Source organism: Liolophura sinensis, chromosome 10 (assembly GCF_032854445.1).
Source record: "Liolophura sinensis isolate JHLJ2023 chromosome 10, CUHK_Ljap_v2, whole genome shotgun sequence".
Taxonomy (NCBI): domain Eukaryota; kingdom Metazoa; phylum Mollusca; class Polyplacophora; order Chitonida; family Chitonidae; genus Liolophura; species Liolophura sinensis.
In genome coordinates, this window is record NC_088304.1 from 12,383,839 (window position 1) to 12,528,017 (window position 144,179).

At 39.0% G+C, this 144,179-nt stretch overlaps 8 protein-coding genes across 9 annotated transcripts in view; 4 read left to right on the plus strand and 4 right to left on the minus strand.

Annotated features, from left to right (window-relative positions):
* The window catches only part of LOC135476893 (coiled-coil domain-containing protein 63-like), a 16,061-nt gene extending 7,156 nt beyond the window's left edge, over positions 1-8,905 (plus strand). The window contains 9 exon segments of the mRNA XM_064757038.1: positions 674-799; positions 1,720-1,901; positions 2,368-2,501; positions 2,504-2,554; positions 4,542-4,834; positions 5,653-5,853; positions 5,855-5,910; positions 6,938-7,060; positions 8,133-8,905. Coding sequence (XP_064613108.1) covers positions 674-799; positions 1,720-1,901; positions 2,368-2,501; positions 2,504-2,554; positions 4,542-4,834; positions 5,653-5,853; positions 5,855-5,910; positions 6,938-7,060; positions 8,133-8,322 — 1,356 coding nt within the window. The 3' untranslated portion in view covers positions 8,323-8,905.
* A 3,275-nt stretch (positions 8,906-12,180) lies between these two features.
* LOC135476224 (sigma intracellular receptor 2-like) lies at positions 12,181-17,368 on the minus strand. The gene is made up of 3 exons (XM_064756168.1): positions 17,014-17,368; positions 13,799-13,943; positions 12,181-12,916 (listed from the first exon to the last, which is right to left on the minus strand). The coding sequence occupies exons 1-3, from the start codon at positions 17,122-17,124 to the stop codon at positions 12,648-12,650; spliced, it is 525 nt and encodes a 174-aa protein (XP_064612238.1). The 5' UTR covers positions 17,125-17,368; the 3' UTR covers positions 12,181-12,647.
* A 16,367-nt stretch (positions 17,369-33,735) lies between these two features.
* On the minus strand, positions 33,736-57,689 carry LOC135476200 (coronin-1C-like). Of its 2 annotated transcripts, XM_064756147.1 has the most exons (12): positions 57,577-57,689; positions 56,173-56,367; positions 50,004-50,256; positions 48,564-48,739; positions 47,826-47,942; positions 46,308-46,412; positions 45,742-45,887; positions 44,416-44,476; positions 43,214-43,315; positions 42,139-42,318; positions 40,318-40,473; positions 35,180-35,317 (listed from the first exon to the last, which is right to left on the minus strand). In XM_064756147.1, the coding sequence occupies exons 2-11, from the start codon at positions 56,365-56,367 to the stop codon at positions 40,366-40,368; spliced, it is 1,443 nt and encodes a 480-aa protein (XP_064612217.1). In that variant the 5' UTR covers positions 57,577-57,689; the 3' UTR covers positions 35,180-35,317; positions 40,318-40,365. The 2 variants fall into 2 exon arrangements, with proteins under 2 accessions (XP_064612215.1, XP_064612217.1); XM_064756145.1 differs by lacking the exon at positions 40,318-40,473 and having other exon boundaries at positions 33,736-35,317.
* A 3,343-nt stretch (positions 57,690-61,032) lies between these two features.
* Positions 61,033-61,356, minus strand: LOC135476894 (uncharacterized). Its single transcript, XM_064757039.1, has one exon. The coding sequence runs from the start codon at positions 61,354-61,356 to the stop codon at positions 61,033-61,035; it is 324 nt and encodes a 107-aa protein (XP_064613109.1).
* Positions 61,357-67,862: 6,506 nt separating this feature from the next.
* Positions 67,863-73,044, plus strand: LOC135476828 (zinc finger matrin-type protein 5-like). Its single transcript, XM_064756960.1, has 4 exons — positions 67,863-68,009; positions 68,813-68,875; positions 70,337-70,411; positions 72,390-73,044. The coding sequence occupies exons 1-4, from the start codon at positions 67,883-67,885 to the stop codon at positions 72,662-72,664; spliced, it is 540 nt and encodes a 179-aa protein (XP_064613030.1). The 5' UTR covers positions 67,863-67,882; the 3' UTR covers positions 72,665-73,044.
* Positions 73,045-78,132: 5,088 nt separating this feature from the next.
* Positions 78,133-115,580, minus strand: LOC135476135 (sodium/glucose cotransporter 4-like). Its single transcript, XM_064756049.1, has 15 exons — positions 115,147-115,580; positions 103,449-103,517; positions 99,077-99,181; positions 97,857-97,916; positions 97,189-97,293; positions 96,022-96,127; positions 95,129-95,209; positions 92,797-93,020; positions 85,751-85,886; positions 84,562-84,820; positions 83,559-83,721; positions 82,042-82,263; positions 81,285-81,396; positions 79,802-79,812; positions 78,133-79,618 (listed from the first exon to the last, which is right to left on the minus strand). The coding sequence occupies exons 1-15, from the start codon at positions 115,246-115,248 to the stop codon at positions 79,415-79,417; spliced, it is 1,959 nt and encodes a 652-aa protein (XP_064612119.1). The 5' UTR covers positions 115,249-115,580; the 3' UTR covers positions 78,133-79,414.
* Positions 115,581-134,626: 19,046 nt separating this feature from the next.
* LOC135476082 (phospholipase A2-like) lies at positions 134,627-137,546 on the plus strand. Its single transcript, XM_064755985.1, has 4 exons — positions 134,627-134,901; positions 135,578-135,737; positions 136,455-136,601; positions 137,283-137,546. The coding sequence occupies exons 1-4, from the start codon at positions 134,664-134,666 to the stop codon at positions 137,377-137,379; spliced, it is 642 nt and encodes a 213-aa protein (XP_064612055.1). The 5' UTR covers positions 134,627-134,663; the 3' UTR covers positions 137,380-137,546.
* A 2,584-nt stretch (positions 137,547-140,130) lies between these two features.
* LOC135477188 (cellular retinoic acid-binding protein 2-like) overlaps positions 140,131-144,179 on the plus strand; it is a 4,209-nt gene continuing 160 nt past the window's right edge. The window contains exons 1-4 of the mRNA XM_064757345.1: positions 140,131-140,340; positions 141,912-142,084; positions 142,979-143,095; positions 143,551-144,179. The exon at positions 143,551-144,179 is cut by the window's right edge and continues 160 nt beyond it. Coding sequence (XP_064613415.1) covers positions 140,259-140,340; positions 141,912-142,084; positions 142,979-143,095; positions 143,551-143,604 — 426 coding nt within the window. The 5' untranslated portion in view covers positions 140,131-140,258 and the 3' untranslated portion in view covers positions 143,605-144,179. The remainder of the gene's footprint in view (positions 140,341-141,911; positions 142,085-142,978; positions 143,096-143,550) is intronic.

Here is a 144,179-nt window from a genome sequence, read left to right on the forward strand (position 1 = left end):
GACAGGGTATTTCATTTCATCAGCTGTGCCCCTGAGAATATTGGTAGTGCCCGTATAATGCTGGCAGAGTGTTTCATTTCATCAGCTGTGCTCCTGAGAATATTGGTAGTGCCTGTATAATGCTGGCAGAGTGTTTCGTTTCATCAGCTGTGCCCCTGAGAATATTGATAGTGCCTGTATAATGCTGGCAGAGTGTTTCATTTCATCAGCTGTGCTCCTGAGAAGATTGATAGTGCCTGTATAATGCTGGCAGAGTGTTTCATTTTATCAGCTGTGCCACTGAGAACATCGGATAGTGCCTGTACATGTATAATGATGGTAGGGTCATTTCATCAGCTGTGCCCCTGAGAACATTGATAGTGCATGTATAATGCTGGTAGGGTGTTTTATTTCATCAGCTTAGCCATTGAGAACATTGACAGTACCTGTATAATGTTGGGTGCTTTATTTCATCAGCTGTGCCACTGAGAACATTGACAGTACTTGTATAATGCAGGCAGGGTGCATGTATTTCATTTCATTAGTCGTGACACTGAGAATGGTAGTAGTGCCTTTATACCTCTGAAGCTGGATCTCATTTCATCAGCAGTACCATTGAGGGAAGAAATTGCCTCTATGCATTATAGAGCTCATTTCCTTTCCAATCAGACAGCATGCATGGTTGCTGTTACAGATCCTTACAGTTGAAAAACAGATCCTGCACCAAAGGAAAAAACCAACAGGTCCGCGCGTACGGTCAGCGAGCAGCATTCGACCAATCTGCAAACGGCTCAATGTCATGGAAAACAGACTCCATAAGGTAATTAAGCAATTCTCTTATCATGCATGTCAAGTGGATCAGAAAAACAAAAGTAATCCACATTTGACATGAATAAAATAGACAATTAATGAAAATGTTTTCATTGTAACACTTTGATATTTCACACACAGTATTTATTGAATATTAAGTGTCATTCAATAAAAATATGAGCATCATAGATGAAAGCGTACGCAAACAGCAACATGTTACAGCTGTTTTAATATTATTTCACTTATGACATATATGAATCTAAAATTTCAGATATATATGTTTCTAATAAATTTCACTCTATGTCCATATGTAATGGAGACATGTCAAAACCTGGGCAGGCAGCAGGACCATTTTATTCATAATGCCGCCACCTCACGAGACTGAAAGATATGCCAACTTTGCACATCAAACTGTTACATTTAAAACATTTGGAATAATTGTGTATTTTGGGAGGGTTATCATTTGTTCTGACCGACCTAAGCTATAAACACATTACAGAATGTCACCTGACAGCACTTAATTACAGACTCTCAGTTTGGTACTCATAATTAAGGGACCCACTCTGTGGCCTAATGGTAGGGTAGTAGCTAGTGTAACCATCACACTGACTCAGGAGCCTCTCATCAATGCGGTCACTGTGAGTTCAAGTCCAGCTCATGATGACTTTCTCTCTGGCTGTATGGGGGAAGGTTTTCCAGCAACCTGTGGATGGTTGTGCACAGGTTTCCTCTGGGCACTGCCCGGTTTCCTCTGGGCACTGCCCGGTTTCCTCTGGGCACTGCCCGGTTTCCTCCCACCATAATGATGGCCGACAGCATATAAGTGAAATATTCTTGAGTACAGTCTTAAACACCAATCAAATGAAAAAATACATGTATTAAAAATAAAACAGTTGAAGTTCATCATACTTTATGTCATGTGTCTCCCAGGCCACTGTGATGTTTAACCAGCAGTTAGCTAACAATGCCAAGTTGAGAGCAGAAATTGATGACCTAAGACAGGAGAAGAACGTCTTTGATAACTTGTACAAGAGGCTGTCTCGCCAATTTGAGGAGCTAAAAAAAGAGAAGACAGTTGTTATACAAGAGGCTACGCAGGCCTACGAAGAGAGGTGAGGGATGTTGAAAATTAGAACAGACTTCAACTGCTGATGTATTAAGTATTTATGGCCCTCATCTGAAAATATTGCTTAACTTTTGAAATACACAAAATCTTGATATTCTCAAAATATAAAAAGTGATTAGAGCATTTAGCACATTTAAGGTTGAATACCAAAGATATTGCTCTCTTAAAGCGTGGAAATAATAACCCTCTGGACGTTCTGCATTACTCTTACTCAAACAATATTTACGGTATTCACGCTTCGTATTCTGTGTACCAGCCCCAATAGCACAGTTGGTAGAGGGTCCACTTGGGAGCGGTAGATCCATGGTCAATCCTGGGTGGAGTCACACCTAAGACCTTAAAAGAGGAAGTTGTAACTTCCTCGCTTTGCGTGCAGCATGAAGGGGATAGTGCAACGACTGGGTGTACCCTAATTTAAGTAATCCAAACCTCTGGTTGTTTTTTACCTGTAGATATGAGGCGCAGAACAAGATGGTGACATTGCGGGAGCGCGTAGAGAAGGACGAGGCGCTGAACGAGTCTGAGATGAAGGAACTGGAGCGAGTCATCCACCAGGATAACAAGCTGAAGGAGTTCATGATTGCCAAGCTCAGGACCGGGCCTTCTTCAAGGCTGAAGAAGAAGCCAAGAAAAGCAAAGGTACATGTAATTATATAGTATTTTGCTTCATTTCAATCCCAGTTTATCATGTGGGATCCTGCTTCAATCCCTGTTTATAATGTGGGATACCACTTTAGTTTCAATTTATAATGTGGGATCCTACTTCAATCCCACTGTATAATGTGGGATCCCACTTCAGTCCCGGTTTATAATGAGGGGATCCCATTTCAATCCCAGTTTATAATGAGGGATCCCATTTCAATCCCAGTTTATAATGTGAGATCCCACATCAATCTCAGTTCATAATGTGAGATCCCACTTCAGTCCCAGTTTATAGTGTGGGAACTCTCTTTAATCCCAGTTCATAATCAGGGATCCATTTCAATCCCAGTTTATAATGTGAGATCCCACATCAATCTCAGTTCATAATGTGAGATCCCACTTCAATCCCAGTTTTATAGTGTGGGAACTCTCTTTAATCCCAGTTTATAATCAGGGGTTCCATTTCAATCCCGGTTTTATAATGAGGGATCCCACTTCAATCCCAGTTTATAATGTGAGATCCCACATCAATCTCAGTTTATAGTGTGGGAACTCTCTTTAATCCCAGTTTATAATCAGGGGTTCCATTTCAATCCCAGTTTATAATGAGGGATCCCATTTCAATCCCAGTTTATAATGTGAGATCCCACATCAATCTTGGTTCATAATGTGAGATCCCACTTCAATCCCAGTTTATAGTGTGGGAACTCTCTTTAATCCCAGTTCATAATCAGGGATCCCATTTCAATCCTATTTTATAATGTGAGATCCCACATCAATCTCAGTTTATAATGTGAGATCCCACATCAATCAGTTGATAATGTGAAATCCCACAGCAGTCCCAGTTTATAATGTGATTTAACACCAATTCAAGAAATAAACTAGAAACAATCAGAACTGGCACAAAACTCCACCCCAGCTAAATATACAAAAGGGCGTATGAGTTTCAAAAAAAGTATGTTGGACTAGCCACTGTGAAAAGGTAAAGTATGCATTTCATGTATTTTGTGTATGTCACAGTGTTAAAAAATCGTTCAAAAATTTCCTGGATCTGGAATCCAGACCCAGGTGACCACAAAATATGGTACTTGTAATTCTTCACCCTTTTCACATGTTTGCAAGGTGATTGTTCAAGCATTGTTCTGTGAAGACTGACAAAATTATACTTTTTGTGAAGCCCTGGAATTGGCCAACCCAGCCCATGTAGTTTTGTCTCCAGAATCACAAATTAAAAATGTGCATGAAGGACACTTATAGTTGCTCTTTCATATTAGGGTAGAATTAGAGTAGATTGTCCCTATGCCAAGCTGTGCACAGAATTTCATCCAGATCTGTGCATGGCCTGTTTCCAAGAAAGCCCCGATGGGACGGTCAAATAAACAGCAACAAAAACACCCAGAGAAGTGCATTTCTAGAATCAAATTAATATCACAAAACATTACTTGTGGTGGTGAAGCTTTAACATTTTTCCAGTAGGATATCACCCTACCTCCCTAACAAACTTTAAAACATGTACCTTTCTAGGAAAAGTAGATCTCTCAGTGTCAGACAAAAAATGTGCATAATGGTCAAGGGGAAAGTTGTAGGTCATGTATACAAATAGTTATTTATTTATTTATTTCATTGATGTTATTACGTCGTACTCGAGAATATTTCACTTATATGACGACAGCCAGCATGATGGTGGGAGGAAACCAAGCAGAGCCCGCGGGAAACTCGCAACCATCCGCAGGTTGCTGGCAATTTGATGTTAAATGCCGACTCGAGAATATTTCACTTATATGACGACAGCCAGCATGATGGTGGGAGGAAACCAAGCAGAGCCCGCGGGAAACTCGCAACCATCCGCAGGTTGCTGGCAATTTGATGTTAAATGCCGTACTCAAGAATATTTCACTTATATGACGACAGCCAGCATGATGGTGGGAGGAAACCAAGCCAGAGGCCATGGGTAGTATAATAAATATATTTAATATATTTGCAGGCCACGAGCAAGAACTGAATCACTCAGTGGAGAAACAGATCATCGAGTCATACGAGGAAGCGTTCTCCATGATCAAAGAGATTACAGGGGAAGACGACTTGGAGAACATCGTCAATAACTTCATTCAGAAGGAAGATGAAAACTTCGCTCTGTTTAACTATGTCAATGAACTAAACGACGAAACAGAACAATTGCAGGAGGAAGTCAACACCATCAAGAAAAACATCGTCACCTTCAGAGAGGACAACATCAAGCTGGATGAAGAGAGGAAGCAGTTTCTTAAGGAGTTGGAGGTGGGGAAAATCGTTTTAAAAGATACTATATGCTGGGCCCTGTTGTGCAAAACTGTTTTAAGACTTAATACCAGATTTGACTTTAAGCAAATGTTCAGTTTTGTAATTAGCCCAAAAATAATTGTGTAACAGTACATTAAATTATGAAGTAAATCAGTTGCTCTTACACTCTTATTTTGGACAAATGTATCAGCTTCTGAGTTTGGCTAAAATTTTTAATATAAAAATGTGACTTAATATTGGTATTAGCTAATACACTTTTGAACAGCTGGGCCCGGGAGAGTTTTGGCAAAAAATCCTTATTCAATAATCCAATCAAATTTTCTGAATTTACCAAGAATAGCTCACATTGTTGCATTTCATTAAATATCGGTCTTGTACATGTACTATTGATGATGTCAAAATGACTCTAAAGTTTGAAAAAGTTCAAAAACGCGATGCACTCAATTTTAGGAACTTTATTGGGTTTTGCATGGTATTTTAAAGTAATAGCCAAAATTCTGTTTGGTAAGGTTTTACTAATTCTTTGCAGTAGAACAATGCAAATTGAATTCAGCTTTAAACTGAACTGCTGTTGGACAGGAAACAGCACCTTATTGTTTTAAGATGCAAAATCTTCCATCAACATTTCATTCTAGCTAGCTTTTACTTGGGTTATTGAGTTGTTAAAAACAAGTGTGCCTTTCAGTTGACCTTGGAACCAAGCCGCGATTGGGCGAGAATACCTTATCAACTTGTTTAAAATACAAATTCATTTTTTAGCGAGCTTTAACATAGGACTATTGACTTTTAAACGTATCTTTTCACTGTGTGCTCAGATTCGCACAAACCGGGCTGCAGCAGAGGCAGACGAGCTAGAGAAGGCACACACACAGGAGCGTAAAACGCTGGAGGAACTGAAGGGGGGCATTGCCACACTGTTCAAAATTGTGGACTGCGACCCTTCCATGATGAGGGAGATGCTAGGCAGTGTGGACGAGGTCACAGATAAGAACGTCATGCAGTATTTAGGAGTGGTGGGAACAGAAGGCACTGGAGATGCTACATATATACCCAGTATCTCGATATGAAGGTGAGTGAGATTTTAGCCAAGAAATATTTATTTATTTACCCTGTACTGAAGAATATTTCACTTATTGTGACATTGGCCAGCGTTACAGTGGGAGGAAACTGAGGAGAGCCCTGGGGGAAATCAACAACCATCTGCAGGTTGCTGGCAGGCCTTCCCAGTTACAACCGAAGAGGATGCCTGCATGAACTGGACTTGAACTCATAGCAACCGCATTGGTGAGAGGCTCCTGTGTCATTGCATCGTGCTGGCACACTAACCACTCAATCAAGGAGGACCCCTCCACGAAGCGCTATGTTTGTGAACCTTTTAACCTTTTATATTGGGTTAAAGGTGTAGTTTAAAGTTTAAAATGGCTTCTATAGTAAGAGCTGTGAGTTTTACTAGATATGAAGTGAGTGCCAAATGGTGTGGAATGGAATGGAAGAAAGTTAGTTAGGAACATACTGTTTTGTTTATGTACTTACAATACCTGCATTTTATTGGTGTTTATTGGTGTTCAGTAATATTCAAGAATATTCTTGTTCAACACCATATTCAAGAATTTTCTTATTCAACACCATATTCAAGAATTTCCTTATTCAACACCATATTCAAGAATTTTTCACTAAGCTGACAGTGGTCATACTTTGGCTGATAACTGACAATATTTCCAACCTCCAAAAACCCTGAGTGTAACGAGTGGGCTAGGGGTGGATTTGATCATGCGATCTCAGAGCCAATTGGTTTTTGACGCTAACAACACATTAACAATCGGTGCAACTTGAGTGTAACGAGGTGGGCTAGGTGGATTATTGATCATGCGATCTCAGAGCCAATTGGTTTTGACACTAACAACACATTAACAATCGATGCAACTTGAGTGTAATGAGTGGGCTAGGGGTGGATTTGATTATGCGATCTCAGAGCCAATTGGTTTTGATGCTAACAACACATTAAACAATCGATGCCTTGTGTTTGTACATACATATATACATGTTTGTATGCGGCTAAACCAATGTTATGTTATCCCATGCTATTTTCCTCCCTGACAGGTTAAGAAGGGTACCCCTCAGACACAGCCCTACCTCATCCCCTGGCATGCCTGGGGAGGAAGCGCCCAGGGCACCTACAACCACCAGCAACAGGGCTCCCTCCATAATGCCACCAAGCCTGGGGTAAGCCTCATGGCTGACTTTAAGAATCATACAGCACAGCTCAGTTGTCCATCAGATTTTGTTACGTGTATAAACCAAACAGATTCCTGTAACTTGATCTCACAGCAATCTGATTTTTAACAGATTGATTTTTTTTTTCTCAAGGCAAATAAGTGAGGATAAAATGTAAGCCATGTCAAAGATACATACTTAATTCTTCAGACAGGTGAAGATCTTATCGATTAATTATATACCGGTAATCATTTCTTTACTGCTTTGTAACAGGAATTTAGATAGATTGCAGTACCGTTTACATTAATATTTAATGCAGTGAATTCCTGGATTCCCTTAAAGAACATGAGGCTGCGTGAACAAAAGTTTTATGGAAACAGTTATGACAAATTCTACCTGATCTTTTACATTATTCAGTTTTAATATACAGTGTATCAAATTTGTATCATTTGTTTGTACATGTATCATCCAGCTGGTAAGCTAAAACTTGGCTTGAGAATCAGTAGTAATTGCCACTGGTTATCTCCCTTGATGTGCCTAGGGTAGCATGCGTGCATAAAATGAGCTATTTGTGACCACTGCAATACAACACGTATCTGGTATAATCCGTGGTCAATTTACATCTGTGCTGTTTTGGTAGCCATTTTGGTTTGTTTGTTCAAATTTGTGATAGACACTTTTAAGCCCCTAAACTTTTGTGTGTAAATGATACATGTAATAGTCAGTAAATGAATTTCCTTTCGTAACATTTTCATCAATCTCTTAGATGGCAGATCACCTGTTATGGGGGTCTTCCAGCAACCTGCGGATGGTCGTGGGTTTCCCCAGGCTCTGCCCGGTTTCCTCCCACCATAATGCTGGCCGTCGTCGTATAAGTGGAATATTCTTGAGTACAGCGTAAAACTCCAATCTAATAAATAAATAACCTGTCATGGGAACTGCCTGTAGTACATGGACTTAGTTGATGTCATGGCCTTGTACAATTTACCTTTTCCTATATGTGAAAAGGTTGAGGAATTAGGGTACTGCTCCTTTTCTGATGGCATTGATGTATGACTTATCTCCCTTGCTCTGCTTGCAGTGGTACTGACGACGTCTCTGACGACGACAACGAGGAACTGAACAGTCGACCGTTCACGCGTGAGGAACTGAGCCAGCTGGTGCTGCAGAACCTGAACCGCCCACGCACTACCGTCTCCTCCTCCCCCAATGCCACACCCAACCGCACCGCCACTATCAAGGACACCAAGAAAAAGCCAACCAAAAAGTAGAGCAGGATGGCTTTAAAATATATTCAAGGAGCAACCTCACGATATATAACTGCATCTTTATCATGTGAAAGAGTTTTTGCAAACTGCTTAAAATTTGAACTCCACCAAAACTTCCTTCGCTGTAAAATTTTTCAGCTGTTCCACTTAATTTTCTAGTAAACATATTTATTAGCTATGGCTTATAGGTTTTTGATACTTAACTTTATTCACTTTTTGCATTGTAATGCAATATTATAAGTTCTTTCTTACACCAAAATGCATTTTGATATGTACAGGTATAAATGTATGTCAACTTTTCACGAAAACTTTAAAGGTGATTTTAATTTTTTTATCATGCTGTTTTACAGCATTCAAATGTGAGCAACTTTTATAACATTTTTGTACTATTTTTATACACGTATATGTGCACATGCAAACTTGTATTTCTGCTCTCAATATTCGGAAGTGCATTGTTGGAATAGAAGCTGTTAAATTATAGACAGCTTCTATTATATATAAAATATGCAAAACTAAATATCTTGTCTTGAAGTCTTCATTTCAGTCTCATTCTACATATAAACTGGTGCACTTTTTGTGATATAATTGTTAGAGATGTGTACAGATTTACACATTGTTTTTTGTTAAAGACATGTAAGAGAAATAAAGAGCTTAAATTAAAATTTTTTATGTGATCAGTGATGTATATGATGTGTCTTCGTTCAAGTTACAAGTAAGACATTAAACCCCAAGCACTCACTCACCCACTCGTTCCAGTTACAAGTGGGGCCTCTGTGGCTCAGTTGGTTAGCGCACTAGCGCAGCGTAATGACCCAGGAGTCTCTCATTCCTGGAAGATTTCCACCCACCATAATGCTGACCACCGTGGCATAAGTGAAATATTCTTGAGTACTGCGTAAAATACCAATCAAATAAATAAATAAATAAATTCCAGTTACAAGTATGACGTTAAACCCCAAGCACTCACTCACTCACTCACTCGTTCCAGTAACAAGTAAGACGTTTAACCCCAAGCACTCACTCACTCATTCCAGTTACAAAAACGACGTTAAACCCCAAGCCCTCACTTACTCACTCGTTCCCGTTACCAAAGTCCATTCCAGGATACACTTGTTTTCTTTAAGTCATCAGGGCAGATCATTCCAGGTTAAGAAGCGTGTCTTTCGTTTACTCAACCACATAAAGTGTTGCTTTAATCCTAACCTGAAAACAGGAATGTTCAGGAATCCCACAACTCCGTATCTTGGGGCTTTTTTTATTGCTATAAGTGTTTTACTTTCCTTTGATTTGATTTATTTGGTCTTTTTTTTTATGTCGTTACGTAATAAGAATGTTTCACTTATACGTTGGCAGTCAGCATTATGGTGGGAAGAAACCGGGCAAAGCCCGGGAAAAACCCACGACCATCCGCTGGCAGCTGGCAGATCCCATGCATGACTGGAGAGGAAGCCAACATGAGCTTGACTTGAATTCACTGTGACTGCATTGGTAAGTGGCTCTTACGTCAATGCGCCCACGGTGGCCATGGAAGCCCCAACTGTCCTTTGAGGGTCATTGGGGCAGTATTACATAAAGTTCATAAGAGACCATGTGACATCTACGAATATGTTGCACACATATAATATGTTGTCCTGGCTATGCAGGTAAATAAACACATTCTTTGCATGCTGGGAACTTTGTCAGTAACTTGTCAAAGGTTCTGATTTCCTCCGTAAAACAGAAATATTCTTGACAAGTGAAAAGAAAGCCAAATCAATCATTTAGATCAAATTATATGAAATTTCTGGACCGATGTGGCTTGGAGTATTACTCACTATTTAAATGAGTGATGAATTTTTCACCTTTAAAGGCAAAGAAAACACTAAAGTGAAGTATATGTCAGATTAAAAACTGTTCTTGAAATTAGTTGGACTTATTTTGTAAAATTCTATTTAAACCCAGTAAAATTCATTTGAAACTTTGTATTCTATAGACCTTTCCTGACCATATTGGGACCAGTCAGATCACGTTTTTTTTGCCACTGGGCACAAAGACTGCTACATTTCAACCTTCAAAATGCATACACACACAGACCTTATGAATACATTTCATGAATGCACCTTGAAGCAAACGATTTCCAGCAGAATAAAGTCAAAGTTGCAGTCGTAGCACGTCATTTTTTTCCTGTAATACTGCCGTGTTTGTGTCCTACTTACATGTTTTGTGAGCACTGATACACCAAAAAGCATGAGGTATTACAATAAAGATTGACAAAATATTACATAGCTTTGGACTGCTGCTTGGCAAGTTCCCCACAGACAGCCAAATGGCCAGATTTATTTATTTATTTGATTGATGTACTCAAGAATATTTCAATAATACGACTGTGGTCAGGATTATGGTAGGAGGAAAACGGGGCAGAGCCCACGGGAAACCCATGACGATCCACAGGTTGCTGGAAGACCTTCCCACGTACGTCCGCAGAGGAAGCCAGCATGAGCTGGACTCACACCAAACGCACTGGTGAGAGGCTCCTGGGTCATTACGCTGCGCTAGCGCGCTAACCAACTCAGCCACGGAGGCCCCAAAATGGCCTAAGCAATAATAATTTGAACGCTAATCATCAATAAGAAACAATGGGAGATTTTATTGATTACATTCTGTACAGTACTGAATTACAGACACGCATATATACAATAGTTTGTTCACATGTAATCAAAATAAACTTGAGCAAATACTTGTATCGATATACAGGAAGGTGACACAACCTGGATTTGAACCTGTATAAAACGGGTCCATGGTCTGAATCTATAGTCGCTGCCTTTGTGTAAGAAGGCCCTTCATTCCCTCAGACATCATCTTAACCATTAACATGTACACATAAACAGGAGAAGCTGTACATTAATACATCAGATTCATCATTCAACTTTAAATGCAGCGGCCCAGCCATGCACACATGTACATGTAACTTTGGGCACTCTTGCTATTTGGCTCCGCAGTAGTGTATTCAGAATGGGCATATACTTTGGGCACGTACGCTATTTACAGTATTTCACGTGAAGTTTAGCGTTTTTCAGGTGACATATTCTGCTCTGTTCTGAATGATTAATCCACATTTTAGGGCCACTTAGAGATTTTTTGTAAAATTTGGTTACCATCTCGTCAGAAAAACTTAAGCGTTGGTATCAAAAGTATGATTTTATGGTCTACAGATGTGCTTCTGAAAGTGGGCTTTTTCATACCAAACTTTAGGTAAAATACAGTCACTCAATGATATTGTATTCATCTCTGTAGGAATATTTCTTGCACTATTCTCACATTAAGAACTCAATTTTATTTTATTCATCTTAGAGGGACTACTTCAGGCACCACTGTAATTCAATTCAATGTCATCGATTCGACTCGGTGGGACTACTTTGGGCACTATTCTCACTTTAACAGCTCAATGGTATTTTATTCATCTCGGTGGGACTACTTTGAATACTGCTGCCCATCATTTAACTAAATTGTTATGTGGTCTGCTCAGTGGGACTACTCTGGGCACTATTCTCACTTTAGTCACTCAAGGGTATTTTTATTCATATTGGCAGGGTTATTTTCAGCACTGCTGTCATTTAACTCAATAGTATTGTAGTCTGCTCAGAGGGACTACTTTGGGCACTATTGTCATATGTACATGTAATCGGAGACTCAAAGACGAGCTTCACAAAAGGTCTAAATGATATTATTAAAAACGCATCGTTTTCTTCACTAATGCTGCAGTGCTTGTGTAGCCCATGTGTACTTTATGAGCATGCATACACCGGTAATTGTGACGTAATAAAGGAAAGAACAAATCAGTTTATAGCTATGGACTGTCTTGTTACAGGCAAGAAAGAGTTCTCCAATCATACTGTAATGAGGTCAGTGCGAAAACAATTTTGCTATATTCACCTGAGCAACATACTTTGGGCACTATTGTCACTTAATGGTAATATATTCACCTTAGCAGACTACTTTGGGCACTACTGTCACTTAACTCATTGGTAATATATTCACCTGAGTAGCCTTCTTTAGGCACCACTGTCATGTCACTCAGAAAATATAATGGCCTGTATATAATTTTACAGTATTTCTTCTCTGGGCGAGTGATATCTTATTATCGCATTTATTTACGCACAGGTCACAAATTATTGACAATTCTGTTCAACATCAATTTCATAGTCATTCAAAAGTTTCATATTTCTTTTTTTCTAAAAAAAATCCCTCACGAAATAATATTTTTTTCTCTTTCAAATGTATGGGCCAACGACAATCTTTAATTTTTAACTACCATAACAGCTCACCTCATTGTACATGTACCGATAGAGTTATCTTCTCTTCTTACCACCTTTTCCCTCCAGGGGAAGGTAGGCGGAGCTATTGAACAGTCCGTCAAGTAACATCAGTAAAGGAATGATGAAATACGGTGAGTAAATAGCAAGCAAAGTCAACCTTTCCTTCTGCGTCTTTGGGCAGGGGACTTTTGATTGGCTGGCATCATGGAGCATGATGTGGAAGCCAATGGCGACCAGCGTTGTGATCACATGGGATGAGTAGATCATGTTAGGAATACGAATCCAAGGACACGCACGAGGCCCTTTAAAAAACAAAAACAACCAAAAAAAAAAAAATATTTAATATTGTACCTCATACTAATATTAATTATCTTTCTTACCTTTACAGTAATGGAATATCAGCATATTAAATGTCTTTCCAATGTCTAAAATGTTTAATGCCATAGCTAATAGTTAAAAGCAATGTTCACCACGTTTCTTAGCCAATTTGCCATACCTCAATGTATTATGCTGCAAACGTATATGGTATCTGATTTATCTCCCCTTCGTCTGACTAAGTTGTCTCCCCTTAACCTATTTATCTCTAGATATCCGATACTCTCTGCAGCGCATGTGCCGCTCTCTACGCTCACTTTACATCACTGCCACCACTAGACAAGCTTGACATTTCTAGCCTGAGCAACGCATGTAGGTTTGTTTAGGCTTAGGCTCACCACTGGTGTACTTACACGTAACTATTTAATCCGAATTCATCAATAAAATTGTTTCTGGTGTGCAGGTTAGAATCATCCTGTGTATAGCTTGAATAAAGAGGATGCATATGTATAAGGTATTATTAGAAACAAAGACTGGGAACTTTGTGTTTCTGACATCGCTTCCTGCCTCATCACTGTGACCCCAGTGACCTTGGCATTGTTCAAGATTTCTGTACAAAACTTGCTAATGGTGGCAGTGAGGCGAAGCAAATGTACAGAGCAGCGCATGAGCTGTAAGAAGTATGGAAATAACCAACAGGATGAATTTGATTTTGTATTGTTGAGATATCCAAAGCAAGACAGCCCATCCATGTAAAACTTTAGTTATAGCCATTGAAATGCTGTTCATCTGTGTTTAAAAATGATCCAAGAAACGACACAATTCACTGATGTTTCAAGGTACCTTTTCACATAAAAAACATAACTTACCTTTAAAGAAAGCATATGTCGCAACAAGGATGTATGGGAACTGTATGAGCATTTCACACACAACAAACGAGAGAAACCATGCGGTTGGGTCGGCCATCAAACAGTCTTTGAATTCCCTTGTGTACCAAGTCTTCAGTTCCACCAGCTGTAAACAATATTACATATATATATATATACATATATACAAACATGTGTATATATACATATATATAAACATGTGTATATATATATATATTATATATATATATATATATATATATATATATATATATATATATATATATGTGTGTGTGTGTGTGTGTGTATACAAATTTTCACCACATCACATGTGGTATCAGAACATCACATGCGGTATCAAAACATTGCATGCAGTATGAGAACATCACATGCAGTATCAGAACATCACATGTGGTATCAGAACATCACATGCAGTATCAGAACATCACATGCAGTATCAGAACATCACATGCAGTATCAGAACATCACATGCAGTGTGAGAACATCACATGCAGTATGAGAACATCACATGCGGTATTCAGAACATCACCTGCGGTATCAGAACATTGCATGCAGTATGACAACATAACATGCCAAATCAGCACATCACATGTGGTATCAGAACATCACCTGCGGTATCAGAACATTGCATGCAGTATGACAACATAACATGCCAAATCAGCACATCACATGTGGTATCAGAACATCACATGAGGTATCAGAATATCACATGCAGTATGAGAACATCACATGCAGTATGAGAACATCACATGCAGTTTGAGAACATTGCATGCAGTATGAGAACCTCACATGCAGTATGAGAACATCACATGCATTATCAGAACATCACTTGCAGTTCAGAACATCACATGCATTATCACAAAATCACATGCATTATCAGAACATCACATGCGGTATCAAAACATCATATGTGGTATCAGAACATCACATGCGGTACCAGAATATCACATGCGGTATCAGGACATGATATGCATTTTCAGAACATCACATGCATAATGATGTCAAAAGGAAACTAAAATTGGAGGCCCAATTACCACATTACATTATAGGCCAGGATTCAAAGTCCACTCAGCGAGCCTAGACTACAAACACGAAATCTTAGACATCATGGGTCAGAGATCAGACATGATTGTGGTGAACCAAGAAAATAGCTGAAATTTACTATCATAGCCCAAAAAGTCCGGGGTCCAGGGGCCGCCTAGGCCCCGGAAGCTAGAAAAATCTGCGGAAAACAGGTAAATTAATCGAAACTGAACAAAGAAAAAGCGGAATTCCGCTAAAAAGCGGAAAAAAATCATGTCTGAGAGATGGGCTTTGAAAAGTATAGAACATATACATGTACCTGCTCTATATAGACACAAGATGTCTAAATGTTGCTGGGATGGTTGGGTGTAGGCTGTATGAGATTAATAGTTTGAAAGGCTATCCAAGCAAATCAGGCGAGGGACAACGGGTTACTTAGGCCCCAGAGGCTATGATTCAGGCCCGAGAGGCTGTGACTCAGGCCCCGGAAGCTGTGACTTAGACCGCAGAGGTTGTGACTCAGGCCCCAGAGGCTGTGACTCTAGATTGTCATGGACAATGTCTCTGTTATTCAAAGTCATGATGTAGGGCTGAAAGAGTACAGAGCTCAAAAAGCTAGGCTCTGAACCCAACCCAACCTATGCAACCCATCCACCCCCCACCCTCCCCAAAGTCACACCCATCCCACCCACACCCACGTTCCACTCACGTTACAACACCATTGATGCAGTATCAGAGCATCCCTTGCAGTATCAGAACATCACATGCAGATCAGTCCATCCACAATGTGTTCATCCAGATTAGAAAAATTACATACATATAAGCTGAAATATTTTTAAATGTTTATGCAAATTTTGTTCAACATGTTATTAAAATATATTTACGTTATGTTTTTCATCTAAAATGTTAACACATTTAACATTTTACCTCACTTTTTTTATTTTCTATTCTGAAGAATAGGATTTGAGCGAGCGAGTGTTTGAGGTTTAACGTAGTACTCAACAATTTTTCAGTCATATGACGAGTGTATGTAATATGCCTCCTTCTTGCAGGACAGACTTCCACCGCTCTTTCATCTAGTGCTGCTTCACTAAGACGACTTACCGAAGGCAAGTAAGCCGCCCCGCCCGAGCCATTATAGTGATACGGGTCAAACAGTTGTTGCACTATCCCCTTCACACTGAACGCCAAGAGAGGAAATTACAACTTCCTAAGGTCCTAGGTGTGACACGACCCAGGATTGACCCGGGATCCACAGCACTCAACGCGGATGCTCTACCAACTGTGCTTTCAGGGCCGGTGAAAAGGATTTGAGTGTTTAAAACAAATTTCGACATTGAAAACACATAGTTGTGAGCTCATGTCCAGCATTTACATGCACATGTAATTGCTAATTAAGAGCTCATCACCTCAATAGCTCATGCCATCCTAAGGGCCATGCCGTGCTAAGGGCTCATGACTTACTAACTGAAGGGCTTAACTGTGCTGCCCTACAGGCTCATGTCCTCCTAATTACATGTGTATGTAATTGCTAATTAAGAGCTCACCACCTCAATAGCTCATGCCATCCTAAGGGCCCATGCTCTGCTAAGGGCTCATGACTTACTAACTGAAGGGCTTAACTGTGCTGCCCTACAGGCTCATGTCCTCCTAATTACATGTGTATGTAATTGCTAATTAAGAGCTCACCACCTCAATAGCTCATGCCATCCTAAGGGCCCATGCTGTGCTAAGGGCTCATGCCTTACTAACTGAAGGTGTTTAACTGTGCTGCCCTACAGGCTCATGTCAACCTACGGGCTCATGTCCAAAGGGTTCATGTCCTAAGGGCTCACGCCGTGCTAAGCACTCATGCCTCACTAACTGAAGTGCTCAACTGTCCTACTGGCTCGTGTCCTAAGGGCTCACGCCGTGCTAAGCACTCATGCCTCACTAACTGAAGTGCTCAAATGTCCTACAGGCTCATGTGCTAGGTCTCCTAAGGGCCCCTGCCGTACTAAAAGGAAGGGCTTGTGTTCTAGGCACAGGAGCGCTTATCAAGTTATCTATCTGTGGATAATCTGGTCTCTCAACACAAACTATACCGGTATGCCATAAAATTAGAGCCCCGGCCTGTGGTCCTATTATTCAAGGCTTACACCAGTGCAATATCACCTAATATTATCAACACTTACTGCATCCGGGTAATACGTGGAAGAAAACAGCGCCTGAGAATCAACGAATATCGTAATTGGAATATGTGTGGCGAAGTACAGGCACCAAACCACGTCCAGCAAGCGTGCCATCGTTGCTGTTTGAGACCCTATGTCCGCCTGCCTGCCAAGTCACGCCACTTTGTTTACGATACAGGTCACGCAGGAGTTGCCTACCTTACACCGATCAGCGCCAACCACACGATGAATGATTTGCCGGTCTGACATGTCCTGTGCATACATTTGATGTACACGGAATATCAGGATGAGGGTACTTCGTTCATGGGAGTTCCACATGGGCGAGCCAGGGGAGTAGCCTTGCGGTCACAGCCCATAGTTCTTCTTACATCCATACTAGGCTGCTTGCAGCATCGTGCTGTCACCGAACCACTGATACTTTCCACTGTCATTATAAACGAGGAAAACGACAAACGTTCCCGTTTTGCCATTTGAAAGTTTGCGTGTGAGCCGTCAATGACAAACTTCCAGATGCAAAATCAGACAAACGTGATTTATGCCAAGACATTAAAGAAATTGAATTCATAAAATTTTTTATCTTTTACGATAAATTAGCATTTGCTGTCCAAACTTGGTAGTACCGGTAGTTAATTATTTTTTTTTTAAATCTATACGTGAACCTTCAATACACTGTAGGCCTACATATGGTCCATGCCTGCTTTCCTAAAACAGGAGGCAAATACACAATTTAATTTGGATCAAAATGAAAAATTGAACTGGGTTTGTCCGCAGTTCACGAAAAAAAACCAACAAAGTTAAATATATTCTAGATACAAAAAACAGGATCTATTACTAATTTAGCACGTAGAGCGCATCGCGGAAGAAATGCCGGTCTGTTACCGTAGGCTATGTAGGCCTGGCCTACCAGGAATTTATATACCCGTATAAAACGATGTTGGTTTTTTTTTTCTTCTTTGTATAGTTAATTGTTCATGTAAGATTACGTATCTAAGCCAATATCAGGAGGTCTTTGTGTAGGCCTACTGCCATAGGTGTTGTTAAGCATTATTGCATGAGAAGAAGTCAGTTTCTATTTATACGCATGCGTAAATTAGGCCCTACTATTGCAACATATGCATTGTCACAGATACATTCACGACTCTTTGACTTTACGACTATTAATTATAAAATTATCACAGTAGGCCTATAAATTGGGGTTATTGACACAGACTACGCTACTACTAATAGTAGGCCTATAGACCTATACAACTTAGTTAATTAGGCCTATAGGCCTAGGTACTATATGGGTTGGGAGTAGGCCTACCAGAAGAAACAAAAAACGATAACCCACCTACAGTAATTGTTCAGGAAAAGTCTGAACGCATGGAATCCACTGTTACGCAATATCCTAAAGGGCGTAATTATGAAAATAATTGACAGATTTCCATTAATCTTAAGCATGCATAAGTCCAAGTGATAGACAAGATGTATGCCAAGTTTCATAGAAATAGATTCAGTACTTTAGGAAGAGTTGCATGGACAAAGTCTGAATGCATGGAAAGCACTGTTACGCAAACGCCTAAATCGGCGTAATTATGAAAATAATTACCAGATCCCTATTAATCTTAAGCATGCATAAGTTCAAGTGATAGACAAGATGTATGCTAAGTTTTATTCAAATCGGCACAGTACATGTAGTGTACGAGATGCATGGGGAAAAACTCGCCTACAGACAGACGGACAGACAGGGTGATTCCAGTATCCCGCTCCTCCCCTTTAAAAAAGAATGTGTTAATTTTAACACTAGAATGTGTTTAACTAAGCTAGAATGTATTCTGTTATTTCAACACAATATTCTGTCATATTCAACACAACATCCTGTTATTCTAATAGATGTTGGATTAATAGAATTTGTGTGTTAGATTTAACAGAATAATCTACTACAATAGCAGAACACATTCCAACATCAATCAGACTACAGGCTTTATGTTAAAATTAACAGTTTAATTTTTTTAGTTTATAATAAACTCAGGATTTACATGTCTCACTTGCTTTCATGCAAATTAACATTTAAAACAGACACATGCTGGCAACTTTCCATTGGTGAAACTCATGAACTCGCACGTGAGCCTACCCAGACAATCAGTATTTGCGCTGGATTTATCTTTCCAGCTATATTGAAGGAAATATTTCTAATAAGAAACAATGTTCTTTTCCACTGGTCCAGAAGTATTGCGGTAGAATGTTTACCAAGTTTAAGTCAAAAGTATTTTGGTAATGTATACACTGGTCATGTGATATTGCGATAAGCTGCTATTACTAATTAAACACTTACAGGAACAGTTTCATGTAATAAAACCCTAACTGAGGTAAACTTGTGACCATTTGCCAACTATCGCATAGTCGTTGCTGCTTTGGGTTTAATTTCCACGCTGTCGTCTTATATTGATGAATCCCTGCATACAAAAAATGTTTCTGCTGGTGGACATCCCATAACACCACTGAAGCCTGGGGCCTGCTTGTCTTTGCATGGATCCGTCTTATTTCGCGCTTTATATTCTTGCTTAATTCTTTGTTCTTTGTCGATTTGGGCTGAAGGTTGATTGGGAACTGGCCTTGTGAATATTGACCTGGATCGTCCATTTTGGTTGAATTCTGGTATACGAATGTCTGCTTTGACGTTAAGATTTCGAAAATACTTAGAGTAATTATTTTTAAGATTAAAGACTTGTTTTGGACTGTAAGATGGGCTTTCAATGCTAATGACAAACCTTGCGAACCTTACTTACTCAGTGTATGGTTGTGCATGAAGAAACGAATCTGCGACCGGTTTCATGAAACTCACTTAGCTCAAATGACTACGTATGTTGAACAGGTATGAAGTGTACTTAGATAAGGGCTACTTAACATTAAGTATGCTTCATGAAACAGACCCCTGACATTATTTACCTGCTTTAATCGGCCAAACAAAATTGACTGTGGAAAGCTGGCCATGTCATTTATGATCCATTCAACCCGTGCATGCACCTTACAATCAAATTTTGAAACCTGGGACATTATTTAATTCAGCAAAAAAACGGGTGTTTTTGGACACACCTTTCAGTGGACTTTATTTACCAATGCAAACGTCATTTTTTTTTTGGAAAGAACACATAGTGTTCCACCGCGTCGAAATCAATACCTTTCAATCGCTAGGCCTGTCATGTACTCTTATGTACAAGAATCTTAAGATTCCTCTTACCTCATTGTTCTTGGAGCCGTAATAGCTCTCTTATACATGTCGAGCGCTGTAAGACCACTATGGGTAGCCTTTCACCATATATGATGGGAGTCGCACTTTGGAAAGTTCGGCAGCAGAATGCCACAGGTCGCTAGTTTAATCCTAGCGCTCCGATTTCTTCCAGGCACCTATACAACTAAATTTTGTCATATTTAAAGTGAGCCTTTGAATGTCTTGAGCATTTATAGGCTGAAAGAAGAATCAACTAAATAAATTAATCCACCTATTAAAGTTGGACCATGCGTCAATCAAATCACTAAAAATCGTGTAACTCGTGCAATCGTATAACTCATTCCAATATAAATCTAATGAAAAGCCTGACCTTATAGTATTTCACTCCTACATCAAGAAGATTCTTTCAAAGTCGATGGAAACAAGACCCATTTTCCAAAATATCCTACAGCCTTTTTCTTTCAGAGAGTCGCTTATATTCTGCTCTGTGTAAAATCAGTCATACTGGCTACCAAAATTGCCTTTAGCCAGTGACACGTAACAACCCAATCTCTACACATTGATACGTCTATATTATTACCAGGAAAATGCAGTCAGGATACTTTTTTTATTTTTTTTTAAATTTTTTTTTTAAACTCCATAAGCTTAGTTTCAACACCAAGAACCAAGTCACCTCGGGTGACGTCATAATTATTCAAAACCAAGTTGCATGCTGGGCAAAGGGCATGGAGGGTAATTTGATTTACTGCACCAACAATCGGTTTTAACAAACTGAACGCATTAAGACAGCCTACACTACTGTCTCTGCAAATCAAATACATGACTTTAATTTCCTAACATCCATCTCTAAATCCACAGCGCCGTGAGATTATATGCTACAGGAGATAAAATAGCATTCATTTATTCAGGATAGAGTCAACCTAAACGTGTAAACAATTTCAAATATGTCAGTGACATTAATAAGGATTACAGTTAAGTCGATAGCAGGTTAGGTAATTTGGTGTCGCCCTCAGTCGAAACGCGTTGAACTCTGCACAGTATCCAGCATGCCACTGGTTTTGGAATGATTATGACGTCATCCGAGGCAATGGGTTCTTGACGTCGAAACCGAGCTTATGGACTTCAAAGTGAACATAAAGTATGCCACTATATATACATGGAAAAATGATATAGGACAAAGTTATGACAAAAAATATGTAAAGAAATCTATAAAGTTTTGAAAGTCCAGAAGGTGAAGTTCAGCATTGAGGATGTGGCACTGACGGACAATTCACTCCGAGTAGCCATGTTGCAGACACCCTTATGAACTTGGCCAATTACTAAGGCTGAGAGCGTCGCGTGATAATTGGCTGTCACGTCAAAAAAACCTATAAACTCTCGATTGTCAGTGTGGTTTCTTGTGGTGGATATACAGATATCGACGCAGTAAATTGGATTTTGTGGTTGGTTTAAGTGTTAAACTGATGCATTTTTAACCACTCTTATGAGCAGGGAACTGAGAACGGCCATCAACAATGTGTACATGTTGGGAAGGATACTGCAGTAACTTGTCAGGGTGAGCTGGAAAGAAAACCACCTCGAGAGAGTCATTGCTTGAAGAAAAATATTGTGACTTTGCATTATTTTTCCTTAGCAAAGTCAGATTTATTACGAAAATATCCTCCCAAAATCTGAATGAAAAGGTCTGTTATCAATTAGAAGGCCCTGCTATGTTCGGTAAGTTCTCTGAAGTCGGTACGGCCGAATAGGCCGAATGCTTACACTCATGCAGGACGAGGACGATCAGGGCCGCTAAAACACAACCCTTGTGTTCACGAACATCGCCCTGACCGAGCGCCAAACTAAAAGAAACATCGGCCCTTTGAACACGGAACAGAGCTGATACTCTTTGGTAGGGTATCAGGCGTTTTTGTTTGTATTTTCTTATTGTCATATTGTTTAATAACAGTGGTACGGGAGAGCTCCTAGGTTTTGTGACGTCACTCTAGATTGCTATAACATGGTAAAATGGTGTCACCAAATGAGTGCCTAGGTACTGACGATTGTTTGCTATTTACTTTCTTGATAAGTGGTGTAGAATTTTTAAAATATTTTTAGAACATGTGGAATACTACTTTATTAATTAATTCAGCTTCAGTGGCTGACTTTTTTGTTCACTTTAACATTACGAATTAGAAAAAAGTGTTCTAACTTCATTTTCCTTGCCATGATATAGGCTTCCAAAATATCCATGCGTAGAGCTTGTGTTGTTACGTGTCACTGACTAAAGGCAATTTTGGTAGCAAGTATGACTGATTTTAAAAGAGAGCGAAACATAGGCGACTCTCTAATAGAAATAGACTATAAAACACCATTTTCCAATGAAATGTTTGAGAAATAATGTTATAAATTGTAAATATAGCCGCATAGCATAACGCATATAAGTGAGAAGTTTTATTTGTTTTCATTATTTCAAGGAAGGCTGTTGATATTCTAGGTGTCCAAATCAAATTTAATGTTATTAGTCCGTGAATAATCCCCAAGTCGAATATAAACCAAGGTACATGTATCTCTGTCCTACTGTTCATAAAAGAATTGCGCTGATGTGATAAACACGGATGCTTATACATTCTCTAGACCCGAGTTAATCGGAATTTGGGACAGATACGTGACAACTATGACAGATCGCCAGAGATTTGTACGTATATTTGCCAACAAGAGTGCTGCCATGATTCTAGGAGTTGTTGTTACTTTATAGCTCGCCTGTACCAAAAAAAATCGTAGCTAATGGAAGCCATATCCCGAGCTTCCAATAAAAGCGAGAGCAATGTTACGGTAAATGTGAGAGCAATGTTACGGTAAATGTGAGAGCAATGTTACGGTAAATGTGAGAGCAATGTTACGGTAAATGTGAGAGCAATGTTACGGTAAATGTTAACGGCGCTATCTTAGAAAGTACTGCATGTATTGGGCTGAGGTTTTGCATAGATGTAAAGCACAATAGAACGAGAGGATGTTCTATCGTTGATGCTCTGATTTTGCATATATCTAAGGCACAATAATGAGAGGAATATCTTCCGATTTTTCAGAATGTCTTATTTTAGCATCTTTCACTACGATACATCTCTTCCTCTAAACCCGTTTAACGTTTTGCAAACATTTTATCTGCAATTGTTCTTGTATTACTCTTCAATACTAAACAATTCCTTTAGTCTAACATTTTATCTTTTTTCCCCACCTTATTATTACTTAACTATTAATCTTTATTGCTTTTGTTTTATTTGATCTACAAGTGGTTCATGCATGACTTTCATTAATCCATTCCAATCATACAGGAGTGTTCGATATGCCGATGTTTAACACAAAGTTAATCAAGACGTCAAATTAATGTTACAACCTATAATGTTATAAATTATAGTCGCTATTTATACACCCTTAAGCGACGTATATACAACTATCATACACACACGTTTTAATGCAATCCATTGATGATAATCACTGATTATGGATTATGTAGCGATGATTACAAAGTGCTTTCGACGTTTACATATTCTTACTAACAGAAACCTTTAGTTAGAAGTTAGAATGTAACTCCAGCTACACAATACAGCAATAGAATGGTGTGAATAATAGTCGTGGGTGACATTATGCGAAGTATTATTATACATGTGTGTGTGTGTGTGTGTGTGTGTGTGTGTGTGTGTGTATATATATATATATATATATATATAATATATATATATATATATATATATATATATATATATATATATATAGACATATATATATATATATATATATATATATATATATATATATATATATATATATATAGACATGTGGGTACATGTGTCATAACAATATAACAGCATGACAGACAGGATATATTATGTGGGCGACCGGTTTAAGCGTGTAAGCGTCTAACTCCAGGGCGTGTTGAAACATAGAATCATACAGGCCATTATTAACATACCCATTATCAGCCTGTAAAGTTAATGCAGGCATGGTTCAGATGGGAAGCGTAAGTATATGATACCCTTATTGTATACAAGTGCATTCAAACATTTAACGGAACATTTCACGCTCTTTTGAGTAGATCGTGTTGCCTATTTTATAGTAACTCTACAGGCTACATGTATATGGGTCACCCGTTTAATGTTGTATCTGAAGACAAAGGAACCTCCAGAAACAGCATCCAGAGCTAATAGGATTGCGTGTAGACGTCTGTGTGTGCTTCACGTTTTCACTGACTCCCCATCCACCCAGCCCCACACTCATTGCTTCCACCCCCACCTTACCGGATGTCTTCAGGCCAGGATGCACGGAATGAGCTACGACGTGCTGTAACTACATCCATATAGCCATCTGTACTGTTACAGAGTTAGTGCGTCTAGTCCAGAAACCAGTCTCTTCCAAGCGGGCGTTGTGTTGTATATGAGCTATTTCAGTCGTTGTGTTTGTGTATTTAAGTAGGTGTTGTACCTGCAGTCCCATCCTATATGCCTTGTTACTAAGGGCGTGAAAATGGTGCAGATCTAGCCTCGACCAGTGCAAGAGTTTCCCTGGCTCACATTGTGTGGTGTACGAAGAAATGCTACATTTTGAAACAAGAAGTTTGGGATGTGTACGAAACTAGCATCGGTTCCTGCACAGATGAATATAGGGGCCTATAGGTGAGCTTGTACACTGAAGTCTATGAGCTGTATGTACAAACTACGGATTAAAAAGAAGGCGTGTTCTGTGTTATCTTCGTGGATCTTCCAGTGAACTGTGAATATGTCAGACAAATCTTTTGTGTCATCGATTGGAACGGTTCTTTAAAATGTGAAGTGTGGTGTGTTAACTAGTGAATATACTTGTAAATTTGTACGCTGTGTGTTAATTTCGGCCGGCCATCTTTGAAGGACTATACGGTGTAACTATACACGTGTCTAGAGCAGGGCACATCGCAGTCAGCTCGCCCTTGCCCCAGCATCTGGCCCTCATTCGTTCAGCATCACGGCGACAGGATCTTCCGTATCATTTACCGAAGTAGGGGGAGGAGAGTCGGATAAGTACAACAGGGGGCTGGTTATTCATAGCATTTCCTGGCCCATTCTCTGAGACTACACACTCTTCTAGGCCCTTTACAGAATAGAATATAACACAGAGTCTTTGACCCAGAAATGATGTGTTAGTTAAATTATGGAGGTAATAGCATCGCAGTGAAGTATATACCCGATAAGATTGGCCTATACGCCTAAGATTGCTACCGCAGTTCTGAAGAGTGTGTGTATTCGGTGGAGAAAACATGGCGGATCTCCAATGTGGTGTTGAATTAGAGAAGAAGAAGGTCACTTCACCCGCTCTAGAAAACACTGACATGGAAGATACAGTAATTATTGAAGAGAGTATACCTGAAGGCCCCCTTGATGTGGATTTGTTGATGGATTTAGGGTTTATCAAACGGACATTAGAGAATCTAGTAAGTCCACAAGAAACGCAAAGAGTTTTGGACATGGCGGTGGAATATATAAAACAAGACACAGGGAAATTGTTACAGGCGCAAACTGACACCGCTAAAGGCCTGGAAGCCAGACTGTCCCTATTGGACACCGGTAGTGAAAAAGTGAAGAAAAAATTATTAAAGTGCCAAGACAAAGTGACTTTATTAAAAGAAACCTTAACCGAAAATCAAACGAAGTTAAAATCTGCTGTAAGGAAAGATCCAAATTCCAGGGTTCCACGGTGTAGTTAGTTAGTTTATTTGTTAATTATAATGATATTTATATAATTAAATGATACATAATACTTTATAATTAATTGTACACAGTATACTATTTAAAGACTGGACTTATTTTTTCAATGTAATGTCTTTATACACGTATATCTTCATTGTCTACTCGTGCAATGTTCGGCATGCCATCACGTTCTTACAGTAACCATGGAAACGCAGATCTCCATATTTGCGCTAGTTTCATACATATGCCACAAAGATGATTCCAGCGCATGTGATAAATAGTATCTAAGAAGTGATTGGTGGTAAAATAGTACGTAAATAGTGATTGGTTGCGTTGCTGATTGTTCCCGGAAATCGGCTGATGTTTGTGCCAAGTACCAAGGATGTTTACTGGCTTTGTGCGGGCTATTTATAACTCTGTCAGCCTATATATATATATATATACAGGCCTAATGTGATGTAACGCGCAGTACTTGCTTCGTGTTTTTTGGTATTACACAACGGCCATTTTAGAAGCGCTAAAATATAGTGTACGTTTCTTGATATTCATGTACAAGGCATATATATGTACCGTAGACAATATACATGAAGCCTGACAGTGATAAAAGCTCCACGGGAACGCCGTTAACATCTCGGCCACCAAAAGTGCTGTGTTAAATTGTGTTGATCGATTGACTGATTTGATTCGTTTTTTTCCCTTCGTTTATTTCTTCCCTGGTTTTGCAGCATACTTCCATAAATTACTCACAACATACGTTTCAACATGCGCCTTTTTTAACACACTTCCATACCAATCACAATACATGTTTCCACATGTACAATTTCCCAATACATTTCCATTTTAACCACAATACTGGTTTCAACTTGTACAATTGTCCAACACACTTCCATACTTATCACAATACAGGTTTTAATATGTACAATTTTCCAACACACTTCCAAACGAGTCAGAATACAGGTTTCAACATGTAAAATTTTCCAACACACTTCCATACTAATCACAATACAGATTTTAACACGTGCAATTTTACAACACACTTCTATAGTAATCATAGTTTGCTATTTATTGATCCGGGACTTCCATTTTGGTTGACAGCTGGGAATGTATCATTTTGGCGCCTAAATATGATGTATTTAAATCATGTAGGTACACTTTTAGATAAAGGCTTTGGTAGATCCAAGTAATCATGATTACCCCAATCTACAGGGAAAAGTGTGAATTCAATATTTAATTTTAATTCAAAGATACCCCATGACTGTCTTTATATCACGAGTGTTTTCTTATAAGCGTACAACAGTATCGTGGTTAGATATTAAACACAAAACTTAAAGAATCCCTTTCTATTTTGTACAGCTGTAACCCTCCGTTACCTTAGTGATTGAAGGCGTTTGTCTTGCTTATATACTGGGTAGTCATCGATCAGTCAGTCCGCGAGTTCGAATCTACGTGTCTAACCAGACAATCGTATACCAGCCGTGAACCAGGATGGAGGTTCCCGGCCACTGGAAGCCATCTTAGACTTAAGTCAAAACTTTAATCATTAAAATTTGGTATGCTCCTTTCCGTTATTTTAGCTGAAATTTGTGGTACAATAACTTACCCAGAATTGATTGCCAAGTAGTATTCTGACCTTGTTACAGCAGAAATAACAACTATAAAGTGATTTGAAATGTTGACCAAAGTCTCAGTTTGTTTTGTGATCCTGCGCCAATAATTGTTACATCAATTCCCAAAACAACGTTTTAACACAATCCACTAAAGAACTAAGAATGAATATAGAAAGAAATTAGGACGGAATCATGCATCAGATTCAGTCAACAGTTTTCAATGATGTTGGTAAGACGCAAGGTATGTTCTAAGCGAATGAGTGAAATCAGTATTCAAATCGTGTATCGTGCTAGTATATTAGTTGTCGATAACAAAATATGTATATCAGTTGCGCCATGTTTTGAAAATGCCTGAAACGTGTAACTTTAACGAACAGCTGGGAGTTGCTTTAAGAGGTTACTTTAGTTACTGATTATCAACAAAAGAGTTGGAAGATTTGTTGGTAAAACGGTGCAAAACGTGACAAAATACTGTGTTTTTTCCCCCCTTTCTTTCTTACCTGATCATATATCCAACGTAGTGATCTAATTCAAAAGGATGAATATACAGCCCATTGTCCCGGGTTAAGCGGAATTGGACACAGTCCTCAAGCAGAGTGTCAAAGATTCTGCGTTTAGTGAAATCGTCACTCTAACAAATGCCACAAGGCGAGATATGTACACGCCATGAAAAGAGGACCTTTCGGTGGATTGCTGTTCAGGTAAGGGTAGTCTACAATGTCAAAATTGAAACCATTGTTCTTGTAAAACCTGCAAGAGAAGAAACCGTATTGGTGTTTGCGCAAATATAGGTCCAGATAACATCTGGTGTGAGTCCAGCATCAGTAGAGTCCATTAATCTCAGCCAAGGTGGGTATACATCTTTCACAGCCTTTGAAATATATGGGTTGTTTAAAGAGAATAGATCGTCGCTTAGTGAATGAGAAAGATCGGACCTGGTGAGGCTTACTCAATAATATTTTCTGTCTGTAGTCCTTTTCATAAGAGAACTGGTATACGTCAGCCATGAGGGGCATAACTTGTATCCATTGGAATACCTATGCACTGTTCATAATCGGTTTCCTCCAAATTTCACATAGATGTTATTAATGAGAAATTCGAGCAACCCGATGAACATCGAAACATCCCATGAATGGTAACCCTTGTATGTAGTGGAACTGAAGAAGGCTTTGTATAAAGCATTATAAACACCAAATAAATTACCTGTTCACAGCCCAGATTGTATACATTATTCCTTTCTTCTGCTGGCCCGGTTTCCTCCCACCATAATGCTGACAGCCGTCGTATAAGTGAAATATTTTTGAGTACGGCGTAAAACACCAATCAAATAAATAAATAAATATACTTCTTCTGCAACTACAATGCAGGTCTGACTGGCCGTTTTCGGCGATCGAATCAGAATAGTATGTGTTTCGTTGGGCAAGCTGGGCGATCGTTTGTGAGATACAAGGTGAAAGAAGACAAATTATTCTCCTTCCTGAACCTCCGCTATAGAACTGCATGCCTCTTTCCAAACATAACGAGTTGATATAAATATTTGAGATATTTCTATTACTGACATGCTTAGTCAATACAATGTTTGTTTACTTCTGTATCTCATTTTAGTAGTGATTAGAGACGTGGTCATTCTTTTTTCAATCATAGCGATCTCACTGATCGGTTTGGTGAAGCTGCCAAGCTCTCAACGAAATGTGATTGTATGTTAAATGTGATGACAACAGCATTCTGAGTAATTTTAGACTACTGACGTCTAATAAATTGCAATTAATATCACTGCATAATTTTCTGTCTAGTTCTACTTAAACCATGGGCGTGTAAATTGCTAATATTTATGCATTTACATGAACAGTTAGAATAAAACCCTGACTGAGATAAATTGACAAGAGGCCGTATTTCAGCGTTTACGTGTGACTATTTGCCAGCTACCACATTGTCGTCACTGCTCTGATCCTTCTCTCTGTGCTGTACATCTTTAATTATATTCTAGACAGTGTACTTATGCGAGGGTCAGAAAACGGACAAGGTAGAGTTATCTGCCCTCTCTTAATGCGAGTAGGCATTCCTTTGGAAAAGTCTAATTACGAAAACATCATGAATCCTGATTTACAAATGAATTTCAAGCAATTTACAATCCAACATACACTAGAATCGGGGATACCCGTTTGCCTCAGGCGATGGTGCATGCTACGCCGTTTGACGCTATGACCATTTAAATCTTTATTTTCAAGGAATTATTTCTACCGCCAAGAAAGATTCAACCACGCAGTATCATCTCTGTTGCACGTGTTCTCGAAAACAAAAACCCGAATTCACTAGTACGACGACTGCCAGCATTATGGTCGGACGAAACCAGACAGAGCCACGACCATCTGCAGGTTGCGTCTAAATCAAGTTGGTTCAAACGGTGAACGCTTTCGTTCGTTTCTGTGCCGGTAATAGGTCAGCAAAGAGATAGTTGACATGCGCTGTGGCGTAACTGTAGCCAAATCCCGCCCATAACGTCAACTGATTTATGTATTTATTTGTGTTTTACGCCGTACTCAAGAATATTTCACATATTCGACGGCGGCCATCATTATGGTGGGAGGAAACCGCGCAGAGCCCGGTGGAATTAATGAAAACACTGAAAACTCAAGAAGAATTTGACCATTTTTTTTTTTATTATTCGTTTATGATACAGACCATATGAGCGAGTCAAGAGAAGAACACTACTATAGATTCAACTAACCTTCTCCTGGGGAAAGGGGGGGGGGGGTCAAAATAGCCCAGTATTACATTGGGTTAATTTATAAACCCGCCGGATCTAGGACTTCTCAGGTATCTACTACAGCTACCTGATGGGTAGTCGTGTAGGTTGGTATAGTGGGTTCCCAGTGACTCCACAGGTGGCTTTGTCATACATCTTTATATGGTAATCACACACGTGTAGAGAGGGTATTGGTTCAAACAAAATCCATAACTTACGGTGCAAGGGAAAAATAAGGCACGAGTTTTCAGTGTTTTAATATATATACGTTACATAGATAACCAAGCATTCGTACCTTCTAAGCAGATCTTTATGTTACGTTAACTTCTTCCTCAAACGAAAACCGTTGTTTGTTAAGTTTGCTTCTCATGCTCCTGCTTAACACAATTTTTCACGTTCTTTGTATTAAACATGAACTTAAAACAGCTTCCCAATTTTATCCCATGAAATTTTTCACCTTATTCTACTGTCGTACCTATTTTTTTGTCACGAGGCATCGAATGATCTTGTCTTTTTGGTCAGTAGAAGGTATTAAAACACATTCTGTAAATCATTTTTTCACTCTACTGGGCTTTTTCCATGGATAAAAAGACAGAACATTTTCACTTTTCTTACGCAGGAACCTTAGTGTCACACTGGTCTTACATAATGCAATTAAGCCCTACTTTAGCATGGTCATCAGTTATATATGGCGTCTAAATAAGACAATACATAGAACAATATCACTGTTGGACATTCGTATCAATGCTTGCACCATACGCTTTGTTCATCCGATATATGCACTAAAGCCATCCGTTACGTCCAGAAGAATTGCACACACAGTTTGAAATATTTATTTCAGTTGAATACAAAACGCTCACGAGTTACTACCCTTTATGACACCGTATTACGAACAGAAGTATTTGGGGTTCCACGAATCGCAAGACAATCTCACATCGCGTCAGAAAACAACTTCAAGTTTTGTCGCGGCTTGGTCGTTCATTCCACACACTGCATCTCGCCGGTGACAACCAGAATTTTTAAATATATGCATATAATTATCGATATATAATGCTTTTAAAATATACAAATCCATGAAATTTAAACTAACCAAATGTTTGATTTTGTTTAATATACAAGTTCATCATTAAAACAGTGTTTGCCTCCATACGATCTGTTGACATCTTCGTTCAATCTAAATGGAAATAATACGGATATAGTTAAATACCGCACATATCCTTGGTTGTTCTCGTTTCAAATCCTACCACTGCCCTGCATAAATTTTACTGTTTTATTTTTCTCATTTTGTCTCACTTGAGACAATTGTCGCGAGACATACGGATTTTCTTTTTTACTCATAAATGTGGATATCATGGAAAGCATTAGAATCTGGACGCTCAACCACACAAATATGCATAAAATCATACTAACTGTGATGTAATGTTTTATTGTATATTATATCACCACCTTACTTCGGTTTCAGTACATAATGCACGAGACGTCCTGCTGTAGTTGCTGTGAACACACGGGTTATTGAGTAAAAGCCAGTTTACACGTACATTGTGTTTTTTTTTTCTATATACAGATAAACTCCACATTTTTAGTTCACTGCTGCCTTTTCTAGAGAATTATAGATTTATTCTTTCAGTCCTAGATTGACTAAAAACATGCTAGCCATGCTGAAGTAGACACCTTTGAAAGCTGCAGCAAGCGAATGTGAACAAAACAAAAAGTTGTCTTACCATGTGTGGTAGGGTGTATATAACAGATTTATACAGATGGAGTTCAGCGACTGCTCGGCTCGCCATACACTGTTATTTACAGGCACATATTTTAAAGTTTTTTTTTTCACACATATAAAACTTCTTTCGAAAAACATCAGCCTTTGCTCTGGAGGACCCAAAAATGAGTACCGTATCCAATGACTGTACAAAGCATAAAAATGTGAAACGCTGTACGCCATGTTTTGAAAATGCCTGAAACGTGTAACTTTAACGAACAGCAGGGACGTTACTTTCGTTACTGATTATCAACAAAAGAGTTGGAAGATTTGTTGGTAAAACGATGCAAAACATGACAAAATACTGTGTTTTTCCCCCCTTTCTTTCTATTATAGATATGGCAACAACCGTCATCCTGCAAGATGTGGCAACATAGTATGGGCACTTCCATCATGTCTGAATTGCAAAAAGATGGCAATGTTGCACTGATAGTGTGGATCAACATGGCAACAGTGGTTTAAAATAAACATCAGTGCAAGAGGGAAAAAAACATGACATCCAACCCATACATGAAGGCCACAAAATGGGATCTTCTGGCAGTCTTGAACCATCAGGAAAGAAGTCATCACTACTGAGGGCACTCAAAGGCGGATAAAAATTTAATTCAAGACCAGGTAATCTCATTCTCTTTTGAAGCTCTTGTCCTATTTGGTTATTTGTTTTTTGAGAAAAAAAAGACTGGCCATGTCTAAGACAGTGAAAGTCATGTCTAAGAGAAATGTGATGTGCTGAGCTCTATAAATCTGCTGAAAGCCATCTAGATGACCAGCTTCCGTTAAGTTCTAGCACTTGTAGTATAGTCCTTGGCTAACCTACATATAGTATAACATTCAAACAACATGTCAGGCACTAAATGAGTATATGCAAGGTGTAAAACAGTGACAGACACACACAAAAAAAAAGACATAAAGAGTCTCACTATACAAAATTCAACTCCCCGGATGAATATTTACAGCATTTGTACCTAATTTCTAAGATTTGCATCATGTTACCATGACAACCTCATATAAAGCACAGTTTGCCAAGTTATTACACAATGGCCGTTCAATTTTTGAGTTCAATTCATCTTTGAAGAACTTTATGGTTACTGTAACTAGTTCTAAAAAAAAAACCTGTGAGCAAAGGGTGATTATAGTTTGCAAAGAGTTCTCATCTGTATCACTCAACGAAGTGTTTTCGCACTTGAAAAAGTATAAATGAATAGCAGTGTGCAGACACCACACCTATTATAGTCAATGCTGCATGCTTTCTTTACCATGTACCCTCAAGAAGATGGAACAAACAGCAAAGCATTCCATTCATAAAATAAAAAAAGCTGCCCATCAGTAAACAAATAAGCAATTTCACAGAAAATTACAGAAAGTTTAAATTCCCCAAAAAGTACAAAGGCTAATGATGCCCACAACCAATAAAGGAAGTGCAAGATTTATTTGATATAACTTCAGAAACTTTGTGAGGACTTTCCTGAATCGGTCAACTAGGAGTTCACAAATTGAAAGATTTTGAACTCAAGAAAACTGAGTTTTTTTTTTCTTCTTTTTTAGACAAATGCACGAAACCCACACAACTGTTACATGTAGGACACATTTGTCATGGTAAACATAAAACGGTCCCTTAAACGAACAGCATACCTGTTTATGTGTATATTTACCTTTATAGGTAAAAAAAAAAAAATAAAAAAAAAATAAGGAAAAATGTTACCAATATTTTCCAACTCCTATTAATAAGAGATCTCAAACTGTCATTATGAAATAAGGAATGATGAAATCTACAAAAATACACACTATTCTAATAATAACAATTTAAAAAGAAAAAAAAAAAAGACATTTCATGAAAATGACCGGACAATAATCAGCACCTTGTTGCGAGTACATACATAAAATTAGCATATACTTCTCATAATAGTGCAACTGAGTAAGCTACTGTACAGCATTCAAATCAAACCAGCAGTGCCACAAGCCTTTAATTACTGCAATATAAAAAAATAGCTATTCACCTCTTGACATTACCATTTATTATGTGACAAAATAAAGCTAAAAGTCCAATTGCCGTTCCAGTATTACATGCAATTATACGTGTATGAATATAAGCTGAAGTTTATTCATTGTTAGCTTGATTACATGTGAGCTACTTGATATTTTATTCAGAAATGCTCTGTGGATAGCTTTGCCAACCACTATGGTTCTCCAGTATGGCAGTTTACAGAGCGGAGCTTAAGTAACAGGCCATGCTCAGCTTGATTCTTCAATGTACTAAGTACTCCAGCAATTGATCGGGAAACAAACTATATTCGCGAAGCAGATTTAACATTCAATAATCAGAATGTTAGTTTCCGTTACATGATGATGATTTATTATGTAGAGATATTCACCGCATATAAAAATGATCCTGTCAAGTCAAGATATGCAAGTCTAATTTGGAACCCAAGTCAGCCCCCTTGATGTGATGAAAAAAAAAAAAAAACCCGGGTGTTAAAACCATCTGTTTTGCAACAATGTAGCAAGTTTTAGCAAGATGTTAACTGTGTTCTGATATATTCAATTTACATTTGGTTTGGTTATTGATTATTGTAATCAATGCAATCTGCATTAATTGTCAAAAAATACATCAATATCTGTCTTTGCAATTTACTGCAAATTCTCTGCAAACTGACTTTTTTTTTTTGGCAAAAGCTTCAAATTAAAAAAAATTTATGCATCCTATTGGTGTTGTATTACAAAAAAACATCCCTTTTTTAAAAAAACATTACACTTGAACATATCTTATCATTTATATATTTATATACATATATATGTATGTATAGTTATATATGGTAATATACAGGTATATGTCCATGGTGACTTTGCCCTCTCGGACACCATGAAAACTGGTCAAACTACGAGACGGGCAATTTCAAAAAGTCTTCACATTTCTCATCTCTACCTAAAATCTACATCTACCGAAGGGAAGATCCAGTGTTACAAATACGAAATACAAATCATCATTTGTATGCAACGCCTTTTTTTTAGTTTATCACATGAATTTAAGATAGAGCCCATTCAGAAAAAGCCTTTTAGATGAGGGTGTCGAGAGGGGGAAGGGTCCAGCGATGGTGATCATACATGTTCTCCGTCCTCATTCTCATCCCCCTCCTCCAGAACCTCTTCCTGTACTTCCAAGGCTGTCAGCCTCGATTCCATATCCTGGATGATTCGGTCCTGTTTCTTCACAGTTTCTCGCAGTTTCCTCAATTCGTCAAGAACTTCTTTGGGTTCGAACCCCTCCGGCAGAGCACTCTTGGTTGCCTAAGCGAACACAACAACAACAACACAGTAATACCACTGATTTTCTGAAGAAGATTGGTCTTCAATCATACATAGCATGATGTAATCACAAGTCATGTGAAGAAGTTCGAAGTCAACAGGAAGTATACTTGTAAAATGTGAGAAAATCAAATTTAGTTCAAAAGTATTTATTCATTCTCGACAAACTAAACGGCCTACATGTATATGACTTAAATATACAAATGCTGTCAAATTAAATAGTTCCCTTCAAGAAAAATTCATTGTTTTATCAGAATTGTTTTCATGTAACTACGTAACCCAAAAGTGTTGAATTTAAACTGTATTTCTGATAGAACTGAATAAAACTACTCACTTTCATGTACAGCAAGATAAATACGATGCACTAGTACACTGTAAAACTGTTACCCATTCTACATATGTATACAAGGTAGCCTTCATGTATAATGGCATAAACAAATTAGCTTCCGCGCTATCAAAAGGCTATATTTTAATTCATTTGTTCAGCAGAATACACTGTGTGTTAATCTATGTGCACACAATTCGCTCATAGCCCACTCACGTAAGGCATACGTGTAAGGAAACATAATTATATTAACATGACCTTCCTGTCATACATAGCTTAACTCAGTACTCTTAATAGATAAATATACACTGTAAGTTATTTCTGGCTCATGAGTTGGTTATTCTAAGTAGCCTAAATTAAAGCTGTATTACTGCGACTTTTAAGTACTATATCCAGGCTCAATGACTGCGTCACTATTAAAAGGGCTCAATTATTCAAGTTTCCATGGTAACAGGCTTAACACATGTACAGGTTTTTACATCGATCTTGATACGTCCTGGTTTTCAGAATAAAGAGTGGAATGGACTCCTCCAGAATTTCAGCTGATAACAGCAAAACATTAGATGCCCTGAAGACATGAAGTCAAGTGTCATGGCTGTCTTACGCAAACTTTTTACCAACAGCTTCAGAAGACATCGGTTTAATTTTATTTTTATAATTTAATTCAAGGCAAAAAACATGCCATTTGTGGTCTTGACCAAAACTAAGACCTCAGGAGTCTGGTCACTTGCAGAAAGCATGTGGTGCTTGGCACACACCCAACTACAATGGTGCTGACACGATTTCTGGCACACTAGATATGCAATATTAGTTAAAAGCATGTTGCACACTTTACAAAATTAGCAAATCTCAGTGCTTTGCCACTAGAAGGAAAATATTGCAATTCTGTATTATTTGCTTACATTATCAATGTAAATGTGTATCTGAGGTGAACTCTTCTGTCCTAAACTCATTAATTTTACATATGCAAATCGAAAGTAATTAGTATGCCATACTCTGGCAAACCTGAATATAGCAACAACAACAACAACACATGACTGTTATAAAGACACTCTTGTGCAAACCACACAATAAAAAAAAAGGTGCTCATCCAATTGATGGGTTAATTTGCCATGTCTAGCAACTAATGATACAAAACCACAAGTTACTATTAAAATGTGCAGTTAGAAAGGGGGTTTTAGCAACAAAGACACACACAGGATGTTGAGATTAAGCTTGATATATCATGGACACAAGAAAAAGTATCAATATTTTGACAATTTGTCTCACTGCAACCTTACTGGACACGGTTTGACGGGCTGGGATGAAAACGCTTTAGCGACCCCACCCTGCAAAATTATTTAATATCCATTCATTTCAATAATGCCTTAAATGCTGTTAATGTCAACACTTCAGATCATTTTACGGTACAGGCCTCAGCAGAGAACATACAGCTAATACCCAAGTCTACCAATGATGATGGACATAGCAATGTGCACTCATGATATAGATGAACCTACAGTACAGTGCATATTTGCTGGTGAATGACCCTTAACCCAGAGTGATCCGGGCTGAATGGAAGATATGGGCCACTGTGATCACTGTAGCCGACAAGGAATGCGTCGCTGGCTTTATGATAGCTGAGTGGACAAAATTGCTGTTATTGTGAATGATAAGGAATGGGCTTATATTCACTGAGCCTGGTAAGGAATGAGCCACTGTTTTCACTGACCCTAATAAAAAATAAGCCATGTTTTATGGTAGCTAATGCAAAGTAGGATTGAGCCACTGTTATCACTGACCCTAATAAGGAATGAGCAACTGTCCCCATTGACGTAGAATAAGACATGAGCTGCAGTTTTCACTGACCCTAAAAAGAAATGAGTCACAAATTTCACTGAACATAATAAGGAATGAGCTACTGTTTTCATGGAATTAATACAAAGTAGGATTGAGCCACTGTTTTCACTGACCGTAATAAGGAATGAGCCACTGTTTTCACTGACCGTAATAAGGAATGAGCCACTGTGTTCACTGACCGTTATTAGAAATGAGCCGTTTTCATTGACCCAAATAAGAAATGAGCCACAGTGTTAACTCACCTCAATAACGAATGAGCCACTGTTTTCACTCACCCCGGTAAGGAATGAGCCACTGTGTTCACTGACTGTAATAAGGAATGAGCCACTGTTTTCATTGACCCTAATAAGGAATGAGCCACTGTTTTCATTGACCCAAATAAGAAATGAGCCACTGTTTCAATCACCCCAATAAGGAATGAGCCAATGTTTTCACCCAACCCGATAAGAAATGAGCCACTCTTTTCACTCACCCCAATAAGGAATGAGCCACTGTTTTCACTCACCCCGAAAAGGAATGAGCCACTGTTTTCACTCATCCCATTATGGAATAAGCTACTGTTTTCAGTGAACCCAATGAGGAATGAGCCACTGTTTTCAGTGAACCCAATAAGGAATGAGCCACTGTTTTCAGTGAACCCAATAAGGAATGAGCCACTGTTTTCAGTGAACCCAATAAGGATGAGCCACTGTTTTCAGTGAACCCAATAAGGAATGAGCCAATGTTTTCACTCACCCCAATAAGGAATGAGCCACTGTTTTCACTCACACCGAAAAGGAATAAGTCACTGTTCTCAATCGCCCCGATAAGGAATGAGCCACTGTTCTCACTCACCCCAATATGGAATAAGCTACTGTTTTCAGTGAACCCAATAAGGAATGAGCCACTGTTTTCAGTGAACCCAATAAGGAATGAGCCACTGTTTTCAGTGAACCCAATAAGGAATGAGCCACTGTTCCCTTGGCAGCTAATAAAAAGTAGGACTGAACCATTGTTCCAGTGGCAGCTGATAGGAATGAACCACTGAATTAATGACTGCTGAAATTCATACTGTATTAAGCCTTCACATGAAGTACTCTTCTAGGTTTATATGCCTATCTTAATGATACTGTAAGGAATCCCTAGTCGTGTTCATTATAGATAAGATTACAACCAACGGGCCGCTGTAGCTTGCAAGAATGTACCTGCTGTTGTCAAGGTAGTTAGCAAGGTAAGAGCAACTGTATTCTGTTATTAATGGTAGATTGGTACAAACCTTACGTGACCAGTACCTTGCCAGCAATGAATGAATAATTATATTCATTCAAATTGATTATACATGGGTGTGCACACATGCAATGCAATAATGGTCGGTGCAGAAACGGTGACAAATCTCCTTGCAAACCAGCAGAGACAGATAACTGGCAAATCTCCTATTGCAAACTGGCAGAAGAGACAAATACCTGACAAATCTCCTACTGCAAACCAGCAGAAGAGACAAATACCTGACAAATCTCCTATTGCAAACCAGCAGAAGAGACAAATACCTGGCAAATCTCCTATTGCAAACTGGCAGAAGAGACAAATACCTGACAAATCTCCTACTGCAAACCAGCAGAAGAGACAGATACCTGACAAATCTCCTATTGCAAACTGGCAGAAGAGACAGATACTTGACAACTTTCCTACCGCAAACCAGCAGAGGAGTGAGGACCTGGATTTGAACAAATATTGCATATCCGCAAGACGTCTATTCAAGCATATTCTGAAGGCAATATTCGGGGGAAGACTGAAAAAATTACATGTTTCTTGAAGCTCTCAAATTGGCTAAACCAATCAATGTACTTTTGTCTCCAAAAACAAATTAAAAATGTGAATAAATTGCACTGAAAGTTGCTCCTTCATGTGCAAAAAAGTTACAAGGAAATGTTTTATTATAGTCTAATAGATGAAACAAAGAATGTAATGAATAGAAAATTGCCAGACGCTCTACAGCGCAGAAAAGAACCGTTTCAACCGAACCCCTAAAACCATTTGAATCAATCAATGCTGTATGCAGTCTAATTGCTTCACACATGACAGGTCACCAAATTGATATTTCAATGAAATGAACATCTGGACCCAGTTGTTCCAAAGTGTATTAGCTAATACTGGTCATATTTTACATTTAGCACTTTATGCACTCAATAGCATATGCAGTGAAAGGATAACAGCAGGAGTTTCAGTTCCTATGCAGACAAAATTACTTTTGGGTCATATAAATAACTGAAGATTTAAGTTTAATCTGCCGGTAAGTCTTGATGCAATTTTCAACAAACAGGGCCTCAGTTTTGCCAAGTCATGAATTACAAGTGATGTAGAATCTCCATGAATATTCATGTAATATGTGCTTGAATATTCATGGATATCAGCTGGAATATTCATGAATTGTGATGCATGTAACAAAAACAATGGAAAAGCGGGTTAAGCTGCCCAATGAACTGTAGGTGTACCTGACAGCTTTGAGTTGACACTAAAAGACAGGTTTCAGTTTGTAAAGCCCAAACACAAATTAAAAAAGACACAGAAGGATTTAAAAAAAAATTTTTTTTAAAATATAAAACACTCAAAATGGGTAAACCACCAACACGATAAAAAAAAGCTGCCAATCCAAATTGTGCAATGCAAAAACATGCAACACCCTCATCCAGATTGTGAAGTGCTGACCAAAACTAAAAGTGAAAGCAAAAGCACTAGTACACAGTATAAACACCTATCATGCAAACCAAATCCTAGAGAATCTAGTTCAAGGCAGTTAAAACCCATGCAGAGAGACACCGGCACCTGATTGGATAATTACAGGCAGTTTTAGACTTGCTCTATGGCTTCTTCCTCGGAACTCAGCCCTTCATAATGGGCCCAGTTTTTCTTCCAGCGTCTTTATACGCCTTTCATGGGCTTTCACAATTAGTTTGAGCTTTCGTAAATCATCAACTATTGCCTGTGGGTCGAAGCCCTGTGAGGTAAGAGAGGAGAAAATGTCAAGCCAAAAAAAAAAAAAAAGAAGAAAAATGAAGACCTATCACAGGCTGATCATTATCATCAAAAATGAGAAGAAAATTGATGTAAACAAAGACAAAAAATAAAGCCTACAGGGGTGAAACCATTTTGAATCTGGTTGAGAAAATTATAAACCAACAACCCAAACTTAATTGTCATTCAAAGTTTTCCGTAAAAGTGGAGAAAACAAAAAAATTTTCATACATTAATATATAAAACTATTAACTAACTGCTGCAAAGTAAACGAGGCATTCAGGTGTAAACAGAAATTAATACACAGCTTAAAAGGTACAACTAAATTAAAATTAATAATAATTACACCAAAACACTATATATATTGGTACTTATACTGAGAGTCTTACTCATCTCTAAGAAAGAACACTACATTAAAAAGACAGTGAAAACACTCAACACTGTATTAAAACCACCGTCCCCCTGTTAGAATGGTAACAATACAATTCCCACTACGGCATTCCGTGTAAATACAAACTGTTAAGTTATATTTGTTCATAGAGTATGCATATACATTATATACAACTGAAGGCTACAAGATTTCTCAAAAGGCATAAAACTTCTTGCCATCATGAATCATGATGAATCTTTTTATAGAGATATAGGGTTATCTCCCTTCGTAAATGGCATACTAGCCCACCAGGTGTAACTAAGCAAAGTGAAATATTAGAAATTGTGGACAGATTATTGAATAGTGCATTTGTGGTGAAAAAGTGGTGAAAAACAGTGCAAATTCGCAGAAGAATTATTCTACAGCCTTGAGGTGCATAATTGCATTTGAAAAAGTACTGCTCGGCGTTTTTCTACTTTTTTTTTTTTCACTTGAGAAATTTCTGAATGTTGTTTTCATCGTAAGTTTTTCATGCAATAGGACTAATGATAGAGGTTAACATTAGTGATGTTATTCTACCATCCCAACTCCCATCACAAAATTCACCACCCATAAACAAATCAAAACCTATTTTATTAAGCCCAACAGGTTTATGCTGCACAGTTCTGAACACAAGTTGAAATTTTCCAAACAGGAAATTTTAATAATTACATGAGTTTAAAGGAAAACTTACAAGGTTATCATGAATATTATGAATTCCAAGATCGAACATGTAACCAATTTTAGTGCTTGACCAGCCACCTAAATGTACCAAGGGGAACAACTACGTCATTTATAGTATTAAGGCAGAGTCACTGGCTTTATTTATTTGATTTGATTGGTGTTTTATGCCCTAGTCAGAGTATTTCACTTATATGACGGCTGCCAGCATTACGGTGGGAGGAAACCAGACAGGGCCTGTGGGAAACAACGTATGGCCAGAAAGGAAGACAGCATGAGCTGGACTTGGAACTCAGAGTTACTTACAAGCAAATGGGCATCTTTCTGCTCTTTTCAATGGTTGAAGAAGCTGCTACATTTTTAGCCATACATTTTTAGTCGTAATCATGTTAAGATGTGGGCTTCAGATATTCTGAATCAAGTATCTATCAGAAAGTCTGAGAATTTGACTGTTGTCAGAGCCTTTTGTGCAGAATCCACCCTTGCTGCTGCCTTTCCGACACCCCGTTGTTTACCCTGACCATACCCACAAACATATTATGAGAACAGATGACTTACCGGTGGTAAAGCTGGTGCGGCTGCTGCAGGAGGGGCCGCAGCTGGCTTTGCATCGCCCTGACTATTTGCGGAAGTTGTCGAAGAAAACCTTTTGCTTTGGACTCGGTCTTTCACATTTGACTTTCGATGAGACTGAAATTTTTCTTTTGTTTTTGATTTGAAACCTTCTTTAAGGGAGATCTGAAAACAGGCAAAAAAAAAAAAAAAAAAAAAATCAGGCACGATATATGAACATTAGAAATTTAACTAATGCATTTGTCAAATTCTGAATATTTCTGTCATTTATGAACTGTGATATCCAGTTTTATCTGGTGAAATTACCAAGTATCGGTAATGGTTGAAGGATTTCACTACATAGGTCATACCAGGATTTGAACTCAGGTCTCAGCAGCCAGAGTACAGTGCTCTACCACCTGAGCTAAAGGGAAATTCCCACTAGATACTGCTAGTATAAGACTGAAAAGCTGCTCCCGTTGCACATGTAAATGTACATGTAATAAATGAATTAACAAACACAAGGTAGTTTTGCTGGCAAAGTCCTGAACAATCTGACGGACCTTTGTAAATCCAAGCTTTTTTGTGTGTGTTGATTCTCATTAATTCCAGATTTTTCAAGAGTAGCCAAAATAAACCCCCAAAAAATCAAGACTCTTGAATCTTGCACATGATGAAAAAAAAAAAACAAAAAAACTTGTGCAAACCCTGGTGATAGTGCTATCTAATGTTGATGATGCTGCTATTTTACATGGATGACAAACTTCTTAACTTAGAGCTGAGGCTGAGGGTTTCCCCCAGGTCCGGTTTTCTCCCACCACTCCCGCTATACATGGGAAGGTCTGTCAGCAACCTACAGATGATTGTGGGTTTCCCCCAAAATGGTTTCCTCCCACCACTGGCCGTATGTGAGATGTTGTCTGTCAACAACATGCAGATGGTTGTGGGTGTTCCCCCGTTTCCTCCCACCATAATGCTGGCCGCCGTTGTAAAAGTGATATATTCTTAAGTACGGCATGAAACACCACTCACATAAATAAATAAATAAATAACTACTGGCAGTTTTGACGATTATGCTCACCATCTCGGGTTCCTTGTTCATCCCAGAGAACCACTCCTGCGCCGACATGGCAGGCGTGTCACCTCGTGTGTCTGGGTACAAGTCATCCTGAAACAACTCCGACTGCAGACAGAAGAGAAAGAGAAAACCCACTCGTGAATAACCTAACAACTGTTATCGTGGAGTTCCACATTAAAAACAAGTGCAAATTCACAATAGCTGTAATATCCAATTAAACATATATGTCATCCTGCACTTATGTCTCTTTAATATAGTTCTATTTCTTCAAGCTTTTCAACTGCCTCTTCAACCAATACAGTACATTCAAACATTCTGAGGGGTGTAGAGAAAAATACTGCCCAGTATTATGAAGCTTGCACCTTTAAGTTTAAACAAACGAATCAATTTAGCATCATTATAATAATAATTGTATGCTTAAATTGAAGTGAATGAATGCTCTGTGAGTAAATAAATTTAAGTGTTAAAAGATAGGATGCAAATATTTGAAGGAACTACCAACAGATAGTCCTGCTTGTTGTAGCTAAAAACACAAAACATCCCTCAATCCTTATTTTAATAAGGACTGCACTGAATTACCTCCCATGAGGTAACTCTTCGGTTTAAAAGGTGTGTTTTTAGGTGGGACCTCAGTATTATGGCTAATAAGTTTCAGGGTTAAAGAGGCATAACCTAGTTGCAGAACTAGCTTTAAGACAGATTTCAATCATGTTACCTTAGTTTGAAAGCATTTTGCCTTTTTCAATCAATTCAGAGATAATATAAAAATCCTGGCCCTACTTAAATACAATAAACAGCTTCCACGAACTCTTTAAAAGTACAAAATAGCACCTGGCTGAAACATATATCAGTCAAAAGCAGGACACTCAAGCTTTCTAAAAGTGTCATACTTTATTATTTTAATGAGATTTCACCGAATCACAAAAAACAAACTCAATATTCCTGCTAGAATTACATGTACATCCACTAAAATGAGCAGACCAGGTGTCGAAAATTCAGTGTTAAAAGTAGCATATTACATTTCTTTACAAGCCTTTTGGAAAAGATAGGAGTATGTTGCTCATTAGATGGTCTAAATGAGTGAGATACAAGAAGCTCAACATTCTTGCTACAATTACATATATATTTGCTAAAATGATTAGACAAGGTGTCCCAAAAATTAGAAGAAATAGGGTAGTACATCTGTAGACGTTGTGACAGCTTACCTTTCTCGGCACTGTGAAGGGTATAATCTCACATAGCCCATTATTATGAAGCTTGAAAAACCTGGAAATCCAAGAAAATAGAATATTTGTTATACTTGTTATACTAAAAACAATCAGTTTTATGCATGTAAGAAACAGGAGTGCCCTTTGTAAACCACCATCTTTTGGTAAGTAAATGACGACCTTTTCCAGGACTTCTTCTCGACAGAAGGCAAGTAATCTCTGAAGACATTCATGTATGGCCACCTGAGCATCGTCACAAGCACTGATGACTGCTTATTGACCTGTCCGAACTGTCAATCTAGAACACGTAATTGACCAATCATAAGCAGTATTGTTGTTAATAGGTCGCAGGGATGTCCCACATATTGGTTACAAATGTTTAATCTTTCTGTGATGTCATGACATCACAACTGGGAATGGAATGAAAAGTCATGTAGTCACCAGACAGGTAGTGGGACATCGGAGGTGTTGGATCCATCCATTGTTACCCTTGACCGCAGCAGAGAAAAGGAAAGCCACAAAATGCAATATTCTACCAATTTTACACATGTACATGATGACATGGTCAGACCAGGAAGGGTTCTAAACTCAGCTATCAATATCTGACTTTCACACCTGAAACTCAAAATTTCTACTCATTCCATATTTTTTCTTCTTCCAGAGACAAGCATCTCCATGGGTGGACAACACTGTTCATCTTCCTCTTTTTGGGGATAGGGATTTTCTTGTTTCTGATTATTGGGTGCATTTTTGAAATCTAACATGCTTCAAAGCTTGTGACCAGGCATTTATGATCATTTTTAAAGTTTCTCTTTCTTTGTTGAAACATATCAAGCTGACATATAATACATGTACCTCCCTCGCACACATGTACCTCTCTCCCACACATGTACCTCCCGCCCACACATGTACCTCCCGCCCACACATGTAACTCCCACCCACACATGTACCTCCCGCCCACACATGTACCTCCCGCCCACACACGTACCTCCCACCCACACACGTACCTCCCGCCCACACATGTACCTCCCGCCCACACATGTGCCTCCCTCCCACACGTGCCTCCCGCCCACACATGTACCTCCCGCCCACACATGTACCTCCCGCACACATGTACCTCCCGCCCACACATGTACCTCCCGCCCACACATGTGCCTCCCTCCCACACATGTGCCTCCCTCCCACACGTGCCTCCCGCCCACACATGTACCTCCCGCCCACACATGTAACTCCTGCCCACACATGTAACTCCCACCCACACATGTACCTCCCGCCCACACATGTACCTCCCGCCCACACATGTGGACGTCTCTTTATAGTTACCTTGCAATCTCATTATTGTTAACGTTGAGTCCTCGCTTAGGCATCCAGCCGATGCCTCGTTGAGGAGTGTTTGACTGGAACAAGCTCAAGTAGTGAACGTATGGCGCCTCGTCTGTTATTTCGTAAAACCGAATTATACTGTCACCCTGCAATTAAAGAGACGCAGGTTTTTATCACCTGTATATTTGTTTATTTAACTGATCAGTGTTAATGCAGGTCTTTGAATTTGACGCTCCCACATACTGAAGAAACAAAGTCTGGGTGTGCTAAACAAAATCAAACGTCAGGGGATAATGGATTTAGGTTGGATAATCACACTCCTGGTAATTTGAAAAATGTCTTATAATCACACACCTACTCAAAGGCCTGTTACTGCTCTACTCCGAACAACCGAACAATTTAATAGCTGGAACATTACCTTAAGTGCAATTTAAAAGCAGCCCTTCATGTCAAATCCTCGCTGTCAAAAATTGAGAGGAAAATTTTAATTTTTACATTGTCCTCTTGTTCTGAAATAAGCAGGCAAACAGAAATCACCAAAAGCACTATTAGTGAATTCTACTTACCTTTCCACATAGGTATACCATACTAGAATCTGCATCATAAAATGGAAACATCACCCCATTGCTGTTGTCTATTTCTTCCATCGTCAATGGTTTTGATAAATCTTCCTGGAAAACAGAACAGCTGATGTGTCCGAGCTCTAAAGTCATTTAATAAAGTGCAAGAAAAAAAAACAAATACAACCTAGGAAACTCAGGAACTCACATGTCAGAAATACATGTGTAATTTATCTTTGACTTGCAAGGTAGACACTAGCTTTCTGCGTACAAACAATTACACTGCAAAACTATTTATTTATTTATTTAACTGGACTTACACACGATACCTCAAGAATATTTCACTTATACGATGGTGGCCTGCATTATGGTGGGAGAAAACTGGGGGAAAGTTAACACGGGGGAAAACCACGACCTTCCACAGGTTGCTGACAGACCTTCCCGTGAAAATTGGTTACATGGTTTAATTTCTCTACAACCAAAACCTGAATGATGCTGAAGAGGTGTTATTTTAGCGAAATCAGAATTTTTACCATTATGCTTTTCCAGGCAAGGTCTGTTTAATTCACCATTTCTTTCAGTTCACTTCAGGATAGTCACTATTTTCTTAACTTGAAAGTCAAGACCTTTTCAAGACTATTACATTTATCTTTAAAGAGCTACTTTGGTGTCAAAACATCTGTGTCTTAAAAGCAAGGTGAATTGATAAAGACTGGGATAGTCTGAATTGCTTTCCTAAATTGTGAAAATATTGTGGTGAATTAAAACCAATATTGTACGTTTCATCAGATTATACGGAAACAAAATATTTCTGTCCCTTTCACTTTGCCTGGTGTGACGTGGCCCACGAACACTTGGCATCATCAATCGCTGATGAGTATCCACAAATTACGCTGCCCTTTCAAACGCTCCTGCTTTACTCAATGCCTTACTCAATGTCACATCTGCCTGATTCGACCTCATACAGGAAATATAATCACGTCATAATCATGTCACGTCAGGAAAATTTTAAGGACACAGCCGAGGATTTTGTTTTTCAAGGAATCTACTGCAACATAGTGTTAGGCTTACTCTGTAGGATTTCTTTCATATCATTGTAATATTTCTATGCAATCTGTATTCTGACCTGAGTGCCACTTTAATATCCAAACAAGAATTGACTGACCACATGTAATTGCCTTTGTTCACGGCTGTAGCATAATAATATCTCTTATATCTAATCAACAGCCCACAATAACTTAATTCAACATTAGCCAATGCATCGTCAGAATTCAAGAACCGTTAAGCAAACCCTAAATGAGCCTTTATCATTTTCCGGGATTGTGTGCCCAGGGAACCCTGTCGTACGACCAAACTCATCTTGATTCTGAACATGCAACTTACCATGGCCTACCTTCGAAATTTAACCCTGACCATTTTCAAAGGTCCTAGCACAACCTGACCATGCTATACAGGAGAGTTACCTAAAGGGAGGTAATTTGGTGGGGCACTACTGGGAGACGCGATATGACAACAAGTACTTACATCACTCCAGAGGGCGTATTGTCTTTCACTCATCCTCGAGAAACCTGTGCTGAAAATTTGGCCATTTTTGAGGTAATGCACCTGGCTGGGTTTGGACCCTTTATGACCGTCACCTTCCTGTCAAAAAAGCAAAAGTAGAGAACATTTTACAATGCTTAATCAAGCCTGATGAAAGATATGAATTTCTCATCAGCCTTATTCGGGACTGCTTTTCTATGTTATAATAATTATGTACTTATTTTATGAATACTGTCCCTTTAAAGTAGGACAAATAACAATAACATTTACTTATTTATTTATTTGATTGGTGTTTTACGCCGTACTCAAGAATATTTCACTTATACGACGGTGGCCAGCATTATGGTGGGAGGAAACCGGGCAGAGCCCGGCAGAAACCCACGACCATCCGCAGGTTGCTGTCAGACCTTCCCACGTACGGCCGGAGAGGAAGAAAAACAATGACATAATCATTATTAATACACAATGAACCCTAAAAATTTCGGGATTTCTGGAAAATCACGTAGTGCTCAATCTGGGTCCATGACACATGCAGAAATGTACGCCAACTCGGAGAATTTAATATCTGTTTGCTTGGAACATTACATAGATTTAACTTTAACTTTAATTACTTCCCCCATGTCTCATTTCTGGTTACACCCCCCACCCTCCGATAACTATGATATGACAATTACCAGGTGGTACAGCTTTGTCAACTCAGCATTTAAAATATCTACTGACCTGAATAACTTCTCCTTTTCTCGCATCTATGACTCGGAATTTCTTGTCTTTGGTTGAGGTGACGAATCGGCTCCCGTCATAACTCCAGGAGGCGGAGAGGATGACGTCAGCAAGGTTAACTTCTACCAAAGGCTCCTCCTCTCCCACGTCCCACACGATGACACGATTGTCAAAACCTGAAACAATACATGTACATGTAACAACCATTTCGGAATGTGTCAAGATACTCTGTCATGACCGAGTGAATAACGGCAATAACATGATTGTCAAACCCTGAAACAACAACACAAATTTCGGAATGGCAAGATTGTCCCTTCATGATTGAGTGAATAACAACAATAGCAAATTGTCAAACCCTGAAACAACATCAGCAATTTCAGAGCTTCACAATATTCCCGTCATGGCTGAGTGAATAACAGCAATAACATGACTGTCGAACCCTGAAACGACGACACCAATTTCTGAATGTCAAGATAGTCCCTTCATGATTGAGTGAATAACAACAATAGCAAATTGTCAAACCCTGAAACAACATCAGCAATTTCAGAGCGTCATGCCTGAGTGAATAACAGCAATAACATGACTGTCGAACCCTGAAACGACGACACCAATTTTGGAATGTCAAGATACTCCCTTCATGATTGAGTGAATAACAACAATAGAATGATTGTCAAACCCTGAAACAACAACAGCAATTTCAGAGCTTCACAATACTCCCGTCATGGCTGAGTGAATAACGGCAATAACATGACTGTTAAACCCTGAAACGACGACACCAATTTCGGGATGTCAAGATAGTCCCTTCATGACTGAGTGTATAACAACAATAGAATGATTGTCAAACCCTGAAACAACAACAGCACTTTCAGAGCTTCACAATACTCCCGTCATGTCTGAGTGAATAACGTCAATAATATGACTGTCAAACCCTAACACATCAACAACAATTTCGAAGCCTAAAGATACTCCCGTCATGGCTCAGTGAATAACGGCAATAACAATGACTGTCAAACCCTGAAACGACGACACCATTTTTGGAATGTCAAGATAGTCCCTTCATGACTGAGTGAATAATGACAATAACATGACTGTCAAACCCTGGAAATATCCACAACAATTTTTTTTGGAACCTCAACCGGATGTTTTTTTAAGCCAATATCATTTTAAGCCAAAGTGATTTTATTTATGTATTTGTTTAATTGCTGTTTTACTTTGTACTCAAGAATATTTCACTTATATGACAGCAGCCAGCATTGTGGCAGGAGGAACTGGGCAGAACCCAAGGGAAACCCATGACCATTCGCAGGTTGCTGACAGACCTTCACATGTAAGGCTGCAGAAGAAGCCAGCATGAGCTGGACTCGAACTCACAGCGACCGCATTGGTGAGAGGCTCCCGGGTCATTGCGCCGTGCTTGGCGACTCGACAGGCAATTCTTACCTCCACTGAGTAGCACATTCTCTGCTGTTGGGTGCCATGTGACAATTCCAACTTTACGCTCATGTCCGAACAAATCGGCGACCGGTTCCTCCAAGTTTGTCACCAAGCCACCTTCAGGGATTTCCCAGATTTTGACGTGACAGTCCTCAGAGCTGCTGGCGATGATGTCGTCGTTGAAAGGGCTCCAAGCGATGTCAAGCACTGCTTGGGTGTGTCCAGCGACTTTGGGGGCGTTCATGTCAATACGTCCAGGCTGAAAAATGAAAGGCAGTCACAGGATTAGCCAGGGGGATATGGGGGAAGTGGGGTTGCCTTGTTGTCATGAAATAAACACTAGAAATTCATTTATTTGATTGGTGTTTCGCACTGTACTCAACAACCTTTCACTTAATATGCTTTCCGCAGGTTGTTTGGCAGACTTTCTCACATACGCTGAGAGAGGAGCTGTCCAGACTAACTCACAGCAAAAGGTTCTTGAGTTACTGCACTGTGCTAGAACCAAGGCCCGCCATTGGAAATATAGGGAAAATAATTAGATGGTATTCCGATGGCATTATTCTGTGTAGAATGATAAAATTATACTATTTGTGAACCCCTGCCCCTGGCCAATCTAACCTATGTAGTTTTCAAATTACAATATAATAATTATCATAATCAAATTATAAACGTGTATAAGTTGCTCTTTCATGTGCAAAAAGGTTGAGGAAATAGAGCAAATCTGTACGCCACCTAACCTTCCATCCATGAATAATTTGCTCATTTTGTGATATAATTTGCTCAATTCGGAGAGCAATATTTTTCTTAAAAATAGTCTTTTGAAAGAAGAAAAAGTTGGCAGGCAGGGGAACAATCTTATTTTGAAAGTCTATACTGCAGGGCCAATTTATCTAGAAAAAATTTTTATATATAGTAAATGAAAGATCCTATGAGCACAATAATCTGATATTATGCGTATGCGTCGGCTCAAGATGTTTTGAGATTTTCTTGCGGGAAGAGCACGGCCATTTATTTATTCATTAATCTGATGGGTGTTTTACGCCGTACTCAAGAATATTTCACTTATACAACTGTGGCCAGCATTATGGTGGGAGGAAACCGGGCAGGACCCGGGGGGAACCCATGACCATCCGCAGGTTGCTGACAGACCTTCCCACGCACGGCCAGAGAAGAAGCCAGCATGAGCTGGACTTGAACTCACAGCGACCTCTTTGGTAAGAGGCTTCTGGGTCATTACGCTGCGTTAGTGTGCTAGCTGACCGAGCCACGCAGGCCCCCAGCTAAGCATACATGTACATAATGCTTCTATGTCGTGTGGGGAACATGAATACCTGCAGTGCGTCATGTATACTTCACGGACTTGATCAATATACTTCCCTGTACTGGTGTCACTACCATATATGTATACAGACATGTACTTTAAACTTCACACAAACAGTGACAGCATTCCTCCCTTGACTGGTCAAGCAAAAAGACAACTCTTACACACCATTTTCCAGTTTAAATCTGCAAATGTCTAGAATGTAATTTTACCTTAAAAAAGCCACACTATTTTGCACGTACAATTACAAATATGTTACAAACTCACCTTTTTAAGGAAGGTAAAAATACAACAGAATCATAGACAGGGAGGAGGAGGAGAAAGAAAAGGGGTGTGGGGGAGGAAAATATAGTTTCTGATAAGAACATGAATAACTTTCATGGATAAACATCTTAATGTAGTTTCATATGAAAGACTTTTGTTCAAAGGAGAAAAAAAAACATAAAACTAATGCAATGCTCAGCATGAAAAGTTCAATTTTTTCTTTCAGGAAAAAGGGGTATTTGAAAATATTTTTGTAGGGTGGGTATTTGGGACCAACTCTTGATATATATTGCCTTTATATTATGTTGTTCTAAAAAAGGCAGAGATGCATGTCTAATAATGTTATATCAATGTAAATGTGCTGTTTATGTCCAAAGACATGAACTTTATCTTAATTATAATACTTCTGAATATGTTGAAATTATAAATGTTTTAACTGATATGATCAAATTCTAGCATATATAATATTTATTAAACAGGCATTACATCCTCATTTAGAACCTTAGTATGCAAAGACAATATATCCCAAGAGGTGGTCCCAAATACTCACCACACAAAAATTATTTTCCGATGTCTTTCCCTCATGGAAAACAACAACAACAACAAAATTTTTAACCTGATTTTGTCGCCTCTGGCACTGCAACTAGAGTATCAGGTCCTTTAATAAACACTGAAGCTGCATGTTCAAACCCAGGTCTTGCTGCTTCCACTGTGGCTTTGTCAGTCAGAAGTTGGTTGTTTCTTTGGGCATTTGTGTTTCCTCAACGTATAAACCCGCCTGCCACTGTCTGAGTGTGTGTATCAAAAATTCTTTCGTAAGATTTTAAACTCTTATCAAATAAATAAATAAATAAATAAATACAAGTATATAATGTCTGCATACACATGTGTTTGCTGGTTGTAGTTATTGTTCTGTCTAATGCCCAAAACCTTCTGGAGTGTACACTGTGGCAGTCCCATAATCCAGGCTGCCTGGTCTTGCAATGAAAAGTGCCCGTAAATTAGCATACAGTATTATGTTTTCTGTTTCCATTCACATGTGATGTGAAGCTACATGTATATGTATTGTTAAGGCAAATTGAAATAGGGCTGTTCAACATGTGGAGTGCATACAATACACCCCTTTTACATGTACATATATACAGTGTACATGCACGGCATTCTATTATTCAACACCTGTGAAATGTCTCCACTACGCTAGCATAATGACCCAGGAGCCTCACACCAGTGCAGTCGCTTTGAGTTCAAGTCCAGCTCATGCTGGCTTCCTCTCTAGCCTTACGTGGGAAGGTCTGCCAGAAAGATGCAGATGGTTGTGGGCTTCCCCTGGGCTCTGCCTGCTTTCCTCCCACCATAATGCTGGCCGCTGTGGTATGAGTGATTTATTCTTGAGTACGGCGTAATACACAAATCAAATATATCAAATGTCCCTGACCTATAACTGGATCCTTTGTGTCATGTTTATCAAACTGATGCAAAATCTGACTATTTCAGCTATGAGTGACATACGTACGTGTAACTAATGTTATGTCAATAAAGCCCTGTATATTAACACTACCAGCAGAAATAAATATATGATTGTGTTTCTGGTTAAAATCCCATGAGCCGGAAGGTGTAAAAATGTAAAAGAGCTCATAAAGTACATACATGCACAACCATCAGGCTCACAGACGATGTTGTATATACCTGTATGATGTACAGTGTACTAAAATTGATAATCAGCCTGCTCAGAAAGCCATGAGCTGTGGCTGAATGGTTATGGTGCTTTCCTTTCAATCACTATATAAAGACACATGAGGTTCAGGTTCAAACCCAGCATTGGACAAGGAATTTGTAGATTCCCTGTTTTCACTGTTCCTGGAGACTTTATTGACATGTCAGGCCTTGGGTAAAAACAATTTTTCTCCATTGTTTATATGGATGCTCCAGCTGTAGTTATGAGCTACAACTGTGCACAATGTATTTCCTTTATAGGTTACAATTGATATTTCCATTGTCCAATAATAAACTCATACACGAAAATGTAGACTTTCTCAGTTCCCAAATTTTAAACCCAGTCATCCTGTATTACATACATTAAAGCATGTCGCATGATCAAAACAGATTTCATCAGTCACCATGCCTTAGTTCTGAGATAAGTTCATGTATTTGTGTGGTGTTGATCCCTTACTGAAAACTCTGTACCACAAACCTGCTGGGACATGCTGAAGAACATGTGTACATGTATATATATATACATGTGTGTACATATATATAGAGGCCTCAGACGGCTTTGTTGTTGTTAATGCCAGAAGATTGGTGCCGGAAATAGCCAAGCTTGGCCTGACTTCAGATGTGCCTATTGTGTTTGTATACAAGCCTCCAATGCTAAAGTAACAACACTCCTACACCACAGACATGCTGCCTCACTCTACTCACATACAGTGCGGTCAAAAAACTGTACACACAGCTTTTTTTGTTGTTATACATGTAGCAGTATTAAAACGGCTAAAATAGGTTTCTGAGGGAATCAAAACAACATAACAGCTTTTCGCTTACAGAAGGCAAAGAATACCTTTCTCGGGAGAAGTCTACCCTTGAAAAGCAGCTAGATGCCTGACCTAACAGAGAATTTAACTGAAGTTTAAGATTTCATGTTAGCTGTGCGAACCCTAAACTCTCGCACTCATATTAGCTGTATTAGTAAAATGATTAAAACAGGTTTCTGGATGGAATCAAAACTTAACAGGCGTTTACTCATAGGCGCTGTCAGATTATGTCTTCGTTTGCGCCTGAGGTGTTCCAGGACATGTCGCTGTCCCTTTTTTCCCAAACAGTCAATTCTTCCAAAAAACAACACAAAGACATACACAACAAATGGCAAAAGATATCCCTGTGACATATATGTAACCAGATATGCAAGTGCTTTCTAAGGTTTGTTTAATCCGGTATACACATAAGCGGTTTATACATATTATTTAACTTCTGACGATATGGCTTTTATTACATAACATGGATGTAATATTCCACCACTGATATTAGCACCTGACATGCATGGTATACATTTTATATTTATTTATTATTATTTTTATTTATCCGTTTATATTTATTTGATTGGCGTTTTGAGCCATACTCAAGAATATTTCACTTATACAATGGCGGCCAGCATTATGGTGGGAGGAAACCGGGCAGAGACCGGGGAAACCCACAACCATCCGCAGGTTGCTGGCAGACCTTCAGACATACAGCCGGAGAGGAAGCCAACCTGAGCTGGACTTGAACTCACAGTGACTGCATTGGTAAGAGACTCCTGGGTCATTACGCTGTGCTAGCGTGCTAACCAACTGAGCCACGGAGGCCCCTAGGTCTTAAATGTATATTTATTTATTTATTATTTATTATTTATTTTATTTAATTGTTGTATGCCGTACTCAAGAATATTTCACTTATACGACGGCAGCCAGAATTCTTAAATGTATAAGTATGTTTCGCTAATGTACTAGAGGTCAGAATTACAAAACATAAAAAATCTGGGTAACGGCCAGAGGACATACACATATAAAAAACATACCCTGTACATGTATGGCGCCTGATGAAACTCATGAAATACACTTAAGAGTTTCTAAACATTTAAACAACATGTACTTGAACAATGAAGAAATATACTTGTACTTTGTTAAAAAAAAAAAAAAAAATACGAGGAAATTGAATCAGTTGAACACGATTACACAATCTGTATGAACACGTTGAGATAACACGCACATGATTATTACAATCATCCTACAATATACACCTGCATGTTTTATATCACTGCCGAGCAAAATGTACACATCTAGCAATGTCAATCTTGTGCATAAAAATGAATATGTATAGACATGCAAGTTGTATATACCCCCAGGTCCCCACATGTAGGTTAACAGGAAATATACGTTTGTACAGGTAATAACAGATAAAATGAATAATTATTAATGCAAAGTTAAATGGTGTGTTCATTAGCTGACCATCCCTCAACTGTTTATACTCTGCTATAAGCAGATATCAACAATTTCAGTCAACAACCGACCCAAGCATAATTTTGTTTTCACATATAAATATGGACAGTAGTTCTGCAAATTCTCTTTCAAAAAGGGGGTGATTTTCGGTTTGGCTTTTTTAACATACCAGGTGATAAAAAGAGATTAATTGTGACAAATCACAAAATCAGAATCCTAAACTGCACAGGCTTCAAAACTGTGCAGGCGGATTGTGTAAACTGTGCAGGTGGATTGTGTAAACTGTGCAGGCGGATTGTGTAAACTGTGTAGAAAATCTCACAAAGTCTGAATAAGGCCAATAAGCTGAACTATGTGTTCACTGATTTGGCACCTGATACACAGTTTGGTCTTTTGCTCTTTTCTACGCCTACAGAATGTTTTAGTTGAGCTGGTGATCAGGAAGCCAGTCCATAAAATCTTTATTTTATAAATGCATCCAGGGTCAAAAACAAGGAAACAAGGATATTTCGATACTCCTTTATAGGTGCCCATTTTACAGCATACCCTATAAAAGCTTAAATTGCGAGGAATATTGCCTTATATATTTTCGACACAACAACAGCCTGTCACTCACCTTGTTAATGTTGAGCACAAGGAATGCTCCACCTCCAGCAGCCTCCACAATGACAGCCACATATTTGGGGTTCACTGAGCAGTATGTTGATTCCCAGCCGATCTTAGTCACCCTGATACCATCAAAACACTGGTCTCTCTTCAAGGCCTGCCCGAAAACGTGGCGGTACTTACTTTGTCGCATAAACTTCGACATCTGAAAAAGGTTAAATCATTTTTTTATATGTCTGATTTGATTTGTTGTCAAGTCACAATATACAATTTTTTACCTGTATAATGGCAGTCAGTTTATTGGGCGGTGGAAACCGGAGTGCCTAGGATAAACAACCAACCCTGAGCAAGTTACTGATAAACTTTCCAACAGGTCACGTACAGATATGCACACAATATTGGTGAAAGACAAGTGGTCTCCAACAAAATCATTGTCATGCCATCTGTTTATTTCAAGCCACGTACATACTGAAATAATGAGCAACAATCAGAATGTATCAATGTCATTAATTAAAGTTGCAACAATATTTTTTCCTTTGTACAAAAGCTCATCAGTGGCAACAACAATAATGCTTTGGCACTTTGGTTATTGAACACTTACAACTGAATTTGAAGTTTACACTTTGAATATACTCATGAGTTTGAATATAGTCATGAATTCACCGAGGGATAATTCCGCGCCCTGCCGATAAAGCTCTTGTTAACTGATTTGAATGACTGGTGTTTTATCCAATAAAATATTTTACAGCTGTCAACCAGTTGTAAGGTAGAAAAGGGAAGTGTGAGTTTGGTGGGAGAGGGGGTATATTTAGCAGTGATAAATGGCCTTTATGAAAAGGGGGCACAACATTAATATGTTCTTTGTCTGACGATGACAATAAGCTTAGCTGTCATAACGACCCAAAGCGGAATAGTAGCCTACAGTTAATCCTGAACTGATAAGTCAGAAAGCCTCTCAAATGAAGGGACAACGAAGAGAGAAAACTGTGGGGTAAAGCTGAACATGAGAAAACACAGGGTATCACGGGTTGGGGGGCCGAAAGGGTGTGGCTGGTAAGTGGAGATCTAAGCAAAGGCCGTGGTAGGGGATGGGGGGGGGGGGGAGTTTATTGGAGAGTCAAAAATGGGAGGGGGCATCACACATTCGCCTGCCTTTGAATTTACGGAGATCTCTTTAAGCAGTTCTGCTGGAAAACAATTTCGTTCAATCGATTTTATGCGAAATTGTATGCAGACACAAACTAAATATGTCTACTGTCTTCACCCGGAAAAAGTTATCACAACAAAGTTCAGCGAGTTAGTCACCGGTCGGTAAATCGACCAGCATCGGAAACCACTACCGATCAGCTTTTGATGATCTCCGACCATACAAAGAGTCAAAATCGGATCATACTTGATCCTGGAGTTAGCATACCTTTTACCGGAGGTTGGCAGCACTCATAAATTAACAAACAATTCCGCAAACGACAAGTTTCCGTTGGTTATGGGACGAGAAACAAAACCAAAACGTTTGTTACGCCCTCTCGCCACTTCCGAACGGAAAGCATGGATGCACATGCGCACTGGGACGTTTTCGTGAAATAGCGGGTCGTGTGCAGAAGATGATTCAAAAGTAAAACTTCCAAAAATGGGCAGAGCATAAAAGGGGTAAATTTGGACTCCAGCGCAAAAACAACTGTTTCAAGAGTGCTAACTTGCCTGACATTGCCTACCACACACGACTTTGTACTAATTAAACCCCAAAACAGTAAATGATACTCTTAACAGGTCCATTTTAGCGGAGAACATGCCGTTTTAGGCCTAAGGGGGAACTACTCTTGCGGGAATGTTGCACATCGCGGTAGATCGAATTGTTCGCATTATGACCATGCGGTAGCCTACTTTAAGCACAATATCGCTTAACTTGAGAGTCGTTTCCAGAGATAAGCCGCTTTGTGTATATTATGAAGCGAGACGGTATCCTGGGATTAAACCGTACACATATTCCCACATTTTCGCCGTAAAGCAGTGAGATATAGTACAGCACGTATATAGTCGACAGATCGTAGTCACGTCTATATATACAAGTGGATTACTTTTCCAACAGCAGGAATTTCAGTGGCGACGGAATCGAGAGAAGGAGTGGTGGGTGGGGTATACTTAATGTGGAGATCTTAATGTTACATGTTTCATGTTTTTTGTCATCGCATGTGAAATATTTTCTTAATTATTTATTTGATTTTTTACGCCGTAATCTAGAATGTTTCACTTATACGACGACGGCCTAGCGTTATGGTGAGAGGACCATCCACAGGTTGCTGGCGATTACCGGTACCCAATTACGGCCGGAGAGGAAGCCAGCATGAGATGGACTTGAACCCACATATACCGCATTCGTGGGAGTCTCGTGGGTCACTGTGTTGCGCTGGGCTGCTAGCCCCGCAGGCCACGGAGGCCCCTATATGTCAAATATTCATTGCGCTTTACAGGCAGTATAATCCAAAAACAAGATTGGCCACGTATAGAATTTACTGTTATTCTCGATCAATATGTGTGCAATTATAATAATTCCTGCATGCAATTTGAACTGTTTTATTTCCAGATGATTTTACCCCACAAACTTAATATAATTATGTACCTCATTTTATATGGACATTTTGTTCTCGCCTGAAATAATGCATTGTTGTTATTAGATATATAATATATGCGTCATATATAAGTGTATAATTAGTGTATATGGTCTTTCGATCAGAGAATTCCCAAGTCTACACTGTTACATCGTTTTTCTGTCTTCATGCATGTGAAATACGTTCTCTCCACCAAAGAATTCCCAAGTCTACATCGTTTTTCTCTCTGCGTGCATGTTGAATATGTGCTCTCGGCTAAGCAGAAAATGACCAAGTTATGTAGACATTTTAACGCTGCTTTTTTTCTCTGCATGTAAAATATGCGCCCTCTTAAGTGCATACATCGCTTTCCTCTTACTTGTGAAATACGCGGTATCAGTTATAGTGAAATATTCTTGACTATACGGAGTTATATTTAACTCAAATAAATATAATTGAATATATATAGGCCTATTTTTAGAATAGAATCGGAACTGGATATGGCTATACACGTGCCTCAGTGGGAGTGGATTCGAACACACGGATCGCAATGTTTGTAATGGACCCGCATCTACATGCACAGGATCGGGGAAGGGAGGTCTTTCCGCCTGGTTTATATGTGATAGTCGACGGGACTTCCTTCGTCACCTCCAACCCATGCATGCATGCGACAGCTATATAACTGAAGACAACTTCCGAGTAACTGAGTGAGTCCTTGGGGTTTAACGTCGCACTTAACAATTTTTCAGTCATATAATGACCAAGGAGTCCCTAGAGTGCGTGTAATGTGCCTCCTTATTGCAAGACGTATTTCCACTCCTCTTTTATATAGTGCTGGTTCACTGAGACGACTTACCCAAGGGAGGTAAGCTGCCCCACACCGATGCCCTTCTACATATACGCGTGCAACTTTTTGCCCATGGTTTCTTCATATAAGTCGCCATCTTTAGATTTGGAAGAGAAAATCCATCTTTTAAGCCTGTATACATGCTTTACGAGTCGGAATACTTATTAAAGTGATCAACAGTGTACAATAACAGAGGACGTCATTTGGACATATTGTGAACGGGAGCTATATTTAATTATATAGATCCTCTCCGTGGGAAGGTCTGCCAGCAACCTGCAGATGGACGTGGGTTTCCCCCACGCTCTGCCCCGTTTCCTCTTGCCATAATGCTGGCCGCCGTCGTATAAGTGAAAAATTCTTGAGTACGGCGTAAAACACCAATCAAATAAATAAATAAATAAATAAATAATTATATAGAGGTTTCCTGTTATAATGACAGATGGCAACATGTTTTATATTAGCATAACACAAAAGCATACAGAAACTCTGGAAAAAAAATACTGACGTTTCAATATTTTGACAATTTGTTGAAATATTGAAATGTAAAATATGCGACTTCTCAGTCTTTTTCGGAGTATCTGTGCTTTGTGCAATATGCTAAGCATACTGGTGGATCAACAAGTTTTCATGTGTTATCTCACCGTATACAAGAACGTATCATCATCGCCAGAGACAATATAGCTCGTCTGTGGCTGCCATATTGGTTATATAATATTTGATTTCAAATGGTCTGCGATCGGTTAATTAAACCGATGTATACTTCGACATTTACATTATATATACGAGAACCTGAGTCTAAAAGTTGTAGATTGAAAAAATAATTTTTTTCCCTAATTTTTTCTTTCTGTGGAATTCACGGCCCTTAATTCCATGACTCAGTATGCATCGTTCTCTCGGTTTCTTGCATCTTTCATAAATTTTTAAAATCTTTCTGGTTATGACACATTGTTCTCTGTTTACTCCTGCATAATATACCCGAGGAATATATCGGATTTAATCTGAAAATTATATCACAGTTGTCGCTGTGAGTTCAAGTCCAGCTCCTCTGGCTTCCTCTGCGGCTGTACGTGGGCAAGTTTGCCAGCAATCTGCTGATGGTCGTGGGTTTCCACCGGGCTCTGCCCGGTTTCCTCCCACCATAATGCTGGACGCTGTCGTATTAATGAAATATTCTTAGGTACGGCATAAAACACCACTCAAATAAATAAATAAATAAAAATAAAATAAGAAAAAGGTATATAGGTGGCCCACAGGATGTAGTAAGTGTATGTACACATATGTTAAAAAAATCTCGTGTTAAAATACCAAACATTGTTATCATACAATTGTTTATACCTATGTTGACCGTTTCATATATGCATAATCGATTTTAGCAACAGTCGTCAATTTTAAATGTCATTCATTGGTGTACACTTGCTTTCATGTTGGGTTCCAGCTGTCATTTTGTTGCATCAAAGAATACAACGGATTTGGAGCCAACCACGGCGGCGTTGTGGACAGTTTTGGCAGGAACTTCCACCATATCGCCAGGCTCTAACACAACCTCTTGGCCGTACATTGCAAACTTGAATCTTCCTGTTAAAATCGAGTCTTTCTTGGAAATATTATGGGTGTGATCGGGAAACACCGTCCCTGGTGAAAACTCATACCGGATGCAGTTATATCCTTGCGCACGCAACTTTTTGCGCATGCTTTCTTCCGACAAGACGCCATCTTTAGCCGCATCCCACTTTTCCACATGAATCGAAGGATGTGACGTCATGGTGGTATTGGTACATAAATACTACAGATCTCAATCTATGCAGGCTTTCTCGAATCTACAAGTGATCTAAAGAAAAATAAAACAAACAAATAAAACACAAAAGTAAAATCCATTTTACAGCTATAGCTGTTTTAGGACCATTGCTCAACTTGGTGACTAATGCAACTAGATCTACTCTTATACCACATAGAATACTAAAGAACATTCTCGGAATTATATCCTGCAATAAACACCTATAGGTTAGTCATGGGTATGGCTGATTTTTGAACTTCGTCTGAGATTTTACAAATGAATCGACCCACTAAAGTGTACAAAATTTGGAGCAGTTAGGCTATATTTCACGGAAACCAAACACTGATCAGAATCAAGGAAGCCATTAAACACGCAAGCTATATATGAATGGATCTGGTTTGTTTCATTATATAATATGGGAGAAATCAACCAGGTGTAGCCCAGCGTTTAGACACAATCCACAATTTGTAACACTGTATAGTATCCATTAGTGTATATCAGTATATATAATTCAGCTTTTGGGTATACGTTTTCGGCCTACGTAACACTTTTTCAGACATATATCGATGAGGAATCATTAGATGTGAGGACAGATACTGTGTCTTCCCGTGGCAGGGTGAGTCCATGCCGCCACTGAAGTACCATGCCGACATGACACCCCACCCAGTCACATTGTACTGACAATGGACCAACCAATCATGTTTCCTTAATCTAACCTCTCAGAGCCTTTGGCCTGATCCAACCGGGTTTGATCCCGGGTCTCCTGACTTCGAAGCGGATGTTCTAAAAGCTAGGCCACCGAGGTACAGGCAAATATACTTAGATTCCTTCCAATATAACCTATTTCCATACCACTAAATGACCAGTTTCCGTGACTACGGACAATTCTTGTTTCTTCCCTTATCTGCTAGTTCATTCACATTTCAGGCCACACAATGTCATTTATACTTGCTGATAATGCTGTCATGTCGCCAACCTTACTTGTCAATGAATCTTTTCTTGTAGCCCTTAATTTTCACTACTTGCTTTTCGCACATTGACCGAGGTCGAGCAGAGAGCATAATCAGGGGAGATAACCGTAGGAGACCTACTTTTGAAACAAATGTCTTCCGTACAAAAAATTATGGTTGGGGATGTAATAAAATATTTGAAAAGAAATTTACGGATAACAAAAATTTACTGGAATTAGCATCTCTTTGAGCCTTAAGTCTTATTCCCTTGCCTACAGTGCAGCCTTTTGTAAATTATAAACAAGAAAACTTCACACAGAGGCATGTTCCGACTACATGTATGAAAACAACCAATATCTGTGCCATTGTATCCATCATAGTCTATCCTCGCTTCAAAGATGCGAGTAAATGTGCTTTTGATTTGCTGACTGCAACTGAAGTTAGCAAGGATTCAAACAGATTTCTAATTACTTACATGCACTCTACACAAGTCAAGTACGCAGTGGCAACCTTAAGGCAGTCTGCTGTATGCTGAAAGTTATAGGCCCATACTTTAATTTCATCAGTAAGCTACTGTAGGATTTCTATATTTATTTATTTATTTATTTATTTACACGCTGGTGGTTGGTTTCATGGGAGGAGGAAACTGGAGTAAACTCGGAAAACCAACCTTTGCAAGTCACAGATGCAGATTTTCTCAGATGTGATATGATATGCATATGATCATGTTGTCAAAAGACAAGTTATCTTCAACAAAGATCCATAGTCAGCCACACATGCATTTTATCACCAACTAGCTCTGAGAGTGAAAATTCCCAGTCCGAGGCAAGGTTTGAATGTGCACGTCTTCTGTCCTAGCTACTGAAAGGCAAATGCCTTGAACAGCTAAATTATGGAGTTCCTAGCACACTGCACAGCCTTCAGAAGTATCACATCATCCAAAAGGCTATATATCATCCACAGTTTACATGTGACTTGGATGAAGGGCAGACAAGAAATCTTCACATGTTGTCAGGGATTTGGCTTTTCCTTCGTTATAACAAACAGGAACCATTTGGGAAATTCTGCCGAAATTCACTCTGCACAGATTTGAATAGACAACCTCTCAGGATGTCTCCAATCACAATGTCATTATCACTGAGAGAAAAACTTAGTATACTATCGTAAAAAATCAGTGATGCTAAGGACACTCGATTGCTTGTCTCTCACCACAACCACCAGAAAATTTTACCACATCCCAACAACACCAGTTGCCTTTCTTCATTATCATTTCTTTATACTATGGATGCAGATCACCAACTGGTCAGAAAATCCAGTCTAATTTCCATTTTTTTGTGATGGTTAAATACAGCCTTGCTGCGCTGTTCTTGCATATCCAACCACAAAAGTAAAAATTTTGAACTTATATGCATTTAAAAACAGCATATGACAAACATGACTTTTCACCAGTGCAACGGAGCGAACACTGCTTGTCAGGAAAGGTGATAAACTCATATTTTTGTTGCAATAATATGTTCATAAATCATTTGAACAGAATGAATGAATGAATGATTATGGTATAATTCCACATCAACAATATTTCAGCCATATTGTGGCGACATTTGAAAAGAGACAAGAAATCAAATATACTTATCCTAATGGCATAATGAAATAAAAAAAATCTACCAACACTTTGTTTGTGTTGTTTTTTTTTTTATTTTTAATTTTAGTTAAATTTTTTTTTCAATTTACACTTGTTTTTAACACAATCTGGAGTAAAACCGATATACATGTAGACTGAACATGTCAATGCCAACAGGTCTGTCAGTACAGATAGTCACTAGCTATAAAGGGGTCCAACAGAACTCTAAGCAGTCCACCCATACATATCGGCATATCATGACACCACAAAACGCCCAATTAAAACACAAGGTCTTTCAATATATCTGAGTCAGGCAAGTGAGAAGTTCCGACATCCTCTGCATACTTTTAAATCCAGTTACATCCGAAACGGCTGTTCAGGTCTCTTCCTGTTCACATCAGTCTATGTCATCTATGTAGCAGACCGAGATCCATTTTTCTTAAAGACAACTTCAAATGCAATGATAATAAAATCTTGCTGACTTTCTGATGTAGATGTTTTGCTGTTGATGCTGACATGTTTCACACGCACTATTTCGCTTCACTTTTATATACAATTTGTCTAAATTTCCTAACGTTCACATCTTCATTCCTCTTCTTCCTTTGGAGCAAGGTTATCTTTTATGTCCACCCACAGTTTCTGAAAACAAATATTAAACACAAACATAAAATAAAATGGTAAATAAATTGGTATGGTTTCGTTGAAGGGATTGAACACCTGTAAAGTCATCAGGATATGGCTGTAGGCCTGCACTATAAATTACATTAAGTACTTTCTCTGAAGAGAATATGTGCATTTTAAAGTAGAGGTTGCTGTTCGGTGGTAAAGAAACGTGAATTCATTGAAGAACCGGGTTTTCACAACAAACATCTGAAAAGCGGCTCATTGACTAATAAGAGAATCAGCATAGTCTTTACAACTACGAAGAATTTTTCCATAGCTCTTATCTTGAATGTCTTTCTTACTTTAATTCAAATATAGTTTAGATCAAAACCGTGTTGTTGTTGTAGTGATCAAACACACATACATTATGGTACGTAGCAGTAAAGCTTACCCCTTGGTTCATTCTGTGAAACAGATAGTCACTGCCTTTGTCAAAAGCTCTTTCGAACACAAAAGCCCCGACTACGACCGTAAAGATAAACGTGGAGGATCGTCGAAAGACATTATGATACAAAGTTCGCACGAGAGACATGACTGTAGTTTACCGAAAGTCCTTCTGCACTCGACGGAAGGTCGTTGCTGCGGATAGCCGGGTCTATTTTCGAAGAACCACCGGCTGCGGAAGGATATGGTTTACCCCACTTAAAGAGTCCCGGCGCACAAATTCCATAATGTCATCGTGTTTCTCTGCAATTTTCTACCTGTATGATTCTCTACAATTTTTTTTGCCTGAATGATTCAGTCAAAATAGATAACTAAATAAAATCTGGACTAATGTAAATGCTACACTTGTCCCAGATAAAATAAAGTAAATTAAGCTTCTGTCAAGATTCATTAAATTAGTCAATTGATCCAAAGCATTGATAAAAAATATGTGTAGTTCAATGTAGGTTATTAAATCACCTGTAAATGTTGTTGTTGCTGGCAACAAGCATGTTGAAATGTTCTCTGCTCAAGGGTAAGGACTATCCGCCCCGAATGTAGTCCCCTAACCAACCCTTCGTAATGTGTGGTTAAATTCATATGGATCGATATGTCTGAAATATTGTTAATTTGACGACAAACCACATTATTGGTTTATTTATACGGATTGATCAATGACTTTATTGACAGATTTATTCATGTGGGCCTATATTCACCCCAACCACACATTGAATAATTGGGGCACGTAGCCTACACATTCATGCAAACGTGGGGCTGTCACCGGTTTTACAAACTAATGGATCTATCCCACTTAGTCAATCCGTAACGCTCGTCGTGTTTAATTGATCAACGCCTCGCCCAATATGAGGGTTACTGTCTCGTATCTACACCCCTGTTAGTCAATCCGCAGCACCCATTCTGTTCAATACGCAGTTTTTTTAGTTACGCCATTACGACAACAGAATGACATCCCGGTGAAAAATGACGTCAGCACAGTGGGGCTACTTGCCTATCTTTTAACATGGCAGTGATGGTGTTTAGATCAAAGTACCGCCAGAACATCATTTTTGGTGCAATACTGAAAACGCGAATCCACCCAAAAACACAATTCAGAAGATCAGCCTGATCCTTTTTAATGAGTTCTCTATATTAGGCCTATATATACATTGTATCATCCCATGTTAAAATAACAAGATTGACCCTTACCGTGCCGTAAAGCGACGACGTCATATCACTAAGGGACGTTACTCTGTTGTCGTAACGTCATATCTCGAAACCTGCGTATTGATCAATGCCTCGCGGGTTACTGACTACTACGTATATTTCCGTATCATGCCATTGAGTAACCATATGACCAATAGTATCCCTCGGCTCTCGCTGTTTGTGGAACCTTGGTGACAATATAGCCTATAGTGATTGGCCGATACATGGTACTCGCGTGATCATTTCTTCAGTCAGACGTTTAACTGTTGCAGACCACGTACTTGTCGTGCCCCAGATGGTGTGCGCATCTGCACGTCACAGACACGTGGGGAAGTATTTCTTTAACTTACCTAAAGTCTGTGGTTTATCTCTACTCAACTTACGTTAAACAACAGCCAAAAACAATAACGTCCTCGATGTTTTAGGGACCGTCGTCTCTGCAAAAACTCAAATGTTCAAGTTGTGAGTGAGTAACACTTTAAAACGTTGAAAGTTGTATCACAATAGTAGATAACAAAATTTTAAACACTTTTATATCACAACTGTTCAAACTATGGCCTGTGGCGTGGGAAGGAAAATAAAAAATTGTTGGGGGCGGGGGGGGGGGGGGGGCACTAAGCGAGGGGCCGCCTAGCCACGAAAGTCACGGGGCAGTTTTGAATGTCGGTGATAAGTCTCCGTCATTCAAAATTAATTTGTGCCTCAAGACGTGGAATCTATAAAGGAATATGGAGCCGAAAACTGAGAAAAAAATTGAAGGCCGAGCACAAATTTTATTGAGGCCCAAACTTTTATACGACAGCCACAGATGAGTGTCTCTGGAGAAAATCATCATCTACAAGACTTCTGATCGACAGAAAATGAAGTATTTCAGAATTCTCAATAGAAGTTTGAATACTTTCTTACTTCCCGTTTGCATAAAGCAAAGATAAAGCATGTGAGGTAAAAGAGCTGTCATGATTGCATGGCTGTTCGTGCATATTAAAACTCAGTTGTAAACAATAGGTATAGACCCTCTACCTATGGTCTGAGTGATGCTAGGATGTATTCTGCTATTGCAGATTATTCTTAAAATATAATACCCTGATTCTATTTTTCAGTATAAAAACTCTATTTAACTAACAGCCAGGATGTTGTGTTACTGGACAACAGAATACACTCTAGCATCACTCAAACAACAGAGTTTCTGTTGAAATCAACAGATTAATTTTTGAGTGTATATATACTTAAGCTTAGTATGTAGGATAAAAACATAGGGCTTTATCCAGTTTTTGTATTCCTGTTGTCTCGTACTTGCAGCTTCAACACCAATTCCCGGTTCCTTTGCAAGCAATCTTTGCAAGAGGCACATGTCATCCAGCGTATTGTTTGATATTAAAATATCCGGGGTAAAATTTTACACTCTTTGCGCTAATGTTTGAGATTTTCCTGCATTCAGCCTTTAGCCATGGAAGTTAGGGAATGTTTGTGTATTCTTTACTCAAATAACATTTAAGCATTGATTGATTACACCCTTCAACCTCACAAAACAATGAAATATGTGATCATATTGACGGATTCTGTTTTTTATCGGATGATGATAATTTTGGGCCGTAATTTGTCTGCAAGGAAGTTTACCTCTAAGACAGGAGATTTCCACAACAAGTCCTTCATCATGGGGAAGCGTTACTATTGTGAGTTTTGTGATAAATTGTTTGCTGATAACCCGACAAACAAAAGAAATCACTTGAAGGGTGTTTTCCACCAACGTATGAAAAAGCTGCATTATGACGCCTTCAAAGGTTTGCTATGGAGCTCTTCTCTTCTATTTGCTGTTGTTGTTGCATTCCCAACACTGTCACAACATACTGCAATAGGCAAAATGTGCTTCGTTGTGTTTACAGTTGACATTTTATTGCCCTTATCAGCCGCCCTGCACAACGAACCCCTCTCTTCTCGCTGTGTCCTTATTAATGGTGTAAAAAAAATCGGCTTATGGTTAAGATTTGCGATAATGGATGGATAGTTTAAGAAAAGGCAGAGATCGGGAGGGATAACTTCACAACTCTTAGCTGTTCAGGTGTTAAGACTGGGTCACTTCCCTTGACTGACAACTAGTTATAACACAGAAGGACCAAATTTAAGGCTCTTACTGTCACTAAGTTTTACTCCATGGCAGTTCTTTGCCTGGTTTACATAGTAAAAAAGCAGTTACTAAAACAAACTAGAACGGCATCTAAGCACTGTGACTACATTTCGAAAAGTTACAAATCCCCTCTCCCCTCCCCCCCCCCCATAATATAGGAAAAAAAGAACAATATCTGGCTCAGTCACAAGCCCAAAACAAGTAGGCCTAATATTGCTTTGTATGTATGTCAAACTTTATGGTCATCAAATATATCTGATCAAACTAAGTGACCCAGACGAACCCACATTAGATTGCTGAAACAAAGATGACGCATGTGAGAAACTTGCTGCCAAACTGCTTTCAGTTTTCTCGAAAAACAACTAAAATAACACTTTCTGAAATCAATGATGACTAAGCCCTGAGCAAAAACAATCTATAGTTTCCCTGCATACTAAAATATTTAGATGTATTTTGTAGACCCTGAGGAGATCTTGAAAGAAGAGTCATGTAAGATGCCGTGTCGACAGATGGAAACCACAGGTGAGAGTGATGGTGTTGACCAAATCATAAGGCAGATTAACAGCTGATCAAAATACAGTGCTGTATTTAGCCTACTTATATGCTGATGGGCAGACAGCAGCAGCGGGAAAGCTAAATTGGGCAGGTAACTTAAAAAAGTTTTCTGGAAGACTTCAAAGTAATGTCTACAACAAAACTTGAGCTCATCCAAACAGCAAATAATTATACAATAATTTACAATATAGACACTGTAAAACAACAAAGATCCATTTATAGATGCTGGAAAACAACAAACAACCATCTCTAGATGCTGTAAAACAACAAACACACATTTATATACGCTGTAAAACAACAAACATCCATCCAACAGAAGGCAAGTAAGGCGCCCCGCCCAAGCCATTATACTGATACGGGTCAACCAGTCATTGCACTATCCCCTTCATGCTGAACGCCAAGCGAGGAAGTTACAACCTCCTCTTTTAAGGTCTTAGATGTGACTGACCCAGGATTTACCCTGGATCTACCTCTTCCGAAGCGGACGCTCTACCATCTGTTCTGTCGGGGCCGGTGGCTTAATTTTTGGTCATCCATTTTATTTTTGAGCTCTTAAAAATAAATGAATAACCAAATATTTTGAAAAGATTTTAGAGCAGTGGTGACATTCTGAGATCTTGAAGGTCTCGAGATTCTCCTTGGGTTAGGTTTTGCTGATAACCTCATTAACTCATTAAGTGATTCGGAAAAGTAATATTTTTTTTACCTTCACTTGCCTCTAAAAATTCATTTTTTTTCAAACAATATTTAGGGGAAAATAAAGCATAAATGGAAAGTTATTACTTTAGTCTGCATACAGGAGCGAAATATGGGCAGAAATGTCACTGATAACCTCTGTGTTTTTGTATCAGCTCAATAGTCATTGGATTGTTAATATTACATGCCTGTCTTGTTTTGTTATACATGTATATTAGAACTTATATAATGCATTACCTTTTTCTATTGAAGTTACATTTACAAAGACAGTAGGATTTTTATATATGTCATTTTTGATAACTCAGTCCTCATCATATTAAAATTACCACATTATATATATGTAAAGCTTGGGGGACGGGGGGGGGGGGGCGTCCTAGGCTGATTGGTGCAGCATAATGACTCGGGAGCCTCTCAAGCCCCAATCATGCGATTGTTGTGAGTTTAAGTCCAGCTCATGCTGTCTTCCTTTCCAGTTAGGTTGTATATGAGAAGGCCTGCTAGCAACCTACGCATGGTCATAGGTTTCTACCGTGCTATGTCTGGTTTCCTTCCACTGTAATGCTGGCTACCGCCACACTAGTGAAACATTCTTGAGTTTGGTGTAAAACTCCAATTAGATATATAAATAAGTCATAAATATGAAAATATGAAAGTCAGAATAATCATTTGAAGTTGAGAATGTCATGGTTTTCTGACTGTTCACCTGAAAGTCAGTGTTTTAATTATTGCCAGGTGACTGTAGCTTTGGGGACAGTTGTCGGTATTCTCATCTAACCACTGAGCGGAGACAAACCCTAGAGAAACAAGGTAAGACACACGCCTTGTCCACTGTGATGTCTTCATGTATGAAGTGAGCGAGACAATCTGCCTGAAGAGTTGGTCATTGTTGTGCATGATAAATCATTGTGAACAGTCAGTCATTGTGAACAGTCAGTCATTGTGAACAGTCAGTTATTGTGAACAGTCAGTCATTGTGAACAGTCTATCATTGTGAACAGTCAGTCATTGTGAACAGTCAGCCATTGTGAGCAGTCAGTCATTGTGAACAGTCAGTCATTGTGAACAGTCAGTCATTGTGAACAGTCAGTCATTGTGAGCAGTCAGTCATTGTGAACAGTTGATTGTTGTGAAGTCTGTCATTGTGCGAACAGCTGATTGTTGTGAACAGTCAATGATTGTGAACAGGTGGTTGTTGTGAACAGTCAAGGATTGTGAACAGCTGATTGTTGTGAAGTCAACCATTGTGAACAGCTGATTGTTGTGAACAGTCAACCGTTGTGAACAGCTGATTGTTTGTGAACAGTCTATCAATTTGAACAGTTGATTGTTGTGACAGTCTGTCATTGTGTGATAGCTGATTGTTATGAACAGTCTATCATTGTGAACAGTTGATTGTTGTGAAGTCTGTCATTGTGTGAAAAGCTAATTGTTGTGAACAGTCAATGATTGTGAACAGCTGATTGTTGTGAACAGTCAATGATTGTGAACAGCTGATTGTTGTGAAGAGTTTATCATTCTGAACATTTGGTTGTTGTGAACAGTCTGTCATTGTGTGAACGGTCAACCATTGTGAACAGGTGGTTGTTTGTGAACAGTCAGTCATTGTGAACAGTTGATTGTTGTGAAGTCTGTCATTGTGTGAACAGCTGGTTGTTTGTGAAAGTAAGTCATTGTGAACTGCTGATAGTTGTGAACAGCTGGTTGTTTGTGAACAGCTGGTTGTTTGTGAACAGTCAGTCATTGTGAACAGCTGATATTGTGAATTCACGACCATTGTGATAGCTGGTTGTTTTTGAGCAATCATTGTGAACACTCAATCATTGTGAACAGCTGATTGTTGTGAACAGTCAATCATTGTGAACAGCTGATTGTTGTGTTCTGTCAGTCATTGTGAACATTTGATTGTTTGAAGAGTTTGATCATTGTGAACAGCTGATTGCTTTAAGAGTTGATCATTATGAAAAACTGGTTTTTGTGGACAGTCAACCATTGTAAACAGCTGATTGTTGCAAAGTCAACCATTGTGAACATTGATTGCTTTAAAGTGTTGATCATTATGAACAGCTGGTTGTTTTGAACAGTCAGCCATTGTGAACAGCTGATTGTTGTGAACAGTCAGTCAGTTGTGAACAATCAATCAGTGCAAACAGTTGATTGTTGTGAACAGTCAATCATTATTAACAGCTGATTGTTTTAAAGAGTTGATCATTGTAACAGTTGATTGTTGTGAACAGTCAACATTTGATTGTTTTAATGACTTGATCATCATGAACAGTTGACTGTTGTGAACAGTCAGTCATTGTGAACAACTGACCATTGTGTTCAATTAATCTATTGTTGTTGATATTAGGTTGTTAATATTTGATTTTGGTAAACACCAGGGCTTGAAGATAAAACTGTCCGCTGATCTAAAGCTAGTGCAATTTCGGTCCAGTCATCAGAGTAAATCAAGCACTGATCCTAATAGCCTGTGATTTATAAACATTTAATTTAGTCCGTACATGGGAAGGTCCTGCCAGCAACGTGCGGAGGGGCCGTGGGCATCCCCTGAGCTCTGCCCAGTTTCCTCCCACCAAAATGGGGGCCACTGTCGTATAAGTGAAATATTCTTGAGTACGGCGTAAAACACCAATCAAATAAATAAGTAAATAAATTTAATTCAGTTCCCAGCCAGCCTACAATTATAAACAATCATCCGAAAGCATGAATTCTTGAGGTATGGAAGTTTCTCCATTATGATCCGCAGACCTATTGTACTTAAGCAGAACATCCTTGGGTCTTTCAGTTCAAGCCAAGAGAGACGCAGCGCTGAAAGCCCAGCAAGAAGCAGACAGAGAAGTGAGGTTGGAGGACTGGTTAGTGATGAGACAGAAGTCTGGAGATGCCTCGGGCCCTGTCTCTGCCCAGGTAGCCCCGCCCAGTCTCCCCCCAGAGAATGCGGAGTCACCCCCAGTATACAGCCTGCCCCCAGCGCTGATGATGATCCCTAACCTGCCCCCGTCCCTTCTGCCTCCCCCACCTGGCACAAACCTACAGGCCAGCAGGGAAGAGTGGGGGTGACAGGGGAAGTAACTCTAGACAACACATGGAGTTTACTGTTAGGACTGTTGGATGAGTTATCCGCAGATACCAGTTAATCAAGACTGATACAAGAAGAAGGCACACAAGATTTCCCTGTTTCTGGCAGCTGTCAGTGATGGTGTCAAACTTTGCTTCCAGGCTGCCCAAATGCCTTGCCTGAGGAAGCAGAAAACGAGCCACCCTACTCTCAGTGCCTGTGGGGCAGTGTGTGACAGTAAGCAGTCGACAAGGCTGACTTAGCTTATTGTGAAGTTTCTCTGACGTACATTTGCAAAGGAATTCTCAGAGACAGCCTTGCTTTAAGGCAAAGACCACTGTAAAATGAAGTATATATCAGATGAAAAGACCATTAAAAACTGTCCGGGAAAATAGTGGATTTATTTTGTTTTTGAATTTTTTGAACCGTGTGTCATTATGTTTAAAGATCAGATTCTGCAGTGATCTGCGTGACCCAGAAGGTATCATTTACATCACATCAATACTTTTTGCCTGATATAATTCCTCTCAAGGTCAAATCTGCAAAACATTCATTGATCTATATGTATATGCATTTTAAATGATGAAATGTAGCATTGTAATGTATGTTAAGTTACAGAAACCTTGTGTGACGTCCTCTTGTCCCATTGTGCTCAGAAAGGGCCACCACAGAACATATTTAACATATTCAAGTGCATTTAACTTGGTTAAACAAATTGTTAAAAAAAAAGATAATTTCAACGATTTTCCTGCACAGTCTGTAATGGCCTTTCGTCTGAAATATACTTCATTTAATGTGTTCTTTGCCTTTCAATGAACCAATCCGAAAGCCTTGTGATAAGCCAATAGTGTAATGGCGCCATTCCAACTACATCCCTAAATTTCCTGCCGATGCAAGCCGGGTATGTTCCTGACAGGTCCCCTCCGCAATCAGTTTGTTGTTCCGGATGTCCCAACACATCCAGAATTGAGAAACAAACGTTTTCTCACGTTTCACTTAGTGCAGCTGTATCTTTGTATTTTTGTCTGTCAGCACTTCTCTATGGCAGTATTTTAGGTTTTAGTTTAAATGCATCAGCAACACTGAACAATTAATGTATCGTGCTGTTTTCAGATACAGATTTCAGGTAGGGTTCGTGCCATTTGTGCTCTCAGGCAAAATAATCCATTGCATACGGAGATATAAATCGGTGACAGGGGAAGTAACTCATATAAATATATGTGTTGATTATGTACATGTGATATTGTACATATCAATTTGTCTTCTTTTGAAACCAGTAACACTTACGGTAATGTTGGTCGCTGCCATATAATCGAAATGGACATATTTTATAACACTAATCAAACAAATCAATAAATCAATATTTTGTCATTAGGGCAGGCAGTATCGCCTAGTTTTGATGAAAATAATGTCAAAAACGATGCTAAGCTCAAAGTATATGATTTATTTATTTATTCATTTGATTGGTGTTTTACGCAGTACTCATGATATTTCACATATACGACGGCGGCCAGCATTATGGTGGGAGAAACTGGGCAGAGCCCGGGCGAACCTACTACCATCCGCAGGTTGCTGACAGACCTTCCCACTGACGGCCGAGATGAAGCCAGCATGAGCTGGACTTGAACTCACAGCGACCGCATTGGTGAGAGGCTTCTGGTCATTACGCTGCGCTAGCGCGGTAACCAACTGAGCCCACGGAGGCCCCCAAAGTATATGAAGGCACAAGCCTAAATCTTATAATACACTAGGACAGTACCAAAATCACTTCATTAAAATACCAAATTGGATAGGAAACTAAGTCTGGGGATCGCGGGTGATCTTAGACGTAAGTCAAAATTTCGATCATCAAGCTTGGTGTGTTCCTTTCTGTTATTTTAGCTGAAGTTTGTTTTACAGTAACTTAACCAGAATTTACGCTGCCAAACAATTTGTGCAGCAAAAGCTAAAGGTTTGGGATATGCTTTTTAGAGTGAGCGGATTAAAAAGTTGATTTTTGTTTAGTAAATTTAATGCTTTTTTGTTGTTGCTGTTTTTTTAGTGATTTGTGAACTTTGAACCTTGCACCCAGTCCCTTTAATTCTCGGTAATTTTCGTCGCCAGATCTTTTTTTTAGTTCGTTTAGTCATGTTTGCCAATAATGGAGGCCAGAGACAGACCTGCCAAAAAAAAAAACACAGACGTGCCAAAAAAAAAAAAAAATAAGCATAAGGATGACATGGCCTGAGCTTTGCGATGGTATCCCATCTAAAAGCTAATTTTATTGATGTATGATTCTCACTATGTCTTTTTAATTTCTTTTTATAAAATAATTGTACGCTGACGAAACCTACATGAAGACCAGTAGCTTTCTTTCTCAACTGACGATTGCGGATTGCAAAAGTTTACTACATTTTATGAAAATAAAACACCGGTATGAAAAAAAAACACCGGTTTGTAAAATACAACACAGGCATGTAAAATAAAACCTTGGTGTGCAGAAAAAAGATTTGAACAAAATTAAATTTTCTTTGTCTTTATTTCGAAGTATATCGAAATACTTTGTTTTTGCCAGTATGTCGAACGCTCAGCTCCATGTCATCAGCGCAGCTACCATGCATATACATGTATCTTGTTGTGTTAAACACCATATGATCACACAGAAGTGCTCCAAAAATTTAAACGTATACTGTGATGTTAAAATACTTCCTAAAGATTAAATTAACTAAGCACAGTGCCAATCACGCGGATATGTAGCGGCGGTATTTGTAACGGGTGTTTTAACTAGTGGTCGTTTGGACCTGATCACTGCTGCCGGAAAGACCTACGGTTTCTCAGTCTTTCTATACTGAAAGAATACGGTCTTGAGACAAAGTGTACGTTACAATAAATAAATAAATCTTTTTTTCTGGTTACAGATGATAGATTGCATAAAGATAGATATATACGTCTTTGAAAGTCTTTATATATGATATATGAAAGTCTTTACTTGAGCCACAGCGTAAGTGATATATACACGGACCCTAAGTCGGGCGATCGATCCAGTTTTCGCCAGCGCATTAATCTTATTCAAACGGTCTGAAGTAATTCACAGATGAGAATTAAATTTCTGAAATTATATTTTCCTGAGAGACAATCCTTAAGTGTAAAGAAAACCGTTAGTTTTGTGCCATTTTATGTTCAGTAAGGTGAGTTATGCCGAGGTGTCCCCAGTACATGTATGTGCTCCATTTTGCCGTACGAAGAGCCCCAGATTCTGATCAGCTGTCTACTTGTGACGTCACGTGATCTTTATCACGCTCCGTAGGTGTGTGCGGCTGTGATCGGCCTTAGTGTTAAACGCCCTTAAAATGCCTCATATACGCGAATAAAACAGCTCATATTAGTATTATTTTTACATTTCTGGTATGAAAGCATGTGTGTATGTCCGTTATTAGTGAATGTGGTGGTGGCATGCCATCTGGATTTATAGACAACACGATCAAATTCTCGTGTACATATTCTATGAAAATCTTTATTTGAAACCAAAAAGCACATAAAAACACAGATATAGTTGATTCTGTTTATTCTGTGATACAAATATATCTACAGGAGAAATACCAGCAATTATCATTCTGAGTAGTTTTCTCTCTTACTAACCGGGTTCCTCTTAATTAATTATACAAAACCCCATAAAACAAAATTTGGAATGTCTACAACTTGGATGTCCGTTTTGATATTCCCAACAGAATGATTCGCACTTGGGTGATGACATTCGCACTAGGGTGATGACCTTTGCACATGGGTGATGACCTTCGCGCTTGGGTGATGACTTTCGCGCTTGATGATCACCTTCGCGTTTGGGTGATGACCAGTACAAGTTCACGAATACAAGCAGTTCTGTTTCGAATTTTACATGGAGGTTTTGTGCTTTAACAAGTCTGCTTTGACTTTCTCTCCCAAAATAAACTGACAAGGCAAATGTAAGTGGGAAATTCAAGCAGGACGACATCACGCTTTTAAAACGAGATTTGCGTTGCTATCAGATAGACTGATATTCATGTGACAATCCTAACATTCTGAAGAAATTCGCGGTGAGAACCTGGTTTTAGAATCACGTGAACTGGAGTCCAAAATTGAAAGTTAAGACAGAAGCTCTTATCTTTTCCGAACGAGAAAGGAAGAATACCATAATATGTACCCATGCATACACACCAGACACAGTTATTCCCCTTTTGTAATCGGTTAACCCGAATACTTCTGCCATTTACATAATATAAGTAAATAATGAATTACAATACAACTGAGTACATGAGATGAAAGTTTGAAGCGTAACATGCTGTATACGATATGTTCACTTGCTCTTATATGAAAAGAAAATAATGTACATGTATGTATACAAAAATTGACGCTTTCAGTGAGCCTCGATCCCAGTATTGAAGAGTGTCATACGATATAAATTTTCTTTCTGATAGCGTGAGTTGAGACAGATTCCCATCATTTGTTGCAGAATACATAAAACGGAGTATGCAACATGGTGTTTATTGTGATAATAAAGCAATAAACGGGTATTCAAAGAAAAGAGAACTCTCAGATTGCTGGTACTTCCACATCAAGCAGAAGTCCATTGATCGAATATAGTTCGGCAACAAGCTCTAATCTTGTTTTTTATTAAGAAACTACACTTCTTCGAGAATAGAAAAAACGAATCAAATTGTATATATACCTCTTTCGGGGTAGTCCTAAATTGTGAAGCTGTAAACAAATCTGTGGAACATTAACCAATGAAAATGCAGAATCCCGGGAAATCACCTTCCGTCACTGATTTGGTTGTACAGAAATTTACACAGGGTCCCGCTTGTAGCTGACATGTGACAGTTGAAACGGAGAAAGAGGTGAAAACGGAAATGTATTGAAGAGTAGAAAATATTACCTTCGGACACCGCGGTAGTTAGGGCCCATTTATAGGTTACAAGAGCGAATTGATTTTTCTCACAATGTTGTAAATTTGTCAACTTCGACCCACAAAATATATATCCCTTATCTTTTGCGAGGTACCATACTATACCACCACATGCACCTTTTATACTTCTCCACTAAAAAATCAGCCTAGCATGACCATTATTTTTGAAGCTGTTGTTGCTCGGAGAGAAGTTTTGCCACTTTGGTAACCTCCAGAGGGGTGGGTAGTAACCCTGGACAAAAAGTTTTCAGTTCTATCGCAAATTCTGATCTGTTTAATCTAGGTGCGAAATAGCAGTGTAGAAATTTATGGTACATCGACAACAGATGATAATGTCTGTGTGGCAGTATTGTCCAATCATCGTCCCTTCCCATTTCACTTCGGAGGCAAATCTTGGACCCAAACGCACCATTTGCGCAAGTGTAAATTGTAACCATTTTAGCGTGAACACGGGACCAGCATGGAGTTGTATTTATACTGTGTTCAGTGTCTTAGCTACTGCTGGCTTTCACAAAATCGTACACAGTCATTTACATGACCAATACAAATTTAACCGACGTTGTTTGAGAGCTTTCATTTCAGGCAAAGCCTTCAGAACTTGAAATTAAATGTACCTATTTGAAGGTTGTGTCGATTCCGGTTAACAGCTTTATATAAATAGGTTATAGGTTGTAGCCATACAAAAATAATCTGTTTTACATATATCAGCTAGAGAGACAGTGTGTTTGGGTTCTGTTATAAATAGTATGTACATGGAGTTTGAAAAGGTGAACATATCATTTCCATTCAAAGCTTTAAAACTCAAACTCGAACTTACAGGTAAAACACAGCCTGACTGAAAACACAGTCAATTCTAGGAATACATGTACCAAACAAGTAATTAAAAATGTACGTCTTTCTTCGAGTAAGTTATGAAAATACCCCTCTTTCGTTTTTCACTTTATAGTGCAGTTTAAAATGCTGGTTTCAAACCTCAGAAGCCACTATAGTAAACTGCATGTTTGGTGCATGGCGTCATCATCTACACTAGTATCATGGATAGCGAACGTTTGTGATGAAAGCAATGTTACTGGTGATGAGAGCAATGTTTCCAGGATGTCGTTGTGAAGCTGGATGAATGATGGATTTCAACAGTTTCTAAAACGGAAGAATGGATGGTCATTCCATTCATCCATGCCTTTAAGCACTCTGGTTTCTATCATATTGCACTATACAGAAAGCCGTTGATACATATAACATCGCTGTTATCGTTCCTCTGACGTTACGGTCCAATAGAACGGTAGTGCTCGGGATCAATACACCGTCATACTTGAACTTCATGTGCATGTCGTGGAATTGATTTCCCCGCATAACCCACGTACCGTTAACTTGCATCAGTCTGTGTACTCTATACCATCATGTGCATGCAACATATCGTCATGTGATCAGTAACGTTGCGTAGCGTTTCATCTTATCATCTTTTTTTTTTTTTTTTTTTGGCGTAGTATATCAACGTGTCCTCATTGCACGTGCACGACGTCACCAACTACTCTGATGCATACCATAACGTCATCAACCACAATCGATGCATATATCCCTGACGTCATCACTTACTGCATAGCACAACCACCGTAACATCAGTTTTTAAGTTTTTTTAGTCAACGCATTATATCGACCAGATACTATGCATCCCTGTCATTTTACAGTTGTTGGGAGGTACACGTCACTGGCCTTTTCAATATCTTCTAGAAATGATCCACAAGCTTTTCTGAACAGAGCAGTACGATTAAAGGTAGAGTGCACAAAATTGTTCTTGGATGTCTGACCACCGATTCCTCCCCGCGTGTGAGAATTAAGCGAAGAATCCCCAAACAAAGACAGCGAACGTCATGAGCAGGACAGCGTTGATGTTGCAAATTGTTCTCAATATAGGTCTCTCGGTAATATTGATCTGCTTAGCCTCTAGCGCCGCCTTCTCCTCGTCGGTCATACCATCACCCTCCACCATCTTCTCAATACCGCAGATCCAGTTACCGGCTTTCTTCCAAATCGGGATCTCCTCGTCTGCAACACAAACAAAAATTTATAATTCGCATGACTGGGTTTGTGACGCAGCTTTCAATGTGATATCATGATGGTGTCTTCTTCTAGGGGGCCTGACGGGTCCAATGCGACATATTGACATTTCTGTCTCACTGAAACAGCATGCCGGAGAGACCATACAGACACCATGCCCAACCCAGTCCCAGTCTGTGACACGATTGTATGCTAAATGTGATGACACAGCATTTTGAGTAATTCTAGACCAGTTACTCACCCTCGTCGCTGCTCTGGTTTTACTCCCTGTGCTGTACGTCTTTAAATATACCACAAGGCCTGCTGGGCTTATTCCTTTTATGAAAGACTCTCCAACCCTACGTGGGAAGGTCTGCCACCAACCTGCGGATGGTCGTGGGTTTCCCCCAGGCTCTGCCCTGTTTCCTCCCACCATAATGCTGGCCGCCATCGTATAAGTGAAATATTCTTGATTACGGCGTATAATCAAATAAATGAATAAATTTTATGAAGGATCATTCATTCTTCAAACGGGTTGTTTGATTGTAGGGTCCATTAAATAGGGCACCTTTACCCAAAGCAAATACTGACTCGGGTCCAAGCTGGATTGGGCATTATTCTCTTGCAATGAATGGGTTTTTGTGTCCGAACAGACATTTGTATAACTGCCGTCAACCAATTAGGACGTTCTATAACCACAAGGCCAATCCCCAAAACGTCGTTAAAACATACAACCAAACAACTAAGAAAGTATAAGAAAATAGGACGGAAGCAGTTAACGGTTTTCAATGATAATGAAAAGACGGTTTGTTCTAGTCGACAGTGAAATCAGTATTAAAATCGTGTACCATGATAGCATATAAGTTGTCGAGAACAAAATATGTAGCTTAGTTGCGCTTTGATTGCAACTGTACATATATCCAACGTGGAGATCTAATACAGCACGATTAATATACAACCCCTAGCCCCAAGTTAAGCGGAATTAGACACAATCGCGAAGCACGGTAACACTTTATCAGTTGCCCACAAAACGCCATTGCAAAAACAAGAATGCGTATACATGCACATTTTGAACCCGAATGGTGGGAAAGGCTCTAGCAGCCAACATTATGTCGGCCAAATCACCATGGAGTATACTGTGTAAGCTTGTTTCAGGCCAGTTTCAGTGCTGCCCCGATGGAACGCCATACTGGAAACACCAGATACTAGTAATGCATAGCGTCCGCGCACACAGTCACAGTGTGCCGTCATCGAACCAAAAAGTACTTGCTCTTAAACGAAATAAGGGGGTATCAGAGATTCCAACTTTGGTGTGAACGGACTCGGGACTTCAACCTGGGTCTCTTGTTCGTACGGCCAATGCTCTAACCACTTTGCAATTGCTAGGATCGGCGTATATGTTTGACGGTTCAGGTTATTTAAACATGAACTTCTGATAGTCAAATAACCCTCGCTTTACAGCCCTCATAAATCTGATAACATTCTTTAGTTTTGTAATCTATGCGAGGTGGTGCAGTTTTGTGCGTGAAATTCATGTAGCACGAAATCACGCTTTGGGGTGAGATTTGTATGTTGTCAGCTAGACTCGTTTTTTTTTTTTTTCACGTATAAGAGAAGCGGGATTTGATAATGACATGAACTATAGCCGTGGTTTGTCAACATACCACCCTGTGCAGATTTGTGCTTGTCAATTTTCTCCCGGCTTCCAACGTCTTCATCCACGGAGATGTCAATGCGTTCAGCCTTGCTATGACGTGTCCAAAATGTCAATCGGTATAGCTGCGGAGAAACAAGAAAGTACACATTGGTTAATTTATAACAGCATTTATGCGCAAAGGTAGTCGGGTGATTCAGACGGGGTCCCTTCCTTGTGCGGACGGTTGTGCTCCTGAGTTGTGGGGAGCTACCTTTTTTTTTGGGATTGAGCGGTTTTGCTACTTTAACATATAGACAGACATCACAATTAGCATCTTCTGCTTCCTGATGATTCGGAAATGTAGTTCCATCAACCTTTAGTACTTACTTTGGGAATTGCTGGAACTTTGATTTTGCTTTTTTAACAAGCTTCAAAGTTTGCTCTCAGGTATGCTTTCGTGGGTCCAAGCTGAAGCTTCAGAATCCCACACTTGGAAAAGTTGCCAAGCTGATGAGTACTCCAGATGTTACCGTGTCACAAGAGTTTTACCAGTAATACCTCGCATGTCTGCATCGGGCTAGAAGCATTTCACACGTGCAAATTTAGACACTGCCAAGTGGCACCGTGTCACAAGAGTTTTACCAGTAATATCTCGCATGTCTGCATCGGGCTAGAAGCATTTCACACGTGCAAATTTAGACACTGCCAAGTGGCACCTGAACGTTAACATGTACGTAAGTGACGACTGTTATATAAGGACGTGACTAAACAAGGGCGATATCACTTACGTGGACATCATCAATGGGCGCTGTGAGCAGGCTGATAACAGTACAAGCGATAACAACAACACCGAAGAGAATGATACCGAAATGGAGGTAGTGAACTTTGCCGATGATTGCAGGTTTGGGATCGTCTCCAGGGGTTCCACACGGGAATGCTGGGTAAGAATATTCCCATGCGAACCGGATGAGGCCAACGACAAGTCCGATCATCAAGCCCCAGAAGGCCCCCTGAAATTCAAGGAGAAAATCGCTATCATTAATTTAAGCAATGGATCTATACGTCGAAATAGAGATTCGTATACCAGCCGTCAGTCTAACTGGCTGTTCAAGTTCAATAATTGCAAGGCAATTTCCAAAACCGACGTTTAACACAAACCACAAAAGAACCAACAAAGTATATGAAGTACGAAATTCGAACGGAATCATGCAAAGAAAAGCAGTCAACAGTTTTGAGTAATGGTCAAGTGGAATGAATGAAATCAGTATTCAAATCGTGTACATTGTTAGTATATAGTTGTCGGTAATCAAACTATGTATGTCAGCTGCGCTTTGATTGGAACTGTTCATATAACCAACGTGGCTGCCTAATGAAAACACGATGAATACACAATCCCCGTATCCCCGGGGGCTAAGGTGCCTTAGGTATAACTAGCTTTTCTGTACCGTGGCCGTTTATCGTACTTCCATTCAAAACATCAGCTAGTTACTAGGCAAGTGAGGAAAACAGGATACACGGACAAGTCCTAGTCCTGATTTAACATGTTTCATCAGACACATGTATGGAAAATACTGGATAAATTTGAACGCAAATTTCGAAATGCACGCCAGCCAGATTCATAGGCCTGTTATGTAAAACGACTGCAACCTATTGGGTATTGTGGCGATCATCGTGACACGCTTTGATCAGGCTAACCATTTCTTTATCATTCACATTTATACAACCTTATTTCTTAAAAGTTCAGCTGTTTAGAAATCAAATGTATATTTTCTAATTATGGTGGTTATAAGCTGAAGATTATCCACAGAAGCGAGAAGAGAATTTGACTTTGGTATTTGAACCGATCATATATACGTTGTTTAAATGCTATAACTGACTGAGTGGCCCATTCTCTGCAGTCGTTAATGAATGGATTATTTGTGAAATTAGAAACAGACGATAAAAAAAAATCATGGCGAAAATGTGTCTTAACATTATCTCGGATGAAAGGTCCCCAGATTACATATCCCGTTTTACTTCGCTTGGTTGAAAAAGTCATTTTAATTCAAACAGTGAATGTACAAGATATTTCAGAGATACATCTACTAAAATTTTACTTCACCGTAACAGTTTGTTTTGATTGGGACTTCATGCAAGAAATATCGGTGCGTTCTTCTTACTAAAATTGCAAGCTAATGATGGCTTTGCTTTTTTTGAGTTCTTTCCATGGATTTTGTTGCTATCAATGCTGAAGAACCGATCTGGGCCGACAGGTTGCATAGGACTGTAGGGATTTGATTCCTCTTAGATTTTGCCGTAATCTTACCTGTTCATTGATGCGCTTCCAGAAGATAGCGAGGACGTAGACGGCGCAGACCGGTGGCGCCAGGTAGCTTGTCACGGCCTGGATGTAGTGGAACAGCTCACTTACGTTCTGTACGATCGGGATCCAGGCGATGCCGACACCGACCAGTACGAGGACACAGCATCTAGCAAAAACATCAACAACAGAGACATATGACAACAACAACAACAAGTAAGACACCTGACAACAACAAATAAACATCTGACAGTAATAACAACAACAACTAAAACGTATGACTAGGTTTTATTTCACTTATATTTTGGTAGCAAAACCGTTAAATACTTGAAAACATGACAAAATCACGCATCAAGTCAAAGTCTTAAATTCGATGAATTCTGACTGATAATCTATTAAATCCAGGTTTAACTATAGACTATACTATGTAAATGGGGTGGGATTTTGGTTTTGCTTGGAGGCATTAAAAACATTAAAACACAACAGCGCAGAGAGTAAAACCAGAGCACTTACAATAGGCAAATGATCACACGTAACCAGTCAAATTCGGCCACTTGTCAATTTACATGTCAAGGTTGTATTCCGATATGCTTATAAAGTTGCAACCAGTTACGTGTACTTAATTGTAAGTTATAGCACTGTATTTGTTTACCTAATTCCGTTACCCACCCATTAACACCATGGCTTAAACGGAATTAGGTAAACAAATACAGTGCTATAACTTACAATTAAGTACACGTAACTGGTCTAGAATTATTCAAAGGAATGTGTTGTCATCATATTTAATATATAATCACACTGAAAGACCATTCTGTGCGATAACTTCTTATATCCTTATTTTGTAAGGTTCGAAATTATAGATTTAATGTGTTAATCCCCAGTATCATAAAACACGAAAATTCTTCTAGGAATCAAAAAGAGATCGATATCTGCGAATTATCTCCCCCTGAGAATATCCCCCAAAAAGACTTACTAGTATGTGATACCATATCATGTACATGTAGTTTACCTTCCCACGATCATGAGTTCGATATCGCTGGCGTTCTTGCGTATCCTACGCCAGATATCCATGGTGAAGATTGTGCTGCTGCTGTTGAAGATGGAGGTGAGAGAGGAGATGAGAGCAGACATCATCACGGCCATCATCAGTCCACGGAGGGCCACAGGCATCACCTCTAGTACCAGCTTTGGGTAGGCGATATTCGTGCATCCGGCTTCGCTACCGCAAATGCGCATGCATTCTTTGGGGTCCCCACAACCAACCGTATCTAAAACACGGAAATCAACCATACCTCTGATACATTCCTCGTGTCAACTTCTTGGAAGAGACATTAGCCCATGTATTTTTAAAAGAAAAAGAGAGGGCCTCCTTGGCTCAGTTGGTTAGCGTGCTAGCGCTGCGTAATGACCCACGAGCCGCTCACCAATGCGGTCGCTGTTAGCTCAAGTCCAGCTCATGCTGGCTTCATCTCTGGCCGTACGTGGGAAAGTCTGCCACCAACCTACGGATGGTCGTGGGTTTCCCCCGGGATCTGCCCGATTTCCTCCCACCACAATGGTGGTCGCCGTCGTGTAATTGAAATACTCTTGAAAAACCAATCAAATAAATAAAAAAAGAAAGAAAGAAAAAGAGAAGGAGAATAAGAGAATATTCAATCGACGAAGCTTGTGTGGCCGTTTGCGTCAATATGTCGCGCATATCTGTACTTCACACGTGGGAAAATTCGTATGTAGCTTGTCAAAGACTATACAATGCGGGGAAAATTACATTTTTTTCGATTGCGCAGATATCAATGACTGGCCATGCAACTTTCAAACCAGCTGTTGTTCGTTGGTTACTTGATATATATTAATAACCATTAACCACCGGAAACCCGTGTAATAAATTCGCCTAAATTGGTAAGGAGTTGTACAATTGTTCGTATTCGGTCAACAATTATTCTTTTAACTCAAAATCTGTGTGCATGGTGAGTTACTGTTCGTGTTTATTAATCACAAACTCGACAAAACTTAAATAAAATTTCTACATAACAGGATCGAGCGCCCGACCTCTCGGACACCACTTGCCCTGTGAATTCCAGATCTCTGAATATCATATAACCTTAACCACAAGAATTATACAATAGTATTATAGCTTCAAACATCGGAACCCTGTTGATTACTAGGCCAATCCTTTGATCAAAGAAACTCTATCTTACTTGGGAAGAGGATTCTTGCTATCATTCCAGGAAAGACGATTAGCCACATGGGTAGGAACTTGAGCCATCCCGCCAGGATGGTCCCAGCCTTGGCGTGGGTGACGTTTTTGGCCGCCAATGCTCTCTGTACGATTACCTGGAAACGACACAAAGACACAGAATGTAACCACAGGCGCGTCTGAGGGAGATCAAACCATTGATCAGACTATAGCTGGAATCCGTGGGGATCACATCTGTCTGGCTAGAGACAGCGACAAAGAAAAGAAAATAAGTAAATGCTGATGAAGAAAGAGGGCATATCAAACAAATCAGCGGGTATACATGTACGTGATTAAGTAATATCATCTGACCGCCGGCATGTACATATAAGGGGAAAATTCTTGATCATTTGAGCATGCAGCATTCAAATAAACAATAAATACATAGGGAACCGTAAATGCAAAGTTCCATCAGAGGAGCCTTTGAAATATTCATTGTGTTCATAACGGAATTACGAATGAAGTTTTGATTTGGAAAAAGCTCGAATTTTCTTTCTCTGACGACGTACAATCTACAAAGCGTTGCTGTTATTTTTTCACTGTAGATGTTTCCAGCTGGTAATCTTGACAAAAATGTTTATACACATACGTATTTATGACATTATTTATGCATAATTTATACATTATTTTTAACGATTATTACACAACTATGCTAATATGATGTACAACAACTAATTTACAGCAAACTATTAGTAAATTTCAATTATTTAAATAATAATGTTAATGAAAGTTGATAAACAATAAAAGGTTATTAAAACAGGTAAAACAATGAAATTTGCATTTGCAGTAGTATAATATGTTCAAACCCTAAATTGGTCTATTCTATCGATGAAAGCAGACTAAGGTAAAAGACAAGCGCCGTTTCAGCCTGAAGCAGGAAAATGCCTAGGGACAACTATAACCACTGATCATAACAGCAAAAGCCATAATTACATTAAAAACAAAAGAATAATTGGCACATGATTTGATTTTATAAAGAAAGTACAGGCATGCAAACATAAGTGAACGATTCCTTTCCGGCGGAACATGCGAAGGTTTGTCAGCAGTCTGCGGATTGTCGTGAGTCTCCTCTCACCATAATGCTGGGCGCCGTCGTACAAGTGAAATATTCTTGAGAACGGCATAAAACACCCTATCAAATGAATAAAAATGAACAATTTATAAAAATTTAAAAACAAGACTAATACAAATTCTGATAACGTGACACGGTTTGGGTTTAGGTGTAGCTAGAATTGACTCGACTAAACATCATAACCTACACATTACTCTATCGGTGTCAGATTACTCTTCTGCTTTAACACGTTCATGTACAAGTTGATCACAGAACTGTAATAGCGTAGCGAAACTTGTAACATTACAACAAGCGGTAAGATTATACCATTTCAATTAACGGAATACTCAAAGAGTATAACCTCGTTACATTTCCATGTTTTTAATACGTCATAATAATACGTCACCAGTTTGTCCATAAAACGTCGTCATAACAGACATTCGTGTAGGCTACTAATCTTCATACCAATAACAAATGGGTGGTCAAGACAACATTTACCACAAATCTCCAAATCAGAGATGAGAAAGAGCATAAAGTAAGAAATTAGGACTGAACCAATAAGAGAAACAATCAACAGTGATGCCGGACACATGCAAGGAAAATCAATATCCAGATGGTGCACCACCATGCTATTTTATCAGTTGTAAGTAATATTTATTTATTTTATTTTATTGGTGTTTTACGCCGTACTCAAGAATATTTCACTTATACGACGGCGGCCAGCATTATAGTGGGTGGAAACCGACCACAGCCCACGACCATCCGCAGATTGACCGTGCCACGTTCGACCGGAGAGGAAGCCAGCATGAGCTGGTCTTGAACTCACAGCGACCGCATTGATGAGAGACTGCTGGGTCATCACATTGTGCTAGCGCGCTAACCAACTGAGCCACGGGGGTCCCCTTGTAGGTAATAAACATATGTATCTCAGTTAAGCTTTGTTTGCAACTGTTCATGTATCCAACTTGTCGAATTTATCAACAACATGCATAAAAAGGACATCTTTAACCCTGCTTTAAGCAGAATTAGACAAAATTATGAAGCAGAGCGCAAGAGATTTTGGACACTCCCGTCATGTTTACTTACAAGAGAATTCTACTCCTTGTAAAATTTCAGGAACATAGTGTGAAGGTTTTTGATGAAATATCCCTGACACACTAGTAAAAGTAGCTTCATCAAAGCCACATCGTAATGAGGTGCTCATTTATATATTTAGACCGATAAGTGAATAACACAGATTATTTTGGAAACGTGTCATTTGTGGCCTGTTCTTAAATGGCTTTTCTCGAAAAATCTCTTTAATCTGTGTGACTGTCTTGGGTACACAGCACCTAACATCTGGAATAAATGGCGGATAATTATGTCATAGATAATTTTGTCGCAAGCGCGAGCGGCTAAATTTCTCTTGTTATCAAGTTATTTATAGACAAGACATCACAGAACGATATCTTTTTTTTGTCCGTGCACCCTTGAAGTATATCGATTCTGCTCTGGGCATTTGGACACCTTTTTTTAAAATCTCCCTGTGCGAATTCAACGAAAAACGCGGAATTATACACTTCGTTTTTACACTTGGCGTCTTGCCATTTTCTACATATCGCCTGCCAGCTGCTTGGAAAGAAATTAGTGTCTCACCAAGAAGCTGGAGAGTTTATCAGTGACAATATTGCTATATCATTGCAGTCCCAAAACATATTATATAAACAGATTATTTTAATATATTTATTTGATTGGTGTTTTACGCCGTACTCAAGAATATTTCACTTATTCGACTGCCGGCAGCATTGTGGTTCGAGGAAACCCACGAACATCCAGAGGCAGTGGTGGGAAGTTCCAGCCAGGGTTATTGCGCCATCCTGCATGTAACCCCCCAATCATTTTAAGGATTGCTTTGGTGATCTGATGCTCATTCCCAAATGCACTGCTTTGATCGCCGAAGCCAATCCTTTGACAATCTTTTAGGTCGCGCACTCAATATAGCCCCTGGTGCAAACAGACTACACCAAACAAAGTAACACAAGAGCATATCCAACAGGGTGATAGTTGGTAAATGGTCACACGTAACCGGTGAAATACGGCCTCTTGTAAATTTACTCCATTTAGGGTTTTAATATAATTGTTCATGTAGCAAATTACATGGATGGTGAAAGATGTCGGTTTGGGTTTTCTCCACTTGTTATAATCTGCTCATCGTCGCACACTATCGAGTAATTTGTCGAGCACCTTGTAAAAACTCCAGTGGCAAATAATAAATACAGAAACATATTTTGCTTCTTGTACCTAACAGCACTCAACTAAACACAGAATACTGGAGTTCATATTTTAGAGAGGCACCCATTAGATATATTTACCAAAAAAATGCGACAAATCGAAAAAGAACTATCAAACAAAACTCAATCAAACACCTTAAACAACACAGTATGGCCCAGGTTAACAAAAACAGACAAAGCAAACCACTACAGATACTACACGACAGGACAGCTGGCTCAGACATAAAGAACAAAACAACGAACGATGCAATTCAATAGACTTTTGCAAACTATCAATCAAGGCCACTCATTTAACCAGTCAAAATGAATATTGCTGCAAGCAGGTCAAGCGGATGCCCCACATCTTGGTTACAAATGTCACAATTGCATTCACCGGGAATTAAATGAAAAGTAAAGCTGTCACGAGAAGGAGTGGTGAGACATCGGATGTGGCGGATCCATCCATAACGCAGGTTATTGAAGGATTCTGAGCGGTGCGCATAAATTCAATCGAAAGTACAATCCAGTTTAGCATAGACATTCAAATTAATATGTTGCGCTTCAGGCATGATTCTTCCACAAATTAATGCTACATTTTCGTCCTTTAGGTCAGCCCACATCAGGGACCAAGGATACAGGGGCATACATGTCATTTTCTCCGGATGCATTAATAAAATGTGGTGTAATTGTGCATGGTGGGCTGAAATTCCTTGCGACTCGTTCATATTCATCTTACAGGGTTTTACGTACTATTTCACTGGAAATGCATTAGATTCAGACAAACTAAAACAGATTCAGCACAATAACAACAACGACCAAATGCAACCACGAGCATGTAGCTAGTCATGAGACGACGTCTGACCTGATCGGCGCACCAATACCATACAGACGACACCGTCAGGCCGATTGTGGCGCCTAACCAAGGGAGATCACTGTCGAAATGTCGCAGTGTACTCATGGCATCTGACGGCGGGAAGGCACAGGTGCTGTTGGATTCCTTTGCGGTAGCCGGGGCCGCCAGAAAGTACAATCTCTTCATTTCCTGGTAACCGCCTACCTTCAAAAAGCCTTTAAAAATCCAAGTTCTGAGTCAAGACGGGGTATAAAACATTCTGATTTAAAATACGTGGCAATGCTTTGAGGATTACAGTATTTCTAGAACAGGGATGTCTAATTAACTGCATCTTTTTACCTAATTAAGGCAAAGCCATGGTGCTAGAGGGCGTGTAATTTGCCACTATTTAGACATTTTACATGAACAGTTAGACTAAAACCCCAACTGACGTAAATTTAGAAGAGGCCGTATTTCAGCAGTTACGTGTGACCATTATTTGCTAGATAGCACACTGTCGTCGCTGCTGTGGGTATACTCTCTATGCTGTACGTCCTCTATATTATATTATATTTCCTTTGTTTTTTATATGACAAATTCACCTTCAGATATTATGAAGAGTTAAATTGCTTCTTGAATAAAGACAAAACATGGATTAGGCTGGCAACGCGAATGCACAATATAATATGGTATGTGTTATACACAGAGACGGTACATCAGTTACACAGCACAGATCACATAACAGCGACATGCCATATACCGTACGTTCTACAACACCAACTGCAAAATGTCTAACGTAAACCGTTATACCGCTCCACAAAAGGGAAAAGCTTACAACCTTACTTCACATCACGACAAGATAACATTATGATATAACATATTTTGTTTACGCTCAAAACATTAATCTTTTAAACTTAACAGAATGCCTGTTGTGTGAGTGACGCTAGAATGTATTCTTTTATTATAACCCAATATTGCGTCATGTTTAACATAATACTCTATGTGTCTAATAGAATGGTTACCGGTATGTTGAATTAATAGAATATGTCGGTTATATTTAACAGAGTAATCTGCTGCAATAACTGAATACATTCTAGCATCACTCAGATCACACAGACAATGTAGCATGCATAGCCATATCATGAAAGTATAAACAGATTCAAGATCCAAGTAGCTGAAATATACCTGTGTCTTTAAAGCGGCTCGTGCTGAAGACCTAAGTTAATTTCAAACCTTATTATATGACGTAAAGACGTTCTTGAATTTCTGCCCTTCGATTGGTTCAACTAAACAATATGATAAGTTCGTTAACAAAGATTTATGTGTGTGCTATAAAATATGACAGCCGCTGTGCTGTAATTTTAGTCAGTCAAAATATTGATCGGCAAGATGACTGCTGTTTTCTCCAGGTACTCCGCGTTTCTCCACCCAGATATATGAATAATTCAAAACTCGACTTGCACATTTTAAAAGCATAATTTTAAAACACTAAAAATTTCACAATTTTGGAAAACAAGGGGTTTTAGTAAACCATTAACAGCAACTGACAAAGCGACTACCACACTTGCTAAGTGTTCCTGCTCGATCTCTTGTGGTAATTCTATATCAGTCAGTGGCACTGAGATTAAAGCTAAAGATGTAAAAAACGGATCTAAGTAACTACCTTTGAACCTTTTAACTACATTTTTGAAAGACTGAATAAATCTCACGGGTCAAGATAAGTTCTGATCAAAAGTTGATTGCATAGGCAAATCTCTTTGTGTGTTGTGCTTAAGACTGAGGTCTTCCTTCGTACTTTCTCAGATTAAAGGAGATTAATGGCGTTAGTCTTTACAACGGCGTGTGATTCCTGTTTGCAGATCAAAAATGACACATCTTTTTGTCAGGCTAGCGTGCATTTACAAAATGAGCTGTCAAATGACGGATTGGGGCATATCTTCCCCGTGGATTTGATTAGTATTCTGTTCTATTGGCTTTATCGCTGGGTAGGATGCTTGACGGTTACTTTAGTAAGGCTGCTGTGCACTTCTCAGTATTCGTGATGCATTTTCGACTTACGCATTCACGATGGACAGAATATACCTATATATCTGACGAAATATGCAGTTATATAAGCCTGTCTGCGGACGTGGACTATGAATAAACCCATACCAATAACCCAGAAATTGGCCTTGCAAATATTGACCTGGAACGTCCATTTTGGTTGACCGCTGGAATACGAATGATTGTTTTGATACCGAGATTTCTCGCCTTTCTTTCACCCATATAGTATGAGCGTCGACTGTGAGCGGGGAGACTGGGAGGGGGTGAGGGGATGGTGGGGGTGAGGGGGGATAAAAGGGCGAGGGGGTGGTGTACGTTCTAACTAGAATCATTTCACTAATCGCAATCTTTTCTGTATTGAGTGATTAATTATGACTATCGCCTAGTAACCAATAATATTTCACAATGTGTTGATCAGTGTAGATCCACTAAAATGAATAATTTGACGATAGTATCAATGGAACCGTTGGAACAGATTGACTCTTTTAAGAAATTCTTCACATATGAACTTTACAGTTTTCCCTCATTTAAACTTATTGCAATGCCTAAACTAAATATTTCCTTTGCCGAACTGACTTTCGTTAAACCATCAGTTAGACCATATATACTTGTGACTTATCTACTCTTTAAGCATTGTTAGTGAAGCCATTGCTTAATTGATGAGATGTGTTAGCCGGGACTGTCGCCTGGTTGCGTTATTGATGCTCGTTATCTGCGCATGTCAGGCTGGAAACCCGTTCTTTATGAATATTAAAGAAGAGGTGTTAATGTTCATCAGTCTAGTGTGTTAGTGTACATGCATATTCATAAGTTGTAACGAAAGAGAATCAAACCTGATCAGAGCACCAATACCAAACGGAGGAGATCGTCAAGCCGAACATGATTCCCGGCCATGGGAGACCACCGTCGTCAGCGGCACGAATCAGGTGGTACGAATTTTCCGGCGGGATTCCGCATTTTGCATACGTCGAGTTCTCCACAGGGTACCGGGTCGTATTGGGCCAAGCCGAGAAAAACTTACGCTCAATGGCCTCATAGCTTCCCACTCTTATAAAACCTACAGAGTTTGTAGTTAAACATTGACGTGAGGTTTACTTGGAATCGAGAAGGTCATAGCACGAATTTCAAACATGAATTTAATTTTAGTTTTATTGAGGCGTTTACGATGTTATCAAAGAGCGGTTGTTTATATTTTTCGGTTAAAACACGAGCAAATGTTTGTATTGTATACCCAAAACAAACGGGTAATAAATAGACTTGTTTCCTTCCATAATCCTGATAGTGCATGTGTCGCTCTCTATCTTTCGAAGACGCCACTGCCATCAATAGCAAATTTTGTACAGAAATTTTGAACAACGCCGAGGTCACTGGAGTCACGTTGATGAGGCAGGAAATAATGGTAGAAAACACAAACAATCCGTTTCAACCTTTGTCTGTAATAATACTTTACGCTTTATGCATTCTTTTTGTCTAGAGTATGAACAACATTATTCTACCGAAAAGCTAAAACAATTTTATTCATGAATGCTGATTAAATAGTTCATCGGGAGGTCACATGTGGTGAGGCCAAGCCGAAACAAACCTGCGTGCATCTCACAGGTTCCAGTCAAGCTTGTCTAATGCTGGCAGTGATGTAAAGCAAAAGGTAGAGAACGACGCATGCGCTGTAAGGAGTATGGTTTCCTCCCTCCACAATATGGAGGCGCATTTGTTTCAAGGATTTTTGTTTGGAACAGTAGCGCCACCTGCTGTTGAAGGGGGAACTAGCAAAGCCACGGATAGAAATCTGCAAAACTTGTACATTACTAAACCTTGCGGCTAGCTATACATCCCGTTCAATCAACGTCTGGATGGACTAATGTACTGCACAATTTAAACAAGAGATATTTAAAGCCTGTAAGTCCATGTAAGCCGGATTCCAGATGCGCTATGTATCGCATCGCCTGGTTCAGTGATTGTAATTTTTTCATTTCGATTTCATGTACAAATCAGCCCAGATTTGAATTCAAATCCCCAATGGATTTTGGTCACATTTCGCTTAGGTTTTGTCCAGGGTTCTTGATTTTACATTAAATACAGTATTACATGAACATATAGAAAATTGTAGACGTCAGAGATGGTTAGCTTGCGCTATTGGACAGTTCTGTTGCAGACCGAATCGTTATTAACCAGTTTACCAACCATAGAACAACCGGTCTCAGGTAACAATCTGATAACTCTGATTTGTTTCTGTTTATCATCATAAAAATTGGGAGGACAGGTGATGAAACTCGTGCTATGCACTTGCTGAGACATGTAATTTCATATCACACAACAAGAAGACAAAATAAACGCAGTCAAATCTTAGCCAAATAGCCAAATATAGCCAAACGTTGTGACAAATGACTGACAACAGAAAATGATATATACAGTCGAGGGAGTCGCTTCATTTACCTTTCAACATGTATGACATATTTACGTATAGATAAAGCAAAAGCATTATGACACGCGCTGAACTCATCCACTTTTGCTGAAGCAACAAAACCAAAACATAGCAAACACCAGGTTAAAACAAACATCCAATCAAATCATAAAGGAATGAATCTTTTCTTAAGATATTAAGTAAGGATTATAGAATCGTTAATTTTTTTCTGTTACCAAATTTCAGTACAGAAGGAAAAAACTTTTCCCGCCAAGTCAGATCGAGTTCCAACAAAACTGCAAGCGTATGCAGAGTATAGTCGTATAAAAGGACCAAAAATAACCACAAATTGCACAGACCGGAACTGATTTAGCGGGAAAGATCACCTAGTTTGATAGAATGCGATAGCTACTGATACATGAGCATCAGATACCATTAGTTTGGCACAACCCGGTCTGTTTTGCGTTACAAGGCGCCCATTCGACAGTCTAGTGACTGAACTGTTAAAAAAACTTCAAATATCCAAACAATTCTCCGGATTTCAACACAATGATATAAGGAAATTATGATTTACACTGGACAGCAGAAAAAACCTTTGAACAGAAATCACGAGAAGTCCAGCAAATTAGAGTGCACTAAACATCATGTTGTTTTCGGGACGTTTTGACTGTTCCCTTACACGACTGTTCCCCGTGCGCCAGGTAACGCGAGACAGGGCGGGATTTGCAAGACTATAATGTAAGTAAAATGTTTTGATTCCTTACTCATAATCATGAGGATGAATGCTCCGATAATCATGATGATGGTCTGGGCGAAGTCGGTCCAGATGACGGCAGTCAGACCACCTGTGGCAGAAGAATAACAGAAAGAGTGTCTTAAGACGCCGCATTAAGACTGTTTCAACTATGGAATAACTGAACAATGTTATCCCATATGAAAATTAAAAATTTTCCACTCCTTTAATCACTAATAGTCATGAATAGCCAGAATAGAAATTCTAGACCAGTGATGTCTAATAGATGGGAATTCACATAACTGCATGCATTATTTATTGATTTACTGATTTATTTATTTATTTACCTGATTCTGCTGAAGTTTTGATCCTAGGGGCTGTGAATACGTTACAATTTTCAAGCATATACATGAACAGTCGAAATAAACCTTGACTGAGGTGAATTGAGAAGAGGCCACATTTCACCGATAATGCTTGTGACCATTTGCCAACTATAACGCAGTCGTCACTGATCTGGTTTCACTCTTTGTACTGTACGTCTGTATTATTCAGTAAAACAGTAACATCGCCAAACTCCATCATTAACTTGTGACCAGACACCAGGTATTACATTTTGTCTTCTGCCTGAATTTAAACAGCTTTATTGACCTTTGAAATGGGGATTTAACCCTTCATTCATTTTTTACCTGTGCATGGAACCAGAAAAGCTACTGGCCTCAGGGAAGCAGCCTACAACTTCCCAACAAGTGAGACAAGTTATCTAGATGTGCATTCTTTATTAGTGGAAATTACGTGTAAGCTGCAACGAACCTCATTCATGTAAGATCGCATGAACAGCCCTAAAAGCGTTATCCACCGCTGACTGGTAGATTTGCACCATAACCCCGAGAAGAGTACAGGCAGGGGAATTCCCCAAAGGCTTACCGGCAATTGTGAAGAGTGCAGCAATGATGAGCAATATGATGACCGACACGTAGAGATTCAGGTTCAGTGATTGGTTGATGAACACAGCGCCTGCGTACAAGTCAGCCTGAGAGCAGAGAGGAAATAATGGTGAAGAGACGTTATTAACATGCAAGACAAACTGAGGTAGAAATCGAAGAAGTATAACAATTCTGAACTGGGTGTTCTACTAAGACACCGAGAACAAATGATCAGAAAAAACTTACTGTTGAAACTAATGTCGTACATGTATGATATATGCATTTTGTTAAAAAGTACGATAAAACAAACAATATGGAATTAAAAAGTATTAGTGGACTTTTTAGAGGAGATTTATTTGTGTTTTCATGTTAATTACATCTCAGCTTTAATCAGTATTTTCTGTCTATAGATTCAAAGATCACATAACACAGCCAAGAACCTCATGCATATTCTTTCTTTTATGTAGCAAGAACATTGTAAATAATGTAGTTCTAGTAGCGTTTGCAAGATGTTTTCATAAGTGTTTAACGCATTTTTGAGAATAATCAGCCGGTCAACTCTTTAGGAAGGCGAGGTTGTTGTTTTTGTGGTTCAGCGTTCAGTTATGGGCTATTTGAAACCAGGTTAGGACAGCAGTCTGGTTTGTGGGTTACTGGAGACCAAAATACGACTACGGTGTGGTTTATGGGTTTTTGGAAACCAAGACAGGACAGTGATCAGATTAATGGATTATTGGAAACCAAGATACGACAGTAGTCAGATTTATGGGTTTTGGGAAACCAATATACGACAGCGGTCTGGTTTTTAGAAACCGGGATACAAGGAGACAGTCACTGTCCTTCACCAGGTACCTTACAAATAAATGATCATGGTTACATTATGATGATGAGAAGGAGATATTACTGGAAGCAATACATATTTTTTTTTTTTACCGCCATTCCGGTCAGCTGTCAACAAGAGGGAGACAATTATCCTAATAATCTCTGTATCTCCCTGTTAATGATTTATAGATTCCTTTGTCTCTTATCTCATATAAATGTCACTATGCCGTCCGGTGACATCTTCCAATTCCATTATGAATACCCACAAAGTCTTAACCTCAATTTTAAAACCAGTCCTCTCTTAGCTGTCTAATACAGCCCACATGCGTCAGAAGAAAAATCTTACCGAGATTTTCGTGAAGACGTAAAGAATGAGTGCCAGGACGGATAGGTAAACCCTGATCCTCTGTCCGCCAAATCGTTTCTTGAGATACTCGGGCATTGTAAACACCTGAAAAAGGGCGTAAGTATATATATATATATATATATATATATATATATATATATATATATATATATATATATATATATATATATATATATATATATGCAACACTACATCTTTGATTCTGTATTTCGTGTTTGTCAAACCATATTTTGTTTAGGATGAACATAGTTTAATAAAATCGCAAAAAAGCAAGCTGTGCATCTTACTTTAAATTTCGGTTGGAATATATCATCTTCAGTATTCACGGTTTAAATATACGGAATAGAAAGTCACAGATGCTGTGATTGTCTCTTTTGCAGTTGTGACATTAGCCTACATCTTGTGTACAAATCTGGATGTGCCGGAGTTTGTCACAAACAAAATAATTCATATAGTAAATAATGATGATGGTGATTATTATGATGGTGATGACAACGATGATGATGATGGTGATGATGACGAAGATGATGATATCGTGGTATTTTGTTTGACAGTGATGTTAAAAACTTATACAATGTTAATAATGAAGGTAAAAATCCATCTAGTAGTACATCCTGGTATTTTATTTGACAGAGATGGATAATTACCCCGGCAGCGATGTATACAGGTACAAACAGCCATCCCAGCATCATCAGCACAAAGATAGCCTGGAAAGATAAAAGACAAACAACGCCGACAGCTGTTAAGACAATCGTGATGTGACCATTACATCAATGACAGAAGCGCTAGAAAAACCCTGTGTGTAGGGAGACAGACGTGTAATACAAGGGCCGTCATAGGTGTCGTATTGCCAACGGTAAGCCTCCCACCACCTGCTGGTATCCGTCCGATATCGACAATTAGTGCGGTAAATGAAACTTAAGTCCTTAATCAAAAGACTCAAAATAAGCCTCTTGGGCCAGCTGAAACACGAACAGCGCCTGTTCGGCCTTGGACCGCTAGCTTGTAATGAGAAGGAATCCTGCATAGACAAATATACTCTAGTAGGGTGTCCTGTTCCTTTGAGAGAGAGGCCAACAAAACACGTGCCAATATATCTGAATTAATCAATGTGCTCCAGAACGGATGAAATAAAAATATTCTGTCATAGATATTAATAACAGCATGTCTTTTCCAGAAAGATCATCTATGTTTTTTTCTTCTTTGGAAGACAATGATTTTGGTCCAAAACATAAGTTTTCGCAAAAGCATCGTTAATGACATAATCTACATTTTTGTACAACGTTTGCTCTAAGCGTAATGGATTATTCATTATTAAAGCAATTTGTACAGGTTTTTTTGTCTAAAAATTGATACATATTCAAATGGCAACTGTGTATATATTAAAAAATTAAAATTATATAAAGAAAATTAAAATGTGTAAAATAGAAATTTATAATCATGCCAAAAATTGACTCATATTTATTTATTTATTTCATAAATATTATTTATGTTAATTTATTTCAATATTTTACGCCGTACTCAAGAATATTTCACTTATACGAAGGCGGCCAGCATTATGGTGGGTGGAAACCGGGCAGAGCCCGCGGAAAACCCACGACCATCCACAGGTTGCTGGAAGACCTTCCCATGTACAAATGGGGAGGAAACCAGCATGAGCTGGACTTCCATTATGCGAACTCATAACGACCGCATTGGTGAGAGGCTCCTGGGTCATAAGGCTGCGCTTGCGCGCTAACCAACTGAGCCATGGAGGCCATGACCGATATCTAGTTGGCTTAACAGTCTGGGACATTTAATAAATTAGTCTCAATTCGGCTTACTGACTAAACTGATTTGCCCAAAATTTTTGGAATAAAATACTCACATTAAGTTCAAAAACAGCAATGCCTATCCCACTTGCGGCACCGGAACCAGCCAATCCGATGAAATGTCCACTGCCGATGTTACTGGCAAACAACGACGCTCCCACCTACGAAGTAAAACATGACGTTTTAAGTAACGCGCTATATATTGTCAATTAAAATGAATTTAATTGTATGAAAATGAATTTATATGTACCAGGTGAAAAACGCCCGCTCGTCAAAACGCACAAGGTAACCAAAGCGCAAAGGCTAACCAAAACGTTAAGGCTAACCAAAACGTCTGTTGACAAAAACGGGCCAGCTGACCAAAACGCCCGCTATTAAAACGCCAATAAGTATAATAGATTTGGTACACACTGTGTTTAGTGAAACCTTGCCTAAATATCAACATTATCAAGCATTTCAACATCACAGGAGATATTTTAGTATAAAATAAATAAGATTAGTTGTACACTTTTGGAGCTGTGATCTCGGGTTTACCGGTGTTTGAGATTAGGCCATTATTCACTTTGATGACAACAATTGAAATTAAACAACATGTATATATCCTGTCAAAATTTATTGTTATGATTGCATTATACATTATATATAGTAAGTGAGTGGGGCAGGGGGCGTATTTTGGTAGCGAACGCTCTAACTATAGCAGGTATACATCTCACCTACGAGCTTACCACCTCTGAATAACAGAAAATGTCTTGTGCATTGTGCTAAACAAGACCCATGATTTCAAGAACAGTGATTCCATTCTTATACGGTACATGGATGCCAAGAAGCGAACGATGCTAATGATGCGTTCATGTGGTGTTACATGAAGTACCAGACAACAAGTCTTCGACCAATAAGGGGTAAGCCATACACACGTTGGCTCGGAAGTTCGGCAGTTACATCCGAAAAGTGGGGGATTACCTCGGGCTATTCCGTTTTATTCCACACACACAACTGCCCACCTTGGCGTCTATTTGATCATTCGATTAGTATTTGACGCGGTGCTCAAGAATTTTGTACTTGCATGACGACCGTTAGTTTTATAAGTGGGAGAAACCGAAAAATATGTTATGTCAAAAATTCTAGGGTGTGGCGTCAAACAACAATCAAATAAATGAATAAATAAAGAAATAAAGCAACAAACGCAGTACATAACATATGGGTGGACGCGATCTTTGTTTCACGTTGCCGAAGGCCATAGGGTTTTCCACAGTAGTCCGCGGTCGCGCTGTTTATCTGCTAGTATTTTAATGTTCTAGAGAGTTCTGTGTTGACAATCAAAGTTTGTAAATAGGGCTCTTAAATACACATATTTTGGATACATCTCTCCCAAAACAATATATAAATAAATTCCGTTCGACAACAAAGACACAGAAGAACTGCCACCTCCACGAATGGTACTTGAATTGTGTGATATTACGTTACCTTGTCTAGGCTTTCAGTGTTTTAGTGCCAGGAAGTATATATCGCTAAAGCCTCTCGTTTCCCTTGAGTGCTGTTTCTACTAGCGATTGAGGAAAAGGGCTCCAGTTTCAACCAAAGGAACTAAAAGATTCCAATTGACTTTTATGCAGTTTGTATAGATGGCAAAGCAGAGTGTCGTACATGTGGATATGTGGACATTGTGTCGGTGAAACAAAGCGTTCTAGCAAATGCCAGCAATGCAGTCGGATCAAAACAATTTCAACACAGCTTACAAACTCTGCACGGTGAGTCTAAGATCAGGAGATCTGATAAAGGGAAATGAAGGGAAAGCTGTGTCAGGGACTGGTAAGACATGTTGTATTGTATACTAAGCATTTCTTGTATTATTTCTGCAACATTATTAATTCGTTATACCACCTAGTAGTCGTGTATTTTTATTTGAATTAGTTTACCATGTGTACTTATTTATTTCAGGAAACAACTTATCCCTCGCACAGAACTGAGAACGTATCATGTCATGATGGACACGTAACCTCTAGTGACCTTCAATCAATACATTGATTGAATCAATACATACATCATCAACTCCTTCGCCAGCTTTTTTTGCATAAAGCTTAATCCAGGAGGATGTGTATCATATTTTTAAAACAACCGTACATGTTCATATTTTCACATATGTTAATTTTATCAGAGATGGCCATTTTCCCATATAGCTTTATTTCTTACCCTGGCAATGACTTCTGCATCTGTTCCTATTACTTTTCTATACGAGCAGACTTAAATTAATTTTTTAGATACAGATACAAAAAATGACTTTAGCTTCATTCTGTCTGATTGGCTAAGAGCAAGATCAATTACATGAGATAAAACAGTGCTGGTACTTGTACTTGGCAACTGTCCAACAATGTTGTCATCATACCGCGAGCTATAAATGACGTCACACCAGCAGTATATGTCGTCTGCTTTACATGTGGAGTAAAATCCAGCAACACATTTTGCTGAATCATGGTGCTAACAGCTCTCATTTGTGATGTAATCTTCAAGCATCTATAGCTTGTCGTCGTCTGCTTATATTATATCAAACACAGCTCATTGATTGGATTCAGTCAGTGACTACATGGTGTTGCAAACCGATTTCGTTTAAATTTTACCGATGGGCCGACTTCATTTAAATTTTACAGTGAAGTATGATGTTATCTGGATCGGTGCTTCTTAAAGTCAAAGAAAACGCTAACATGAAGTATATATAGTATGATGGGACAATTTAACACTGTCTAGGGAGTTGGTGTTTTTTGGGGGGTTTTTTTAAAGAATTTTTCTTTCAACAGAGTAAAAAAATGGACATGAAATATTGGGTATTTAGACTTGTGCATATTCAAGGCATATACTAACAGACTTTCACAGAATCCTATGGCTTACAATCATTTGATAGACTGAAAAAAAACTTCTGATCACCTTTTCAGAACAATGTAAATGGTCTTTCATCCCATAAATGCTCTGTACTTCATATCATTGTTTTCTTTGCCTATATAACCTCTATCACGCGGCAAGCTCATGTATAAAGGATATGTTTAAGTCACTGGATAGGCACGTGTTAAAAAACATGTTTTCACGCAGTGCACTGAGTTGGTACATAAGATGTTCTCGAGGTGCAAAAGGGGCCGGTAGGTCATGCATTTATGCTTTCACATTCACATGTGAAAATGTAGGCCTCTATATGTAAGATCTGCGGACAATACGCCACCGTGAGAAGGTTTCACAATTCCTGACCCATATACAATCCACACCAATATCCTCAAGTACAGGGCTTCCCATATATACAAGAATCTTGTTAATAAAAGAATATGTCACACGGTTTGGCAAGTTTCCAAAGTAAGTTTGCCTCCGTTGATTCATACCCGTATATCACACTTAAAACCTGATCTGTTAAATGGACAGAATATTAGGTTTTCAGGGTGGTGGTAGAACAGATTGCAACTTTTTCAGTTATTCCAACAGAATCCTTTCTTTGAATCATGGTATCGTGGTGTTAAGAGCATCTTTGCTTAGTTTAACCTGCGAACATGCACTGGACGCCGAACTCAACAAGCTTTCACTTATTCGATGGCGGCCAGATTTTAATGGGTGTAGGAAATCGGAATGCCCATGTAAACCATGTACTTAAGCCAAGTTACTGACGAGCATTCTCACATGTGACGAGCATCATCCTCAGTTGGGTTTGGAAGAGGTCAAAAAGTGGAGCTCTCTCCCTCTAACATTCCCGCCAAGTGTGGCGTACAAATGTGCATGCCACAGAAGACAACTGATTTTCAAGGAATCTTAGGCTGCACAATCATTATTATTGTCACAGTAGATTAATGAATTGGCCGTTACACTAACCACATTACTGATAGTGTGACCAATACAAATAACAATAAAACCGCTCTGGTGGCCTTATGGTAAGAGACACCGCTTCGAAGTCTGGAAACCTAGGGTCATACCAAAAACTTTGGACATTGTACTAGTTCCTGCTTCGCTTGGTGCTCGACAGAGAGGTAAGAGCAAAGAAACAGGACTGTTTGGCCCGGTGTCAGTATATTGTGACTGTATGGGGTGTCATGTCAGGTGTCTTCTACTTTAATGGCGGCGGCACTTCGGCCACATGGACTCGCCCTGCCACAAAAAGACACAGTATATGTACACACGCCTAATCACACACGTGTCATCGTTAATCTAAGGACTATTTTTCTCATTTGTGATACGCCCTGCCCGGATGAGCTAGACACTGCGTGTTAAGTTTACAACAGGATTAATCAATAAGTGCAGGGGAAACCCCGCCGACTTTCTTTAGCCTTGCGGGAAATGAACGAGTATATCCGAAGAGTGAACAGGCGCTGTTTAGACCTGATTAATGAACGATGTGATGCGTACGCAGCCTCACCAACATGACCCGGATGTGATAAGAGCATGAATGTGCTGACTCACCGGTATCCAGTTCATACTTCTTCCGGCCAAGAAATAGCCACCAACACTCCCTCTGTTTCTGCATGATGACTGGAAAATACAAATCAGAGCTTAAATAGAGAGTCTTTCAATGTAAAAGACTACAATATAGTGGAGCAAGATCAGAACGGTAACGACAATGTGATCATTCACATAAAGTCAAACGTAACCAGTGCATGCAACCCAGCCTGGCCTGAGTTAAGGGTCTGCTCTAACTGTTCACGCATTATAAAGGTTAAAGTGACGAAAAATTTCAATTTCAAGACTTTTTTGCACACTAAAAAGCCGGATAAAATGTCTGATCGATTTTTGATTAGAGACGCCTGATCCACCAGACTGGTTGCTTGCACTGACTAGACTGGCTTTGTTGAACCGAGTTCATCAAATTGAACTGAAACACTGGGCTGTTGAATACACGTGTTACAATTAAATGAGCGAATGAATGTTTTATTGATGAAGTAACTGACAACGTGTAGATTAATAGACTGAATGACTGTCGCCATGGCAGACTGATTGATTGACATATTGATCAGTACATGTATGTTACTGCTAGTATTTGCTCGACTAGACCGTATTAATGTGTACCCATCTACGGAGTTTTCAGTTACTGACTTAATCGCGAGGCGTATAGACATATCCAAATTGTCGACTATTAATCAATTCGCACTCATCAATTCAAAGGTGTTGGGGGGGGGAGGGGTAGGAAGGGGCGGAGGGGCAGCCAGTCTATAAACCCCAACTAAACAATAACTATGAGAATGACATTTAACATTTTTAATGCCAAATATATTCATCTGAAGAATGCTGCCACGGCGGTAACCGGAAAATGCTCACGCGCAACCGTTGAAATGCAGCCCCTTGTCAATTTAAAGTTTGAGGTTTATTATAACTGTTAATGTATGCGCTTAATTACTATCATTACGGCTTAGGAAGAATTAGAAAAAAAAATGTTAGCTGCAAAATATAAGAAGTCACCGGTCTAGAATTAAAAAGTCCTGCCGCTTCTAGCTAGAGCCAGTTGCTGTTTTGTATTACGAACTATATACACTCAATAATGTCAAATTTGACAATAAACGAGGACAGTTTATTGCTATATACAGACAGCAAGGCATTGCGAACAGTGGACATCAGGAATTGATGCGTGAAGCTCAGAAATAGTGGAATAAAACCAAAAACAAAAATTCTATCAAAAAGTACAGTCAAGACACCTGAAACTAGCAAAACATACACATATTGTAATTTACATCCAAAACACCACAATGTTGGCCGCCGTCGTATAGCTGAAATGTTTTTGACTACGGCGTAAAACACCAATCAAATAAATAAATAAATACATCCAGAATCCGTGGCAGAATCCAATATGGACTTCTTTATGTCATGGTTATAAAAACATTCTTCTTTAACAAAGAGTAGCTTAGTTTGGGGACTTTTATTCCAGTTATGTAATACTGAGTTAGACACAATTTCACCGAAGTGGGTGTTCACATTTTGGTTGTTTTGTAATAGGCCTTGCGATTATTGATTTAGAAGGTTCCTTCGTCGGTCATAAGTGACATACGAATGCTAGACTTAATGCGTAAATATCACTAATATTCGTCGTCGCGTTGCGCATACGTGTATGTAGTAAAATCTGCGCAGTTGTCAATGATAGGCGATAAGAGGGTTCCTACACAATGTGGTCATGCCTCCTTATACTGGCCCTCGAATAACGAATCAGTGCAACGCTGTCTAAATCCTCAACCCCGAGGTTTTACAAATGGGTCATATTTTCCTTTCAAGGACGTCACGTTTGACACAAATCCCCTATAACACTGCGTTCAATGTCCGCTCCTTGTGTTTGATGGATGGGGCGCTTCTGTGTAAACCGGTCAATGTATCCAGATGAAGCCAGACTGATCGATGGACGTAAACGTGAAGCTTCCAAGATGATCTTGCCGAAACCCGACGTGAAAACGCAGTTCTTTATATTATATTGATTAAAACATTATTGAAATGAATAAGAATTTAAAATACAAACATGAGTTGGCAAAAGTATAGGCCTACGGATGTCTAATTAGTGACATAGAATCTCATTTGAGTTCTTAGTATGTTTTGTACATGTATTTTTAGCTCAGCGAACTATTAAACAGTTTATCAGCAAACAGGTGTACAGCTTATAAACAGAACAATATACCAAATATTCATACCTGCGAATGGTCGTGGGTTTCCCGAGACCCTGCCCAGTTTCCTCCCAACGTAATGCTGGCCGCTGTCGTATAAGTGAAATATTCTTGAGTACGGCATAAAACACCAATCAAATAAATATATCAAATAAATCAAAAATTTATATGAAATTATTTGGCACTTATATGCCGCCGTTTTAATGCAGTTAAGAGCAGGCCTACTTGAGAATAGATTACAAAAGCGAGGCAGAGCCCATTTTTCCCCAAATTTTGCACGTGGACATGTGTAAATTCATTTTTGTTTGGTTCAAATTTTCGTAATTGAGTCGTTTTACTTATTTACAACTACTGAAGAAATGATTTATGAAGTATTGTAAAAGTAGGCCTAGAAACTAAAGGATTTCAGATCACATTATAAACTACAGCATATGCATTGTCTCAGGGTTGTTTGCGAATATGACTCAGTAGTGCACGTGCAATAGCATAGGTGATCAGACGCGCAAGTACGGCTTATACCTTTGTGCACTCGCAATAATGTATATACACTGCGGAACACGCGCTAGAGCACACACAGCACTGTGCACTGCAGGACACGCTAATACACAAATATAGTACTGTGCACTCCATGATGGGCTAGAACTCACGTGTCATTGTACAGTGCAGGACACGGGTTAGGGTACATATAGTATTGTATACTACAGGACACGCGCTAAAATACACATAGTATTGTGCACTGCATGACACACAGCAGAGCACACATAGTATTGTGCACTGCATGACACGCGACAGAGCACACATAGTATTGTACACTGCAAGACTCGCGCAAAAGCTTTCCCAGTACCGTACCCTGTACGCGCTCTAAAGCACTCGTTGCATTGTACACTGCAGGATACGCTAGAGCACACGTGGTACTATACGTTGCAGGACACGCGCTAGAGCACACGTAGTATTGTACCCTGAATGACATGCGCTTGGCACACATAGTATTGTTCACCTCAGGATACGTCTTAGAGCACATGTAGTGCTGCACACTACAGGACACGCGCCAGAGCACATGGAGTATTGTACACTAAAGTGCGCATGCGGTATTGTAGACGACAGGGCACTGGTTATTTGGAGTACATACCGAGTATCACAGACGTTCTTGAAGCAATCTTAAATACAACAGAACATTTCACTCAAATAAACACAGGTAAAAAATAAATCACCAGTATTACGCGCATACCATTGGATAAGGGCTAAGCCAATCATTTTTTACTCTTATTTAAGGTTCTCTGGAACAATTCAGTTTAGGATCAACTGGAGGGTCAACCAAAGTTATCTGTGGGGTAGGGGGTAGTCTGGCAGCGTTAACGAAGTAGCTCGTGGGGCTGCTTGTTTATGTCATCAAGTGTAATTGACATGACAATTCCGTTTGCATACAAAGCTTTCTAACAAACCCCTGGAAGCACTAAGCAACATGTCTATGACTTAATGAAGTTCCCCAATAATCTGGTTCGGGAAACTTGACTTAAAATTCTGGCTAATGCAGTTCAAGTCGATTAACCTTACATCGGACTCACCCGGCTTACCATGAGTAGAAAGCCGATTGACTGGAATATATCAGCAAAAGGTGAATGTAACACACGTTTTTCCATTGAAAGTAGTAGGACGATGTTTTACAATGACGTGAGTAAGCGGAAGATCTAACTTAAAAGGTGTGGTCGAAATGAGGTCATGGGGTCAAATGTTTATGTGTGCTTGTTTCGCAGCAGTGCGCGTGACAACGCAACCTCCTTTTCGCAACAAAAAAAAAAGCGTGTTGGAATCTAGGAAGAAGGACATATACATCTACATCGCCTTGCAAGAACAATGCTTTTCCCAAGGCTGAATGCTTATTACCAGCACTATGGAACCTCGGCCATGAGGTCAGAATATGACATTTATTTAGCGGGGCCTCCGTGGCTCAATTGGTTAGCACGCTAGTGTAGTGTAATGACCCAGAACTGTTTCATCAATGCGGTAGCTGTGAGCTTAAATCCAGCTCATGCTGGCTTTCTCTCCAGCCATACGTGGAAAGGTCTGCAGCAACCTGCACATGGTCGTGGGTTTCCCCCGGGCTCCGCCCAGTTTCCACCCGCCATAATGCTGACCGCCATCGTATAAGTGAATCAAATAAATAAAATAAATTTATTTATATGATTGGTGTTTTACGCCGTATTCAAGAATATTTTACTTATACGACGGCGGCCAACATTATGGTGGGAAGAAACCGGGGAATATGACTGAAACTACCCCAATATTTAAACACTAAGGAAACATATCACCTCAGAAAAAAAACATATGCAAAGTCGAATGGCCTCTTTCTAGTTTACTTCTGCTCTAGTAACAGACAGGCAGGCGCAGACTGACCACACATTTCCTCTGGTATAAAACCCAGGACGAAAAATTCTTTAGTCTTTAATGTGACTTTAACTACATAGCAGTTTGAGTAATACTAGACCAGTGACGTCTAACAAATTGTAATTAATATCACCGCAATTTTTACTGACTTCGGCTTAAGTCATGGTGCTACGGAAGGGAGGGGGGGGGGGGAACGTCATGTACTACTGTTTATGTATTTACATGAACATTTTATTATGAGACGTGAATGATTGTTTTAATGAAATCTTGTCTCGCTAGCAATTAATCAAATCGTTAAAAGATGCAATGCAAATGATAAACGTGGGCAGAGGAAAATGTCCATTATTATGCTTTTTCCGCAGAAGAAAGTTTTAATATGCACTATTTCTTTGACAACAATGCCCGACCAATCCTGACAGCTTCTAATTTCTCTATATTTGGACACTATTTTTTGTTTGCGTTTAAAGTCTCAGTCGTGGTTTTGACACATCCTTTCGCGAAAGCACTGTGGTTGCTAATTGCTTTCAGTCTTATATTTATAAGACTACGTCATTACACCCCGGAAACCACAGGGGACGCATATGACACAACAGTGAAGTCACTAAATGTCAGCCAGTCGCTGTGTGTTATTTAGAGAATGAAACCACAAACTTGGTTAAATATTGACTTCACTTGGGTCACATGAAAAGCCTGGTTTGTGTGAAGTCGGGGGGGGAGGGGGGGTAATTAAAACCCTTAGAATGTGCACAAAGAAAAAACAGGTAAATGAAATTACACAACGCAGTGTAAGTTAGTTAATACAGGCAGCAATATGGTTACTTACATAACCCAGGCCGTGTCATACAAATACTGTTGACGTCAGCCAAGTCAGCATTTCAGGTGTGCCAGTTTTCATTCAGACAGTTCAAAACAAAACTTTTCATACCCCAAAATCAAGGCATAAAAGGGCTGATTTGCAACAGCTATGGCAAAGTATGTGATTACAAAAATGCACGATAAGGAGAAATTTATTTATTTATTTATTTGATTGGTGTTTTTACGCCCGTACTCAATATTTCACTTACACGACGTTGGCCAGCAGTGTCTTACCAAAGGTCGGTGATTTATCCCGAAAAACGTTTTAGAGTATGGTGTTAAGCAGTAAATAAATAAATAAAGAAATAAATAAATAAATACATATTTCAGGTCTGGACTTGACAAAGATACAGTATTTGGCTATTTAGAACAAAAACAGCTATAAGCACTGTCTTCTAAAAGTTCTTGCATTTTCTAGAATGCATTGTACAGGATTCGTCCATTTCTACAACAGGGGTAGTACAGTCACAAACAACTATGTATACTTCACTATGTATGTGTCAGTTTTGTATTACAAAATGCAAAATATTACGCCGTCTCGGACTTTTTTTGCTTTAGTGGATGCGCTTTTGACTTTAAGTTGATACTTTATTTAACCAACGTTATCAAGAGATAATGACAGTTTTATTCCCATAACAGCTGTGTGACAGATTCTCTTAAAAGAATGAATGAATTATATATGGTTTTATGTCACTACCACACTGTTTCAGTCATATTGTAGAGAGGGCATGCGCATGTTCAAATCTTAAAAGAGTGCGTGAAAAAAACAAAACAACATCTGAGTTTGAATTCAACCCTTGACATGCATGGTGAAAGGGTGTTTGGGAAATTCAACAGCCTTAACATTCACGCCACTGTAACTGTCTCACCACATGATGTAAGTGGAGGCCTATAAGCTCTAAGCACTTAGCCAGTAATTCACAATCGTTTTGAAACTTCCAGTCTGAGTACTCTATGAAGGCTCCACAAAATATTTAATTGCATGCTACATTGCCAACCTTCTCAATTAAGTTTTATTTCGCTTTGTCACTTCGCAATAAAAAGAAAGAAAAACTCTGTTCAGGTAAGCAGGCGTATGCAGTGAAAGCTGAGCGCGTGTGAACAAAGACTGCATGCATTCCAGATGGGTATACACACACGTATGCACAGCCACACACCCACAAGGTACGTGTCTAAAGTCTTTGCACGACTATGCCATGCAAATACATAAATGGACTTTCATATGTACCGAAGTGAGACATGTAGCACTATCATTTTACAGTATGTTTACACAACCCCACTGTTGGTACAGAGTACTCGCTGCTTCGTTCGCGGACCCAGGCCTGATTTTATTCGACAAAAAGTCCCCTTTCAAATGCTAATAGGTTTCCTGACCGTAAGATACTTAATACCAATGAGCTATGCAGTATGTAGGCCCACATGCCCCCTCCTGTCTGGAATGACAGGGGTACGTATGCCGGTATGCCACGCAAGAAAAGGCCAGCTTACACAAGGGGACGTGTCGACACAATTATATCACATCTCTTTCGGGAACGGCTTGTTCAACAACTTCACAGGTTATTCAACCGTCATACATGCGTTTATTTAAACCAGTCAATGCAGATTCCCCCACTCTCACTGCATATGGGGCCTTGGCGGCAATAAGCGGTCAGAGACGTTCCAACATTTTGTGACGTGGTATTTTGTTCAACGCTGTCCAACGTTTGATGAAGACCTCTTGTCTTCCACAAAACTGGTGTGCATATTTGTACGGATACGTCACATGTGCGGAAGTTCGTCAGAAAGTTGCCAAAGCTCGGTGGATTAAATGGTTTAACAACCGGTCAACAAATCGGATGCATTACTGGGAGCGACGACAGATACAATGAACGATTAGGGCTTCACGCCACATCTGCAGTATTTCAGCCATATCATGGCGAACACCACGCACCACTGCGGAATGAACGATAATAGTGTTACGCCCCATCTGTGATATTTTAGCCATATCATGGAGAACAATAGGCATCAATGCAGAACGAATGATTATGGCGTTACGCCCCATAAGTGATATTTGAGCGATATCATGTCGAACACCACGCATCAATTCAGAATGAATGATTATGGCAACATGCCCCATCTGTGGGATTTCAGCCATATCATGGCGAACACCACGCATCAATGCAGAATGAATGATTATGGCGTTACGCCCCATAAGTGATATTTGAGCGATATCATGTCGAACACCACGTATCAATTCAGAATGAATGATTATGGCTTCATGCCCCATCTGTGGTATATCAGCCATATTATGGAGAACACCACGCATCAATGCAGAATGAATGATTATGGCGTTACGCCCCATAAGTGATATTTGAGCGATATCATGTCGAACACCACGCATCAATTCAGAATGAATGATTATGGCTTCATGCCCCATCTGTGGTATATCAGCCATACCATTGCGAACACCACGCATCAATGCAGAATGAATGATTATGGCGTTACGCCCCATAAGTGATATTTGAGCCATATCATGTCGAACACCACGTATCAATTCAGAATGAATGATTATGGCTTCATGCCCCATCTGTGGTATATCAGCCATATTATGGAGAACACCACGCATCAATGCAGAATGAATGATTATGGCGTTACGCCCCATAAGTGATATTTGAGCGATATCATGTCGAACACCACGCATCAATTCAGAATGAATGATTATGGCTTCATGCCCCATCTGTGGTATATCAGCCATATCATTGCGAACACCACGCATCAATGCAGAATGAATGATTATGGCGTTACGCCCCATAAGTGATATTTGAGCGATATCATGGCGAACACCACGCATCAATTCAGAATGAATGATTATGGCTTCATGCCCCGTCTGTGGTATATCAGCCATATCATTGCGAACACCACGCATCAATGAGAATGAATGATTTTGGCTTTACGCTCCATCTGTGACTTGCAGGAAGAATGAATTACGTTTTTACGCAACATTAACAGTATTTCAGCCATATTATGGCAAACGCTAAACATCTAGAATGGATGGTTATGGCTTTTAGGCAACATGGGCAGTATTTCAGCTGAATCTGAATCAGTAAACATCCAAGATTGATGATTATGACTTATACATGATATCTGCAGTAAAGCAAATCATGGCAAACGGGGCGGAGCTATAGAACGCAGTATTTCGTCCATATCACTGCCAGCGACAGTTAGAATGAATGGTTATGCCTTAGTGCTACAATGGCGAACGGCCATAGAATATTAAATATATGCATGCTGCACATTTAGTACAATACATGCACTCGTAGAAGGATGTATGCGTCACTCGAAAAATCCCCCCATCGTCTCAACAAACCTCTTAGTAAATACAGAAGGGTATGAAGTTCAAGGTTTTTATGATTACGTACTGTTGGTGTTACGTAAATGCTGCAAAAGTGGTAGGCCTGTGGGGATTCGATAAACAGCAAAAACGATGTCGTGCAAACTGCGTAGCTGCAATTCCAAGTCTGTTAGCAATCGAGATTGGCCCTTACATCGGTAACCAGTCATTGGCGTGAAAGAAACTGTCGATTGCCTATTGCTCTCCTGGCACATCTTTTAGTTTTGCCGATGTTCATACATACTGAGATTATGTGTTTCTGGCAGTTTAGTGAACAGGTTGGCGACCTCCAAGGACGAAACGATGTCACAGAGTCCTATACACAGGCTCTGTTTGAATCTCTTATTTATATAGTGATAAGCCAAACATTTGAAGATTTACGCACTACTGATAACATACATGTAATCTGCATTATATGTACACCTTAAGCAAACTACAAGAGCTACACATATCAGCAGAAGGGACACCCATAAGTAGCATTAAATCAAGTACTACTAAGCGCAGTGTTTAATACTAACCCTACTATGTTTGATCGAATAGCTAAGCACCTTATACAAACAAAAATTGAAGAAATAATATCATGCAAGACTGACATATGTTACTGTTTTTACTGCATGAAATAAAATGTGAGATCAGTCGTAATCTTTACTGTTACACCCAGGGTTTCGAGTACATTGTTTAAATGCGTAGTAGCATATATGCAATGTACGCGTGTTCCTGTATACAACTGTCCCTGTATACAAGTGTTCCTGTACACAAAGAAATATGCAGTATGTTATACGGGATACCTGTAACCCGAATCTAGATAAAACAATCCTTAAGGCGAATGAGTCGGCCGCTTTATATGCATAAGGCAGGAATGCAGCGGTGACATTCAAACTAGGATGTGTCGGTGGGGAGAGCGGTTTAGTGGTGGTGGAAAGGAAGGGAGTTGGAGGGGGGGAGCTTTCACCTCTGATAACACATTGTTTTTCAGTGTTTATTACAGTCAAGTACAGGTATTGTCTCTCTATCTACTCATCCTCCAACCTTCTTGTGCTTCTATAGGCTTCAAACACACTGGCAACGTTTTACGAAAGTATTATTGAAGTAACAGGCCTGTATGATAGACTGGCATAGATGCGTTATATAAACCTTGAATCAATGATTATTTTATGTTATACACCGAAAGTCATTACATTTTTTTTACCGTTTCAGTTTAATGAATCTTCTTACAGTGTGAAAAAAAAACATATGATGCCTTATCCTGTGATATTTAATCGGACTGGAGTTGGTAACATTTGTATATTTTGTATTTGTTATACATACATCCAGCATATTCTATAAATACAGCAAATGAATGGTGATAAAATCTTTAATACATGCCTGATAATATTTATCCTATCATAACGTACCCAAATTCATAACATTTGTTATATACCTATATATATCACTGGAGTGTTTAGACCTCTGTCAAGGTGCACTATTGGCTTTTCGCGGTCAGACAGATCACTTGACCCGCAAATTCCCGTTCACAGCAATGCTCCAGTATTACAAATCTTGCAATATATTGCGTGAAAAAGCAGATAGTGCACCTTGCTCTAATCTATAGACGGTCATATATCAAGAATTGACTGTACTTCGGCATAATGCACCATGGAAAAGTAAACACCGATTCAACCGGACATAATCCAGTTATATCTGGTACACAGTACATGTATATGTAGCGCTTCACAAGTTAGCAACAGTCACTTGATGAATTTCAAAGGCTTTATCAATCGATCGTCTTTTTTATGAAAACCAATATCTTGAAATTCAGACCTTTCAATCATTTAGCATAACATATAGTTGAATAGTTGATCCATTGAAGAGCATAACAATATTTAAAAAGGGGAATACGTTAGCAGCATTTAAGAACGATCCTACGCTGTAAATTTCCTTTGACAAAATATACAACACAGCGATTGGTCGGATTAAAAGCTAAAAAAATTGGTGTTTTATACCGAATATTTCACTTATACGACGGCGACCAGCGTTATGGCAGTAGGAAACCGAGCACAGCCCGAAGGAAACCCAAGACCATGCGCAGGTTGCTATCAGACCTGACACACAAATGCAGTGAGTTATGATCACGTATCGACGATTTATCACATACTTGTACACCGTTCAGAATACGTGTGAAATGATACACAAATGTTATGAATTTGGGCACATTATGATAGGATAAGTATTATTACGCATGTATTAAAGATTGTATCACGTAATAACACCATTCATTTGATATATATATATATATATATATATATATATATATATATATATATATATATATATATATATATATATATATACATATATGTTAGATTAGCTTTAAACTGAGGAGTGGACGAGATCTTGAATGCTATGTTGATGATGAAGACAAGGTCCAGCAATAAGTCACCAACGTTACTGGCACGGAATAAAGAAACCCCTGGGGCTAAGTGATGGGAGAGGGTGGTGATATATGGGTAGATTGGGAAGGTGAGGGGAGGGACACATCGTAGGCGTTGTACCTGTGGCCTTCTGTTCTGGTACAGTCACATACTAGTATACAGAGTGGGGACAGGCAAGATAGTGTTGACGTGAGGTAAACAGTGCATGGCGTAAACATCTCGTGGACTTTTTTCGTGGGCATTTTGAACTCAGACCAAAAGTTGAAGTGTAATGAATACACCGCGTATGAATTTCAAGTGTCACGAAGCACCGGCTAGATTATATACTTCAGGGTGCATAAGTATAAGGCGAGTTGTATCTGTGACAATCCTATACGGGTTATAGGTATATGTGTATATATACGTATATATATATATATATATATATATATAACCCCACGGCTATCTATTCTGGATGCACCTGTGGAGCTATAAAGGTGTATGAAGTTGTTAAAACTTACCCAAATGCCGACACCAATGACGACCACAAAATAAGCGATGATGACCAGAATATCGGGCCATTCCAGTTGACCAATTTTAGTAGGGCCCGTATCTTCGTCCATGATGTTTAAGTCCGTCTTTCTCTCACTGTTACGAGTTTCTCAAATGATCCCCTTTCACCTGAATCTTAGTATCGTGCGCATGCGTACACGGCTGTTAAATAGTGTTTTCTGACCGACGACTTCAGTCCTTGTCCTAGATTAGCAATGGCTTCGTTTCATGACGGTGGTTTATTGTCATGTCCTGGAGAAAGCCCGGTCATCGGAAGCACTGGGAGAACCGCACGGTGTGTAACGGACCAATGCGTGGTGAGAGCGTAGGCTTGTCTACCTGTCGCAGCGCAAGGAGAGGCTCCGACTTGCATGTCGCTCTGTGTTTGTCATTGTTAGGCTGGTTGCCCATATGGGATGTATGGGCGACGGACAATCGGGAGTGTAGCCAATATTGCCAGCGGAATCCAGCAAACCGGATCAGAGGCCATGATGCACAATTCAACACGGAAGTGGCAAAACAAAAACAGTCCTTTGCTAATCAAACGATCATTGATTCATGGTTATTGTACATGTATATAGCAAACTGAAAGCATACATTCCTAGAATATTTAAGCTAATCTTTATCATGTTATCATTATAAATGTTACATAAAAAGTCTTGATTTCAACTTATGCATGCTCACACTGCGCTGAAAACAGCTTCGACAGAAAATGAAAGAAGCATGCGGTCGTGACCACACTTATATTAGTGAAAACTTCTTGAGTGTAGCATTATGCAAAATGTTGAGTCACTTTACAAGAACGTCTTGTTACCTTGTAGTGCGCGCTTGTTCAGTTGGCGGGTTGATGTCGCTTCGAAAATATTGCTTATGCTTCAACCATTGCAGTGATTTATTTATTTATTTGAATGGTGTTTTACGCCGTACTCAGGAATACATGTACTTCACTTCAGTATATTTCGGTCAGCCTTATATTAGCAGGAAACCAGTCAGAATCCGGAGGAATCCCATGACAATCCGCAGTTTGATGGAGGGCCTTTCCATGTACGACCGGAGAGGATGGCAACAAGAGATGGACTCCAACTCACATCGACTGCATTGGTGAAAGCCCCCTGTGTCATTGTGCTGCACTGACGTGCTACCCCCCCCCCCCCCCCCCCCCCACCTTTCTATTACAAAGTACTGATACACCACGAGAAAAACACAGAATCTGTACACGCATCTAATGATTCTTCGTCGTGATATGACCGAAAAAATGTAAAGAAAATGACTTAAAACCACAGGCATACGTACATGTACACTTAACGGACGTCAGACTGACCGGGATTTGAAATAAAGCTGTGCGTTTTGCCCTTGTACGGCGTCAGCTTTGCTTCAGACAACCTAGTCTTGTGCAAGGCAGAAAACGCTTTTCGCTAGCATGCTCAGAGACATGGCTGCTTGCACTGCTGTACTATGTTAATATACCACACTGTGTCCTTGCGTACCATTGTGTATCACATTTACTACGTGCTACAACATAGTTTATGCACACATGCATAATTGTATTTTCCCACACGTTCATTCGAAAACCTAGTCACCTAATCTGAACGCATATCACTTTAGACAATTGTTAGCAAGTAGGTGACGCCTGATTCACCAGATTTACTGAGTAGAGTTACGGTGTTGTCATTCAGGCGTGACGGCTGAATACCTTCGGGAATAGTCTGATATCCTCAGCAGGCTTTTGTACATCATATATAGGTCAAGGTACACGAGAATGTCAACCTGAGAGGTGTGAGTGGGAGACAATGAAAGGCTTGCCGAATGTGGAAGAGAACGAATGACTTTGTTTTATTCATGTGCTATGTTAATATAGGTCATCCTGTTACATATCAACGCGCGAAATGTTAGGCAGATATGTATGTATAGTTTACAATGTACGAGGCCTGTAACTGATCGACAGGCACAAGTTTGTGGAGTGCTAAATACTACAGCGTAGAGGGTAAATCCGGAGTAGTGACGACAGTGTGATAGATGGCAAATGGTCACACGTAACCGGTGAACTACGGCATCCTTTAACTGTTCATGTAAATGCTTAAATGCATGTAGTAGCAACTCAGACAGCCAATGAAACCATGGTTTAAACACAACAACACATTTAATAAACAATGTAGGAAATAGCCTATGACCTCATAAGGCCATCGATATACCAGCGAATTTCGTGATTTGTTAGACGTTTTCAGCTGACTGCGTTTTCAAAGATCTTCCTGTAGTTGTGACCCCAGTGATACTTTAGGATTCCGTTTAGGACTCGAATCCCACAATTTTTAATTTGGTCAGTTTTATTCCTTTTAATTGGATTACCTGAGACATTTTTGTCCGGGAACGAGTAGTGTGTCTTATTTACCATATACAATTTTCCACAAAAACGACGACCAAAGTGAAGCAACGAATGTTCCCTGGCTCCCTGAGTTCAACAGCGGTTTACATCACTAAGTTGGTCATGATCACTTGTTGACTGAAAAAGAGGGTTCAGAGACGATAATCGCCAGGCGTATCACACGGTCACTAACATTACAGTAGGGCCCCTTTCCCGCCAACACCTGTCTGTTTACAACTCGTGTTAAAGATGGTAATTATATGGTTTAATTATGGTATGACACCTTCACTGTGCAATATCCTCTATGTACACTAAAAATTAATCTGTTAATTTTAACATAAAGTCTGCTGTCTGTGTGATGCTAGCATGTATTCTGCTATTTCAACGGATTATTCTGTTAAACATAACACTCATACTAGTATTTTATTATTCAACATAAAGATTCTGTTAGATTAACATGGTATTATGTTGAATATAACATTGTATTATGTTATTATAACAGAATACATTCTAGCGTCATTCAGACAACAGACTTTCTGTTAAGAATAACACATGGACTTTTGAGATTATTACATTCATTTGTAATAACCACTAAATGCACCAAACAAGCAAGATTATCACTAAAGTTCTGAGAACAGAAACGATGGAGAACTGGACGAAGGACAATGGACGATGAGAAGCTCCGACTGAACAAAGGCTTCTGATAGAAATGTAAAATCATCGATTTCCTGATTGTTTAAACGCCATATTCAAGAACTTTCCCTTATGCGATTGTGGTTGGTTTTATAGGCATGGGCAACTGGGGTGTCCTAGCCAAACAATGGACCTTTACCAATTTATTTATGGAGGCTTTTGTGGCTCAGTTGACTAGCGCGCTAGCGCAGCGAAATGACCCAGGAGTTTCTCACCAATGCGGTCGCTGTGAGTTCAAGTCCAGTTCATGCTGGCTTCCTCTCGTACGTGGGAAGGTCTGCGAGCAACCTGCGGATGGTCGTGGGTTTCCCCCGGGCTCTGTCCGGTTTCCACCCGCCATAATGCTGGCCACCGTCGTATAAGTGAAATAGCCTTGAGTACGGCGTAAAACACTAATCAAATAAATAAATAAATAAATAATTTACTTACAAACTTCCGGACATATCTATAGCGTATATATGTGAAGGCAACACAGTATTTTGAGCAATTCTTTGCCCAGGGACGTCTAATAAATTGCAGTTAACATCAGCGCATTTTTTTGTCTAATTCTGCTAAATACATCGTGTTGTAGGGGGGTGTAATTTGTTGCTATCTGAGCAATTACACGAACTGATAGAACAAAACCGTAAATGAGGAAAACTGAGGCCGTATTACACCGGTTACCTGCGACCATTTGGCAACTATCACACTGTCGTCGCTGCTCTGGTTTTACTCTTGCACTAAGTCTTTTATTATATTGAAACGGCGATCTGAGTGTCTATATTGCTTTTATCGTATATTAGTCATATTCCAATTGATTCATTTTTCTAAATAATTTAATGGGTGTTTGACGCCGAAATTTCATGGGTGAAATCGGTGTCTCGACTGGTAGTAAACGATGAGCCTGAACCAAAAAAAAAAAAAAACAGAAACAAGATTCAAGTTTACAATCTTCGTGGCCAGGAAACTTTCCGTCGCTGGAAGAACAATGATTTATTCGGATAAACGAGCTATAAGACCAAAGGGCTGAAAAAATCCTGAGACATATTATTATTGTGAGGCATATATATATATATATATATATATAGGCAGTGGGAAAAGGACGACAATTTCTGATAGTATTGGCTTCTTAAAGCACGACAGGATCCTGGATTCTAGGGAAAATTTGTTTCCGTATTTGATGCACAACGGATATCCTTATGTTTTAAGTTTTCCCTCTTTGCGGATGCATACATACATATCTCAGTTACCCGTATGTCCTAATTTGACACGGACATGAATGGACCAGGCTGGAGTGCGTGCCATTTCACAGACTTGAACAGTGACGTTTTCTACGAACATTTGCATGACGTAGAGATAAATTATCCAATGAAAACTGTCGAAGTCAATTTTGGTGATACTAGTAAACTATTTTCAATGACTTTCACGTTTTCCTTATACATGTGGCAGGGCCTCACTTGAGACGTAAAAGAGAACATTTTGTAACCCTAATTCACCAAGAATTTCAATTTTATGTTTGTAAGAAAACATTCCAATTAGCACGAATACACATTAAATATAAGTGTTCCGTTTTTAAACACATTTTTGTTACAGTTTGGAAACTCGTCCTTGAGTTCATTCATCAACACTATGTTGAGTAATCAAAGAAATGTGTGTATTATTGTAAACATCTGAAATGTAACGATAGCAATGTGGCGCATATTTTCAAACAGCACAAGTAGTTCAGTAAACATTAGTTTGTTTTTTATTAGGTTTATAAAGCCTATAAACATGTCAAATGTTTAATATAGCAAAATGGTGACATATTTACATAGTAAATAAACACATCTCTTTAGTTACTAAACAGAGCTTTTAGGAACAAACACCAGGATGCGTTTCCAAACGAAACATTTATTTTTAGTATGTATACATGTATATTTAGAGCCCAAGCTTTGTGGATATAGACGGAAACTGTTAAAACTGTTAAATACAGGCACAGTTGATCACCTCATACATACAATCACATAAGATGGAAAATAAGTTTTTCATTAACTGATCAAAGGTGAACAGCTATGTCTGTAACTGGATGCAGGGGAGGTCTACATCAAATGCAGACAAGGTGTTTTTAAGGGGAAGATGTTTTGTTTGCTACATATTCTATACAGGCACTCCAACACTAATCAACAACAGCAACATTATCGCAATCAAAATGTTGTTTGGGTATAAAAGACATATTAACAAAAATGATGCATTTAACACTGTTTTCAAAATGAAAATTACCCATTTGAAGGAGACTACGGCAAACCGGTGAAACTCGACCTTTCCTTAAATTATCCCAGCTAAGAGCAATTTAAATGCATCTTAGAACCATGGCTTAAGCAAAATTAAGTAAAACAAATGCGTTGATGCTGATTACAAATTTTTTAGACGTCACCGCTCTAGAAATACTCAAATTCTGTTGTCGTCATATTTGGTATACAGTAACACATACACAAGGAGTGAGTGAGTGAGTGCTTGGGGTTTAACGTCGTACTCAACAATTTTTCAGTCATATGACGACGAAGGAATCATTAGGGTGCATGCACACATACACAAGGAAGGAACCAGGCTATTGAGACTCATCATCCATGAGCAAATCCAAGCTACACCAAGGGAGACAACTTGTAAAATAAGGTCTAACAAGTTCTCTCCCTCTTGTGAGGTACATGCATTGCGGGAATTCTGAGGCACACCATACAGAAGGAACTTGTTGACTTTCACAGGAAACGTTAAGATTCAAGCGACCAACGCCCCTAACAAAAGTATAGTTGTCTCCAAAAGTTATTACCATCAGGTTCTTGTGGAGGGGCTAACCGCGGCTACAGCAACCTTTGCAAATTCAACGTATTCAATCACCTCCTACACTCTGAATGAATAACCACGCCGAAAGACCACAATTATACTGGATTATAAAAATGTGTACCATTAAATGTCTGGTGCACAAGCCTAGATACACAAATTCCAAATGAAGCCAAAAAAAAACATTCTTGTCTGGTGAATTTCTATAACTGCAGTTTTAAACCCATAAGTGTTATATGAACACAGGTACACCGAAAAGTGTTAGGCACTACAGGAAAGAACAAAAGAGACATAGCTCTGTATCGCTTTGTTAAAGGTGGGATAGAGTTTTACGAGTTCTTATGTTACATTTAATGACTATTGTTAATGTCCACGAGACATATTTCAATGAGGGCCCGAGTGGTGAGCCAAATGACTCAGAAGCCCCTCACTGTAAAAACGATCAGAGCTTTATCTCACGTCAGTTGTATGACAAAGACGGCTCATGCTGGCTTTTCGTTCAGTAACCTGCTGATGACCTCCATAATTCTGGACACCGTCGTACAAGTGAAATATTTTTGAGTACGGGGTAAAACATCAAGCAATAAATACGATAGCACATGTATAATAATCAAAACAACCTTATTTCCGCTCATCGTTACTTTCGCCACCAGTTTTAGTTCCCCTACAACTTCTTCACTACTGCGGTTTCGCACTGAGTTTTTACAGATTTATAAAATTTCGTTCCCTGAAATACTTAAGCATTTACCTGATTATTAGAAATGATCTACGATAACAAATATATTTCCAAGGTTTGCGCTGGGCAAATGGACATAGATCAAGCATTGGTCCACTCGAAGTAAATGTATACTGTAACACGCAGGTTGGGGTAAGTCTAAAATTTAACGATCAAAGAGAGTGTCCAACCTCATAATCTGATTTAAAGGCGTAACTGAGATATTTTTATACGCTTTCTAGCTTTTTGGCCGAATATTTTGCTTAATAAAAACATTGAACTTTGAATGTTCAAACATAAAGTGATGTGAGCTACCACGTTTTCTGGAATTCACGCTTCGCATATTACACACGTCCTTCTAGCTATGTTTCGTTAAAATTGTGTGTACTTTGTGATGCTAATTGGTTAATCAGTGAAATTGGTCTTTGGGAATTTGACTTTGGATACTGTCTTACCTCTTAACGGCCTGAACTGTGATTTGGATACATCGCTTACTATTTATTATGGCAAAAAACAAGTTGTCAAAAATGTAAATCCTACCCTGTTTCTCGACCCTTCTCAGCTTCAAGTCTTGCTTTTTCTTTCAACCACCCGATTCCGCAAATAATGGCGGCCAGGCAGAACACATCCTACGATACATGCAAATATGTATAGTTATTTTTAAAAAAGGGGAGTCCAAACAGACCTAAACAGCTCAGCCATATTTTCTGACATGATTTATAAACCTATATATCATCTTTTAGTCTGGAATTCCGAGGGCGGCCTGGGATATGCCATATTAGAGAAACCGGAACCGCCTATTTGCTCTCTATGGCAATAAGGTAAGAAAGGTACATCGCGTCAGCTAAAATACACGTGTGCATTTCGGCAAGGAGACAGCATTGCTAAATGATGTATGTACCACCCAGACACAGATCTCAAGATATATTAAAAGCCAACAAATACCGTGGCTGAAATTAGGTTTTACGCTGAAATGATTTGACCCACAAGGACACTAAGATTATTCTGCCTACTTCACACATTGTTTAAAATTGTTGGTTTGTTTATTTATTTTTCCACTGGTGTAATCTAGAATGTTTCACTTATATACTTACGGTTAGGCTTGTGGGTGAGCAAACCAGACAAACGATTTCCTTTCAGCAGATACCCTGCTGAGTTCCTGAAGTAAAGTTGAAGTCAAACTGACAAGAGCTGGGTTCGAGCCTCCGGCCTCATCCCCGAGAGGCAAATATGTCGCGCTCAGCACATGGCTTCACCGTAAAAATGTTTTCTTTGATATTTTCAGGAATTTTCTTAACTTAGAAAACACTTATTCCTTTTTGTAGATCAAAAACGATTGAATTATTGTAAAGTATCAAAATCTCAAAGAAGATATAATGGCTTGGAATACTTCGTATACTAATAATTATCATATAACTGAGAAAAACTTTTAAAACTTTTTTTTATTATTTTGTATTTTTTTTTTGAGATTTAGGATTAAGTTTTAAGAAATTTGTCTCCCCAGAAAGAAAAAACTATATTTACCATTAGTTATAGTTATATTTGCTATTTACACAAAAAATACCCTCAGTACAATGTTTAACTTCAGACAAAACTAAACCTTGTTAACGTATTACACATGTTCACTGTAATCTTCGTTTCGACCCATCTTTTCAAAAGTCATCAGCAGAAGAGAAATATGATTTTTTGATTAAGACATTTGGAGAAACTCAATTGCCCAAAGAAATCTGTTCCGTCGCTGTTAATAAACTGCAATGAACATCACTACATGTTTTTACCTAACTTCACTTAATTTGTGGTGGTAGGGGGATGTATAAGTTGCCACCACTTATGCATTTAAATGAACAGTCAGAATAAAACCCTGACTGAGGTAAATTGACAGAGGCCGTATTTCACGGGTTCCGTGTGACCATTTACCAGCTGTAATACTGTCATCGCTGCTCTGGTTTTACTCTCTATGCGGTGCGTCTTTTAATTCTATCGTATTTCTGCATGAACTAGGATTCTGCTGGTGGTCTAAGCAACGCCGAGGTCTGATCCCTTTGCATTGTTTTAATGTTCTTGTATGTTAAATATGATGACAATACAGCATTTTGAGTAACTATAAACCAATCACGTCTGATAAATTGCAATGAACATTTCTGCATTTTTAAAACTACTTCTACCTTAGCTAAGGTGCGATAGGGGGTAACTATCTATGCATTTATACGAACAACATCTCTGATAGAAAACAACTGTATATTTTATGACTTTTGTTCTAGTCTCGATAAAATGATTTTTCACTGTAGGTTATGATTAGTTTAGTCGACCCTCATACCAGATTGCTGTATGGTTTATGTGAAATATTATCCTCCTCCAAAAAAAAGAAAAGAAAATACAATCAAAGAGCATTTGGAGCGTCAGACCAATTCCAGTGAGTTATAAATTATATACACGAAATATGACATTTTCTGCCCTCCTTCAGTGACTCGTACAAACGTTGATTATTATGGAAACTGTTTAGGTAAGGACTGATGGAATCTGACTGTGTTTGGATTTTTATACACTACGCATGCGCCATGTGCACAACTACTACACTGAAGAAAGTAAATCATTTCAACTCGGTGGAGTTTTTTTTTTTGTATTTTGGAGTCACCAACATTGCGGCATTGGCCTGTTGCCTTAGTGTCAATGACCCAGCTTAAGGCATTAGCTTAATGTCATAAGCCTGGTTAATTTAAATAGCCCAGCTGACCTGGCCCAGGGATCACGAAGCGATCTCTGACTATAGTCAAAATTTCTGATGTAACTAGGTCAAAATATTGCTTGACAACTTAAATTCTGTGTAAGTTATTGTACAGAAAAGTTCAGCTAAAACAACGGAAAGGGACATACCAATTTTAATGATTAAAATTTCGACCTAAGTCTAAGATCGCTTCGTGATCCCAGGGCCTACTTTATTTTCTTGTGTGTAATTTATATATTTGTACCAAGATGACAGACAATCTTCATTCATCACTGTTTCCTCCCACTATAATGCTGGCCGCGGTCGTTTCAGTAAAATATTCCTGAGTATACGGGGTAAAACCAAATAAATAAATAATGAGTCATTCATCACTTACTCTCACCAATACTATTTAGATGCAAGCAAACACAAGAAGTGTTAAAAAACACACGGGGTTTCCTGATCATTTTTATTCCAAAGGGATTTTAAGAGAGAAGGTAAAGTTTTGGGTTTGGGCATCACACCTGTTCACAGTTTGGACAAGTGGAGCACGCGTGGTGTTGTTGTCGCTCAGTCAGATTGACACGCACGTTCCGGGAGTGTTAATTGAAAGCGCGTGGATAAAAAGTTAGAGCCGTTGTAAAGAATTAAAACCAAATAAGGCATCGTAATCAGAGGCACGAAATATGTCGCCTCTTATAGTAATGTGCTAATCGGACGTTTGAAGATCTGTCGAGAAAACAGCTTTATCGCTTTGATTTGCATCGAACACCCCGTACTGTTGTTTTTGGATGCTACGGCGACTGTTCTGCAGGTGATTGCCAATAAGCATTCTTAAAACACATCTCACTTTTACAGTTTTGTATGTCTAGGCAAACAGACGTTTGTATACCAATCGTAATGAACGTTTCATGTAGATAATAGCAAGCCCAATTCCCAAACAACGTTCAGTATAAATGACCAACAAAGACGCTGTCATCTCTTTCGACATGAGGATTACAACATCCAAAATCAGAACAAAAAACAAACACGCCGTTGTTAAAATGAGCTATAGAAATGCACTCTCTTTGTTGACAATGCTATATATGTGTGTGTGTGTGTGTGCGTGTGTGTGTGTGTGTCTATATATATAGATATATATATAGATATATATATAGATATATATATATATATATATATATATATATATATATATATATATATATATATAGACACACACACACACACACATATATATATATATATATATATAGACACACACACACACACACACACACACACACACACACACACACACACACACACATATATATATATATATATAGACACACACACACACACACACACACATATATATATATATATATATATATACCTCATATCTGTATATATATATATATATATATACCTCATATATGTATGAGGTACTCAATTCTACCCCCTCCCCGACACCCGTCGTTATCCCTTCGTTTTGTCCACGTCCTGGTCTTTGTCAATTGTACTCGTGCTGATCTTTCTCACTTTATACCCAGGTGATAATTGATATTCTTTGGCGAAGGTGACAATCCGGACAGTTACACAAATGAAGAAAACAAATCACCTGGTGTTCGAATTAACGGTAAAGCCCCGAGAGTTGGGGTAACTTTTTTAAGTATACCGGTACCTGGCCTCCTTCATGGTTCCACAATTAGCACCATTTCCAGGACAGGAAGCAGGTGATACGCCATCAAGGGTATATATACAGATCTTCTGTGGATAGCTACAGTATCTGGAAAACCAGCGGTGAAACGGCGGGGAATACAGTGCGACTAATGCGGACCATCAACGGCAAAAATCTCTTTTGGAGAATATTTATACTGTAAAGGTAAGTTTTAGTAACTTCTAAAAAAAAAATAACTGGCGTTCAGATCAGTTGATTTAAACTGCTGACAAGAAAACTTTATAAACTTAAATATATTTGGTGGATTTTTAAATTTGAACGCTTTAGCAAATAAATTAACATTATTTTACGGTAAAGTCTCTGTCACTGAATTTACTGTTTTCTTTTAGTTATAGCCACAACATGGTTAATTGCATTGCCGTTTTTGTCTTTTGGCATGTTTATTTGGGCAAAATCTCAAAGGGCATATTATACTACGAAAAATTTCCTGCGACCAAACGCCTGTACTCTAGTGTCTTCGGAATGGCGGGTGCACCCATTTGGTACTCTGTTTGGTCACTGGAATGAGGCAATTCGAGGGAATAATAATACTTATCACTAATTCTCATGGTGGTTCATTTAGGTCTAAGAGATTTCTTTACTCAAGTGAGAAATGTGGGGGGCTTTAATTGGTGTAGATTTGATATGAGAGTTTTGATATAGATTAACTGCATATCATTTACACCCTTTAAACGCCCTTTTACGAACAGCTTTCATCATATTTATTTCCTGGTTTATAACGGGATTACACTTGCCACTATGGACCCATCTCAAATCAGTAGGTTCATGTGTAGATAATAGAGGTTTATGAGGGAGATTTTTCATATAAGAGAAATATATTTGAGTACGTCGTAAAATACTAATGAAATAAATAAAATAAATTAAAAGTTAGGCTTGTTCAAGACTTGTCCACACTTAAGTTGCTTATTGGTGGTCTGGTTTGTATATTAGTTATTGCTATAAATGCCCTTTTTGGAATCCTCGATATCCAATCATCAAACCTTCGCCTAAATAATACAAGTCCTAAATACGTCGACAGATCTGTATTGATGTTGACAAAAGTCAGTTGTGTGCTCGTTTGGAAAATAATGCTTGTCTTCGTCCACCAATTCACACAGAACAATCCGGCTCTCGCCAGGAAAATGATTCTCATGTTTGTGTTCAACTTGAAAAAAACAATCCACTGCTCGCTTGTCAAATGATGACTGTATTTGTGCTCAGCTTGACAAAAAACAATCCACTGCTCGCTTGTCAAATTATGCTTTTATTTGCACTCAGGTAAACAAAAACAATATGTTTTTCTTTGTGTAGCTTGTCTTCATGGAGCTGTATGCTTCTATTCTCCATGCTGTTGTCTTTTGTATTGCATCACTTGTGTTGGGTGCTACTTATATACGTTGTGGGGGGACATTTTGAACCGTTATGCGTGAGCTTGTTGCGTTGTCTCGTTGACATCCGAAATCTCGTGACCACACTGACAAGCTCACTGATCTCGGTTTGCGTTACGCATGTTTAGAGACAAACAACGGCTCTGTTTTGCAGCAGCCATTATGTCATCTAGCCATTTGTGAAGCAAGGCCCTGAATTTACGGAGAAGTGCGTGAATTTCATCAAGAATATGGGGCAAAAATCGAAGGAAACCCAACAATGAAACTAGAAAGACTGAGACAACTTTAACACGAACCGGATTCGAACTCCTTAACCTCTTCTCTTGCATGAATTCCGTCCTAATTTTGTACTGTTTATGTACTGTCTTAGTTCTTTGGTGATGGCTTGCGTTAAACGTCGTTTTGGGAACTGGCTTTGGATTGTTGACGTGGAATGCCCATTTTGCTTGATGTCTGGTATACGAATGTCTGTTTCGACACATACATCCTGATAAGATTTATTTAAAAGTTAAGAAGTTCAGTGTCTGCGCAAATTTGGTTTTGTCGCTTTTACCTTTGAATTGCAATGATACCAAAGGTTGAATGACAAAACTCATATCTGCAAAGACGAAACCAACGTCTGTAGATATCACACATCGTATCACGGTGCTCGATTTTTCCACAACATAGAATGGTAATCTGTAACGTCCAGAGTACAAGCGTGTAACTGGAGATGCTGGTGGAGCTTTCTTTGTAATTCCGTGGATAAGTCTACACTCGAAAGAGATGGATTGGATCTGAAGGTCAAAATTATTCCATTTCGTACATTGACCTTAGAAGATTTGTACAAGGCGCGACAACAAATCCTTCCGCCAAAAGAGATTTGGTTTTGTCTCTTTTACCTTTGACGTGTCTCATGTACCAAGGGTTGAATGACAAAACTCTGATCGCTTTGAGCCATGCCAATGTCCAGGATCAGAACATTATTCCCGGCTGGAAAAATACATTGGGATTCTTTGCCAGCTATGTGAGTACGGTAATGCCCTAAACTTTTGTCTGTGACTTAAGTCGGGTATTTTGCGTGATTCTGCGAATTTTTCTCAAAGATCCTAGAAAAATGCGACAAAGTTATTTGGAAAGGTTGGATGATATGTGAGTGGAAAAAAATTTCATCACAAACTAGTAGTATTTTACGATATATTTTTACCCCTCAAAATGCAATTCTTCGGATGACAGTTAAGATCATTTACTGACCGTTGAGTTTGTCCACCGACTAAAAGAAAATGTACAATCGACAACAAATTTAAGGGAAGATAAGAAAATGGTTGAGTTGCATACAAGAGCAACATCTTTTATCTGTCCCGATATGGTTTTGTCATTTTGGCCCTTGTTTGCATTACTATCAAGGGTTGAATGACAAATACTAGATGGGCGCTGATATTTTCTGAAATGGTTACGATGAGATCATTTCCAAGTGCACAAGAAAAACGTTTTGTACAATGCTGTACTAGATTGGAATTCTCAAAACACTATGTTTTGATCTGTACTTTGGATCTATGTGTGTATCAGTTGTAACCAGATACGCTTTTTCCCAGGTAATTGAGATGGGGAAGGAAAGAATCTTCAATCCAAATCGACATGGTTTTGTCGCTTCTACCTTTGTTTTTCTATAGCACCAAAGGTTAAATGACAAATCCCAAATCGAGATGGAAACTGGCACCAGATTTTAGCCCTGTCATTTGCTGATTTGAACAACAGCGTCACAACCATTCCAATCTTACTGCTTCATACCTTGTTTAATATTTTTGCATAGAAGGACACATATTAATTTAATATCATGATATATCCTGGTTTTATGTACCCGTGAAAATAACTGAAAAATTCTTGAGTTCGGGGTGATTGACCAATCACATAAACGAATAAACTAATGTATTTACTTATTTGTTTGATGGGTGTGTTTAGTCGTATTCAAGAATATTTCGCTCAAACGACGTCTACCAGCATTATAGTGTTAAGAAGCAGGTCGGAGCCCGGGGAAAGTCCATTACCGTCTGCAAGTTGCTGATAGACCTTCCCATCTACGACCGGAAAGGCGAAAGATACCGCTACATGTTCGTCATTTGTAGAATAATGCCACGTGCACTTGTATTGTTTCCATAACATCATGAGTTTCACGTAAAGATGCAAGAGCTAAGTTAGATTTTTTGAATTGAAGTGTTACTGTTATATCATGACAATAATCAAAAGTTTTAATTGTTTTAATTGGTGTGCTGGAGTTTTTAAAAACAGAATTTGCGTCAGCCTTTGTTCACTGCTAAATCTGTGTTTGTTGTTTTCTAGTTTTACGTCGATATGGTTCTGTTATTTAGACCCTTGATATCAAAATCCTCACGGACTGATTGACAACTCCTCATTGGTGTAGAAAGATATCTGTACTTCCCATTGTTGAGACAAAAGGAGTTGGAGCTCTCGTCGAAACCTGTAGCCTTTCACCAAGTCGGGCGCGAGTTCGAACCTATGTGCATCATGTGCTTTGAATTGAGCTTACACGCCTGAAGGACATGACATGTTCTTGTCGAGGTACGGTGACATCCGTTATGATATAGAATTTTTATATTTTTTTTCCATCTTCAAAAAAATTGCTTTCAAAACATCGGATTCCACAGCTGTTTGTTTGCGCCCAAAGGGTATCAACGCCGTCACATCCATATATTTTTGCTTGAAACAGTTCGTTTCAAGTCTCAGTTGACGAGTAAATTCATATTTCTATATGTAAATGCATTTTGGTGATGAAATTTAACGCTCTTTCTGGTGTTGAGTGGCGAAAACCTGATTTGACGTATTGTCTCAATATGGTCAGAAACGCTAAAATAAAGTCCAAAGTTTCAAATGCACTTGGCTATGCGACACCAATCGACAGTTTTCATATGACATATAATTTATGTTAGTGCTTTCTTTATCTTTAAACACCTGCTGATATAAGAGCGGTTTTTGTCATGCGTTTACATGCGAAGCTTTTTGTCTTTGGTCGACGCAACGCAATAGATACATGTTTTTAATTAAATTTTAAAACGTGTCTTTTTTTAGACTTTTTGTCTATTCAATCAGGCAGGTTCTCTTCACATGACTGAGCTCCAGAGGATTTTGAATTCAGATGATGTGGTTTTGTAACATGCTCTTTGTAAATGGATCAGACAAAGATCATTATACACAACCAGTTGTCTGCAATGACAATCGTCAAGATGAACCTATGGCTATTAAGACTGATATTTGCAGAAGTAATTTTGGGCGCCATCGCTGGCTCAGAGGTTTAAGGCGTTTTTCGTTAGAGATCACAAAGCCATTTACAATTTACGGCAAGCCTTCTTAAAGTGCTTATTTCGTAATACATGCCCTTTTCCTGTTTGGTCAGTCACACTAACAGTTATGTCAAGGTCAACAGAAAAATGGACCTTATACTGCCCATTGGCAGTATAAGGTCCATTTTTCTGTTGCTTTAGCATTGACAAGACGGATTCTCTGCCTGATTTCCTCCTGTCATAACGCTGGCCGCCGCCGTATAAGTGAAATATTCTTGAGAACGGCGTAAAACACCATTCAAATAAATCAATATCATCAGTTACACTGCTGTTCGTAAACCTGACCATCGTCATTTAGCGGAAATATTCTTTAAAACAGGGTAAATCGCCAATCAAATAGATAAATAGATACATTGTATACGGGCCCCCGTTGATCTGGTTTTGTGTTTAGTTCATTGTGATATTGATATCAACGAGCTTATCACGAACACTGAATCATTTGGGATTATTTCGACTTTTTCAGAGCAAGAAAATACTTTAAACGGCCAGGAAATATAAGAAATTGGTTTACAGGAAAGGGATTACGACAGAAGTAGAAAGAAGTTAATGTTGCTCAGAAATTGTTTCAAAAAAAAAACGTCGATACCCCTATATTGTTTGATGTGATGATAATTCTGCTGTTTCAGAGCGAGAAAATTATTGAATGTTTTCATAGATCTACGGTAATAGGAAGAAATTAATATTTATCAGAAATTTCTTCATAAAACATTGATACCTTTATCTTGTTTTCGATCTACAGATGATTTTTTTTATGTGTAGAAATAAATACATACAGGAATTCTCGATGGTCTGGTTTTGTGGTTAGTTCATTGTCTTGTTGATATCAATGAGCTTTTCACGAACGCTGGAACATTTGGAACTATTTCGACTTTTTCAGAGCTTTACAGCACCAGCAGGCTTAAATACCAGGTACGTGTACAGGACAGAGATTACAACAAAACTGGGTAGAAATTAACGTTGAAAAGAAACTCCTTCCGCAAAATGATACCCAAATCTTGTTTTGAACCGATGTCCCATCTAAGGATGATTTTGTATTTATATAGACAGATAGATGGGAGTTCCCGATGGTCTGGTTTTGTGATTAGTTCATTGTATTGTTGATATCAATGAGGTGAACACGAACGCTATATCATTTGGGGCTATTTCGTGGTCCTGGGTTTACCGTGTTCTGTTGGTGATTATGTGATATTAGGTTTACTGTACCCTTTTATTGATTATGTGATGTTACGTTTACTGTGCTCTCTTGGTGACTATGTGATATTACGTTCACTGTGCCCTCTTGATGATTATGTGATATTACATTTAACTGTCCAGTAACATTATTTTCAGTTTGTGATGAGAGTTCTGTTTATCTACCTTGAGTAAATACTTTTGGGACAATATATACGAGTGATTACTTCCTTTAAATTGATTGCGTTTTCATTCCTTTGATTATATTGATTTTCATTTTCATTGCAATACACAAGAAGATTCACTTATACGATGGCGGTCGGGTTTTAAGGGTTGAGGAAACCGGAACGTCCTGAGTAAACCATGCATAAACCTCGGGCATGCTGCTGAGGCACTGGATCGAAATGGAATGAGCCAAACAGCAATGAAACAAAAGACATTTGATTGATTGATTGATTGGTGTTTAACGCTTTGTTGAAGAATTTTTCACTTAAATATAACGTTGGCCGGGTTTATGGGTGGGGCAACCCGGAATGCCCAAGAAAATGACGCCGTACTCAGGCACTAAACTCAGATGTATTACACATGAAACGGGAATGAAACAAAAGGCATTTAGGTATTGGGACAGATGGAATAGAAACGATGAAAATGAAGTGAGCATAAGAACTTATTTATTTCATTGTTTTTTGTTTTTTTTTATGCCGTACTGAAAAATATTTCGATCACTTCTCTGGCCTTGTGATTAATGCGTCCGCCTCGAAGTCAGGAGACCCAAGATCAAACCAGACGTTAAAGATGACACTTGTTGTTGCCTCGCCTGGCCATCAGCACTGAGAGATTAGAGCAAGGAAACAGGACTGGTTGGTCTGGTGTCAGTATAATGTGACTGGGTGGGGTGTCATGTCTGGTCAGTGGCGGTTGCCCTGGCGGCATGGGTTCCGCCTGCAACAAGAAGACACAGTATATGTACATACACCAATAACGACTAATCGTCGCGATATGACCGAAAAAATGTTAAGTACGACGTTAAACCCCATGCAGACATACAAGAATATTTTAACTATACGACGGCGGCCACCATTATAATGTCATAAGCTTCAGTACCAAGACTATTGAAAAAAGTAGATGAAAATATTTTTATTTATAAGATTTTTTCTTTCAGTGGAATTAAATGTCATTGTTTCGATTGTGTGGTGAGCTTGATGAATCATATTGACAATGTATGACGCCAGGAACGTCACAACTTCTACTACAACATCCATGTTCAGGCCTGATTAAAATTCGTGTCAGGTTTACTGATGATTGAGCATGAAAATCAAACCTGGCCATAAACTACCTCATTCTAGGGCCAGAGAAGTCGGTGTGACGTCACAGGCGGGATTCTACGCCCACCTTAAAATTCGAATTCAAGCGTTTAACTTTATTTTGTTAAGTGAAAACAAGTCTGAAAGAAAGAAATAAAATTGTTTTCAGATACACTTTTCAATAATCTTTCTGCTGGTGCTTGTTTCAGTTTATGGTTTCTGGTTTCTAACGTTTCAGTGTTAAGTCAGATCGAGTGATTTCAAGTGCTCACGCTAGACATTTCTAACTCTACCACTCTTAAAGCCCAATGTATTTAGTTCACAAAATTCTCGAAAAAATAAAAAAGAAACCGGTGCAATAGCTTTTTAATTGCCGAAGAAATCCAACATCAAATACTTTTCTTGACTTACTGGTTTAACGTAGCTTAAAATATTATTTTGTTAAATATTCTGGAACTAAATTTGGACATCCATACTTTTTTTTTCTTAAGAGCATGTAAATAATGTATACACCGAAACAATATGCGATAACCGTCCACTGACTGAAAACAAACCTATTATTGTACTGAAATGCTGTGTCAGCAAAATAGGAAGTCATGCCCCGTCAGTTAATGTAAAGCCGCTGAAAACTGTGTCTATATTTCAACTCATCCATGTGAAACAGACGTAAAGCAGAGCGTGTCTGCAACCGGAAGAAAGTAACAGCTCTCGAGTGGATACGTCATAAATAGCCTTCGTGAGTAGAGGAATATAAAGGCTCTTAACTGAAGTTCATAAGTAAGTAGAGTGACATATTTCCTTATAAAGTTATATATAGCACATCTCATTATTTAAAACGCTAATTAGAAAACAAATGCCTGTTATTGCCCAGAATATTTCGTGGGCACGAAGCAATGTATCCGGTCGCCCACTACCAGAAAAATATGCTATATAAATGGCGATTATAGTGTTGTTGAGATATCATACCTGGGCATCATGAAAGGTTTAACGCTATACGTTGCTGTTTTCATATCCCTTGTACTCTCCATACATGGGGCAGAACCACAGTTGGAAGACAACGAACACTGGGTCGATGAGGAGAATGCAGAGAAATTCAGGGAAAGCCGCTCACTGTTCAGCCCATCATCATAACATAACACTTGGGGAAGTCGGCAAGTCCTAAGCAACACCGACCAAGAAGTTTACCTCAGTCATAGACTGAACCCGGTTCAAACACATGCGTGGTCTAAACAAATTCACCCAATAGGCTGGTCAAAGCGAGTTCATCCGAAAGATTGGTCAAAACGACCTCATCCTAAGGATTGGTCAAAAAAGCTCATGGCAAACACTCGTTCAAAAGATGTCCATCGCAAGTACTGGTCCAAGAGAGTTCATCCAAAGGATTGGTCACAAAAAGACTCGTCAAAAGAAGTTTACCCTAGGGACTGGTCAATACAGGTTCATCATAAAGACTGGTACAGAACGGTTCATCAGAAAGACTGGTTCAAGAAGATTCGTCCAACAGAATGGCTGTCAGACATCGGCAGTGCTTTTCACTACTCCAAAGTATATCCTGGTAAGTTTTCTGCCATCGTCATTTTGAATTTGCTAGTCAACAGTTTTATTTTATTTAAAACATTGGAGTTATGAGAAGGTTAGCAATATATGATAATCACATCTTGTCTAGTTTTTAAGTATCATTTTTGCTGTCTTGTTGAATTGCATTTCGCCAACGTTTGTGTTCGTACTATGTAATTGTCTCATTGACCAAATAAGGGCCCTGGGAGTAAAAAAGAAATTCAAAATAATCAAAATTCATACTTTTTTTCATTACTGGAGTAGACATACTTCAAGGTTTATTTTGCTTACACACATCTGGGAAAAATAGATGATTTTAGTGCCAAAAATACAAAGATAATCGAGATTAAAGATAATAGAGAAATCATTGCATGTATCGAGTTAAGCCGTAAATATTCCTTGCGTTTTTTTCTGGTTGCTAAGTCTGGTTGTATTGTTGTTTATTTCTTGTCATTAACATGCGTTTAAATAGTTGGAATAAAACCATAACTGTGGTAAAGTGACAAGAGGCTGTATTTCATCGGTTTTGTGTGGCCATTTGCCAGCTGTCACACTTTCGTTGCTGCTCTGATCTTTTCTCTCTATGCTGTCTTAAATATAAGTCTTAATTATATTATTTTTCATTTTCATTATATGCATCCTTTTTTCATTATATGCATCCTTTTTTCTCCCAGGAACAAACTGGTGCGGAGACGGCCATCGAGCTAAAAACTGGGCAGACCTTGGTCGGAAGTGGCGCCCAGATACATGCTGCCGGAGTCATGACCTTTGCTCTCACGCGGTGGAGGCGGGAAAGGTCAAGTACGGGATAAAGAATCATGGACCGTTCACCTGGTATGAAATACGCCCATAATCGAGCTTCATATCAACTGATTCATTTAAGAGCTGTTCGCCGCGACTAGCTACGAAGTCCATGGCCTGTCAGGTCGCGTGTTCGAATTCAGCTGTCACTGATTCGACAGAGGCATCAAGTCCTCCCCTGTCGTAGGCCTACTTAGGAAGGTCTGTAAGCAACCTGCGGACGGTCGTCGGACTCGTCCTACCATAATGCTGACCACCGTCCTATAATTAAAATAGCATATTCTTTAGAACGGCGTATAAAACGCCAAGAAAATAAATAAATTAAATCAGAATATATTTATCAGGTACATGGATTATGGCCGTGACTTATTGGTCACTCCTGTCTCCACTACAAGTAAACCTGACTGACGTCATTTAAATTTTTGAGTACTGCATCAAACACGAATTAAATGAATATGTGCCGGTGACTGGGGAAAAGTATCCATTTGCTAAGTCTACGAACTAAATATAGACACCATGTTACAAGTAAATGAAACGCTATGTTACATGTAAATATGATCACCATGTTACAAGTAAATGAAGACGCTATGTTACAAGTAAATATAAACACCATGTTACAAGTAGATATAACTGCAAGTAAGCCTGTGTCATAGGTCACGCCCACTTGACGTAATTTAATGTTCTTAAAATTAAATCCCATCACTACTGTGTCTCAATTAATGTAAAAAAATTAATCTTCCAATGCTTCAGGTCTCATTGTGACTGTGACCGAGAATTTTACGACTGCCTGAAACAGGCCCGTACGATAGACTCGGACATCATCGGTGTGGCGTACTTTGACGTCCTGAACAACTATTGTATATACGAAGATTATCCGGAAACCTGCAAAAAGTTCCTGTAAGTCGATTGTCTTCAATCCATCATTGTATCTAAGCTAGGTCAAAGTCTCGGCTGCGTCGGGGGTGCGAGAAGTGGATGAGTCGTTAAAAGTGTTCATTTTTTCATCCGTTGGGATACGCAAGTTTAATCCCTGCCTTGGTCAATGGTCGTGAGGCTTGGTTGACAAAATATATTGTCTTTTATGCTCGTGTTTGAGCGGTCTAACGTTCGTTGAAGACAACCTGTCTTCCAGCAAATTGATATGGTGTGCATATTTGTACGTCATATATATGTGGTAAAGTAACTCAGTAACTTGCCAAAAATCCATGGTTCACCCCGGTCCCCCGAGTTTGCTCGAGCATAAAAAATTGAAAGCCGCCTAAAAGTGAAAAATTCTTGAATATAGCGTTAAACAACAATAGCAATCAATCAATCAACCAATCAATCGATTATGATTGTGTCTACTGTATAGGGCCAAAGACGAGACAGTTCCAATGTTACCAGAGCCGATAGGTAGTTGCAAATTAATCGCCTGGAAGATAACCGAATGTGGATCCATGAAAAATAATAATTACTATGTCCTTTGATTATTCCTCATCTTAGCATTTACATGATTAGATAATCCTACGATTAAAAGAATGCTGTTTTCTTTGTTATACTCGATGTTAATCGCACCTATTGCTCTTTCTCTTACCGCAGGTTATTCAAGGTTAAATGCTCCAAGGTCAAAACAAAATCCAAGATCTGGAAGAAACGGAAAATCGACCTGGTGTATTTTGGAAAAGCCAGAGACTGATCTATTTCTGCGCGTGCTTCGGATTTAAATAATCGATTTAAATATTGAGCTACATCTAACATGAAGCGAAGCCTTTCCAGTCAACCGGAAGGAAGCTGTATTGTATCCAAAGCAAAGGAAAATTCCACACTAATTGCTTGAATATTGCTTAAATCTTACGTCGTAATTTTATGTACATGTCATATATATGGTAGTATTATCCTGTTTTATGAAAAATAAATTGTGTTTTAAAGCAAGATGGTACCATGTACATAAGTAAGGTTTTTTTTCTTTCACGAAAATCGAAAGCCGGACAAATGTCCTGGGTCCGCTTGTTCAAAAGTGTTTTAAAAGTTAAGCCAGGCTTAAACCTTAATACCAGTCTTGCCCTGATGCAAAACTAATGAACTTCAGGTTGGACTAAAGTTAACATCGGTTTTTATTTCTAATACACTTTTGAACAACTGGACCCAGGGACGAGCCGAAACAAAGCAATGACCATTACAGACTAAGTTAAAATTAGATTTCTTTATTTATCTGTTTGATTGGTTCTGAAAGCTATGCTCAAGAATTTATATGATGGATGTAAGTGTCCGAAGATGGCTAGAGCCAGCGCATTAGCCATGTGGGACAGTAAGGGCCATCAACAAGAGAGTTTCCAGCTCGAGCTTTATTATCGCTATTGGTAAAATAGGACCCATTGTATCACGTGACCAGTCAAAAATGTAAGGCAACTAATTTGGTTCAGATGTACTGTAACATGGGCGTCTGAAAAACGTTTCACAAAAGAACAATGTAGAAAACTGAGGAGCTGAACGTCTGTGAATTTGAGAAGTGTTTAAAGAGCAGATGTGTCATTTGTGCCTCTTGAGCACGATGAGATTCGAGATCGGTAAATTAATGTCAGCAACGGTTGCCTAACATTTTTGAATAGTCACATGATACATACGGCTGTTTTTTTCTTTAACGATAAAGGTGTGCGAACTCCAAACGTAAACGGTGAACGTCAGTTCGGCACGTTGTAAAAAGGCGACATACACAATCATGTGAATACAACCCCTTCAAAACGATATTAGATGTAAACTTAGACAATAACGGAAAGAGAGCGTCTTCAACACGATATTACAAGAAAAACATACACGTTCACACGAAGAGTTCGCCTTCAGCATATTGTCACAAACATAAATATAGATACCATGTTACACGTAAGCATAAACACCATGTTACAAATGCAAGTAAATATAGACAGACACCATGTCATAAGTAAGTATAGACACCATGTCAGAAGTAAATATAGACAGCAAGTTACAAATAATTATAAAGCACACCATGTTACAAGTAAATATAAACAGACACCTTGACAGAAGGATATATAGACACCATGTTACAAGTAAATGAAGTCTCTATGTTACAAGTAAATATAGACAGACACCATGTCACAAGTAAATATAAACACCATGTTACACGTAGATGTAAACACCAAATTACAAGTAAATATAGACACCAAATTACAAGTAAATATAGACACCATGTTATAAGTAACTATCGAATCTGTATTAGCGTCAGTCAAATAAATAAATAAATACTTGACTTATCAAATTATTATATTTCCACTGTCTGCTCCATTTTACTTATCCATGCTGCAGGAGGATGTGATCCTGATGGAACAGCCAATTATAAGCAAAAGATTCTTCGCTGATAATAGCCTGGCTAAGAAAGAAGCATCAGGAAAAGACCTCTAAAAATCGAAGTAGGCATCACTAAATAGACCACTCAAAACTGTTCACAAAAATACATTCATTTATTTTTTTAGATTTTTCTTGAAAGAGTTAATGGTGGTTAAACATTTGAATTTTTTGGTGAACATCCGGAAAAATGGGTGATATGACGTCAGAGCTCCTAGATACCGTCAGTATGCCTCATAAAGCCCACCATAGTATTCAAATATTTGAATATCTTTCAAATCTCTTTAAAAAATCTGAAAAAAAACAAAAAAAAAACAAATGAAAATATTTTTACGCATAATTTTCAGCTGTAATGAATAATAATGAATCTTCCTATTTTGGCTTGCTTTTACTTTAAAGAACATACAAATTAAAGAATGGAGAAATGCACCACATGCAACAACATGCAATATTTAACAAACTCTTTGTTTACTGTTTCAGCTACTGTAAATGTAGATAATATTTTAGTTATTAATTTGCCTAAAACTGTATAGATGTACATGTAGATATGTAGGCCTATAGGCCTACACTACATTCGGGCTTAGGATTTGCTTATTTCATATTAAATTAATGTGAACCGGTAGTCCTTTAAAGTGTGGGCATCAAAATGCCTATAATGTATGAAACAAAAATTTGGTAAAAAAAATAAATTTACGCCGTGCCTGAGAGAAAACGTGAAAATGAAATCTAAGTCTTGTGGAGCCTCTAGCTAAGTACAGGCCCCCTACATATATAGTGCATGGATACACATATATAGTGCTGTCGTCGGCATGCTTACAATACACGCGCTGTGTATAGCGCACGTGCATATAGGAATCAATGGATGACCTTACAGCCATTAAGCAGGTGAGAAAACTCAGGGAGCGAGCTGCACAACAGCTCACTGCATATTCGTACTGAAGAGGCTTGCAAACTAGGGCATCGCGCACAGAGTATAATGTACGCCGACTGCTAGGCCTACCAATCATTGATAGAAGCCGGTGAGCAGACGCTGGCCCATGCACCAAAGCCAGAGGCCTACTTTCGATAGAAGCGAGGGATCAAGAGCTAGGACGTGGACACGCTCAGCGGGACCTCATGACTGAAAGGGGACTGCTGAAATCGTGGATGTCAACCATAGGCCTGTTCGTGAAAATCTAAAATCAGAACGAACGAGAACTGAATCTACCCAGAAGGATGACGGAAGGCCTACAGAAATTTGCGGGTAAATGGAAGCTAGTCCGCAGTGAGAATTTTGAGGCCCTGTTGGATGTTATGGGTGAGTGCTGGTGGGGGTTGGAGTTAAATGTGTCAAACTGTGTGTAGGTAAGATTACTAGTGTTACTGTCATACACGTGTGATGTATAGAACTCTAGTTCTGGCTGGGTGGATTTTAATACAAGCTTACAGTCACATGTACATGAGTGCACTGTCCGTAACTCGGGGGTGACGGGCGTCCCATTCAGGAGAGTGTTAAGCCGAGGGTTGTGGGAACTAAGCCATCTTTGACAGCATATCATCATCAATATTTATTTATTTATATTTAATTGCTTTTCGACGACTGAGGCCCTGCAGTGCAAATGTTTACATTAATATTATAATATATATAACTACCAACTGGTGGATATCAGTTCGTACATGTAGATGTATGTAATAAATCCCAAACCCCAATAAATCTAATAAAACCCCAATTTAAACCCAATAAGGTACCAGGAACATGAAAGTACAGGGTGAGTTATGCACAAGGTTAAGCCTTAAAGCCCTAAAGTAAACAGAAATCAATAACCACTAAAGATTAGTATGCATCTTTGACGTTATATGGTATTGATTACTCAAGCAAACACTACACTGACAATTTCATATAGGCTGCTTAATAGCACAGGTGGAGACCCTGGACCCTGGTCCTTATATAGGGCCTACAGTCTTCATGTACAGCTCTCTGCTGCAGGTTAGCTTATAGGCCTAATAATGGAAAGTCACTCAACCAGCAGATTGATATCCATAGATTTCTACATAGGTCTATACATGCATGTTTATTACTGGTATTTATAAAGACGGAACCGATAGCGACATCCTGAATAGTTGAGGGTAATATATAGGCCTACTATTTTCACTTATATATGTGACCTTTGACGTACACGGTATTTTACATAACACATACCGTACCTAATTGTCCATAAAAATTTTTTACATACTTATAAAATATTTAAGACTGCATGAAAACTGATTAAATTTATAAATGTGTGGTGGATGGTGAAAAATAACGCCCGCTAATTGACGCCAATGTCAATCAGCACAATATTTCATCTTCACTCTGTAATATGCTCTTTATACGTGATTAAGCTTAGATAAGATGCATATCAATACATGCTGTATGCATGACAACATGTATCCAACGTATAGAGTGTATCTCATGCTGTCAGTTTTGTGTTATCATTGATATGTGCCGAAATTGTCTTCTCTCGCACCTATAGGTGTCCAATCTACGTGGTTGTATACGCCTGTAAATCTGTACATGTTTGAGTCTGTTTGTTTGTCTGTCCGTCTGTCGGTGTACAATGTTCATGTGCCTGAACTCAGTTCATTTTGTCCATGTAGAGGTCAGCCAAGATGTAATTGTTTATATTTATTTGCCTATTTCGTTCCACATTATATAGATAGCCCATATGTACAAGTAATTTGCATATTTCGTTCCGTATTATATATATCTATCAAAGTTATTTCCATTCACCTATTCTATAACTGGCCCATTTATACGACATTTCATTTGCTTATGGTATATCTACCCCCACTTTCAACAACAATTCCAAACAGTGGATATTGAACCAATAATTTACCTATTACTGGCAGGCTTGAATTTCGTGATGAAGAAGATGTTAAAACTGATGAGCCCAAGTCAAAACATTGTTGTGAACGAGGATGGGTCTGTGAATATCAAGCTCCATTCAGGGCCGGTAACTCAAGACATGACATTCCGGCTGGACGAGGAATTTGAATACGACCAAAGGAACATCAAGATCAAAGTAAATTTCTTTTCTTAATTTGGACGTTATACTTGTACTTGGTAGACAGAGATCATGCTGTTTTGCAAAATCTATGATTTGTATATCAGTATATGACAGAATTATATACAAAAGTTCCGTTAAACAACAATAAATAAAATAAATGAGCTCTTTACTTACACACTCCGCCATCTTGTAAGCATATCGCACATAAATATAACATTTTTTTCTTTTTTGTTTTTCTCAGTTGGTTAGCGCGCTAGCGCAGCGTAATGAACTGGGAGCCCCTCATCAATGCGGGCATGTGAGTTTAAGTCCAGCTCATGCTGGCTTCCTCTCTAGCCGTACGTGGGAAGGTCTGACAGCAACCTGCGGATGGTCGTGGGTTTCCCCCGGGCTGTGCCCGGTTTCTTCCCACCATAATGCTGACCGCTGTCGTATAAGTAAAATATTCTTGAGTACGGCGTAAAACACCAACCAAAAAAAAAAAAAAACCTTATGGGCCATTAAATGAAAGCCCCCACACCAAGTTCACTCAGTATGAGATTTAATTTCTTTGGAAGTTAACCTAAAGGATAGAACTAAATTAACATCTATGAAAACACCATATCAAATCAAAATCAAAATCTTTTTTGTTTTACGCAAACGGTGGACCTGGTGTTCAGTACACCTGTAATACATCTGTAATCTTGGTTCTACGCTTGGTTTGGGCATTGTGTCTGGTGTCTTCAGTGTGGCGTTCCAGTGAGACAGCACTGTAAAGATTTCCACATTAACTCCGGCCATCTACAATTAAAGAGACATCGTCGTGTTATGACCGATACAATGCTGAAAGCGATGTTAAACTCCATTGAAACAAACAGTCAAGTAAACAAACAAATGTCATTTATTTTAAACATTTTTTTCTTATTAAAGGCAAAATGTCACATGGAGGGTGAGAAGCTGATAATGCATCAGTCACCGGACCCATCTTCCGGGGTTAAACCGCAAACCATGACAAGGGAGATAACCTCGGATGGAGAACTAGTTCAGGTACAAGGATGATCGCTTGTCTTCCGCCAGTGTGATGTGTATATCTGTACGTGACATGTGAGAAAGTTCTTTACCATATAACTTTGGTTGGCGGTTTATCTCGTGGCCTCCGGTTTCTTCTATCCATAATATTGACCGCCATGTTACTAGTGAAAATGTTTTAGTATAGCCTTAAAGAACAATGAAATAATTGAGTCCGATTATGCCTAACACTTGGAGATTACACTATACTGTATTCTTTGAATTTCCACGCTTGAGGCCTGCAAGAAAGGAGAGTGTCCTATCTTGTAACATCAGCATTGTGTCCCAGTGAGACAGCACTAGGTATATATCGGCATTTAGACTGGCACACAGTCATGATTTTACCCCATTTATTCTGCGTGCAAAACCTGTGATTTAAAACTGAGATATCCTATGTTGTTGTCTCAAGAGACATTACTTTTGATATCTTTCAGAGCATTCAATGTGAGGATGTCGTGGCGAAGCGTTACTTTCAGCGAGCATCCTAGTGAGATGACCTGGGAATAAGATTACGACCCTTTGACGAGTAACATGACGTCATTAAGTGTAATTTACGTAGCTTTTGCGTCATATCCATACATGCACTGGTATACCAGTGTACCCGAGTCCAGCAAAACGGGCTCCTTTAAATGAACAGATCATCATCATGATGCACGCGTTTTATAAACTGTTTATAATGTATCCTAACACTAAATCAAGTCGACGTAGTGCCTACAGCATTACATTCCACAGATAAGCGCACGTATACTTAACAGACATGTTAAGACTTTACATGCAGTTTGCAGAGAGCGGTATGACTCCCTACAACAGGGAAACAATCATTATTCGCCCTTTCATACATTTTTAATTTTTACATTTTTCATGTTCAGATAAGAATATGGGGAACATTTCTCCACACAGTTTTTTTAGTCAGATTGTCCATTGTTCTCTTATAATGCACGGACACTGCACACGTCACTGGTTTTCTCACAGATCGTCATTACAAATGTAGAAATGAACAATAGACAACACAGGTTTGAGATTAATTATTATTTAGGCCAGATAAGAATGTATTGTGTAAAGG

Excerpts from the sequence above, each read along its gene's own strand:
- LOC135476224 (XM_064756168.1), bottom strand. The coding sequence starts at position 17,124 with ATGGCACGCTTGCTGGACGTGGTTTGGTGCCTGTACTTCGCCACACAT. Across the intron at positions 13,944-17,013 it reads CCACGTATTACCCGGATGCA|CTGGTGGAACTGAAGACTTG; the intron begins GTAAGTGTTGAT and ends TATTGTTTACAG. Across the intron at positions 12,917-13,798 it reads GACATATGCTTTCTTTAAAG|GGCCTCGTGCGTGTCCTTGG; the intron begins GTAAGTTATGTT and ends TGTTTTTTAAAG.
- LOC135476200 (XM_064756145.1), bottom strand. The coding sequence starts at position 56,367 with ATGTCGAAGTTTATGCGACAAAGTAAGTACCGCCACGTTTTCGGGCAG. Across the intron at positions 50,257-56,172 it reads TTGTGCTCAACATTAACAAG|CCTGGACGTATTGACATGAA; the intron begins GTGAGTGACAGG and ends TTCATTTTTCAG. Across the intron at positions 43,316-44,415 it reads CCTTCACAGTGCCGAGAAAG|TCGGAGTTGTTTCAGGATGA; the intron begins GTAAGCTGTCAC and ends TTCTGTCTGCAG.
- LOC135476894 (XM_064757039.1), bottom strand. The coding sequence starts at position 61,356 with ATGACGTCACATCCTTCGATTCATGTGGAAAAGTGGGATGCGGCTAAA.
- LOC135476828 (XM_064756960.1), top strand. The coding sequence starts at position 67,883 with ATGGGGAAGCGTTACTATTGTGAGTTTTGTGATAAATTGTTTGCTGAT. Across the intron at positions 68,010-68,812 it reads GCATTATGACGCCTTCAAAG|ACCCTGAGGAGATCTTGAAA; the intron begins GTTTGCTATGGA and ends TGTATTTTGTAG. Across the intron at positions 68,876-70,336 it reads TCGACAGATGGAAACCACAG|GTGACTGTAGCTTTGGGGAC; the intron begins GTGAGAGTGATG and ends AATTATTGCCAG.
- LOC135476135 (XM_064756049.1), bottom strand. The coding sequence starts at position 115,248 with ATGGACGAAGATACGGGCCCTACTAAAATTGGTCAACTGGAATGGCCC. Across the intron at positions 103,518-115,146 it reads TCATTGGTGTCGGCATTTGG|TCATCATGCAGAAACAGAGG; the intron begins GTAAGTTTTAAC and ends TGTATTTTCCAG. Across the intron at positions 96,128-97,188 it reads ACGTCTTCACGAAAATCTCG|GCTGACTTGTACGCAGGCGC; the intron begins GTAAGATTTTTC and ends CTCTGCTCTCAG.
- LOC135476082 (XM_064755985.1), top strand. The coding sequence starts at position 134,664 with ATGGCAAACACTCGTTCAAAAGATGTCCATCGCAAGTACTGGTCCAAG. Across the intron at positions 134,902-135,577 it reads CTACTCCAAAGTATATCCTG|GAACAAACTGGTGCGGAGAC; the intron begins GTAAGTTTTCTG and ends TTTTTCTCCCAG. Across the intron at positions 136,602-137,282 it reads GAAACCTGCAAAAAGTTCCT|GTTATTCAAGGTTAAATGCT; the intron begins GTAAGTCGATTG and ends CTCTTACCGCAG.